Source organism: Salmo trutta, chromosome 27 (genome assembly GCF_901001165.1).
Source record: "Salmo trutta chromosome 27, fSalTru1.1, whole genome shotgun sequence".
Classification (NCBI taxonomy): domain Eukaryota; kingdom Metazoa; phylum Chordata; class Actinopteri; order Salmoniformes; family Salmonidae; genus Salmo; species Salmo trutta.
This window is the reverse complement of record NC_042983.1, coordinates 34,538,868-34,660,763: the sequence shown is the minus strand read 5'-3', so window position 1 is coordinate 34,660,763 and position 121,896 is coordinate 34,538,868. Positions and strand designations below refer to the sequence as shown.

The 121,896-nt window shown below is 43.2% G+C and overlaps 3 protein-coding genes and 1 pseudogene across 6 annotated transcripts; all 4 read right to left on the bottom strand.

The window, feature by feature from the left end:
• Positions 1-5,242: 5,242 nt before the first annotated feature.
• LOC115164930 (RNA-binding protein 25 pseudogene) lies at positions 5,243-6,703 on the bottom strand (annotated as a pseudogene).
• A 14,178-nt stretch (positions 6,704-20,881) lies between these two features.
• LOC115164928 (uncharacterized) lies at positions 20,882-40,271 on the bottom strand. 2 transcript variants are annotated; one of them, XM_029717854.1, is made up of 7 exons: positions 40,154-40,271; positions 38,185-38,733; positions 28,215-28,340; positions 27,784-27,874; positions 25,654-25,820; positions 23,389-23,438; positions 20,882-21,578 (listed from the first exon to the last, which is right to left on the bottom strand). In XM_029717854.1, the coding sequence occupies exons 1-7, from the start codon at positions 40,200-40,202 to the stop codon at positions 21,570-21,572; spliced, it is 1,041 nt and encodes a 346-aa protein (XP_029573714.1). In that variant the 5' UTR covers positions 40,203-40,271; the 3' UTR covers positions 20,882-21,569. The 2 variants fall into 2 exon arrangements, with proteins under 2 accessions (XP_029573714.1, XP_029573713.1); XM_029717853.1 differs by lacking the exon at positions 20,882-21,578 and having other exon boundaries at positions 22,523-23,438.
• Positions 40,272-40,807: 536 nt separating this feature from the next.
• On the bottom strand, positions 40,808-61,264 carry LOC115164926 (arrestin domain-containing protein 3-like). Of its 3 annotated transcripts, XM_029717848.1 has the most exons (6): positions 60,857-61,261; positions 44,644-44,701; positions 44,407-44,554; positions 43,222-43,318; positions 42,743-42,999; positions 40,808-42,497 (listed from the first exon to the last, which is right to left on the bottom strand). In XM_029717848.1, the coding sequence occupies exons 1-6, from the start codon at positions 61,110-61,112 to the stop codon at positions 42,051-42,053; spliced, it is 1,263 nt and encodes a 420-aa protein (XP_029573708.1). In that variant the 5' UTR covers positions 61,113-61,261; the 3' UTR covers positions 40,808-42,050. The 3 variants fall into 3 exon arrangements, with proteins under 3 accessions (XP_029573708.1, XP_029573710.1, XP_029573709.1); XM_029717849.1 differs by having other exon boundaries at positions 42,138-42,999; positions 60,857-61,264; XM_029717850.1 differs by lacking the exons at positions 44,407-44,554; positions 44,644-44,701 and having other exon boundaries at positions 60,857-61,001.
• A 523-nt stretch (positions 61,265-61,787) lies between these two features.
• LOC115164927 (arrestin domain-containing protein 3) lies at positions 61,788-65,096 on the bottom strand. The gene is made up of 6 exons (XM_029717852.1): positions 64,748-65,096; positions 64,420-64,477; positions 64,129-64,276; positions 63,549-63,645; positions 62,718-62,974; positions 61,788-62,608 (listed from the first exon to the last, which is right to left on the bottom strand). Exons 1-6 carry the CDS (start codon positions 64,995-64,997, stop codon positions 62,159-62,161), a joined length of 1,260 nt encoding a protein of 419 aa, XP_029573712.1. The 5' UTR covers positions 64,998-65,096; the 3' UTR covers positions 61,788-62,158.
• Positions 65,097-121,896: the final 56,800 nt, after the last annotated feature.

The following is a 121,896-nucleotide window of genomic DNA, read 5'->3' as shown; positions in this document are numbered from 1 at the left end:
GGTGTTTTGTAAAAAAAAAAGGTAAGGTGAGATGTCTCACCGCTATGACGAAAACTGTAAAAAATAAAAAATTATACATTTAGTTAACTTCGCTATTTAATGACTGACATTGTATGTTTGCACATTTAAAATAACCAAAATAGCTAATAAGGAGCCAGAAAAACGATGGGCTATTACCAGGGTAGTGATGTCACACTGACCTCACTAGTGAATAGAGCTCACCAGCTTGTAGTCCTAAAAGACGTAAATAAATGACCTCTGGTTCGTTCAGCCATTGCTATGGTGGAAATTAATGGGGTTTTGGGATAAACTAAACTAGTAGGGTTTATGAAGGTCTAACATGCTGACCAGACCGGACACGTCGCGCGCAAGCATTGCAAAATACATTTAGAAATCCATGTTATTCAATTATTGCACCCACACTGCTCGCGTCTGCGTTGCCAAGGGCTAAAAGAGAAGTCATTCCTATTTCTGACGCAGATCGCGCTACAAGTCCTGCCTCTCCCATCTCCTCATTGGTTATACCCACGTGGGTGATTGAAAGATGAACTGTTGCCAGTTGTCGTGGTAATACTATGAACGTTTAGATGCCAATCACCATATAAGTTAAACGATTTAAAAAAGCCTGGAAAGAGGAGAGATGACTAGAAACGATTCGGTTGACCATTTTATGTGTGGATTAATTGTCGGAGTAGAGGACCTTGTGCATTTCAGGTAAAATAACAACTCAATGTTTATATACCAGGTCAAATTAGCTAGCAACAGCAAGCTAGCTAAATATTACAAATTAGCTAGCAAGTGCAAGCTAACTAGCTAAATTGCCATAAATGTTTAATGCTTTTCAACCTGTCCACAAATTAATGTCATTGGTTCAGAGTTTGTTTTGATATTTTAATCTGCATGTTGTGATCACGTTTGGTGTAGGGAGACAAAATAAATGTATGCACGATAGCGCACGATGGTGCATGCGCGCAGCCAGCTTGGGTTCCGTGTCAGGTTAACACAGGCTTAGGAGATCTTATACATTTTGTTCTATGAGATAATATCAGTCAGTTAACATGACCTTCATGAATTATAAAGCCTTTATGTGCTTTATGTGTTTCTTTTGATTACATAAATGCTTTAAAATTCACAAACATTGACAACAGCTGATGTAGATTATCTCACAGAACAAAATGTATAAGATCTCCTAAGCCTGTGTTTACCACAGTCCCACTCATTTCCTCATAGGCTTTGGCCAATGAGCATTGGCGGAGTTAGTGCCTACAAAAAGACGGCATTACTATTGCTCTCACTAAGAGAGAAATTCTAGCTAGCTTTACCACCCTGTGATACGCCACGTACAAGTGTTATCGCAGTTATATGTGGGACATTTCACTTGAATGACCCTTCAAGTTGGAATTAAAAGTTGGAAACTCAGAGAAAATGTTGGTACCCGAGTTGCCGAGTTGTGACGTTTCACAACTGGACTTTATCTTTTCAACCAAAATATGAGAACAAATCTTTTTTTGACAATTACAACCTCATCAATATGGATAATGTACCTAGTCTGACCATATGGTCAATGTTAAGCAAGCTAGCTAGCTAACTGTATCATTATTATTTTATTTTTATACCACTTTTTCTCCACAATTTCGTGGTATCCAATTGGTAGTTACAGTCTTGTCCCATCCCTGCAACTCCCGTACGGACTCGGGAGAGGTGAAGGTCGAGAGCCGTGGGTCCTCCGAAACACGACCCAGCCAAGCCGCACTGCTTCCTGACACAATACCCGCTTAACCCGGAAGCCAGCCGTACCAATGTGTCAGAGGAAACACCATACACCTGGCACTGTGTTAGCAGGCACGCGCCCGGAAAGCGTTCCAGGTGAAGCTGGAATAGTGTAGGTATAGTGTAGGCTGACCGGTAGTGTAGACTGACCGGTAGTGTAGCTATAGTGTAGGCTGACCGGTAGTGTAGGTATAGTGTAGGCTGACCGGTAGTGTAGCTATAGTGTAGGCTGACCGGTAGTGTAGCTATAGTGTAGGCTGACCGGTAGTGTAGGTATAGTGTAGGCTGACCGGTAGTGTAGGTATAGTGTAGGCTGACCGGTAGTGTAGCTATAGTGTAGGTATAGTGTAGACTGACCGGTAGTGTAGCTATAGTGTAGGTATAGTGTAGACTGACCGGTAGTGTAGCTATAGTGTAGGTATAGTGTAGACTGACCGGTAGTGTAGGCTGACCGGTAGTGTAGCTATAGTGTAGGCTGACCGGTAGTGTAGGTATAGTGTAGGCTGACCGGTAGTGTAGCTATAGTGTAGGCTGACCGGTAGTGTAGCTATAGTGTAGGCTGACCGGTAGTGTAGCTATAGTGTAGGCTGACCGGTAGTGTAGCTATAGTGTAGGCTGACCGGTAGTGTAGCTATAGTGTAGGCTGACCGGTAGTGTAGGTATAGTGTAGGCTGACCGGTAGTGTAGGTATAGTGTAGGCTGACCGGTAGTGTAGCTATAGTGTAGGCTGACCGGTAGTGTAGGTATAGTGTAGGCTGACCGGTAGTGTAGCTATAGTGTAGGCTGACCGGTAGTGTAGGTATAGTGTAGGCTGACCGGTAGTGTAGGTATAGTGTAGGCTGACCGGTAGTGTAGGTATAGTGTAGGCTGACCGGTAGTGTAGGTATAGTGTAGGCTGACCGGTAGTGTAGGTATAGTGTAGGCTGACCGGTAGTGTAGGTATAGTGTAGGCTGACCGGTAGTGTAGGTATAGTGTAGGCTGACCGGTAGTGTAGCTATAGTGTAGGCTGACCGGTAGTGTAGGTATAGTGTAGGCTGACCGGTAGTGTAGCTATAGTGTAGGCTGACCGGTAGTGTAGCTATAGTGTAGGCTGACCGGTAGTGTAGCTATAGTGTAGGCTGACCGGTAGTGTAGCTATAGTGTAGGCTGACCGGTAGTGTAGCTATAGTGTAGGCTGACCGGTAGTGTAGCTATAGTGTAGGCTGACCGGTAGTGTAGCTATAGTGTAGGCTGACCGGTAGTGTAGGTATAGTGTAGGCTGACCGGTAGTGTAGCTATAGTGTAGGCTGACCGGTAGTGTAGGTATAGTGTAGGCTGACCGGTAGTGTAGGTATAGTGTAGGCTGACCGGTAGTGTAGGTATAGTGTAGGCTGACCGGTAGTGTAGGTATATTGTAGGCTGACCGGTAGTGTAGCTATAGTGTAGGCTGACCGGTAGTGTAGGTATAGTGTAGGCTGACCGGTAGTGTAGCTATAGTGTAGGCTGACCGGTATTGCTGAAATGGGGAATTTAATTTGAATGCTTTAAATATGAGTCTTTGTTAAATCTATTCAAGAAAAGCCAAACTGTTGCTGACAGGTGTATAAAATTGAGCACACAGCCATGCAATCATCAAGTCATGTAGGGATTTAATATTGAAACTGTTAGTGAACTTGTTAGAGAACAGCTACGCAAACAAATCATTTGTTAAATGACTCAGTTAAAATGCAAGTCACAAAGATGACAGACTTACTGTAGTGTGTGTGTGTGTGTGTTTGCGTGCGTGTGTGTGTGTGTGTGTATGATGTGTGTGTGTGTGTGTGCGTGCGCGTGCGTGTGTGTGTGTGTGCGCGTGTGTGTGTGTGCGTGTGTGTATGACGTGTGTGCGTGCGTGTGTGTGTGCGTGTGTGTGTGCGTGTGTGCGTGTGTGCGTGTGTGTGTGTGTGTATGACGTGTGTGTGTGTGCGTGTGTGCGTGCGTGCGTGCATGCAGGCGTGCGTGTGTGTGTGTGTGTGTGTGTGCGTGTGTGCAGGCGTGTGCATGTATGCGCGCGTGCGTGTTTGTGTGTTTGTGTGCGTGTGTGTGTGTATGGCGTGTGTGTGTGTGTATGACGTGTGTGTGTGTGTATGACGTGTGTGCGTGTGTGTGTGATTGTAGTAGGAGAAGAAGAGAACAGGACAAGACAAGACATGAAACATTATTCCTCTTATCATGTGAATTTGATCTTTTAAGAGCAACACTTAGTCATGTGGTATTGTTATTGTATTTTAAGTAGAAGGGAGACTTTTCCAACCACACCTACACACTAGCTCACTCACACGCACAGACTGACCTTTTCATACCTGCTTCTGCTCAGACATGTGGCATTTTATGATTCATACCACTACTCTGACCTGTTGGCAGGCCAAAACCTCAACCCCTAATGCAGGGGGATTCTGCTTAAGTTTTCCCAGTACTTTTCCTTATCCAACAAATTCCTCTATTACTACAACATAACGGTGTATACTACCCTACGCGATATCAGCACTTCTTCAGATGTAGGATCTTAGTTTGATCACTCTTTTGTTGCTAAGAAATTGTTGCTGATGTATAGAACAATATTTGGTTTAGATACAAGTATTATGAAACCTCTAACACAATAAATTCAGTAGGTTTTTGGACCTAACTTGCTTACCACTTTTTTCCATGTGATTTCTTCATACACCCTCAATGAAATGATAACCTCTTCCTACATATTTGGTCAAATTACACATTTTGTGTATGGTTTCCTAGAAACAAGAGTGGCTCAACTTACCCCTTTGGCTCAGTTTACCCCACTCTCCCTGATTATTACAATATAATCCAAGAATGAAATCCATGTCCTGTTCAGACATGATTTCTCCCCTGTTTATTCCTCTGGTAATGCTGTTTGACCCGAGCGCGCCCGCACACACACACACACACACACACACACACACACACACACACACACACACACACACACGCACACACACACTACAGTAAGTCTGTCATCTTTGTGACTTGCATTTTAACTGAGTCATGTAACAAATGATTTGTTTGCGTAGCTGTTCTCTAACAAGTTCACTAACAGTTTCAATATTAAATCCCCACATGACTTGATGGTCATTCGTAGTCCTGTGGGTGTGGTAGAGTAGTTTACTTCAGGAAGCTTCAGACAGACATACAGTGTTCTCCGAGTTCCTCTAGCTACACTCATACTCTCGTTCATATTTATTCTCCTCTCACCTTTCAGTCCATGACATCAGTCAATCTCTCTCTCTCCCTCTCCCTGTCCCTGTCCCTCTCTCCCACCCTCTCCCTGTCCCTGTCTCTGTCCCTCTCTCCCTCTCCCTGACCCTGTCTCTGTCCCTCTCTCCCTCTCCCTGTCCCTGTCTCTGTCCCTCTCTCCCTCCCTCTCCCTGTCCCTGTCTCTGTCCCTCTCTCCCTCTCCCTGACCCTGTCTCTGTCCCTCTCTCCCTCTCCCTGTCCCTGTCTCTGTCCCTCTCTCTCTGTCTCTCTGTCTCTCTCTCTCTCCCTGTCCCTGTCCCACTCTCTCTGTCTCTCTCCCTCTCCCTGTCCCTGTCTCTGTCTCTCTCCCTCCCTCTCCCTGTCCCTGTCTCTGTCCCTCTCTCCCTCCCTCTCCCTGTCCCTGTCTCTGTCCCTCTCTCCCTCCCTCTCCCTGTCCCTGTCTCTGTCCCTCTCTCTCTCCCTGTCCCTGTCCCTCTCTCTCTGTCTCTCTCTGTCTCTCCCTGACCCTGTCTCTGTCTCTCTCTCCTTCTCCCTGTCCCTGTCTCTGTCTCTCTCCCTCCCTCTCCCTGTCCCTGTCTCTGTCCCTCTCTCTCTCCCTGTCCCTGTCCCTCTCTCTCTGTCTCTCTCCCTCTCCCTGTCCCTGTCTCTGTCCCTCTCTTTCTGTCTCTGTCTCTCTCTGTCTCTCCCTGACCCTGTCTCTGTCTCTCTCTCCCTGTCCCTGTCTCAGTCCCTCTCTCTCTCCCTCTCCCTGTCCCTGTCTCTGTCCCTCTCTCTCTGTCTCTCTCCCTGTCCCTGTCTCTGTCCCTCTCTCTCTGTCCCTCTCTCTCTCCCTCTCCCTGTCCCTGTCTCTGTCCCTCTCTCTCTCTCTCTCTCTCTCTGTCTCTCTTCCTCTCCCTGTCCCTGTCTCTGTCTCTGTCCCTCTCTCTCTGCCTCTCTCTCTCTCTCTCCCTGTCTCTCCCTGTCCCTGTCTCTCTCTCTCTCCCTGTCCCTGTCTCTGTCCCTCTCTCTCTGTCTCTCTCTCCCTCTCCCTGTCCCTGTCTCTGTCCCTCTCTCTCTGTCTCTCTCTCTCCCTGTCTCTGTCTCTGTCCCTCTCTCTCTGTCCCTCTCTCTCTCCCTCTCCCTGTCTCTGTCCCTCTCTCTCTGTCTCTCTCTGTCTCTCTTCCTCTCCCTGTCCCTGCCCATGTCCCTCTCTCTCTGTCTCTCTCTCTCTCTCCCTGTCTCTCCCTGTCCCTGTCTCTCTCTCTCTCTCTCCCTGTCCCTGTCTCTGTCCCTCTCTCTCTGTCTCTCTCTCCCTCTCCCTGTCCCTGTCTCTGTCCCTCTCTCTCTGTCTCTCTCTGTCTCTGTCTCTGTCCCTCTCTCTCTGTCTCTCTCTGTCTCTCTCTGTCTCTCTCCCTATCCCTGTCTCTGTCCCTCTCTCTCTGTCTCTCTCTGTCCCTCTCTCTCTCTCTCTCTCTCTCTCTCTCTCTCTCTCTCTCTCTCTCTCTCTCTCTGTCTCTCTCTCTCCCTGTCCCTGTCTCTGTCCCTCTCTCTCTGTCTCTCTCTGTCTCTCTCTCTCTCCCTCTCCCTGTCTCTGTCCCTCTCTCTCTGTCTCTCTCTGTCTCTCTGTCTCTCTCTCTCTCCCTTTCCCTGTCTCTGTCCCTCTCTCTGTCTCTCTCTCTCCCTGTCCCTGTCTCTGTCCCTCTCTCTCTGTCTCTCTGTCTCTCTCTCTCTCCCTGTCCCTGTCCCTCTCTCTCTGTCTCTCTCTCCGTCTCTCTGTCTCTCTCTCCGTCTCTCTCTGTCCCTCTCTCTCTCTCTCCCTCTCCCTGTCCCTGTCTCTGTCCCTCTCTCTCTGTCTCTCTCTCTCTCTGTCTCTCCCTGTCCCTGTCTCTGTCCCTCTCTCTCTGTCTCTCTCTCCCTCTCCCTGTCCCTGTCTCTGTCCCTCTCTCTCTGTCTCTCTCTGTCTCTCTCTCTCTCCCTTTCCCTGTCTCTGTCTCTCTCTCTCTCTCCCTTTCTCTCTCTTGTTCTCTCGTTCTCTCTCTTTCGCTCTCTCTCTGATCTTCATTTGAGCCAGTTTGCTACAGCAGGAAAATAATCTTGCAGCAACAGGAAATGTGAATTATTATGTGGATTAAAATGAATGGTCCGACATTTTAAAGTGGAAACTTTAGAAGCCTTTTTAAATCTCAAATACACTACAAGTTTGGTTTTCCTGCATTCTCAGCAACAAAAAAACGAATCAAATTAAGATTCTACATCTGTATTTACTGCCAGGAACCCTTTTTTAATGTGTTCTTATCCATTCTTGTTGTGTCCCTTGGGAGTAGCTACAAGGAGCTGGCAACGCCCAACAAACCTGGCTTATCCACTAACTGACTGCTACCTGACTGCCTGTTGTGGGCATGTGTTTTCTATCATTACCAGCATTCACTCGGCTGCATACCTTAGACTTTATAGTCATATCAGTCTTATTAGGTCATAAAACCCAGAGGCTGCTGGGGCAGATTTCTGGCGTTAAAGGGGCAATCTGCAGTTGCTACACCCATCTGATGGGGATTTAAGAATCAATTAAATGTAACCATTGATTCTTGAAGAATACAACTCAAAAATGCCTCATGAGCTTAGTTCAACTGTCGTACCCCATCAGAACCCAACATATAAGCTTGTTTTACTCCAATGTTTGTAAACAAAGAAAACAAACACTGTATAGCCTCAAAACATGGTTAAGTCTAGAATTGTTATATGATGGATGGTCAGTCCTTGCATCCATAGCTCTGTCTATTCATTTGAGAGTGGTTACATTTCTCCAGCCCCATCTCTCAGCTTTTACCAAAACAGGGGGCAGGGAAAACACTTTGTTACTGTTTCAACTGCTGATTGCTGCTTTAAATTCTTCTCTAAATCAAAGTTGTTTTCTACCTACTGTGGTTTCTTTGGATTCAGCAGGATTCACTGGGTTGTAATGGCAACACATCAGTTACATAAAACCTATTTTGTCAATCTAGAAAATGGGAATTATAGGGAGGAGACCAACTTGTGCCTTCTTGTTTAAGGTTTGTTGTTAAAGTCAGTGGTTCAATTGAACAGAAAGTATGCCTACTGTACGCCTACTGTACATGCTGGGACAGAACAGCCTAGTATTTCCCTTAAGCCAGGTTGTGCCAGCAAAGGATCAAAGTATTTGCACCTGGCCTGATGTCAGAATTGTATAACACTTTTACTGAGTACATAAACCAAAGCAACATGGCTTCTTATCCCCAATATCCCCAACAGTAAAGGGGCTGGATATACCCTGCTCTCCATTCATGCAGGCACCTCCATCGTCTGTCCTCAGTATCTGGTGTGGCCACCAGCTTCATTAAGTACTTCAGTGCATCTCCTCCTCATGGACTGCACCAGATTTGCCAGTTCTGCTGTGAGATGTTACCCCACTCTTCCAACAAGGCACCTGGAAGTTCCCAGACATTTCTGGGGGGAATGGCCCTAGCCCTCACCCTCCGATCCAACAGGTCCCAGATGTGCTCAATGGGATTCAGATCCGGGCTCTTCTCTGGCCATGGCAGAACACTAACATTCCTGTCTTGCAGAAAATCCTGCACAGAACGAGCAGTATGGCTGGTTGCATTGTCATGCTGGAGGGTCATGTCAGGATGAGCCTGCAGGAAGTGTACCACATGAGGGAGGAGGATGTCTTCCCTGTAATGCACAGCATTGAGATTGCCTGCAATGACAACAAGCTCAGTCCGATGATGCTGTGACACACTGCCCCAGACCTTGACGGACCCTCCACCTCCAAATCGATCCCGCTCCAGAGTACAGGCCTCGGTGTAATGCTCATTCCTTCAATGATAAACGCGAATCCGACCATCACCCCTGGTGAGACAAAACCGCGACTCGTCAGTGAAGACCACTTTTTGCCAGTTCTGTCTGGTTCAGCGACGGTGGGTTTGTGCCCATAGACGACGTTGTTGTCGGTGATGTCTGGTGAGGACCTACCTTACAACAGGCCTACAAGCCCTCAGTCCAGCCTCTCTTAGCCTATTGCGGACAGTCTGAGCACTGATGGAGGGATTGTGCGTTCCTGGTGTAACTCGGACAGTTATTGTTGCCATCCTGTACCTGTCCCGCAGGTGTGATGTTCGGATGTACTGATCCTATGCAGGTGTTGTTACACCTGGTCTGCCACTGCGAAGATGATCAGCTGTCCGTCCTGTCTCCCTGTACTGCTGTCTTAGAAGTCTCACAGTACGGACATTGCAATTTATTGCCCTGGCCACATCTGCAGTCCTCATGCCTCCTTGCAGCATGCCTAAGGCACGTTCACACAGATGAGCATCTTTCTTTTGTTTTTTTTCAGTCAGTAGAAAGGCCTCTTTAGTGTCCTAAGTTTTCATAACTGTGACCTTACTTGCCTACCGTCTGTATCCTGTTAGTCTTAACGACCGTTCCACAGGTGCATGTTCATTAATTGTTTATGGTTCAATGAACAAGCATGGGAAACAGTGTTTAAACCCTTTACAATGAAGATCTGTGAAGTTATTTTGATTTATACAAATTATCTTTGAAAGACGGTCCTGAAAAAGGGACGTTTCTTTTTTTGCTGAGCATATTGCACTTTTTCTGAGTACACAAGGCAAATGTTCTTGAATCTGGCTTTAATCACATGATATCATTGCAGAAGAAATTCAAGAAGACAGAAGCTGTCCCACCTGAGAATGAATTATTCTAAAACCTCTCCTATAAATATCTCAATGGTTTACTGTAACCTTTCATGTCTAAGCCATTGTCCTGGCAACTGTAGCCCTAAACTCAATGCATTAGAAAAATTCTATCAACTTTATTGTATACACTAATTATTTTCTGTGATGCTACATTTGGAAGATTTGCATCACTAGCTAAGTTTCCATCCAATTGACGACAGATTTTCATGTGAATATTGTAAGATCTGCATAAATAAAATCTGATCATTCTCCCAACAGTGTGTTTCCACCAAACTGACTTATTGCCGATCAAAATCAGTGCGTGATGACATAGAGCACAAAAATGTCCTCTTTTGTTTAAGTTTTCATGTACTGAATGAAAATCGAATGTTCAGTGTGTTTCCATTGCATTTTCAACTTTAACTGTTGTGTTAAATAGCAAATGTGCCTTGCTCTGGTCATAGCTGCAGGACGTAGTGGTGCTGAGGGTGCTGCAGCATCCCCTGAAAAGTTTGAATCAACAAATATATTATTAGAAATAAAATATACATTTAATCTTTTCACAAAAGTAGTGCACTGGGCCTTTACTAGTCCTGTATTAGAGGACCAATATAGCACGGGTAAATACTTTTTATAGGTATCACTTTATTCGCATAAAAACTGTGTATGAAAACATGGTTACTGGCAGACAAGAATGTGCCCTTTAGACAAGAAATGAATCCAATATCCGATTCAGTAACGGGAATGTGTCATTTAATAACCTGTAAATGTTTTCTGTCAAAACTAATACTACTAACAATTGGTAGCTCAGACCACTAGGTGTGTTGTGACAGTATGCATTCTACAGAGAGCATTTCAAATCAGTTGTACCCTGACCTACAGTCAGTATATTGCTTCCTGTTTTGGCTGTAAAAACCAACGTGTTTGTGTTGTTTAAGTGAGTTGTCTCCCACTGGCTGAACAGTGCCTCTACTCCAAGCAGCCTCTGAAGCTTAGTAGGTTTTGGATCTAGTGCCTCTGACCATCAGACCCCAGGGGGGATGGATGATGCCATGTGCCTGCCATGTGTGCCGACCCAAAAGCCTTTTGTACCAGCACTCTGTCTATAATATACATCAAAGCTCTGTCCAAGAACCAGTGGAAAGAACAGAGAATGAGATAATACAAAAGCAGCCATCTTTGGCCATTTGACAGGTCATCTAGCCAGCCTAGCTGTACACAAAAGGGTATGGGCCCTGAGTCTGTCATGCAAGCATTAGCAGCAGGGCTGCTGGAAAGCGTGTGGCAAGATGGCCACACCACTTTTGATTTAGTTTAATAAAACATAATGATGCAAAGCATTAACAGGGGCAAAGTGATGTTTTTTTTTACAGATTTGCCTCATGATTTGTCAACTCACGCTCTGTCCTTCACATCGGAGTGCTGCTGCAGGCTCTTTGTGTGTCTTGACCAATCAGATTAACGGAACTGCAGGTCGTGCACAACATACAAAGCTCAAGCCGCGCTCTCCACTTTCCTCTGGTATTTACTTAGTAAGCGTGATAACACATCACTCCTGACAGACAAACACAAGCAAAAACTTTTGCATAAACGTAGCAGCCTATTAAACCTAAACTTTAGCAATCTGACATGCTGTAGGGACCTATTGCCAGTGGTGTGAGGTTCTTAAGTAAAAATACTTTAAAGTACTACTTAAGTCTTTACTATTAATATTTTTTTTTACTACTTTTACTTCACTACATTCCTAAAGAAATGTGACGATCGTCGTAAGGAGTAGACCAAGGTGCAGCGTGCTCATGATACATATTTATTATTATACTCAGAACACTAATACGAAACAATAAACAAAGAAACACGACCGTCACGTTCTGCAGGCTTCACTGAGCAATACAAAAATAAGATCCCACAACACCAGGTGGAAAAAAAACCCTACTTAAGTATGATCTCCAATTAGAGACGAGGACCAGCTGCCTCTAATTGGAGATCATCCCAAACAAAAGCAACATAGAAATACAAAACTAGGAACATGAACATAGAAATAGAAAACATAGAAAAACACCCCCTGTCACGCCCTGACCTACTCTACCATAGAAAATAACATCTTACTATGGTCAGGACGTGACAAGAAAATAATGTACTTTTTACTCCAAACATTTTCCCCGACACACAAAAGTACTCGTTACATTTTGAAGGCTTAGCAGGACAGGAAAATGGTCCAACTAACACACTTATCAAGAGCACTTATCAAGAGAACATCCCTGGTCATCCCTACCGCCTCTGATCTGGCAGACTCACTAAACACAAATGCTTCATTTGTAAATGAAGTCCAAGTGTTGGAGTGTGGCCCTGGCTATCTAAAAAAAACTTGTTACAGTCTGGTTTGCTTAATATAAGGAATAACAAATCATTTATACTTGCAGTTCCTGCACCTAAATATAAACAGTACACACAAAATGAGTACCGGGTACTAACGTTTGTCTAAGTCCCATTTGGCTCAGTTGGTAGAGCATGGCACTTGCAACACCAGGGCTATGGGTTTGATTCCTGCAGGGAACAAGTATGTACAAGTATGCACCACTATTGTCAGTTGATCTGTATAAGAGTGTCTGCTAATTTACAAGAAAAAAAGTCAAGCACTTCCCACACCAATTCACTGATATATAGGGTGTGGTGTTTTGTGTGTCCAAGTGCAGTCTATTTTCCCCTTTTTAACACGTGAAGAACTCTGCTCCCTGGGTGAACTGCCTGTCTGTACTACAGTCCCTCATGAAAGCCTCTCCACTATATCAACTATAAGGTTTTCCATTATTGTTCCTGTATGAGAGCGACCTCCACCATAGCATTTTTGTAGGATCTTGTTGTCAAATGGGTAACAGCCAATCGGATAAGAAAAATAAAGATAATCTTGTTTACATTGTGGGAGGCAACCCGTCTGCCTAGGGAGACTAGTCTAGTATAACTGAAGTCACTGTTTAATGCTGTTGAATAAAGAATGAAGGAACAACTTATATTTTATATTTACAAAGTCACTTTTATCAACACATTCTCACAGAATTATTTGACATTTGTAAAGAGATTAAAGCACATTACAAGATGTTCATAGCCACCAGCTGGTTATTTCTTAGATTTATCACATCTCAGATATAATGTTACCAAGGGAGATACAGTTCTAAAGTGTTCCCGTGACAACCACTGACAACACTAGACTTACATCAAAACATCAAAGGAGAAGCAGCTTTAAGGCACCTATTATTTTCCATTCAAACCAAGAAATGTACCGTATCTGCTCTGGGGCAACAAATACTATACAGTGTATTTTCCACTGAAGTCATATAGAGGACATGGACTTCCATTCCAAATGGCACCCTATTTCCTACATATTGCACTACTTTTGACCAGAGCCCTATGGGCCTTGTATTTGAACCTAGAACTGGGTTCAAATACTATTTCAAATAGCTCAATTACTTTCACATACATTTTGAAGTAAATATTCAAATGTTTTTGTTGTTGGGGGGGACAAGTAGTTCAAATATGGAATGTATTTGGAAATACACTTGGAAAGTATTTGCATGTATTTGAAAATACTTAAATACACTGACACAAATATACTCCCATGCATTTAACCCAGTTATCTAAAAATAATATTTGAAATAAGTATTAGAAAATATTTTCAAATACTTCCAATAGAAGTAGTTGATTAGGGCCACATTATTTGAAAATACTCAAATACACATAAAATAAGTATTTAAATAACAAATACACGTCTCCACACAGTAGAGTATAGAAGTTGGCATGTTCATGTGGTCAGGGGGGTTGGTGCTTAACGTCAACCTGCTCTTTACTGCAATTTGAATCCATCTGGCCCTCTCATTAAGGTATATTTAAACAGCAGGAGAGAAAAGGGAACGCGGGCATTCCCAAAGCATTACTGTACTTTCTCCACCACCAGGTCAACGGTCAGGGGAGGAAAACTGTTGATGGAGACGATACCTACTTCCGTGTGAAAGGATGTACCCATTACCAGCTCAGCTGTAACATTTACAATACATAATGACATGTTGGGGGTCAGAGAACTCTCCTTTCTGTAATCCTTTCGCAAATCACAATTTCCAATAAACAATGTGTCGTGGAATTATTCTAATCAAAAGGAGACTTTTAGATTTCTTAAAAACAATCAAACTTCATTATTTAATTACTGCAGTAATGGAGCTTGTCAACGACCCTCCCGTAGGTGATTTGTTGAGAGTCCAACCAGCAGGACTAATCCACAGCATTTTATATCAAAGTCCATCCTCCAGGATGTTCATGACAAATCACAGATGAGAGAATTTATACAAAGGTACATTTTGCTCTCATGCAACAGACATTAAGATTTACATGGCACCAAATATTGGTCTCTAGTTCATTTACTGCTTGCTTATACAGAAATACTAATGCAACATAGACACTAGGTCCTTTCCTTAAATAAACTGGAGATTGGGTCTCCCTGGTACTGACCGACAGGCACACAGACACTAATCATGGAATGGAATGCTGTCTTATCACCAAGTCATCGTAAATCTAATGTCAACGTTAAATCTCAGAGGCTTCTCTCTCTTCACACAGACACATGAGAGTTCTAAGAAACCCATTCTGTTGCCTCTAAGAAAAACAGAGTGTGAATACTAATATAGGAAATGCATTCTGATATAAAAGTAATGTGATTAACATAATGTAATTCTATGACAAATGCTAATGGCTTTAAGCCAGTCCCTCATTCCTTTTCTTAACACTAATTATTCAATATTAAAGCCTAAAACCTCGACACCAGTCTCTCCTAAAACAACAAACGACATGGAGCAGTAAACAGAACCCTCCTGCTGGGAGCTGGGACATTTCCGTGCCGCAGGGTAATACCGGGTTCCAGTCTGACTACCTCTGCGACTTCTATGTCTGTATGTACACACGCACTTTTATTGAAATAAATTAACAATAACCTGGGAAATACCAGGCTCCATAAATAAAACATCAATCTGTCTAGGTAGCCTGGTGGGTAGGAGCATTGGGCCAGTAACTGAAAAGTTGCTGGATCAAATCACAGAGCTGACAAGGTGAAAATCTGTTGTTCTTCCCCTGAGCAAGGCAATTAACCCACTATTCCCCGGGTGCCGATGAAATGGATGTTGATTAAGGCAGCCCCCTGTACCTCTCTGATTCAGAGGGGTTGGGCTAAATGTGGAAGACACATTTCAGTTGAACGCATTCAGTTGTACAACTGACTAGGTATCTTCCTTACCTCTGTGGCTTCTATGTCTGGAAGTACACAAACACACACAAAAAAAACCGCATTATACTTTTAGAAATCTTAATTAAAATAATAACCTACACTTATCAAACTTTTACTTATGAATTGTATCGTATTCTATTTTACTACTACTTCTACAAAATAAATCCATTTCACAGGAAGCTGTAGCCAACTCCAACATGGTTTCCAGGTTCTCTCTTTATCAGAAAAAAGCAACTGGTTTCCTGAGCTTACACACTGCTTGTAAAACTCCACCTTGCACCTCATCTCTATGTGCTTGTGGAACAGTCATTGTTTCTCCTGCTCAGGCAGGTGCCAGTTGTTGTGGCGAAAGCTGGCCATGTTTAGGGACCGGGACTTCCAGTACTACTCACAGTGCAATATCTCTTGAGAAACTTGGGAGGACTTGACCTAAATTCACACATAAAAGGAGTTCTCGTCACGGTTGTCGAAAGGAGGAGCAGACCAAAGTGCAGCGTGTGTCGTTCCACATTTTATTTACACTGTGAAACTATGCAATACATATAAATAAACTGAATAACAAACCGTGACGCAGAGTTAACAAACAGGTACTCAAAAACAATCTCCCACAAACCCAGGTGAAAAAAACCCCTACTTAAGTATGATCTCCAATTAGAGACAACGAGGACCTGCTGCCTCTAATTGGAGATCATCCCAAACAAAACCCAACATAGAAATACCAAACTAGAACCTGATAACATAGAAATAGAAAACATAGAATAGAACAAAGAACTACAAATCTCAAATGCCCACCCAAATCACAACCTGACCTAACCAAAATAGAGAAACAAAACGTCTCTCTCAGGTCAGGACGTGACAGTTCTAGATGCACCTAAAAGCATTCTAAGCAAGGAATGTTGAGAAACACACCAAATTCAGCAATGAACCCAAAGGCTGGTGAGACTACACTATCTGATTCTTACCATTGATGATGATATTTCATAGTCTTGCAGAAAGACACTGATGTACCTGTGCCATCCATGGTATGGAGTGGTGAAATTGCTGGATACTGAAGCTCATGTTGAAAAATGTATAATCTTGGATATAGCAGAAACAAGTCGCAAGTATAGCGTTGGGGTTGTTGACACCAAAACGGAGTTACAAATCAATATTGCCTATCCCAAGCATTTTTTTAATGATCTGTATAATGAAAGCACTGTACAAAATAAATATATTATTTGTATTATATGGAGCAACAAAAAAAGGGTCAAGGGAAGCCAGTTTGGATTTGGCTTCACACCAATCACATCACATTAGAAGCTCTAAGACCAGGTTGAGAAGCAAAAAGTCAACTTGAATTGTTGCATGTCGTCCTCCCATGGCTAGCTAGCTAGCTAAAATCACCCCTTTCCTAAATTATCCATGGATGGAGATAGGGAGTTGAACTTGTGGTTTTATTTAATTCTCCATAAAGTTCAATGATTATAATGCCGATTCTGATCCAACCATAAATCCATACATTGTGCGCCTGGCCTGAGAAGATGGAAGTTCAATATGCAGCTAACATTAGGCTAATGTTAACTAGCTGGCCTGGCGCATTGTTGCCCATGAAAGGAAGTTAGGCTAGCAAGAAAACATTTTAGCCAGGTAGCCAAGGACAACAAAAACTAAAAGCGTGTATTACAGAGTCATAGACCATTTAGGCAACATGAAAGAGGATGGCATTGGCATTTCTCTACAAGTAGGGTGAGTCAACATGTTCTTTTTACTTGCATGCACACATGCGCACACACACAGAAATCAGTACCTGTCACGTCCTAACCAGTAAAGGGGTTATTTTTTATTGTAGTTTGGTCAGGACGTGGCAGAGGGGTGTTTGTTTTATGTGGTTCGGGGTTTGTTGGGATATGTGGTTATGTAGAGGGGTGTTTGTTTAGAGTATTCTGGGGTTTTTGGTTATGTTCTATGTTTTAAATTTCTATGATCTGTCTATGTTGTGTATTTCTTTGTGTTGGCCTGGTATGGCTCTCAATCAGGAACAGCTGTACATTGTTGTTGCTGATTGGGAGTCATACTTAGGTAGCCCTGTTTTCACATGTCCCTGGTGGGAAGTTGTTTTTGCACTGCTGTGTTTAGCCTGCAAGACTGTCAAGCTGTCGTTAGTTTTCTTGTTTTGTTATTTAAGTGTTCAATAAAATTTTAATATGAGCACTCAACCCGCTGCGCCTTGGTCTACTACATACGACGGCCGTTACAGTACCATGGACAGGCACATCATATATAGTTTACGTTGATTGGACTAAATCGTTTTTGGTATCTTTAATTTGTCACTGTATTACACTAAGCATAGGTGATTAGATGATGTAGAAACGGTGCTGGAATAGTGGAGGCAGCTCCTGTTTTCTTTGCGACCTGCGGTAACTCTCCATGGTTCTAAATCAATAGTTGTTTAGTAGTCTGAAAATGTTGGTAACATTACCTTTCTTGACCATGCTGTAGTTTATGTAGCTGTTTGTTACATTCAATATGTTTTATGGACTTCACTGGACAGATCTTTCTCTCAGGCTTTGTGATGAAACAAAGGTGTGGTTGAAATTATTCTGCCACTGTGTCTTCTTATTGTCGAGGCCTTGGCCTATATATCATGGTGTCAAGGCATATGAACTAACAGGTTATAGAGCAAACAACACAATTATCACAACACATAGGTTGTAAAATGCCTTTTTTTCCCCCTAGCTTGGCTTCCCTGGTGATTTTACCCACGCACCACTACTGTTTGCCACAGCAATTTTCAATCAGTTTGATTCAGTTTAATAAATTATAACGACGCAAAATGTTAAGAGGGCCAAAGTGCTGTTTTTTTAGACAGACTTGCCTCATGATTTGTCACCTTGCGCACATTCTCTGTCCTTTACATCTGAGTGCTGCTGCGGGATTTTTGTGTCTTGAACAATCAGATTCACAGAAATTGCAGATCGTGCGGCCAGGGCACCACGCACAAAGCTGAAGGCGCGCTCAACACTTTGTCAGATATTTATTTAGCAAGCGTGATAACACATCACTGCCCACAGACACAAGCAAAAACTCACATAAACTTACATAAATGTAACAGCCTATACGCCTTATCATTAGCGATCTGACATGCTGTATTGCATGGAAATGAGACAATTTCTTCAGACTAATCAACTGTAGGCATACTAACAACAGCAGCTGCATATTCTAGCACAGGGCTGCCCAACCCTCTTCCTGGAGATCTACCTTCCTGCAGGTTTTCAGTCCAACCCTAATTTAACACACCTGATTATTTTTATTAGCTGCTCAACAAGACCTTAACTAGCTGAATCATAAATGCTAAATTAGGGTTGGACTGAAAACCTACAGGAAGGTAGATCTCCAGGAAGAGGGTTGGGCAGCCCTGTGCTAGCACTTCTAGCTGCTACCGGATTTCCCAAACTAGGTCCCGTTTTTTCCGTAGCACAACACAGCTGATAAAAAAAAAACAAAGCTTGATAATGAGTTGGTTAGTTGAATATGCTGTGTAGTGCTAGGGCAAAAAACTAAAAGTTAACACAGTAGCTGACATAGACTGATTTCATGTTTTATTAGTTCTACAGTAGCATAGGGCAGGATTACACGATGCAAACATGCACTAAGCAAGCCCTGTGAGTTTTATTGTCCAATCATGCCTTCTCTGTGTCTGTGTATAATAACCTCCCTAGTCCTTTCTTTAAAACATAATTCATATGAACAAGTACAAGATTGCTGCGGTTTGACAGGGTTTTCATCCTCCCCAAGGGCAGTTTTTTAAAAACCATGTAACCTGATTAGAAAAACTCTGGTCCTATCTAAGCCCATATTAAACCTTTTTAAAACAGATTAATCACGTCATACCATATAAGGTCCAGAGTTTCACCTGGTTAGGTTACCACATAAAACTATGGACCCCCAGATTCTTTTTTCTCACACCACTCTGGGGACTTGTGGTGCCACCTCTGGTAGGAACTGTTATTAATAGCCTGGTCCCAGACCTGTTTGAGCTTTTCTCTATCTACTTCACTGTCATTGTTTGTCATGATGATTCCATAAGAAGTTTGCAAGAGAGCAAAAACAGACTGACACAAAAGCTAGTGGATTACAGACTGGCACCCAGGCTATGTAATTACCACTTTGTGTCAATCATCCACAAAACACCAACAAGTCAACTCCACAGACCTTGTATTGTTGTTAAACATATATTAACTCCTCAGGTTATCACCTAAAAAAAGTGTCTTATAATATTTACAGATGTAATCCACTTTTTTTTATACAGTATGCATAAGGGACTGTCAGAAGAACAGTTACAGTACTGTAGCAGTCCGTAATTAAATTCTGAAAAATAAAGTGCATTAATAGAGCCCAACTGATATATCGTTACACTGATGTTATCGGCCGATATTGGCCTTACAGCGATATATTGATATCTGACGATAATTCTGCTGATATTCGATAAATAGGATAACAAAAATGTTTAACTTTATTATTACGGTTAGGAGGCTCAAACACGAGGTTTACCAGAGGATAGCCGGAAATCACTTTCTCAGCAAAACCTCTCACAGACCTAGTCTGGTTCCAAATCTGCATGTGCTTCAGGCAAGAGAACAGAGCTGTGAAGTCATGAAGGAGTGACTGCTCAGCTGCAGTGTTATCCCCGTAAAACCCAGGTGTTATTATTTGACTGTGCGTGCATGTTTGTTTTCATGTTGTGTTCCTAAGGAATCTGTATGTGGGTTTGGGTGTGTGTTCATGCATGTTCAATCATGTAGTGTTCCTAGGTATGATTGATGCTTGTACTCAAGAGTTTCTATATCATTAGCACCTATACTGCCGCCTCAGGAAAAACTGTCAGGAAAATAGTTTAGATTGATAATAGATAAAAAATAGATACGATTTATGAAATTGTGAAATAATTCATGGCTGCTATCAATACCAGGTCAGGTAGCCTAGTGGTTAGAGCAGTGGTCGGGTTGATAGTTTAAATCCCAGAGCAGACAAGGTGAAAAATCTGTCAATGTGCTCAAGCAAGGCACCAGGGTCACTGTTGATAATGGCAGACCATGACCCCACTCTCCCAGGATGTCTCAGGAAGTTGGGATTACATGCTGTGAAAATAGGACAAATGTAAGCACCCACCAAATTATTAATATATAGGTAATCATGATTATTGGCATCATAACAATGATAGTCAGAGGAGTTGGATTGCAAGTTCCAACAGAATCATACTCACAATAGCCATGTTTTTCCCTAGGCGGCATAGAAACGTTTGAGAATTTGGAACTAGACGTTCATATACTTTTTGAGGGCGTTACAGCATGTCATCACACCCACAAGTGGTGAGAGCCTGCCATAACTGTTATTGCCATCATCTATATTTACAGTACCAGTCAAAAGTTTGGACACACCTACTCATTCAAGGGTTTTTCTTTTTTTACTATATTCTACATTGTAGAATAATAGAGAAGACATCAAAACTATGAAATAATGCATATGGAATCATGTAGTAACCAAAACAGTTTATTTTAAATGTGAAATGTTTCAAAGTAGCCACCCTTTGCCTTGATGACAGCTTTGCACACTCTTCGCATTCTCTGGGTGGCTACTTTGAAGAATCTCAAATATAAAAAATATTTTGATTTGTTTAACACTTTTTTGGTTGCTACATGATTCCTTATGTGTTATTTCATAGTATTGATGTCTTCATTATTATTCTACAATGTATAAAATAGTCAAAATAAAGAAAAACCCTTAAATGAGTAGGTGTGTCCAAACTTTTGACTGGCACTGTAATACGTTTGACTACCCAAATTAATTTACTATAGAACATGACTAATATATTGATTCACCGATATTGTCAGCCGTTATTGGTATATTGATTTTTACCGGTATATTGATACCGGCTGATAATTCCATCGATATTCGATACATATGATGAAAAAATGTATTTCATGTTTATTGCGGCCATTCTCATTCAACCCTTATTTTACCAGGTAAGTTGACTGGGGGACAGCTACAGGGGGAGGAGAGGGGTGGATAAGCCAATTGGAAGCTGGGGATTAGGTGGCCATGATGGAAATGGTTTGCGGGGGAGATTTGTTTTGAATGCAGTCTAGTGCTCTTGCAATTCACCTAGCTTCCACATGGGGGAGAAATTCTAGGTGTAGCACCTTTAAAAATATGAGAAATACATTTTTTACAACTTTTTTTGTGGCATCCAATTGGTAGTTACAGTCTTGTCTCATCGCTGCAACTACACTACGGACTCGGGAGAGACAACGGTCGAGAGCCATGTGTCCTCCGAAACACGACCCTGCCAAGCCACACTGCTTGCTTAGCCCAGAAGCCAGCCACACCAATGTGTTGATGGAAACACCGTCCAACTGACAACCGAAGTCAGCTTGCAGGTGCCCGGCCTGCCAAAGGAGTCACAAGAGCACGATGAGAGAAGGACATCCTGGCCGGCCAAACCCTCCGCCAACCCGGAAGATGATGAGCCAATTGTGCGCCGCCTCATGGGTCTCCTGGTCACGGCCGGCTGTGACAGAGCCTAGATTTGATCCCGAGTCTGCAGTGACGCCTCAGCACAGCGATGCAGTGCCTTAGACCGCTGCGCCACTCAGCAGGCCTAAAGATGAGACATTTGTAATCAGAAGATCATATTAACATGTAAATATTATAGATCGGTAACAGAATAGCAGAATAATACTGCAGCAAATTCAATAATGCTATATTTGAAAATAGTACACTCAATGTAGGCTACTTCCCCTTTAAGAGCTAGCATTCATTTTGTAGTTAATGTTATCCGGGATCCTTGGGAAAACCACATCCTAACCAATAATGTGCATAAATCGTGGATGACTGACAGGGGGAGCTGTATTGAAGCCACTGTGCAGTCAGTCATCTTGGTACTCCTCAATTTTAAAAAAGATTTTGGAACCTATAGAAATGCATTTATTAATGTTTACACAAATTTTTGACACATTTATTATATTGTGAGCTAAACATTAAAAAAAATATATAAAAACATTTTCCTTAAAAGTATATATTTTTTGAGAGTACTGTTACGGTTCCCACTACAACAACAAAAAATACTTAAGTACATGTCATTTTGTCCTTGAAACATTTAATTGAAATACTATAGAATTACATTAATTCCTACGGAGGACTGCTCCTACTGAGTAGTGCCAATATGGCCGACCGGTGGCTTCAAAGCCTCTCAATGGACAATACATCGCGTCAGAAATCCAGGGTTTATATAGGCCATTGAACCTAACCCTAAATTTAAAGATGCACTATGCAGAAATTGCTCCCCATTTCCTGATTGCTAAAATTCTAATAGTTCTCTTAATTTCAGTTAATGTGACAAAACAAGCTAGTGTAGAGAATCATTGCACCATATAAAACCGCTGTGAAATATCTTTTCCCATAACCAAAAATATTGTATTTTCAGCTGGTGTACAAAACCAAAACCTAAGAACGGGAAGCATAGAAATAGAGCACACACAACAGATCTACCGCTTCTTAGACTTGCTTTCAATGAGAATGACAGATCTATAACTCACATTTCGATGTGGATTTGGTTGCAGATTTATTTTGGGCTTGCGCCACAGACAGCTATATCAGTCCACTAACAGAGGACTAGTAAAGGCCCAGTGCAATACTTTTGTGAGAGAAACATATATATATATATTGGATTTCTTATTTTTTTTTAGGGGGAGCTGCAGCACACCTACTTCCCGCTGTTATGCTTTTGAGGGGTCTGAGTTCCTTTGGAGTGTTCACACTGAACAAAAAAATTAAGCGAACTGCACTGAGTTCACAAAAATGTGCTTAAAGGGACCAAGTGTGAAAACACCCTTCGTTTCAGAGGCAAGCCAGCAGTGGGATGCAGGGTGGTATGATGCTGGCTCATGATGTCATTACTGTCACAATTTAAGAAATCAACATTTGAAACATATTTCTTGGACAATTGCTCTTTTGGATGGCAATTTATGAGAACTCAGCGTGCAAAAATTACACTTTTTAATTTCCCCACGGCAGATATCAGTATCTGCTAGATGTGTCCCTTAAAAAATCAAAATCAGTATAGGACACAAAATCCCCATATCAGTAAGGCTCTATGCATCAACATATCAGAATGTTGCACTGTAGCTGTCAACACTTTCTATATTAGTAAGCAAGTATAATATGCATAATTCAGACACAAAAATATCTAGTTACTTTTCCACATTTCAACAATTTAAAATGTCATTTCACATCATATCTTCCATACAAAAGCTGTCATAATACTAGCTCTGAAAATATCATGTTATCATTGCAAAAACTATGATTATTGCCTTCTATTCTCATTTGGCTATATTAGATTGACAACATTGTTGACACCTCAAAACAAGCAATTGATATCATAGCAATGCTACAAATACCTCAGGACTCACCTTGAACATGTTACGACTACAGTATGTACAATCCACTGCTTTCCCACCTGCTGGAAGCACATGGACATACAGTACAAGTCAAAAGTTTGGACACACCTACTCATTCAAGGGTTTTTCTTTATTTTTACTATTTTCTACATTGTAGAATAATAGTGAAGAGATCAAAACTATGAAATAACACATATGGAATCATGCAGTAACCAAAAAACGTACTAAACAAATCAAAATATATTTTATATTTCAGATTCTTCAAAGTAGCCACCCTTTGCCTTGATGACAGCTTTGCACACTCTTGGCCAGCTTCATGAGGTAGTCACGTGGAATACATTTCAATTAACAGGTGTGCCTTGTTAAAAGTTAATTTGTGGAATTTCTTTCCTTCTTAATGTGTTTGAGACAATCAGTTGTGTTGTGACAAGGTAGAGGTGATATACAGAAGATTGTCTTTTACCAAATAGGGCTACGTCCATATTATGGCAAAAACTGCTCAAATAAGCAAAGAGAAATGAAAGTCCATCATTACTTGAAGACATTAAGGTCAGTCAATCTGGAAAACTTCAAGAAAGTTTAACGTTTCTTCAAGTGCAGTTGCAAAAACTATAAAGCGCTAAGATGAAGCTCTCATGAGGACCGCCAAAGGAAAGGAAGACCCAGAGTTACCTCTGCTGCAGAGGATAAGTTCATTAGATTTTGCAGCCCAAATAAATGCTTCACAGAGTTCAAGTAACAGACACATCTCAACATCAACTGTTCAGAGGAGACTGCGTGAAATCAGGCCTTCATGATCAAATTGCTGCAAAGAAACCACTACTACTAATAAGAAGACTTGCTAGGGCCAATAAACATGAGCAATGGACATTAGACAGGTGGAAATCTGTCCTTTGGTCTGATGAGTCCCAATTTGAGATTTTTGGTTCCAACCGCCGTTTCTTTGTGAGACAAAGCGTAGGTGAAGGAATGATCTCTGCATGTGTGGTTCCTACCGTGAAGCATGGAGGAGGAGGTGGGATGTGTGGGGGTGCTTTGCTGGGGACACTGTCTGTGATTTATTTAGAATTCAAGGCACACTTAACCAGCATGGCTACCACAGCATTCTGCAGCGATACTCCATCCCATCTGGTTTGTGCTTAGTGGGACTATCATTTGTTTTTCAACAGGACAATGACCCAAAACACACCTCCAGGCTGTGTAAGTGCAATTTGACCAAGAAGGAGAGTGATGGAGTGCTGCATCAGATGACCTGGCCTCCACAATCACCCGACCTCAACCCAATTGAGATGGTTTGGGAAGAGTTGGACCGCAGATTGAAGGAAAAGCAGCCAACAAGTGCTCAGCATATGTGGGAACTCCTTCAAGACTGTTGGAAAAGCATTCCAGGTGAAGTTGGTTGAGAGAATGCCAAGAATCTGCAAAGCTGTCATCAACGCAAAGGGTGGCTACTTTGAAGAATCTCAAATATAAAATGATTGTAATTTGTTTAACACTTTTTTGTTTACTACATGATTCCATATGTGTTATTTCATAGTTTTGATGTCTTCACTATTATTCTACAATGTAGAAAATTGTAAAAAATAAAGACAAACCCTTGAATGAGTAGGTGTGTCCAAACTTTTGACGAGTACTTAGTTAGAGGGAAAGCCTGTTAGTCTAGTTCATCAGGGGTTTGGAATATTCCGTAACGGTCCTTCAACCAGTCCCAGCTATATCTACTGGCAGGACTTCATTGCTACCTTTCATCTCAGTTAGGCCAGATACTTCTAAGGGAAGTGAGGGCTTTCCAGACATTCCATGGAGTGGGTGGGTTGAAAATGCGACCTGACAAAGATCCAACTCGGATCTAACCGTTGTCTTTTTTATGAGTCTGATTAAATCACTATGGGAGCATACCAGAGTTGCAGACATACATTTTTTTCTTTGATAGCTTCTTGGATGTGCATATTTTTCCAAACGTTCCTGTGTTGAAAATGTAACATGACAGCTATGCCGACTCACATCAGCACACTTGTAAAATCTAATATTGAAATGCATTGAAATGTGTGTGTTCACTGTGCACCTCTCAGATTCTAAAATAGATTTTCAGATTCCCTTTGTTTCTCTTTCTCTCTACAAGTACAAAGACACACACACACACACACACACACACACACACACACACACACACACACACACACACACACACACACACACACACACACACACACACGGACACATTTGTCCTTCAGTCAGTCAGGTAGTTGTTGTTGTCGAACAGCGGGGTGACGGTACCGTCCTTCCACTTGATCAAGATCTCTCCCCGCTGTAGCGAGGAAGAGTGGGCCGGCCGCATGGGGTGCTGAGTGAGGGGGGCTCTCTCGCTGACCACAGGGGACCCCGGCTGACTCACAAGCCCTGTAGGAGTGTACGACTTCAGCACACACACTACTTTCTTCTTCCTGGGAGAGGGAAATCATTCATTTGTAGTTTTGCAACTGTGTGGGCAGTTGTGGTTACTGTAGTTTTAAAAAGTAGTATGTGATGAGTTGTAGTTCTGGGTTGTCATTTCAGAAAAAAATCTTCCTAACCACAGGATCTTTGGAGCATAATTCAGATTCAGTGGGGAAATTTGATAATTCTTGAATGTAGTAGGCATAATACTGGATCCAAAATGTATGTTTATGGTATTACTGGGAAGCTGTATTTCCCCTTAGGTCCCTTGTCAGTAGACCAGTAGTGGTACAGTGGGAAGACAGCAGTGCGCAGGTTAGCCTAGCAGTTAGAACGTTAGGCCAGTAATCGAAAGGTCGCTGGTTCAAATGCCCCAGGTCGACATTGCGCAAAAAAATCTGGCAATTTGCCCTTAACTTTTTGGTGACAGGGGGCAGTATTCGGAAATTCAGATGAATAACGTGCCCAAATTAAACTGCCTGCTACTCGGGCCCAGAAGGTAGGATATGCATATTTGATTTGGATAGAAAATACTCTGAAGTTTCTAAAACTGTTTGAATGATGTCTGTGAGTATAACAGAACTCATATGGCAGGCAAAAACCTGAGAAAAATCCAACCAGGAAGTGTGGAAATCTGAGGTTTGTAGTTTTTCAAGTGATTCCCTGTCCAGTATACAGTGTCTGTGGGGTCATTTTGCATTCCTAAGGCTTCCACTAGATGCCAACAGTCTTTAGAACGTTGTTTCATGCTTCTACTGTGAATGGGGAGAAAATAAGAGGTCCTGGAGTCAGATGACTGAGAGAATGACATGAGTTCAGTGGCGCGCGCTCCCATGAGAGTTAGCTGTGTTCCTTTTCATTTCTGAAGACATTGGAATTGTCCGGTTGGAATATTACTGAAGATTTATGATAAAAACATCCTAAAGATTGATGCTATACATCGTTTGACATTTTTCTACGAACGTAAATATAACTCTTTTTGAGTTTTCGTCGTGACATTTTGTGCGCACTTCCTGCATTTGGAGTAGTAGACTAAACGCGCGAACAAAAAGGAGGTATTTGGACATAAATGATGGACTTTATCGAACAAAACAAACATTTATTGTGGAACTGGGATTCCTGGGAGTGCATTCTGATGAAGATCATCAAAGGTAAGTGAATATTTATAATGCTATTTCTGATTTTAGTTGACTCCAAAATGGCAGGTATCTGTATTGCTTGTTGTTGTTGTCTGAGCGCTGTACTCAGATTATTGCAAAGTGTGCTTTCGCTGTAAAGTTTTTTTGAAATCTGACACAGCGTTTGCATTAAGGAGAAGTGTATTTTATCAATGTTTATGATGAGTATTTCTGTAAATTGATGTGCTCATTCACCGGAGATTTTGGGAGGCAAAACATTTCTGAACATTACAAGCCAATGTAAAATGGGGTTTTTGGATATAAATATTAATTTTATCGAGCAAAACATACATGTATTGTGTAACATGAAGTCCTATGAGTGCCATCTGATGAAGATCATCAAAGGTTAGTGATTCATTTTTGCTGTATTTCTGGTTTTTGTGACGCCTCTCCTTGCTTGGAAAATGGCTGTGTGGTTTTTCTTGTCTCGGCGCTGTCCTAACATAATCTAATGTTATGCTTTCGCCGTAAAGCCTTTTTGAAATCGGACAATGTGGTGGGATTAACGAGAAGTGTATCTTTAAAATGGGATATAATAGTTGTATGTTTGAGAAATTTGAATTATGAGATTTTTGTTGTTTTGAATTTGCCGCCCTGCTATTTCACTGGCTGTTGAATAGAGTGTCCCGCGGGTGAGACGCTAGCGTCCCACATTTCCCAGAGAGGTTAAGCAAGGCACTTAACCTCACTTCTCTCAGGGAGGGTGGGATATGCAAAACAAAAAAAATCCAATTCACACGTGTATTAATAGATACTTGTACATGTGTGAAATAGGAGAACTATAAGCACCCACCTGTTGTGGTGGATGTTGAGTAAGAGCATGACAGTCCCCAGCACCAGAGCCAGAGAGCTCAGCACCAGCATGGCCACTTTCCAGCCAAACCCTGTAACACACACACAAAGAGAGAGGGAGAAACTCCCATAATCGACAGTTCAGAGTAAACAAACTCTTTCCACTTTCAAACTCCAGCAAACCTCTAGAACGTCATATAAAAGGTCTTTAGAAACTGGAAATATCTGAGTGGGCTTGGACATCAATACACCCACTCTACAGATTCCTATGTAAGTTTCCTTCTCCTCTAACACCACCATGTGGTAGATAAGGCAGAGTGGGAGGCCCCAGAGCCCATCGGGGCAGAGAGATGTGTTTTGCCCCTGGGTTTGTTTTGAAGGCAGTTATAGTCTTTCTTCCACACCCCTCTGGCAATAGGTTTCCCAACTCACCATACTCAGCGTTGAAGAATGTCATTGAGGGGCCCTCAGGGCCCATGGTGCTTTCAACTAGATGAGAGTGCTCTGTCCCACGGTCCATTCCAGTGGTGTTAGGGGCAACAACATCATCCCCTGGAACTGGAGGGGGGACATCACATCAGCATGTGAGTGTAATAACACAGGAGTAATACCCTAGTTATTATCTCAAAGCCATAGCCCCTGTTTTATTCATCTGTTCATCAATTAGTATGTCATCTCACCAAAGCCAGACCAAAATACTTAACTGAGGACCATCAGATTGAATTGAATCAAAAGACTTACACATAGGTCTAGACTAGTGCCCCATAGGACTGGCGTAGGGAGGAGCCCCAAGTGAAGAGTTTTGGACTTGCTGGCAACCAGCCCATATTAGGACCCTATTGATTGGAGGGAACTTAGCTGAATGAGATTTAGCCAGCAAGGACAGTGGAAATACAATCCCTGATGGAACTAGTGGTATGTGACCACGCTGAGATGCCATTTGGATCACCCACTGTTAAGCCTAAGATACTGACCAAACCAAGGTATTCTCAAAGCAGATACAAAAAAATTGACTTTGTTACAATGTACAGTACCAGTCAAAAGTTTGGGCACACCTACTCATTCAAGGGGTTTTCTTTATTTGTACTATTTTCTACATTGAAGAATAAAAGTGAAGACATCACAACTATGAAATAACACATATGGAATCATGTAGTAACCAAAAAAGTGTTAAACAAATCAAAATATATTTTATATTTGAGATTCTTCCTTGATGACAGCTTTGCACAGTCTTGGCATTCTCTCAACCAGCTTCACCTGGAATGCTTTTCAAACAGTCTTGAAGGAATTCCCACATACGCTGAGCACTTGTTGGCTGCTTTTCCTTCACTCTGTGGTCTAACTCATTCCAAACCATCTCAATTGGGTTGAGGTTGGTTGATTGTGGAGGCCAGGTCTCTGATGCAGCACAACATCACTCTACAGTACCAGTCAAAAGTTTGGACACACCTACTCATTCAAGGGTTTTTCTTTATTTTTACTATTTTCTACATTAAAAGAATAATAGTGAAGACATCAAAACTGAAATAACACATATGGAATCATGTAGTTACCAAAAAAAGTGTTAAACAAATCAAAATATATTTTATATTTGAGATTCTTCAAAGTAGCCGCCCTTTGCCTTGATGACAGCTTTTCACATTATTGGCATTCTCTCAACCAGCTTCATGAGGTAGTCACTTGGAAAGCATTTCAATTTACATGTGTGCCTTGTTAAAAGTTCATTTGTGGAATTTATTTCCTTCTTAATGTGTTTGAGCCAATCAGTTGTGTTGTGACATGGTATGAGTGGTATACAGAATATAGCCCTATAGAACATCACTCTTCTTCTTGGTCAAATAGCCCTTACACAGCCTGGAGGTTTGTTGGGTCATTGTCCTGTTGAAAAACAAATTATAGTCCTGTAACGCCCTGGCCATAGAGGGGTTTTTTGTTCTTTATTTTGGTTAGGCCAGGGTGTTACATTGGGTGGGCGTTCTATGTTCCTTTTTCTATGTTTTGGTATTTCTTTGTTTTGGGCCGTGTGTGTGGCTCCCAATCAGGCACAGCTGAAGCTCGTTGCTGCTGATTGGGAGTCACACATAAGGAGCATGTTTTTCCTTTGGGTTTTGTGGGTAATTGTTTCTGTTTGAGTATTTTCCTAACAGGACTGTTTGCTGTCGTTTTGTTCATTTTGTAGTGTTCTCTTGTTTATTTGAATTAAAATTCTAATGATGAGCACATCCTCTGCTGCACCTTGGTTCCCTCTTACAGACAGCCGTTACAGAATTACCCACCAAAAACGGACCAAGCAGCAGAGGAAGAAGAGGCACCAGTAGAACGACTCATGGACTTTGGAGAAGATGGAGAGGATCGTTCAGGATTCCTGGAGATGGGAGGAATTACTGGACGAAGGTGAACCATGGGCTCAAGCTGGGGCGTATCGCCGCCCGCAGTGGGAGATCGAGGCGGCGAGAGCTGAGAGGCGCTGGTACGAGGCAAGGGAGCTCAACGGACACGGGAGGCAGCCCCACCATTTTTTTGGGGGGGGGGTACACGGGGAGATTGGCAGAGTCAGGTGGTAGACCTAAGCCAACTCCCCGTGCTTACCGGAAGCAGCGTGGTACTGGTAAGACACCGTGTTATGCTGTGGAGCGCACGGTGTCCCCAGTGCGCGTTCAAAGCCCGGTGCGCTACATACCAGCCCCCCGCAAGTGCCATGCGAGTGCAGGCATCGAGCCAGGGCGGATGGTGCCAGCTCAGCGCGTCTGGTCTCCAGTGCGCCTCCTCGGTCCAGGTTATCCTGCGCCGGCGTTGCGCACTGTGTCTCCAGAGCGCTGGGAGGGTCCAGTTCGCCCAATGCCTGCTCTCCGCCTGTGCCGGGCCAAAGTGGGCATTCAGCCTGGAGTGTGGGTAAAGAGTGTCCGTACCAGAACTCCAGTGCTCCCCCACAGCCCGGTTTATCCTGTGCCTCCTCCTCGGACCAGGCCTCCAGTGGGTCTCCCCATCCTGGTCCATCCTGTGCCACCTCCCAGGACCAGGCCTCCAGTGGGTCTCCCCATCCTGGTCCATCCTGTGCCACCTCCCAGGACTAGGCCTCCAGTGGGTCTCCCCATCCTGGTCCGTCCTGTGCCACCTCCCAGGACTAGGCCTCCAGTGGGTCTCACCTGTCCAGAGCAGTCAGAGCTGCCCGCCAGTCAACAGTCGCCAGAGCTTCCCGCCAGTCAACAGTCGCCAGAGCTTCCCGCCAGTCAACAGTCGCCAGAGCTTCCCGCCAGTCAACAGTCGCCAGAGCTTCCCGCCAGTCAACAGTCGCCAGAGCTTCCCGCCAGTCAACAGTCGCCAGAGCTTCCCGCCAGTCAACAGTCGTCAGAGCTTCCCGCCAGTCAACAGTCGTCAGAGCTGCCCGCCAGTCAACAGTCGCCAGAGAGGTCAGACTGCGCTGAACTGCCGGAGTGGCCAGACTGCGCTGAACTGCCGGAGTGGCCAGACTGCCCTGAACTGCCGGAGTGGCCAGACTGCCCTGAACTGCCGGAGTGGCCAGACTGCCCTGAACTGCCGGAGTGGCCAGACTGCCCTGAACTGCCGGAGTGGCCAGACTGCCCTGAACTGCCGGAGTGGCCAGACTGTCCTGAACTGCCAGAGTGGCCAGGGACGCCCGCCAGCCCGGTGAGTCCTGTGCCTACGCCTAGGGCCAGGCCTCTGTCATGTCTCCCCAGCCTGGTGAATCCTGGGTCAGTGCCGTCGGAGCAGCCAGGGTCGCCCGCCAGCCGGGTGCAACCATCGCCGCCCGCCAGCCGGGCGCAACCATCGCCGGCCGCCAGCCGGGCGCAACAAGGGTCGCCCGCCAGCCGGGCGCAACCATCGCCGCCCGCCAGCCGGGCGCAGTCAGCGTCGCCCACCAGACCTTCGGCGCGGCCAGGTGCGCCACCTAAGAGGGCGACGTCAAGGGTGGAGCAGAGGCCACGTCCCGCACCTGAGCCGCCGCCGTAAGAAGGCCCACCCGGACCCTCCCCTTCAGAGTCAGGTTTTGCGGCCGGAGTCCACACCTTTGGGGGGGGGGGTACTGTAACGCCCTGGCCATAGAGAGGGGTTTTTTGTTCTTTATTTTGGTTAGGCCAGGGTGTTACATTGGGTGGGCGTTCTATGTTCCTTTTTCTATGTTTTGGTATTTCTTTGTTTTGGGCCGTGTGTGTGGCTCCCAATCAGGCACAGCTGAAGCTCGTTGCTGCTGATTGGGAGTCACACATAAGGAGCATGTTTTTCCTTTGGGTTTTGTGGGTAATTGTTTCTGTTTGAGTATTTTCCTAACAGGACTGTTTGCTGTCGTTTTGTTCATTTTGTAGTGTTCTCTTGTTTATTTGAATTAAAATTCTAATGATGAGCACATTCTCTGCTGCACCTTGGTTCCCTCTTACAGACAGCCGTTACAAGTCCCATTAAGAGCAAACAGATGGGATGGAGTATCGCTGCAGAATGCTGTGGTAGCCATACTGGTTCAGTGTGCCTTAAACTCCAATTAAATCTCTGACAGTGTCACCAGCAAAGCACCCCCACACCATCACACCACCTCTTCCATGCTTCACGGTGGGAACCACACAGGCGGAGATCATCCATTAATCTACTCATCAGACCAAAGAACAGATTTCCACCAGTCTAATGTCCATTTCTCTTGTTTCTTGGCCCAAGCAAGTCTCTTCTTATTATTGGTGTCCTTAAGTAGTGGTTTATTTGCAGCAACTCAAGAAGATGGAGAGGATCGTTCAGGATTCCTGGAGATGGGAGGAATTACTGGACGAAGGTGAACCATGGGCTCAAGCTGGGGCGTATCGCCGCCCGCAGTGGGAGATCGAGGCGGCGAGAGCTGAGAGGCGCTGGTACGAGGCAAGGGAGCTCAACGGACACGGGAGGCAGCCCCACCATTTTTTTGGGGGGGGGGTACACGGGGAGATTGGCAGAGTCAGGTGGTAGACCTAAGCCAACTCCCCGTGCTTACCGGAAGCAGCGTGGTACTGGTAAGACACCGTGTTATGCTGTGGAGCGCACGGTGTCCCCAGTGCGCGTTCAAAGCCCGGTGCGCTACATACCAGCCCCCCGCAAGTGCCATGCGAGTGCAGGCATCGAGCCAGGGCGGATGGTGCCAGCTCAGCGCGTCTGGTCTCCAGTGCGCCTCCTCGGTCCAGGTTATCCTGCGCCGGCGTTGCGCACTGTGTCTCCAGAGCGCTGGGAGGGTCCAGTTCGCCCAATGCCTGCTCTCCGCCTGTGCCGGGCCAAAGTGGGCATTCAGCCTGGAGTGTGGGTAAAGAGTGTCCGTACCAGAACTCCAGTGCTCCCCCACAGCCCGGTTTATCCTGTGCCTCCTCCTCGGACCAGGCCTCCAGTGGGTCTCCCCATCCTGGTCCATCCTGTGCCACCTCCCAGGACCAGGCCTCCAGTGGGTCTCCCCATCCTGGTCCATCCTGTGCCACCTCCCAGGACTAGGCCTCCAGTGGGTCTCCCCATCCTGGTCCGTCCTGTGCCACCTCCCAGGACTAGGCCTCCAGTGGGTCTCACCTGTCCAGAGCAGTCAGAGCTGCCCGCCAGTCAACAGTCGCCAGAGCTTCCCGCCAGTCAACAGTCGCCAGAGCTTCCCGCCAGTCAACAGTCGCCAGAGCTTCCCGCCAGTCAACAGTCGCCAGAGCTTCCCGCCAGTCAACAGTCGCCAGAGCTTCCCGCCAGTCAACAGTCGCCAGAGCTTCCCGCCAGTCAACAGTCGTCAGAGCTTCCCGCCAGTCAACAGTCGTCAGAGCTGCCCGCCAGTCAACAGTCGCCAGAGAGGTCAGACTGCGCTGAACTGCCGGAGTGGCCAGACTGCGCTGAACTGCCGGAGTGGCCAGACTGCCCTGAACTGCCGGAGTGGCCAGACTGCCCTGAACTGCCGGAGTGGCCAGACTGCCCTGAACTGCCGGAGTGGCCAGACTGCCCTGAACTGCCGGAGTGGCCAGACTGCCCTGAACTGCCGGAGTGGCCAGACTGTCCTGAACTGCCAGAGTGGCCAGGGACGCCCGCCAGCCCGGTGAGTCCTGTGCCTACGCCTAGGGCCAGGCCTCTGTCATGTCTCCCCAGCCTGGTGAATCCTGGGTCAGTGCCGTCGGAGCAGCCAGGGTCGCCCGCCAGCCGGGTGCAACCATCGCCGCCCGCCAGCCGGGCGCAACCATCGCCGGCCGCCAGCCGGGCGCAACAAGGGTCGCCCGCCAGCCGGGCGCAACCATCGCCGCCCGCCAGCCGGGCGCAGTCAGCGTCGCCCACCAGACCTTCGGCGCGGCCAGGTGCGCCACCTAAGAGGGCGACGTCAAGGGTGGAGCAGAGGCCACGTCCCGCACCTGAGCCGCCGCCGTAAGAAGGCCCACCCGGACCCTCCCCTTCAGAGTCAGGTTTTGCGGCCGGAGTCCACACCTTTGGGGGGGGGGGTACTGTAACGCCCTGGCCATAGAGAGGGGTTTTTTGTTCTTTATTTTGGTTAGGCCAGGGTGTTACATTGGGTGGGCGTTCTATGTTCCTTTTTCTATGTTTTGGTATTTCTTTGTTTTGGGCCGTGTGTGTGGCTCCCAATCAGGCACAGCTGAAGCTCGTTGCTGCTGATTGGGAGTCACACATAAGGAGCATGTTTTTCCTTTGGGTTTTGTGGGTAATTGTTTCTGTTTGAGTATTTTCCTAACAGGACTGTTTGCTGTCGTTTTGTTCATTTTGTAGTGTTCTCTTGTTTATTTGAATTAAAATTCTAATGATGAGCACATTCTCTGCTGCACCTTGGTTCCCTCTTACAGACAGCCGTTACAAGTCCCATTAAGAGCAAACAGATGGGATGGAGTATCGCTGCAGAATGCTGTGGTAGCCATACTGGTTCAGTGTGCCTTAAACTCCAATTAAATCTCTGACAGTGTCACCAGCAAAGCACCCCCACACCATCACACCACCTCTTCCATGCTTCACGGTGGGAACCACACAGGCGGAGATCATCCATTAATCTACTCATCAGACCAAAGAACAGATTTCCACCAGTCTAATGTCCATTTCTCTTGTTTCTTGGCCCAAGCAAGTCTCTTCTTATTATTGGTGTCCTTAAGTAGTGGTTTATTTGCAGCAACTCAACCATGAAGGCCTGATTCATGCAGTCTCCTCTGAACAGTTGATCTTGAGATGTGTCTGTTACTTGAACTCTGTGAAACATTTATTTGGGCTGCAATTTCTGAGGCTGGTAACTCTAATGAACTTATCCTCTGCAGCAGAGAAAATTCTCGGTCATCCTTTCCTGTGGTGGTCCTCATGAGAAGCAGTTTCATCATAGTGCTTGATGATTTTTGCGACTGTACTTGAAGAAACTTCAAGATTGACTGACCTTAATGTCTTCAAGTAATGATGGACTTTCGTTTCTCTTTGCTTATTTGAGCAGTTCTTGCCATAATATGGACTTGGTCGTTTACAAAATAGGGCTATATTCTGTATACCACTCATACCATGTCACAACACAACTGATTGGCTCAAACACATTAAGAAGGAAATAAATTCCACAAGAACTTTTAACAAGGCACACATGTTAATTGAAATGCTTTCCAAGTGACTACCTCATGAAGCTGGTTGAGAGAATGCCAAGAATGTGAAAAGCTGTCATCAAGGCAAAGGGCGGCTACTTCGAAGAATCTCAAATATAAAATATATTTTGATTTGTTTAACACTTTTTTTGGTAACTACATGATTCCATATGTGTTATTTCAGTTTTGATGTCTTCACTATTATTCTTTTAATGTAGAAAATAGTAAAAATAAAGAAAAACCCTTGAATGAGTAGGTGTGTCCAAACTTTTGACTGGTACTGTATGTCCATGTGCTTCCAGCAGGTGAGAAAGCAGTGGATTGTACATACTGTATGAGTCCTGATGTATTTGTAGCATTGCTATGATATCAATTGCTAGTGTTTTGAGGTGTCAACAATCTAATATAGCCAAATGATAATAGAAGAGAATAATCATAGTTTTTGCAATGATAACATGATATTTTCAGAGCTAGTATTATGACAGCTTTTGTATGGAAGATATGATGTGAAATGACATTTTAAATTGTTGAAATGTGGAAAAGTAACTAAATATTTTTGACAGCTACTGTGCAATATTCTGATATGTTGATGCATAGAGCCTTACTGATATGGGGATTTTGGGTCCGATACCGATTTTTTAAGGGACACATCTAACAGATACTGATATCTGCCGTGGGGAAATTAAAAAGTGTAATTTTTGCACGCTGAGTTCTCATAAATTGCCATCCAAAAGAGCAATTGTCCAAGAAATATGTTTCAAATGTTGATTTCTTAAATTGTGACAGTAATGACATCATGAGCCAGCATCATACCACCCTGCATCCCACTGCTGGCTTGCCTCTGAAACGAAGGGTTTTTTCACACTTGGTCCCTTTAAGCACATTTTTGTGAACTCAGTGCAGTTCGCTTAATTTTTTGTTCAGTGTGAACACTGAACTCAGACCCCTCAAAAGCATAACAGCGGGAAGTAGGTGTGCTGCAGCTCCCCCTAAAAAAATAAGAAATACCAAAATATATATATGTTTCTCTCACAAAAGTAGTGCACTGGGCCTTTACTCGTCCTGTATTAGTGGACTGATATAGCTGTCTGTAGCGCAGGCCCCCCCAAAAATCTGCAACCAAATCCACATCGAAATGTGAGTTATAGATCTGTCATTCTCATTGAAAGCAAGTCTAGGAAGCGGTAGATCTGTTGTGTGTGCTCTATTTCTATGCTTCCCGTTCTTAGGTTTTGTACACCAGCTGAAAATACAATATTTTTGGTTAGGGGAAAAGATATTTCACAGCGGTTTTATATGTTGCAATGATTCTCTACACTAGCTTGTTTTGTCACATAAACTGAAATTAAGATAACTATTAGAATTTTAGCAATCAGGAAATGGGGCGAATTTCTGCATAGTGCATCTTTAAATTTAGGGTTAGGTTCAATTGTCTATATAAACCCTGGATTTCTGACGCTATGTATTGTCCATTGAGAGGCTTTGAAGCCACCGGTCGGCCATATTGGCACTACCCAGTAGGAGCAGTCCTCCGTAGGAATTAATGTAATTCTATAGTATTTCAATTAAATGTTTCAAGGACAAAATGACATGTACTTAAGTATTTTTTGTTGTTGTAGTGGGAACCGTAACAGTACTCTCAAAAAATATATACTTTTAAGGAAAATGTTTTTATATATTTTTTTTAATGTTTAGCTCACAATATAATAAATGTGTCAAAAATTTGTGTAAACATTAATAAATGCATTTCTATAGGTTCCAAAATCTTTTTTAAAATTGAGGAGTACCAAGATGACTGCGCAGTGGCTTCAATACAGCTCCCCCTGTCAGTCATCCACGATTTATGCACATTATTGGTTAGGATATGGTTTTCCCAAGGATCCCGGATAACATTAACCACAAAATGAATGCTAGCTCTTAAAGGGGCAGTAGCCTACATTGACTGTACAATTTTCAAAACAGCATTATTTATTCTGCTGCAGTATTATTCTGCTATTCTGTTACCAATATATAACATTTACATGTTAATATGATATAAACTTTTAAAGTCCTTGACATTTTCTGGATTGACTGACCTTCATGTATTAAAAGTAATGATAGACTGTCGTTCCTCTTTGCTTATTTGAGCTGTTCTTGCCATAATATGGACTTGGTCTTTTACTAAATAGGGCTATCTTTTGTATACCACCACTACCTTGTCATAACACAACTGATTGGCTCAAATGCATTAAGGAAAGAAAGTCCACAAATGAACTTTTAACAACGCACACCTGTTAATCGAAATGTATTCCAGTTGACTACCTCATGAAGCTGGTTGAAAGAATTCCAAGAGTGTGCAAAGCTGTTATCAAGGCAAAGGGTGGATACTTTGAAGAATCTAAAATATATTTTGATTTGTTTAACACTTTTTGGTAACTACATGATTCCATATGTGTTATTTCATAGTTTTGATGTTTTCATTATCATTCTACAATGTAGAAAATTGTAAAAATAAATAAAAACTCTGGAATGAGTAGGTGTATCCAAACTTTTGACTGGTACTGTATTTCTATAGCAAAAGATAGATCAGTAGAACCAATACTGACAGAATAACTTGTTAGATGTTGTTTGGTAGGCACTGCATAGGAGACAATGGAAATAATGGTGACTATGACCCAAGACATGTAGCCTACAAGTACAATTGTGTTAATGTAATTCAGCGCTTGACAGCGAGGAAATCTAAGACGATGAAAATGGCAGTTAAATATCCCAGTATGATGAAAATGAATGAGCTCTATAATGAAAGCTACTGATGGATGACATGAGGCACGTCCCTTCTCTATGATGGGACCCTAGTCGACGGTTCTTCTTACTCGACTGTGGTTGGCTGTTTGTATTGGAAGGGGTACTTGTTGAGGGGGGCAGAGCAGCAGTTTGTGTGGACCTGTGGCGATGGTGGTGGTGATGGCTGGCTCTATTCCCACAGACAGTATGGTTGCCCAGCGTTCTCCACTTGCTGGCCTGTCTACGCTCTTTAGAGAGGAAGACCTTAGACGACTTAGAGGATACGTGACGAGCGCTGAGGTGGAGCCCCTTTCCTTGCAGTGTGAGGTGGCCCTTCTTGGAGCAAGCCCATGCCTGGCCCTCCCTGCCCACCTCGCCACCTGCAGCCCCAGCTCCCTCCTCATTCCCAGGGCCACAGTGGTGCAGGCTGACACTCAGATCATGCTCCTGGCCACTCAGACACTCTCCTGTGAGCCGGCTGCTCAGGGCTAGGCGCTCAGGGAGCCACTGCCACTCCTGCAGTGCTGAACCAGGGATGCACTCCTGTAGCACCACCCTGCTCCCAGGATGCCCATCCTGGACCAGGACCTGCACACACTTACCCAACAGCTCATTCCTGATGCTAAAGCCAGCCGCCTCTATGGGAGAAAACAGTATAATATAACATTACAGTGCATTAGCCTATGAAAGGAAAAAAGCTCCTTGGACAAACAAATGTGTCCAGGTCAGATGAGGTTGGCTATAAGGTGTAGGGTCAGGGCTAAAAGGCTCTGGTTTACAGCCATGTTATAAACTAGATAATTTTGTAATATGAGCTGGTTAAATAACAATGTCCTGCCCAGTGGAGGGATTATTCCCATGTTGTGTTTTGGTAGCTATTCATTGGTTGCATGTTTTTTCACAATATTGTTTTGAACATTCGTTTTGTACAGATGACCGACTGAGCATTCTACTCAATGCATCATTATTGAGCACTGATGAAGACTTCATCAAAAGAGCATTTACAATGGCTTGGAAATACCACGACATTAAAAGGGATGCAAACAATTAATAGGAAAACCTTGTCATCATTTTGATGTCGCTAGACTGACTTTTGATGCAGTATAACTTTAGCTAAGATTGAAGGAAGGTCACCGGATTTTAGCTAAGTAGCTAACGTTCTCGTTCTAGCTATTTGTTTGAAGCACTTTGCTAGCTAATGACAACATTGCCACCTGTCTAAAGTACATTTGACGACATGAAGATGCTGGCAAAATTGTTTCCTACCAAATATTTGACTATTTTAGCAATGTCATCGTATTTCCAGGCACTAAATTGTAATTTTCACTCAAAAGTCGTTAGCCTCGTCCAGGATGGCGCCCCAGTGGCGCAGCGGTCTAAGGCACTGCTTCTCAGTGCTTGAGGCGTCACTACTGACACCCTGGTTCGATTCTAGGCTGTATCACAACCGGCCGTGATTGGGAGTCCCATAGGGCGGCGCACAATTTACCCAGCTTCGTCCGGTGTAGGCAGTCATTGTAAATAGGAGATCGTTCCTAACTGACTTGCCTAGTCAAATAAAATAATGACTGGGTTTAACACTTTAGGACGCCGGTAGATTCATAACAATGACGAGACCGAGTGATGGAGGTGGAACCTCCTATAACGTTACTCTGTGAAGTCGAGACAGTCAGTAACTAAATGCTGAATTATTGCGTTACAACAAGCCTCTTCGCACTAAAATGTAATTTAACTTATTTTTAATAGATTTCTTTATACTTTTTTGTTGTTGTTGATTACTTTATACTTGTAAAGCTAACTTTTTGAGCTGCTACAGTAACTACTGTATAGTAGCTAGCTAGCTAAAAACAAATGTGGATGCATGCAAACTACTGTAACGTTAGCAAACAAGCTAAGTTTGCTAACTACAAACAATATTGTTAAGTCTAAACCAGAAAACTAGGTAGCTTATAATGTTTTCTAGTATAGAAAAATAAAGGAGAAAAACAACACATTTCCCCATTAACTACAGATAACGTTAGCTAGTAACTAGCTAGCAACTTTCTTACAAGTTCTTACCGTGGAAAACGAGTATGAAAACGCAGGGACCCCAAAACCTGTTCCCCATGACAAGTGGTGCTTTAATGTCTCCCGTGGCAACAGCCTAAATGTGTGCGTTGGGGTGTTGAGTAGAGATGTGTTCCCCTTCAGGGGCGAGGGGTGTGTGAACAGAGCTTCATGCGTCCAATCAGAACTGGTTAACGGTATTTGCATCACTAGCTAACCACATCATTAAATGGCACAAACAGATACAATTTATCATCTCCATGTATGTTAATTGAGTAAATTTGGAGTAGGTCATATGCCAGCAAAACTAACAGCAAACGAATATTGATCTAATAATGATGATTGGAAGGCTAACATGAAACAGACCTGAAAATGTCTGACATAAACAAACTGTGAACAAAGAATGTGATAGGTTAGATGTGATAGAATGTGATAGGTTAGATGTGATAGAATGTGATAGATTTAGATGCACTATTGTAAAGTGGTTGTTCTACTGGATATTATAGTTGAATGCACCAATTTGTAAGTCGCTCTGGATAAGAGCGTCTGCTAAATGACTTAAATGTAAATGTAAATAGGTAACAGGAGTCTGCCCTCGTGGCCTGTAGAACATTAGAATAGAAACAATGCAATATCACACGCACTGTAAATAAATAAAGGAAATAATGGTAGGCCAATGCCTCCTGTGATATATTTAATTAGTTAAACAACAATGGCAGCAGTAGTGCAATACTGTATTATATCTCAGTGAATACATCATTTGTACAGAATATGTGTTAGCAAAGGTGTCCTGGTACATGGGTTTAGATCACAACAATACTGAGCAATTAATGATGCATACATTTTGCATGGCCAAACTAAGGGCACTGTGGTGGTAATCTGGAGGCGAAAGAAACACACTCCTCTTTCGGCGAGGTGTTGGCTAGCGGAGTAGAACACTTAAAAAAGAAAAGGAGAGCTGCACTCTCTAGGAGCTCAGATGCAATAATTTAATAACCAACGTTGTCAAGGTCTCCCCCCCCCCAATAAATGGTCAAGTTCACCCCATCTCATTGGGAAGGTGACGTGTTCGATGCCAATATAGTGAAGGGACGAAATAGAGTGGTTCGCATTTGGAAGCGAACCATTCTATTTCGTCACTTCCCTATATCCCTAGGAGAGTGAGTGACCTTGACAATTTATTGTTAAAACGAGAGGCTGCCTGCATTTTTTATTTAAAAAGTCCTTACTCCCTTCGGTCTTAACGTAGACTTTGATCTGAAGCCATTCTTGTGATTATTGTGATTTTGCTATTCATTGTAAATGTTTGTACCTATGTAGCCACATTGTATCTATGATCGTATGCTATCCATTCATGTTTTTAATATGTTCTATTTAGATCTGTATCAACCAATGACATCAAGCCACACCCGGCCATAATTACAGACACCCGTGTGTCTTTCCAACCTATATAAGTTAGTGACGCACAGTGTTTGTCATTATACCCTGATGAAGACAGCTTGTCTGTCGAAACATTGGTTATTAAATGATTGCAACTGAGCACCTGCTCTCCTTTTATTTTTTGTTGTGGTGGGAAACCTGGAGTCAAAACAAAATAATCATTCATAAAGGCAGTCAAGAAGGCACCATGTGTGATCTGAGCATTACATTACATAGTTCTTTAAATGTTGCATCAGACACAAATCCTGGAAGACACAATTCAAAAGCAGGTGTATATTACAGTAAAAAAAAAAATCTTTATGGCTCAAAACACAAAAACATAAATGCTATTGACTTGAAACACTGATGCAAACCTGGCATTTTGTTCCTTCATTATCATAATGTTTACAGGTCTGTTGGTGTGTGCAACAATGACACTGGGAGTGAATCAGTTGCGTAACTTCTGTCAAAGATGAGTGTTTATGGTGTATCAGGGTGATGTTTCAGGTGCTGACGGAGGAAAAAGGGAAAAATACGATGGGGGTTGGTCTATCTCTTGAGGAGAGGGGTGTGAAAGCATCATCGGGGCAGTCGGGGGTGTATGAAATGGTGGCGCAGTTGGAGGTGGATGCATAATCAAGTGAGTTGGGTATGGGTATGTTGGCTGTGGGTCAGGGGGATAACTTCCTCCCACGGCTGCAGATTCAGGGTACACTGGCAGGACAGGCGGATATAGGCCTCCCCCTGGACCCGAGACAGGAGGATATGGTCCAAAGGCTGTATCACAAGGGAAGTCACTGTTGCTTGGACCACCTTTCCCGAATTCTTCAAACCTGACACGTCTGTCTGGTGATAGGTCAGACCGAAAGCAGGAAGGGATAATAGCCAATGGAAACTTGACTTCAGGGTCTGTGGCAAGAGGAACATCCAAGTATACCTTTAAAACAAACAGCATGTTACAGAGGAGTATTGGGAATTAATCAAAATCTCTTTAGCCAAATTGTAACTCGAGATGCACGTCTGACCTGCCTTTTTGCACTGACGTCAATGGGAGATCTGTGTGAGTGTGACTACGAATGTCAAGTTAATATGCGTCACTTGAGCATAAAGCTTATAGTTAAAGCGTTACTCATCTGTTTAATACTCGGAATATGAAGTGATTGTCCAGACACTTGGATGTACCTTTAGTATGTACTCCACTGTTATGATGTTACAGTTCAGGATGGACAAGTCCTGGTCAGAAGGTATCTTCAATGACCCAGCAACACTTTCTTGGGTGTTTGACGGGATAGGTTCTCTGACTACTTTGCAGACTGTCTGCTCTGCAGTCTTTGTGTTGCCAGAAGCGAAGAAAGTCATTTTCTGCTTCAGACTGAATTTGGGCTTAAGGTCACGGGAGGAGTTGTTCTTGATGTTTGCACAGATATTCACAGTCTCACCTGGAGTGGAAAAAGCCACCACAAAATTAAAGACAGTCTGAGATTTCAAATAACCAACACAACAGTGCATTGGCACAGGTCCTGTACAGTTATGTTGAAGGCATTACAAATATTGACTAAACCTTGCATGTGAAAGTTAATTGTGTGATCAGGACACTTATGAGAGACACTTTCATAGTCATTTTCATGTTGCTACATTACAGTGCCTGGGATATACATTACCTGGCATATAACCCATCCTTTCAACGTGGACATCCATGGTGACATGTCCTGAGCTGAATATACCAACTGACTTGTTCTTCACACCATGCTGAGGAGACTGGAACGCAGGATGAGGAAATTACATTATGTTCTATACTAGTATGACACAAGGAAAACAAACCGGGATCTGTACATCCAACCATCCACTTTCACACATATGTGATGAATAACAGCATACATCCATCCATCCATCCTATAATAAAATGGACTACATTACCATAAAACTTCAATTAAACGCTGAGTCTCAAATATCCACCTGTCCCTTTTTAATAGACGGCATCGGCACACATTTCAGCAAATAAACGGCTGTTTCAAATAAACACAGTGTCTAAATGAATTGTTTATGAGTGAACGTCTGTCACAACGTCCACAGGTGGCGCCTCTCCCCGTTTGGGCGGTGCTCGGCGGTCGTCGTTGACGGCCTACTAGCTGACATCGATCTATGTTTCTGTTTCGTTTGGTAATGTCTGGTTAGAGTAGCACCTGTTTTGTGTTTAGTAATTAGTGGGGGTATTTAGTCTGTCTGTTTTGTGTTTGGGGATGTTTCGTGCCTGTTGCTGTAGGTTTGGGGGAAATGTATGTTACTGAGTTACGTTACGCGGTTTGGGTATTAGGTTTGCTGGGCTGCGTCCCGCGTCTTTCTTGTTCGTGTTGGACTTGCCTTCTTTATTAAACACGTTAAACGTAGCTGAGTCTCCTGCGCCTGACTTCACCCCTCCTACAGAACTATTTTATGTCAACTTCAGTGAGTACTGTAAAGATTACCCAAAATAAGATAAAGGAGAACAACATCATTGCCATGGATGAGACAGCAGTGTCATTTGATATGATCGGCTCAACTACCTGAGATACAAGGCACAACGAGGCGCAACAAGTGAATGGTGCTGAAGCGCGAAATCGGGGGTGTATGATAGGCAGCCTAGTCTTTGCAAGTCTGATCTGCGATGGAATTGTTATTATAATCTTTATATTGGTCATACTTCCAGTCTTCAACATTTTATTGAACAAAAGCTGTCTTCATTAAGGAAATAGATGTTTGGCTCAAATAAAAGCCTGTCTCTAATAAGCGCCAGTTGTGTTCAGTGATCGAAGCAAATAAACACATGGGCTATTAATTTAAGTTTTATGGTAACACAGATTACACACCATTAGAAGGACATGGTTCAAGTCAGCCTTGGAGACAAAGGTGATTTCCTTCACCAAGTCGCGTGTCTTTAGCCAACCCCTAACCAGCTTGGCTTCCAGTTTGTACACTATCTTGCCATGTGGACCCTTGAAGGATGATGGCATGCTTCTGTAATATAAAACAGTGTTACATACCACGTAAAACAATATGTTCAATCTGTAGCTATGACTATGAATTTGGCTTGAATTTCCACTTACCCCTCAGGAATTTTGAAACCAAATGGATATCTATGGATCCCAGGGGGGAGGATATTGTCTGTAACAGAAATCCAATTAGTAATTTCAGTGTTGGGGAAGCTACTTTGAAAAGAGTTTACCAATTACTTCACACTTGAAGAAGTTAAGCTACACTAGAACTACCCATTTTCCTGTGTTTTATATCATATTATACAACAGCTGACGAAAGTGTGTACTAGTTCCAGTAATTAGCTAAATGTCAAAAAAGTAGGCTAACTACTGAAAACACAACCAAGATTTTAATTTAGTTGATCTACCACCAAGCTACTACAACATTTTGTTAAACTAAAAAATGATATTTTCTGAGGAAAATATGGTGTGCTTGCTAGGTTGTGAAATAGTAGTTGTAGTAGTGGTAGTAATGTTAGTAGTAGCAATGCTAATAATAGGGTTTTCATAGGCTTTGTGTTAGCAGGGGTGAAAGTAGATTTAATTTCATCCTGGAATAGGACATCCTATGTGTGCACACACCAAAACATTTATGGGCCTAATCATACAATTACATATATAATCTAGGTTTGGGCGATATACCGTTTATACAGTGGGGGCTGCTTGCTACACCACTGCTTATAACTATACTTTAAGTATAACTAAGAAATCTAAAATGTGTCAAATAAATTCGATCACCCTCACAGCTATCCTCCAATCACAACAATTATCCAAATATTGGAACTCTTTTACTTTTTACTCTCCACAGAACACCTTGGTATCCGGTTGCCATTTTTTGTTTGTCCAAACGAAACCAGTCGGTCAAAAGTTACTAGCTCAGGTTTAAATCTCAAACTAAATACAGTTGAAGTCGGAAGTTTACATACACCTTAGCCAAATAAATTTAAACTCAGTTTTTCACAATTCCTGACATTTAATCCTAGTAAAAATGTTCTGTATTAGGTCAATTAGGATCACCACTTTATTTTAAGAATGTGAAATGTCAGAATAATAGTAGAGAATTATTTCAGCTTTTATTTCTTTCATCACATTCCCAGTGGGTCAGAAGTTTACATACACTCAATTAGTATTTGCTAGCATTGCCTTTAAATTGTTTAACTTGGGTAAAACGTTTGGGTAGCCTTCCACAATAAGTCGGGTGAATTTTGGCCCATTCCTTCTGACAGAGCTGGTGCAACTGAGTCAGGTTTGTAGGCCTCCTTGCTCGCACACGCTCTTTCAGTTCTGCCCACAAATGGATTGAGGTCAGACCTTTTGATGGCCACTCCAATACCTTGACTTTGTTGTCCTTAAGCCATTTTGCCACAACTTTGGAAGTATGCTTGGGGTCATTGTCCATTTGGAAGACCCATTTGCGACCAAACTTTAACTTCCTGACTGATGTCTTGAGATGTTGCTTCAATATATACACATAATTTTCCTTGCTCATGATGCCATCTATTTTGTGAAGTGCACCAGTCCCTCCTGCAGCAAAGTACCCCCACAACATGATGCTGCCACCCCCGTGCTTCATGGTGTTCTTCGGCTTGCAAGCCTCCCCCTTTTTCCTCCAAACATAACGATGGTCATTATGGCCAAACAGTTCTATTTTGTTTCATCAGATCAGAGGACATTTCTCCAAAAAGTACGAGCTTTGTCCCCATGTGCAGTTGCAAACCGTAGTCTGGCTATTTTATGGCGGTTTTGGTGCAGTGGCTTCTTCCTTGCTGAGCGGCCTTTCAGGTTAAGTCGATAGGACTCGTTTTACTGTGGATATAGATACTTTTGTACCTGTTTCCTCCAGCATCTTCACAAGGTTCTTTGCACTTTTCGCACCAAAGTACGTTCATCTCTAGGAGACAGAACGCGTCTCCTTCCTGAGCGGTATGACGGCTGTGTGGTCCCATGGTGTTTATACTTGCATACTATTGTTTGTACAGATGAACGTGGTACGCTCAGGCATTCGGAAATGAACCACACTTGTGGAGGTCTACAATTTTTTTCTGAGGTCTTGGCTAATTTCTTTTGATTTTTCCCATGATGTCAAGCAAAGAGGCACTGAGTTTGAAGGTAGGCCTTGAAATACATCCACAGGGTACACCTCCAATTGACTCAAATGTAGTCAATTAGCCTATCAGAAGCTTCTAAAGCCAGGACATCATTTTCTGGAATTTTTAAAGCTGTTTAAAGGCACAGTCAACTTAGTGTATGTAAACTTCTGACCCACTGGAATTGTGATACAGTGAATTATAAGTTAAATAATCTGTCTGTAAACAATTGTTGGAAAAATGACTTGTGTCATGCACAAAGTAGATGTCCTAACCGACTTGCCAAAACTATAGTTTGTTAATAAGAAATTTGTGGAGTGATTGAAAAACAAGTTTTAATGACTCCAACCTAAGTGTATGTAAACTTCCGACTTCAACTGTACATACTGCAATTCCAACCACAAAATCTTGCTTTGATTTTAAGACTCAAAATACAACAACTTGCCTAGCTAACAGCTAAATATTTGTTTTTTACTTTGTTATAATTCTAATTCTATTTAAGGCTTCAGATGGTGTCATGGAAAATATTAATATTATTTCCAACAACCACAGAGCAACTCCGCAGTAAATCCAGCTGCATATTGAAGGTTGAAATCAGAGTTTCTAAACCCAGAGACGCAACATCGCAAGACTTCACACAGACTGAGCAGACTAGGCCGGGGTTTGGGGTTTGAGATGTCAGTGAGAGAAGTGAAAAATTATTATTTGGTTGTTAATTTTCTCTAAATCTAAAGGCACAATCTAGATTCGAGCCAATGTCTTAAGTAGTTGAACATGTTTTTTTACTCAGACCTCGTGAAAGTGACAAACTGACATGTTTTCATTTTCGTTAAAAACAACTTTATATCAAATGAGTGCCTTTGATTTGACGGCCTGCACATGCGCAGTTAGGCGTGAGACGACGTTAGACTCGATGATGTGTTTCTGCGCATGAGCTTAGCTAGCCAATGTCGCCATGACATCGCCTACAAGCGTGATTGGGGATTTCTATTGGAGAAGCAGTTTCTGCTTATCTTCATACTGTACTGTCTTTGTTGAGATATTCCAAGTCGATATTTAAGTAATAATAAGGAATTCCCTTCGACCACACCCAGAAATTGGGGAAAACAAACATTATTTTGCATTCACCCCCATTGTAAAAGAGTCAACTTCATCGTCGATATTTTGTAATAAAGAAATAACAAAACATGCCAAAAAGCTTCTGTGTTGTTCATTGTATATGTAACCAGTGGTGTAACGTACTAAAGTACAAATATTTAAACTACTACTGAAGTAGTTTTTGGGTGTATCTGTACTTTACTTTATTATTTATATTTTGACAACTTTTACTTTTACTTCACGATATACTATATTAAAGACGTGTTTACTGAACTATGGTCTTTATCTAAGGCAAAACAGTTCGATTTTTTTAACATTGAAACTGCAGTTATCGAAAGCTGTGAACTTAGATTTAATAGGATGTTATAGACCTCATCTGCAAAAGTAGAATCCCTGGATTCTCTAGTTGAACTGATGCGTGGTTGGGGGGAAAAAATCACATGGTCCTTATGGGTGATTTAAACTGGGACTGGTTATTTCCAAACTTCGAGGCTATAAGAGGACTGTGCAATACACAGAATTTTACTCAAATTATAAATGTAGTCACAAGACTCAATCCAAAAGATATCTCTAAATCAACACTTATTTTTTGTTAACACTTGTTATTCTAACTAGCAATCTGCATAAATACTTGGCTGTTGGTATTTTCCCTGATGATTTAAGTGTTCATTGTGCAGTTGCTTGCATTAGAGACACTAACATCCCCAAAGTGCCCCCTCAGTTCATAAACTAAATTTGACGCAGTTCTGTGAGCAGGCATTCGTGCATTAACTTTATGCATGCAACTGAGATAAGATTGCGCTTATTGCAAACATTGAAGAGGCATTCTCCTATTTTCATTCCATGTTTTCTACTACAGTAGTTCTTCCTGTAAAAGTTGTCATACTGCAGCACACCTTGTGGGCAGTCAGCCATTACTGCCATCAATGCTAGTTTGACCACCAGAGGGTAACTTTGAGAAGCATTTGACAGTCTTCAATATTGGCTGTATTACAGAATTTAAACCCTTTTTTGTAAGAACATAGTATATGGGATTGATTTAAAGAAATGTAGCTTAATTCATTTGATTATTATTATGGTGTTTCTATTCCAAGAAAAATGAAACCCTCAGGATTTCCGTTAGTACTAAGAGCAAATAATCCTAACATGTCCACAACCTAATTGTAGTCTAACCAATACCCAAATGGAGATTTAGTGAAAATAAAAATCTCATTGATTTATCAAGACCAGTCCCCATGCTTGTCTCAGAGCAGTGCGAAATGGTGCTGAAACAGTTGACCACAAGCGGGTAGGCTATTGCTTCTAACTTCAATATGCTTTAAATGCCACAATGTCACAAATAATTGAATACACACAATTCTTAAAACTCTAATGCTTTAATATTTAATAATTTCTGTCCTCCGAATTCATATTCCTCATATAAATACACCCATGTGCACCTTGATATTGGGGATGTGCCATGCGGCCATGCCTAACGGGGAAAGGGGGTGCGCCGTGCCTAACGGGGAAAGGGGGTGCGCCATGCGGCCGTGCCTAACGGGGAAAGGGGGTGCGCCATGCGGCCATGCCTAACGGGGAAGGGGGTGCGCCATGAGGCCATGCCTAACGAGGAAAGGGGGGATGAGCCCGTCGGGCGCAACCCAGGCGACATGGAGATGCGGGGTCAATCCTTCATCAGATGAACCGCAACATGTCGGCTAAAGCGATTTAATTCATGAATGCATTTGAAAGTTTTTAATATTGTGATAGTGAAGAGCAAAACTCTTCTCAAGAGAATTAACATTACAGTTACACCAACTGGTAGGCTAATCACACAATTGTACAAAATGGTAAGAGAACTGGTGAAGAAAGTGAAAATACTGGCAGATCTCTAAATGAAAATACTGGCAGATCCATAACATTTCCTTGTACAGTAGTAGATCTAATTAAATTTAGAGGATTCAAAATTAATATCTAAGGAGCTTTTATACAATTATAATGCAGGGTTAATAAAAAAAACATTTTAAAAATGCATATGTTTATTAAGTAGTCTTGCTTGTCTCAGAGCAGCGCAAAAACAGTGCTGAAATAGTTGACCACATGTGGGTAGGCTATTGCTTGTTGGGGGGAGGGGGGATTTTCACACAGTAGCCGGGCTATTAAACGAATCGTTGGATAACAGATCGACTCTCGGAACTCATTAACACGGGTGACTGTGTGTGTTTCGATATTTTCTCTCTCTCTCTCTCACTTGCTGTCTTGACATCTGAAAGCTCGGCTATGAAAAGCCAACTGACATTTACTCCTACACTCTAAAAAGAAAAGGTTCCTGGAGTATCCTTTAGGGGTTCTTCAAATTGAAACTGTGGGGGAACCCCTATAAGCACCCCTTATAATGGTTCCTCAAAGAACCTTTTGGGGTTCATTTATTAAACTCCCTGCTCACCCTCCCTCCATTATAAAAACATATTTGAATAATAATACAAATATTGACAATATTGATTTAAATAATTCATTGTTTATTTAGTGGCACCACAAATGTGAATTAATATTTACAAAACAATTTACCAAACAAAACACATTACAAAATTGCAACATTATTTTGAATTTAACCTTTATTTAACTAGGCAAGTCAGTCAAGAACAAATTCTTATTTACAATGATGGCCTACCCCGGCAAAACCCAGATGACGCTGGGTCAATTGTGCAACGCCCTTTGGGACTCCCAATCACGGCCGGATGTGATACAGCCTGGATTCGAACCAGGGACTGTAGTGATGCCTCTTGCACTGAGATGTGCAAGAGGCATCACTGTAGGCTACTGTAGGCTACACAATGAGAACATATGGGAAAATAAATAAATAATGAAATGTAAATTATAGAGAGCAGCCCGAGCATCATCAAGAGATATGCTGGACCCTATGTCAGAGAGGTGTTTTTGGGACCACATCGTGTCTATTGTCCTGCTAATAGCCCTTGTGAAAACATGTTTTCAAAAGGCCTCTAGGGCCAAAGAAAATCCTTACTTTTCTCCCCATCCACTTGCCTCTTCCATTTATTCCCATAGTAATTTGTTATGGTTTGTATTGCAAATGAGGGCATAAACTGGGTCAAGACGCCAGCAGAGTAAGTATAACTATATGTAGTAAAATAAAGGTTAAATAGAAATAAATAAGACCTACAACACTTTTAACAGCACATTACTCAACACTAGTGAGACTCATGTCACCCACGGTAGGCCAACGGTTATCTAAAAATATTTTTTTTCAATGACATGACTCTGGCCTTCCCTGTAGCTCAGTTGGTAGAGCATGGTGTTTGCAACGCCAGGGTTGTGGGTTTGATTCCCACGGGGGGCCAGCACAGAAAAAAAATAAAAATGTATGAAATGAAATGTATGCATTCACTACTGTAAGTCGCTCTGGATAAGAGCATCTGCTAAATGACTAAAATGTCAAATGTAAAATGTAATTACATTTAGAGGATTGTAGGATTCTAAATTCATATGTAAGGGGAATTTTTCATTAGGGCAAAACTGATCTGTGAGAATATCTAAGGGTTTTTTATATAATTACAATGCAGGGTTAATAATAATCGATATTTTATCAAATTTACTAACCCGATGATGTTGGGCCAATTGTGCACCGCCCTATGGGACTCTCAAACAAGATCAGATGGGATACAACCTGGATTCGAATCAAGGAGTGTAGTGATGCCTCTTGCACTGACATGCAGGGCCTTAGACCACTGCGCCACTCTGGAGCCATGACCAATATGACCAATATACACTACCGTTCAAAAGTTTGGGGTCACTTCGAAATGTCTTTGTTCTTGAAAGAAAAGCACATTTTTGTAAATTAAAATAACATAAAAATGATCAGAAATACAGTGTAGACATTGTTAATGTTGTAAATGACTATTGTAGCTGGAAACAGCTGATTTTTAATGGAATATCTACATAGGCGTACAGAGGCCCATTATCAGCAACCATCACTCCTGTGTTCCAATGGCACGTTGTGTAAGCTAATCCAAGTTTATCATTTTAAAAGGCTAATTGATCATTAGAAAACCATTTAGCAATTATGTTAACACAGCTGAAAACTGTGGTACTGATTAAAGAAGCAATACAACTGGCCTTCTTTAGACTAGTTGAGTATCTGGAGCATCAGCATTTGTGGGTTCGATTACAGGCTCAAAATGGCCAGAAACAAAGTACTTTCTTCTGAAACTCGTCAGTCTATTCTTGTTCTGAGAAATGAAGGCTATTCCATGCGAGAAATTTCAAAGAAACTGAAGATCTCGTACCTCAGTTTTATCTCAATTTCAGTCCGGTTTTAGAGTCAAGCATAGTCCAATTACTGCAGTAAGTAAGGTTGTAGTTGATATTCTAGATGCTCAGGACAAGAAAAATCACAGTGTTTCAACCTTTTATTGACTTATAGAAGGCATTCGACACCGTTGACCATGCCCTGCTGTTGTATCGACTAAAAAAGGTTGGTTTAAGTGTTGATGCATTGGATTGGTTCCAAAACTACCTTTCTGACAGAACACGGTGTGTAACACAGGGCATGAGAGTATAAAATTTGAGTTTTGAAGGCTTACAAAAGGAGTTCCCCAGGGCTCAATTTTAAGTCAGATCCTTTTTACACTGTATATTAATAACATAGGGAAGACCGTTGACTCTGCAAATCTCCATCTGTATGCTAATGACACAATTGTTTATTCTAGCGCATCTAATATTGAGAAGGATTTTCAGGACTTACAGTTGGATTTTAATGTTATTCAAAGGCAGCTTTTCAAATTTAAACTTGTGCTTCATGCAAGGAAAACAAAATGTATGATTTTCTCTTCCCTGAGAGTAAACAGATGGAGTCACATGCAGATGTTAACTATAAAAGGCCAGCAAATTGATAGGGTCACCACCTATAAGTATCTTGGGATGTGGTTAAATGAAAAGCTGAATTTTAAACAGCACATTGATAACATGACCAAGAAACTGAAGTTGAAATTGGGTTTCTATTTTAGGAACAAATTTTGCTTTTCAATGTTAGTCAGAGAGGATCTTGTTCACTTATTTTAATCAGTGCTGGATTATGGTGATATTGTCTATATGCAGGCCTCAGCAAGTACCTTAAACTCTGGACACAGTGTATCATGGTGCTTTAAGATTCATTACCAATGCTAGATCACTGACCCATCACTGTGATCTGTATGCTATGGTGCAATGGACCTCTCTCTCCACCAGGAGGCTAAAGCACTGGCACACTTTAACGTGTACAAAGCATTGATATGACAACTCCCTTTGTATCTCTGTTCCTTACTGACCAGATCAGTCACTCAATACAGTTTTCATTCAGTCGCTGCTGTCCTTGTCTGTTCCTAAGGCTAGAACTGAGATGGGGAAACAATATTTTTCCCATAATGCCCCTTCATCCTGGAACATGCTTCAGATGATATTAAAGTTAGGGGAGTTAGTGTCCTTGCCTGTTTTTAATACTCTGATTGTATTTTGTGTGTATTTGGTATTTTTCTGTACTATGTAATTTACACGCTGCTATTTCCCTGTTTTGCCTTCTTGCCAGGTCGCCCTCGGAAAATAGGTTAACATCAATGGGTCTTACCTGGTTAAATAAAAGTTAAATAAAACATCTAATAAATGTACTTTTTCCTCCATACATTTTCCCTGACACCCAAAAGTACTTGTTACATTTTGAATGCTTAGCAGGACAGAAAACGGGCTAATTCACACACTTATCAAGAGAACATCCCTGGTCATCCCTACTGCCTCTGATCTGGCAGACTCACTAAATACAAATGCTTAGTTTGTAAATGATGTCTGAGTGTTGGAGTGTGCCCCTGTTTATCCGTAAAAAAAAAAAAAAATTGTGCCTACTGATTTGCTTAAAATAAGGAATTTGAAATTATTCATATTTTAAATCAGTGCTGGCAGAGCCCCACCTGTTTTGAGCACCACACTTTTAGGGAAAAAAAACAATACAAAAAAATGTTTTGTCGGGGGGGGGGGGGCTTGCCGGTTTTGCTTGTTCTTTTGGCATTAATACCGGTCACACATCAGTTTGCAAACAATGTAAAAAAATTAAAATAATTGAATTAATAAAGCTGCATACAAACATGGCCTATTTTTTGCTTTCTTGAGTAAGGCAGCTCTAAAATGCAAGTGTTTCAGCCTAGCTCAGTGCTTTCTGTGGTGGTGGGGCTTGCCAGCAGAAAATACAGAGCGTTGCGCCTGATTGGCTGTCACGTCCTGACCCTAGTAAGATGTCATTTTCTATAGTAGAATAGGTCAGGGCGTGACAGGGGGTGTTTTGTGTTTTTCTATTTCTATGTTTTAGTTCTTGTATTTCTATGTTGGGGTTGTTTGGGTTGATCTTCAATTGGAGGCAGCTGGTCCTTGTTACCTCTGATTGGAGATCATATTTAAGTAGGGGTTTTCTTCACGGGTTTTTGTGGGTTATTATTTGTGAGTAGTGTTTGTTTCTCCTCTGCGTCACGGTTGGTAGAGCATGGTGTGTGCAACGCCAGGGTTGTGGGTTCGATTCCCCCCCCCAAAAATGCATGAAATGAAAATGAAATGTATGTATTCACTACTGTAAGTCACTCTGGATAAGGGCGTCTGCTAAATGACTAAAATGTAAAATGTAAATGTATATTTCAGTTATTTGATGTATTGCATAGTTTTCACGGATTAAATAAATATGTGGAACGAAACACACGCTGCACTTTGGTCCGATCCTTTAAACAGCCGTGACATTGGCTCAGTTTTCTGTCATGATTGGCTCAGTTTTCTGTCACTCATGGGACAGTACGTCATCACCAATTCTAAGGTCAGAGCTCGAAAATTAGAGTCAGAACTCTATGGGTTCTGTCATAGAGTTATATTAGAAGTGCCCATCCAAGAAGGCTCAAGGTCATTGGCCACAGAATGACATCAAATCACGTTATATCTACAGTAGCTTTGATTGGACTGATCATGTCAACATCTTACTTTCAAAGTCTTAGCTAGCAGTCATCATCAGTTGTGATCAAGTTGACAATCTACTGGCAAATCCTTTTTAATCCTTGTCATATGAAGAGAAATTATAGATAAAACGTATCGGTGCTCATCGGCCATTGTACATAAAGATTACACAACAAGTTGGAAATGGCAAATTCAACAAATGAGTCAATTGGAAGGAATCAGTGGCTAACTGCAAGCGTTGCAAAGAAACCACTAACGTTGTGTGTCCCCCCCCCCCCCCCCCCCCCCCCCGAGTTCCCACCATAAATCCAGAGAATGCCAGACTTTGATGACAAAATTTTCCAACAAAGGACCGCTGTGCCACCTTCACAAGGAGAGTCCAAAAATGTATTGTGTGCTGGTGCATAAATGATGTAATATGCCAGGGAGAAATGTATTCTGTAGCTAAGAAAGTAATACTAAGTACATATTGTGTAGTAAGATGTTAGTAGCCCATGTACCTCAACCTAAAATTTTTGTCTATTTTCACCAACGCGGCATTGTAAAGCTTAAGAGGGTGTGAACGATGCTGAATGGGTGTAGACAAAGAAGAGCTCTTCACTAGATACCAAAATATTCAAAGGCCATTTTCTCAAAAGTGAATTTACAAGTTAATCAAACTCAGTTTTTCACAATTCCTGACATTTAATCCTAGTAAAAATGTTCTGTATTAGGTCAATTAGGATCACCACTTTATTTTAAGAATGTGAAATGTCAGAAAAATAGTAGAGAATGATTTATTTCAGCTTTTATTTCTTTCATCACATTCCCTGTGGGTCAGAAGTATACATACACTCACTTAATATTTGCTAGCATTGCCTTTAAATTGTTTAACTTGGGTAAAACGTTTGGGTAGCCTTCCACAAGCTTCCCACAATAAGTTGGGTGAATTTTGGCCCATTCCTCCTGACAGAGCTGGTCTAACTGAGTCAGGTTTGTAGGCCTCCTTGCTCGCACACGCTTTTTCAGTTCTGCCCACAAATGTTATATAGGATTGAGGTCAGGCCTTTTGATGGCCACTCCAATACCTTGACTTTGTTGTCCTTAAGCCATTTTGCCACAACTTTGGAAGTATGCTTGGGGTCTTTAACTTCCTGACTGATGTCTTGAGATGTTGCTTCAATATATACACAATTTTCCTTGCTCATGATGCCATCTATTTTGTGAAGTGCACCAGTCCCTCCTGCAGAAAAGCACCCCACAACATGATGCTGCCACCCCCTTGCTTCACGGTTGGAATGGTGTTCTTCGGCTTGCAAGCCTCCCCCTTTTTCCTCCAAACATAACAATGTTCATTATGGCCAAACAGTTCTATTTTGTTTCATCAGACCAGAGGACATTTCTCCAAAAAGAACGATCTTTGTCCCCATGTGCAGTTGCAAACCGTAGTCTGGCTTTTTTATGGCAGTTTTGGAGCAATGGCTTCCTCCCTGCAGAGCAGACTTTCAGGTTATGTCAATATAGGACTCGTTTTACTGTGGATATACAGTGAGGGAAAAAAGTATTTGATCCCCTGCTGATTTTGTACTTTTGCCCACTGACAAAGAAATGACCAGTCTATAATTTTAATGGTAGGTTTATTTGAACAGTGAAAGACAGAGTAACAACAAAAAAATCCAGAAAAACGCATGTCAAAAATGTTATAAATTGATTTGCATTTTAATGAGGGAAATAAGTATTTGACCCCCTCTCAATCAGAAAGATTTCTGGCTCCCAGGTGTCTTTTATACAGGTAACGAGCTGAGATTAGAGCACATTCTTAAAGGGAGTGCTCCTAATCTCAGTTTGTTACCTGTATAAAAGACACCTGTCCACAGAAGCAATCAATCAATCAGATTCCAAACTCTCCACCATGGCCAAGACCAAAGAGCTCTCCAAGGATGTCAGGGACAAGATTGTAGACCTACACAAGGCTGGAATGGGCTACAAGATCATCGACAAGCAGCTTGGTGAGAAGGTGACAACAGTTGGTGCGATTATTCGCAAATGGAAGAAACACAAAAGAACTGTCAATCTCCCTCGGCCTGGGGCTCCATGCAAGATCTCACCTCGTGGAGTTGCAATGATCATGAGAACGGTGAGGAATCAGCCCAGAACTACACGGGAGGATCTTGTCAATGATCTCAAGGCAGCTGGGACCATAGTCACCAAGAAAACAATTGGTAACACACTACGCCGCGAAGGACTGAAATCCTGCAGCGCCCGCAAGACACCCCTGCTCAAGAAAGCACATATACATGCCCGTCTGAAGTTTGCCAATGAACATCTGAATGATTCAGAGGACAACTGGGTGAAAGTGTTGTGGTCAGATGAGACCAAAATGGAGCTCTTTGGCATCAACTCAACTCGCCGTGTTTGGAGGAGGAGGAATACTGCCTATGACCCCAAGAACACCCTCCCCACCGTCAAACATGGAGGTGGAAACACCATGCTTTGGGGGTGTTTTTCTGCTAAGGGGACAGGACAACTTCACCGCATCAAAGGGACGATGGACGGGGCCATGTACCGTTCAATCTTGGGTGAGAATCTCCTTCCCTCAGCCAGGGCTTAGAAAATGGGTCGTGGATGGGTATTCCAGCATGACAATGACCCAAAACACAAAGGAGTGGCTCAAGAAGAAGCACATTAAGGTCCTGGAGTGGCCTAGCCAGTCTCCTGACCTTAATCCCATAGAAAATCTGTTGAGGGAGCTGAAGGTTCGAGTTGCCAAACGTCAGCCTCGAAACCTTAATGACTTGGAGAAGATCTGCAAAGAGGAGTGGGACAAAATCCCTCCTGAGATGTGTGCAAACCTGGTGGCCAACTACAAGAAACGTCTGACCTCTGATTGCCAACAAGGGTTTTGCCACCAAGTACTAAGTCATATTTTACAGAGGGGTCAAATACTTATTTCCCTCATTAAAATGCAAATCAATTTATAACATTTTTGACGTGTTTTTCTGGATTTCTTTGTTATTATTCTGTCTCTCGCTGTTCAAATAAACCTACCATTAAAATTAAAGACTGATAATTTCTTTGTCAGTGGGCAAACGTACAAAATCAGCAGGGGATCAAATACTTTTTTCCCTCACTGTAGATAGTTTGTACCTGTTTCCTCCAGCATCTTCACAAGGTCCTTTGCTGTTGTTCTGGGATTGAGTTGCACTCTTCGCACCAAAGTACGTTCATCTCTAGGAGACAGAACGCGTCTCCTTCCTGAGCGGTATGACTGCTGCGTGGTCCCATGGTGTTTATACTTGCTTACTATTGTTTGTACAGATGAACGTGGTACCTTCAGGCGTTTGGAAATTGCTCCCAAGGATGAACCAGACTTGTGGAGGTCAACAATTTTTTTTCTGAGGTCTTGGCTGATTTCTATTGATTTTCCCATTATGTCCAGCAGAGGCACTGAGTTTGAAGGTAGGTCTTGAAATACATCTACAGGTACACCTCCAATTGACACAAATGATGTCAATTAGCCTATCAGAAGCTTCTAAAGCCATGACATCATTTTCTGGAACTTTCCAAGCTGTTTAAAGGCACAGTCAACTTAGTGTATGTAAACTTCTGACTCACTGGAATTGTGATACAGTGAATTATAAGTTAAATAATCTTTCTGTAAACAATTGTTGGAAAAATGACTTGTGTCATGCACAAAGTAAATGTCCTAACGTACTTGCCAAAACTATAGTTTGTTAACAAGAAATTTGTAGAGTGGTTGAAAAACGACATTTAATTCCAACCTAAGTGTATGTAAACTTCCAACTACAACTGTATATCCAAAAGTATGTTGACACCCCCCTTCAAATTAGTGGATTGGCTATTTCAGCCACACCCGTTGCTGACAGGTGTATAAAATCGAGCACACAGCCATGCAATCTCCATAGACAAACATTGGCAGTCGAATGGCCTTACTTAAGAGCTCAGTGACTTTCAACGTGGCACCATCATAGGATGCCACCTTTCCAACAAGTCAGTTTGTCAAATTTCTGGCCTGCTAGAGCTTCCCCCTGTCAACTGTAAGTGCTGTTATTGTGAAGTGGAAGGAGCAACAACGGCTCAGCTGGGAAGTGGTAGGCCACACAAGCTCACAGAACGGGACCGCCGAGTGCTGAAGCGAGTAAAAATCGTCTGTCCTCGGTTGCATCACTCACTACCGAGTTCCAAACTGCTTCTGGGAGCAACGTCAGCACAATAACTGTTAGTCGGGAACTTCATGTAAAGGGTTTCCATGGCCGAGCAGCCGCACACAAGCCTAAGATCACCATGTGCAATGCCAAGCGCCGGCTGGAGTGGTGTAAAGCTCGCCGCCATTGAACTCTGGAGCAGTGGAAACACATTCTCTGGAGTGATGAATCACACTTCACTACCTGGCAGTCCAATGGACTAATCTGTGTTTGGCGGATGCCAGGAGAACACTACCTGCCTGAATACAAAGTGCCAACTGCAAAGTTTGGTGGAGGACGAATAATGGCCTGGGTATGTTTTTCCGGGTTCGGGCTAGGCCTCTTAGTTCCAGCGAAGGGATATCTTAATGCTACAGCATACAATGACATTCTAGACAATCAGCTGTCCGTCCTGTCTCCCTGTAGCGCTGTCTTAGGCGTCTCACAGTATGGACATTGCAATTTATTGCCCTGGCCACATGTGCAGTCCTCATGCCTCCTTGCAGCATGCCTAAGGCACGTTTACGCAGATGAGCAGGGACCCTGGGCATCTTTCTTTTGGTGTTTTTCAGAGTCAGTAGAAAGGCCGCTTTAGTGTCCTAAGTTTTCATAACTGTGACCTTAATTGCCTACAGTCTGTAAACTGTTAGTTCTTAATGACCGTTCCACAGGTGCATGTTCATTAATTGTTTATGGTTCATTGAACAAGCATGGGAAACAGTGTTTAAACCCTTTACAATGAAGATCTGTGAAGTTATTTGGATTTTTACAAATTATCTTTGAAAGACAGGGTCCTGAAAAAGGGATGTTTCTTTTTTGCTGAGTTTATTTTCCTTTCCTTATAGAACCACATAGATTACGTCTATGTCTGCTAATGCGTTGTGGTGAAGTAGGGAACAAAACTCTGTATATGTGTAACCGATGTGAAATGGCTAGTTAGTTAGCGGTGGTGCGCGCTAATAGCGTTTCAATCGGTGACGTCACTCTCTCTGAGACTTGAAGTAGGGTTTGCCCTTGCAACGTGGCTCTTGTGGCGCGATGGGTAACGATGCTTCGTGGGGTGTCAGTTGTTGATGTGTGCAAGGGTCCCTGGTTCGAGCCCGGGTTGGGGCGAAGAGAGGGACGGAACCTGCACTGTTACATATGGACACTTCTTGCTGGACCGCCTGTAGTGGGGTCAGACCAAAGTAGAGTCAGCATTGTCACTAGTAGGTGAGGGCATCTACAGCCAACCGCTCAGATGGCTCCAGCTAGCCGTTTTTACACAACCTATTCCAGACCGGTCTGCACGTTTTAAAGTTTGAATAGCGTTTCTAGCTTCAACAGTGGAAGACTAGTTGAATTGTATGACCATTGGAATACATTGGGATTGATGCAAATATGGTTGTATTAGTAGTACCACAGTTTTATTTTCAAGCAACCTGACCAGGACGTTTTTATGTTGTTTTGGTGTTGATAGCTTCTACGCACGTTACATACAGGTGGCAACGGAATAATAATACAAAGTATAAACAGTTGTAATTTGCATTCAGCAAGCACACTTAATTACTAGTTAATTGAAGTACATGTAGTTCACTCCTCCCTTAACCTAAGCTATACAAATAACGAGAGTCGCACACTCAATATATAAACTCCAAGTAATTGATTGGGTATTAAAGGCACAGTGGTGCCGAAACGTTAGTGATTTACCCAATACATTACTGGGAGTGTATATATAGAGTGCACGACTCCCTTTATTTTATATTTTATAGTTTATTCGCCGTTAGTCAGCACCTCCACATTAAAATAATTGTATATGGTTGTGCGCCAGTTAGTTTTTTTATTAAAACCTTGGATAACTGACATCGCGCCTGTGCGCAGGCAGGATACACGGGGTGGGGTCATTGAGGTCCACAGATTGGGATGGGTAGGCTAGGTTATAGTAAACGGTTAAAAACACAAAATCTCGCCTAGACTTACCTTTAGGAGATTCATTAATCATAAACGTCTTAAGTTTGAAATATCGATTGTGAGCAGAGTAAGTCCTAGTGTGGTCTTTCGTACGTGTCGTCCAATGGACATTAGCGTCCCCTTTGGCTTTGATGAAAAGGCTTTCCACTTTGGTTTCCTTTATTAACTCCAAAGTAATTCTTCCAGATATACAGTCGCCTTCGGAAAATGTATCATGTTCATTAATAACATCGTAACTCAAGTCAAAAGTTTTTACTGAAGGCATTTTCGACTGTTTCACATGAACTTTTCTGAAGCCAATTTCTGCTAGCTTAGCCTACTCCTAAATAGTGATGTCATTGTCGTGGGACAGTACACAGGGATATACCGCAGACTATACTGCCCCCCAGTGTAAAGGGTTTGGTCTAGAAGGGATAGGCTACAGTTTAGGTCAAAATCGGCTTTTCGTAGCAGGTTAGGATAATTAGTTGAAGGTTAGCGAAAATGCTAAATGTAACTTTTGAGGTCCAATTTTACGAAATATCCCATGTGGACTTGACCACTGTAAAACGACTGTACTGTTACCCAATGTGTGAATCTGAGATTATTTTTCTATATCCATAGGGATTCGGCTACAGCATGTGGAAAGCACTGGCCTAGGTTAGGTGTGGAGCTAACCCAACTAAAATCCAACCAAGAGTCCAACCGAGAATCTCAAATTGCCCGCTTGGCACAAACTGCCATGAGGGTCATAAGAGTGAGGCAGCATCCTTCCATGCAAACCATTTTGATAGACTGTTCTACTGCAGCTTCTACTGCACTCCTTCATAATACCTAAATAGCAGAAGTACAAGCTGAGCTCACTGAGCTGTAGAACACCAGTAACAGAATGTGTTAACGACCGTGTGCATTTATACGTAGGTGTACTAGTTAGTTGGGCTTTGACCAGCAACACTTGAGACAGAGTCAGAAGATGTTTATTGAACAGCGCAGGTGATGAAAACTAGATCTGAACAATCACCTTACTCGACCAATAACAATGACATTAAAGCCATACAGATGTTATATGTCTGGAGTCTTCTTTTTTGCATAGCTTCTTAGATGTAGCTTTACTGATTATTGTTCTCATTTGCTGCAGACACATAATGGCCGATCTGGATTGACACATTATTATTTAAAGAAAAGTCTTTGAGACAGTATAGCAATTCAGTTAAGGCTGTGGGTTACATAACAATGGCATTACAAACCTACTTCAATATTGATTATTGTAACAGGTAGGTAGTTATATAGCAGCACTAATCATAAGGCCTCACATCTGTCAAATATGAGTGTTTATAGGGTATTAGGGTGAGATGTTTCAGGTGCACATGGAGGGAAGAGGGAACCATACGATGGGGGTTGGTCTAGCTCTTGAGAAGAGAGGGGTGGGTGCATTGTTGGGGTGGATATTAATGTATTAAATGTAGGTGGAGGAAAAACTGGGCCAGTTGGGTATGGGTATGTTGGCTGTGGGTCAGGGGGATAACTTCCTCCCACGGCTGCAGGTTCAGGGTACACTGGCAGGACAGGCGGATATAGGCCTCCCCCTGGACCCGAGACAGGAGGATATGGTCCAAAGGCTGTATCACAAGGGAAGTCACTGTTGCTTGGACCACCTTTCCCGAATTCTTCAAACCCGAGGACAGGTCTGTCTGGTGATAGGTCAGACCGAAAGCTGGAAGGGATAATAACCAATGGAAACTTGACTTCAGGGTCTTTGGCAAGAGGAATGTCCAAGTATACCTTTAAAACAAACAGCATGTTAGAGAGAAATATTGGGATTTTATCCTCAATCTTTTTTGTTTAATACTAGTCAGGAATATGAAGTGATTGTCCAGACACTTGGATGTACCTTTAGTATGTACTCCACTGTTATGATGTTACAGTTCAGGATGGACAAGTCCTGGTCAGCAGGTATCTTCAATGTCCCTGCAACACTTTGTCGGGTTTTGGACGGGATAGGTTCTCTGACCACTTTGCAGACTGTTTCTTCTTCCATCTTTGTGCAGTCAGAAGCCATGAAAGTAATTTTCTGCTTCAGACTGAATTTGGGCTTAAGGTCACGGGAGGAGTTGTTCTCGATGTTTGCACAGATATTCACAGTCTCACCTGGAGTGGAAAAATCCACCCAGAAAATTAACGGGAAAGTTCAGGATTTTACAACTTGACTACAAGTGTTTTGTCTATGGGCCTGTAAAAACTATAATCCATGGTTCAGTTTTCTCTAAAAAGCCCCACTACTAACTTCAGATAACCTTAGCCACCTCTGGCTAATTTTGTAGTGGCTGTTAAAATGAAACAAAAACCATGGAATACAGTTTCTCCTGGCCCATTGACTTTCTGGGTTGGGAACCATCTAACATCAAGTTGTAAAATCCTGAACTTCCCCTTGAAAGACAATCTGAGATTCCAAATGACCAACACAATAGTGCTTCAGCACAGGTGAGGTACTGAATGTACTGAGGTACTGAATAAATGTTGACGAAGCCTAAAGCCTTGCATGTGAAAGTTGATTGTATATTTAGGACACTTCCTGGAGGTAGTGTGGACTTGCTATTCTCTTATCCAGTGAGATTGTAAACTAATCTGTTGAATTGGCCATGTTATTCAACAGAAAATAGGTGCCAAAAGGCAACATGCTTTGTGTTACATAGAGGGCTCTGAAACAACACTTGTACATTACCTGGCATATAACCCATCCTTTCAACGTGGACATCCATGATGACATGTCCTGAGGTAAGACAGCTCATTGACTTGTCCTTCACACCATGCTGAGGAGACTGGAACGCAGGATGAGGAAATGACATTATGTTCTATACTAGTATGACACAAGGAAAACAAACCGGGATCTGTACATCCATCCATCCACATTCACACATATGATGTGATGAATAACACCATCCATCCACATTCACACATATGTGATGAATAACACCATCCATCCACATTCACACATATGTGATGAATAACACCATCCATCCACATTCACACATATGTGATGAATAACACCATCCATCCACATTCACACATATGTGATGAATAACACCATCCATCCACATTCACACATATGTGATGAATAACACCATCCATCCACATTCACACATATGTGATGAATAACACCATCCATCCACATTCACACATATGTGATGAATAACACCATCCATCCACATTCACACATATGTGATGAATAACACCGTCCATCCACATTCACACATATAATATGATAAATAACAAAAAGGACTAGATTAGTAGAGTTAACACACCATTAGAAGGACATGGTTCAAGTCAGCCTTGGAGACAAAGGTGATTTCCTTCACCAAGTCGCGTGTCTTTAGCCAACCCCTAACCAGCTTGGCTTCCAGTTTGTACACTATCTTGCCATGTGGACCCTTGAAGGATGATGGCATGCTTCTGTAATATAAAAACAGTGACACATACCTTAATTAAGGTGCTTAATCTATGTAATCAACAGATATCATAATTTGTACATGGAGGTTGATTTAAAAGAGCATATAATTTGTCTGTCTATGAATTTGACTTGCTTTTCCACTTACCCTTCTGGAATTTGGAAGCTAAATGGATAGATATGGATACCAGGGGGGAGTATGTTACCTATGACAAAAAATCGCAGTGGTCAACATAATATCCAATTAGTAATTTACCTTAATGAACCCGTTACAAAAAAAATTCTTGATCTGGCGAACATTGACCAACTGCCTGCTCGACTATAAATATTGGATTACGTAGCCTACAAATCCCGCTCCCCTAACGCGCCCGGCAAGCTACGTACCTGAAAGAGCGCGATAAATATTGGCAAAACTATAGTTGCGATTACGGATAGATTAGGCCTGTAGTAAACTGAGTAAAGACTATTCCTCCTACCTTGAGGATTTTCATTAATCATTAATTTCTTCAGTTTGAAATATCTGTTGTGAGCAGAGTAAGTGTTGTCATCACTGTCAACAGTCCAATTGACATTAGCGTCCCCTTTGACTTTGATGAAAAGGCTTTCAACTTTGGTTTCCTTTATTAACTCCAAAGTAATTCTTCCAGATATACAGTCGCCTTCAGAAAATGTATCATATTCATTAATTATATCGTAACTCAAGTTAAACTCTTTTATTGAAGGCATTTTCGACTGCTTTCCTGAAGTCAATTCCGCTGAATAGAGCAACTATAATGACAGAAATAGAACAATTGTTCTACTGGTTCCACCGTCTTCAGTAGCCTACGGTGTGTCAGACGGGACACACTGGGACTCTTTTAATGCAGACCATGGTACACCATTGCCTCCCAGTGTACTGGCGACTATACTGCTACCCAGTCTGTAAATTTGAGATGATCACTATTTATTATTAATATAGTCTGGACTCTGGAGTATCCGGGACAAACACTGGCCTAGTTAGATCATGTTAGGGGCTAACCTCTTTCCCTATCAAATCAAATGTATTTATAAAGCCCTTCTTACATCAGCTGATATCTCAAAGTGCTGTACAGAAGCCTAGCCTAAAACCCCAAACAGCAAGCAATGTAGGTCTAGAAGCACGGTGGCTAGGAAAAACTCCCTAGAAAGGCCAGAACCTAGGAAGAAACCTAGAGAGGAACCAGGCTATGAGGGGTGGCCAGTTCTCTTCTGGCTGTGCCGGGTGGAGATTATAACAGAACATGGCCAAGATGTTCAAATGTTCATAGATGACCAGCAGGGTCAAATAAAAATAATCACAGTGGTTGTCGAGGGTGCAACAGGTCAGCACCTCAGGAGTAAATGTCAGTTGGCTTTTCATAGCCGATCATTCAGAGTATCTCGACCGCTCCTGCTGTCTCTAGAGAGACAGCAGGAGCTGGGACAGGTAGCAGCACGTCTGGTGAACAGGTCAGGGTTCCATAGCCGCAGGCAGAACAGTTGAAACTGGAGCAGCAGCACGGCCAGGTGGACTGGGGAGAGCAAGGAGTCATCAGGCCAGGTAGTCCTGAGGCATGGTCCTAGGGCTCAGGTCCTCCGAGAGAGAGAAAGAAAGAAAGAAAGAAAGAAAGAAAGAGAGAGAGAGAGAATTAGAGAGAGCATACTTAAATTCACACAGGACACCGGAAAAGACAGGAGAAATACTCCAGATGTAACAGACTGACCCTAGCCCCCCGACACATAAACTACTGCAGCATATATACTGGAGGCTGAGACAGGAGGGGTCGGGAGACACTGTGGCCCCATCTGACGATACCCCCATACAGGGCCAAACAGGCAGGATGTAACCACACCCACTTTCCAAAGTACAGCCTCCACACCACTAGAGGGATATCTTCAACCACCAACTTACCATCCTGAGACAAGGACGAGTATAGCCCACAAAGATCTCCGCCACGGCACAACCTAAAGGGGGGCGCCAACCCAGACAGGAAGATCACGTCAGTGACTCAACCCACTCAAGTGACACACCCCTCCTAGGGTCGGCATGGAAGAGCACCAGTAAGCCAGTGACTCAGCCCCTGTAATAGGGTTAGAGAATCCCAGTGGAGAGAGGGGAACCGGCCAGGCAGAGACAGCAAGGGCAGTTCGTTGCTCCAGTGCCTTTCCGTTCACCTTCACACTCCTGGGCCAGAATACACTCAATCATAGGACCTACTGAAGAGATGAGTCTTCAATAAAGACTTAAAGGTTGAGACCAAGTCTGCGTCTCTCACATAGGCAGACCATTCCATAAAAATTGAGCTCTATAGGGGAAAGCCCTGCCTCCAGCTGTTTGCTTAGAAATTCTAGAGACAGTTAGGAGGTCTGCGTTTTGTGACCGTAGCGTACGTGTAGGTATGTACAGCAGGACCAAATCGGAAAGATAGGTAGGAGCAAGCCCATGTAATGCTGTGTAGGTTAGCAGTAAAACCTTGAAATCAGCCCTTGCCTTAACAGGAAGCCAGTGTAGAGCGGCTAGCACTGGAGTAATATGATCAAATCTTTTAGTTCTAGTCAAGATTCTAGCAGCCGTGTTTAGCACTAACTGAAGTTTATTTAGTGCTTTATCCGGGTAGCTGGAAAGTAGAGCATTGCAGTAGTCTAACCTAGAAGTGACAAAAGCATGGATACATTTTCCTGCATCATTTTTGGACAGAAAGTTTCTGATTTTTGCTATGTTACGTAGATGGAAAAAAAGCTGTCCTTGAAACAGTCTTGATATGTTCGTCAAAAGAGAGATCAGTGTCCAGAGTAACACCCAGGTCCTTCACAGTTTTATTTCAGACGACTGTACAACCATCAAGATTAATTGTCAGATTCAACAGAAGATTTCTTTGTTTCTTGGGACCTAGAACAAGCATCTCTGTTTTGTCCGAGTTTAAAAGTAGAACATTTGCAGCCATCCGCTTCCTTATGTCTGAAACACAGGCTTCCAGCGAGAGGAATTTGGGGGCTTCACCATGTTTCATCGACGTGTGTCATCCGCATAGCTGTCACAAGAATTTTTATCCCAATGTTCTAACTGAACTACTTTATAACTTTGACCAATTCCCAGAAGTTTGTAAGACCCTGGTTAATGAAGAATTAGACAAAGCAACCAGTCTGCAATAGATCAATCCTTTATTCAGAGAGTACTCTCAAGTCAAAAATGAGAACACAGTCTTTATAACACCCCCCCCTCCACACACACAACTGAATTCGTATCAATAGAAACTCCACCTTTCTTTTAGGTGGGCTGTATCATTTTCCACAGTTGACATTCCTAGTTTATCACTTTTCTACCAGCCTGGCAGTTTCTAGCCGTTCCTCTCCTCCCTAGATTAGAGGGGCCTTGGAAGGGCCTCTTTCCTGTTGAAAGTTTTAACTAGTTATAACTAGGTCATCAGTAGTTCACATTGCATCAAAGTAACACAATGTTTTTTTGTCTTAACTTGTCATACACACACATTATTAGATTATAGTCTTCTAATTCTAATTCATTTCACACAGTCATACAGTTTCAGAGTGGAACACTTTAGCCATTATCTTAAAACAGACAAATTATTCTATCAATAGCAGTGAAAGTTAACATTATGTTTCTGAATGACATCACCAAGAGGTAAAATATATAGGGAAAACAATAGTAGTCCTAAAACGGAACATTTTACAGTTGATTTGTCAGAGGATAAACCATCCACAGAGACAAACTGATATCTTTCCGACAGATAAGATCTAAACCAGGCCAGAACTTGTCCGTGTAGACCAATTTGGGTTTCCAATCTCTCCAAAAGAATGTGGTGATCAATGGTATCAAAAGCAGCACTAAGGTCTAGGAGCACGAGGACAGATGCAGAGCCTCGGTCTGATGCCATTAAAAGGTCATTTACCACCTTCACAAGTGCAGTCTCAGTGCTATGATGGGGTCTAAAACCAGACTGAAGCGTTTCATATACATTGTCTTCAGAAAGGCAGTGAGTGGCTGCGCAACAGGTTTTTCAATTTTTTTTGAGAGGAATGGGAGATTTGATATAGGCCGATAGTTGTGCAGACTCAGGACAACTGAGTCCGTAATTTGCTTTCTAATGATCATGAACTTTTCCTCAAAGAAGTTCATGAATTTATCACTGCTGAAGTGAAATACATTTTGGATTGTTCTTATTTTCCTCAATTAAGTTGGGAAAATAGAATGATCGAGCAGCAGTGAGGTCTCTTCGATACTGTACGGTACTGTCTTTCCAAGCTAGTCGGAAGACTTCCAGTTTGGGGTGGCGCCATTTCCGTTCCAATTTTTTGGAAGCTTGCTTCAGAGCTCGGGTATTTTCTGTGTACCAGGGAGCTAGTTTCTTATGAAAGATGTTTCTTGTTTCTAGGGGTGCGACTGCATATAGGGTATTGCGCAAGGTTAAATTGAGTTCCTCAGTTAGGTGGTTAACTGATTTTTGTACTCCGACGTCCTTGGGTAGGCGGAGGGAGTCTGGAAGGGCATCTAGGAATCTTTGGGTTGTCCGAGAATTTATAGCACGACTTTTGATGATCCTTGGTTGGGGTCTGAGCAGATGATTGTTGCGATTACAAACGTAATAAAATGGTGATCCGATAGTCCAGGATTATGAGGAAAAACATTAAGATCCACAACATTTATTCCATGGGACAAAACTAGGTCCAGAGTATGACTGTGGCAGTGAGTAGGTCCGGAGACATGTTGGACAAAACCCACTGAGTCGATGATGGCTCCGAAAGCCTTTTGGAGTGGGTCTGTGGACTTTTCCATGTGAATATTAAAGTCACCAAAAATTAGAACATTATCTGCCATGACTACAAGGTCCGATAGGAATTCAGGAAACTCAGTGAGGAACGCTGTATATGGCCCAGGAGGCCTGTAAACAGAAGCTATAAAAAGTGTTTGAGTAGGCTGCATAGATTTCATGACTAGAAGCTCAAAAGACGAAAACGTCGTTTTTTTTGTAAATTTAAATTTGCTATCATAAATGTTAGCAACACCTCCGCCTTTGCGGGATGCGCGGGTGATATGGTCACTAGTGTAACCAGGAGGTGAGGCCTCATTTAACACAGTAAATTCATCAGGCTTAAGCCATGTTTCAGTCAGGCCAATCACATCAAGATTATGATCAGTGATTAGTTAATTGACTATAACTGCCTTGGAAGTGAGGGATCTAACATTAAGTAGCCCTATTTTGAGATGTGAGGTATCACAATCTCTTTCAATAATGGCAGGAATGGAGGAGGTCTTTATTCCAGTGAGATTGCTGAGGTGAACACCGCCATGTTTAGTTTTGCCCAACCTAGGTCGAGGCACAGACACGGTCTCAATGGGGATAGCTGAGCTGACTACACTGACTGTGCTAGTGGCAGACTCCACTAAGCTGGCAGGCTGGCTTACAGCCTGCTGCCTGGCCTGAACCCTATCTCATTGTGGAGCTAGAGGAGTTAGAGCCCTGTCTATGTTCATAGATAAGATGAGAGCACCCCTCCAGCTAGGATGGAGACCGTGACACCTCAACAGGCCAGGCTTGGTCCTGTTTGTGGGTGAGTCCCAGAAAGAGGGCCAATTATCTACAAATTCTATCTTTTGGGGGGGGCAGAAAACAGTTTTCAACCAGCGATTGAGTTGTGAGACTCTGCTGTAGAGCTCATCACTCCCCCTAACTGGGAGGGGGCCAGAGACAATTACTCAATGCCGACACATCTTTCTATCTGATTTACACGCTGAAGTTATGTTGCGCTTGGTGACCTCTGACTGTTTCATCCTAACATATGACTATTTACTATGATCTTTAGCTCCTGGTAAAGGGCTAAGGTAGAGAGGCTATACATAGAAATATAATCTAGATTCTATTCAATGGGGCTACACACACACACACACACACACACACACACACACACACACACACACACACACACACACACACACACACACACACACACACGCACACACTTTTAGACAGCTGAAGCACGCACAAACCTTTAAAAAAAAAGGTGACATTTTCTAGTTTTATGATGCAAACTAGTAATTATTCCGAGCTAACATGTGAGAGTAAATGTAGGCTATTTATTTAGTAAATGTATGATTTACATTCACATAGTTTCAGTAGAATTATAAACAATCACAATGGATAAACAATAATGCGACAACATGTTTCAACATAGTGGATTAATTCATTAATTACATCATATCTCAGCTTTTGCAGCCCCTGGGCCTATTTCTGATTGGATAGATTGTATCCCTGCTTTAAGGAGAGAGGGTGCCTTGGTCATGTCCAGTCTTTATTAGGATTAATGAACAGCTTGACATTTTTAGTCCTCTCTCTGAGTCAATAAGTTTAATACTCATGAGGGCCAATGGGGATCCAAGTTGGCTGTACGCATATTGTGGCCACGGGGCGCATGTTAAATGTCCAAGTGGTAATCAATGCAGAGAAATTAGCTATTGATCTCTTATAGTTTTGTAATAGGTTATTGGTTTGCTCTTTCAGAAAATTCCAATATTCGTTGGATGAGTGTGATGGCGATATTGCTATAGCGGGAAGTGGAGATGTGTGTGTGTGTGTGTGTGTTAGCTGAGCACTCAGGGTAACCCTCTAATTAGTACAGAGGGCAGATTCAAAATAAACATGTTGCGAGGAATATCAGTGATTCGCATCACATCTACAGTTCATTAGAAACCGGCGTGGAACTTGGGGGAATCATTATTGGCTTGTTGATTTGTTTCATATGAGCTATATTCTCACTGTGAAACCAACTCATACTGTGTATAACAGCGTAATAACTACTATTTCACTATTTTAAGAATATATTCAAGACAGTTACAACAGCACAGCATGTGTGCAGTGAAGTGATGTTGTAAAATATCATGAAGTTGTATATTTATGAGAGCCTTTGTAAGAAAGAGACCTAGCACTCAGTTTTGTAAGTAATAGATGCCATGAGGAATCCAAGTGTAAAGTTTTCTTGTATCGCTCCAAATAGCAAAAGGCAAAAATCTTGACGGAACTTGTACAAAAAGGTTTAAAATTGAATAAAATTGTTTCACAAAAAGCTACAATAAATAGACTGCTGCGTTAAATAATCACAACAATAACTCAGCAAAACACTGAGGTAACAGAAGCCCAGAAAGGTTACCTCACCAGATAGTGAGCTTTGATTAACACCGGCCTGTAGGTTAGACGCAGCCACACTGCCCCATTCTGAATCTGATTCTGAATTCATCTCTTCCCATCTACAGTGCCTTCAGAAAGTTTTCATACCGCTTGACTTATTCCACATTTTGTTGTGTTACAGCTGGAATTAAAAATATCTAATATATTTTTCTCTCACCCATCTACATATAATACCCTGTTACAGATCCATCTAGCTATGGGTGCCTCCATCTGACCAAACTGCACTTCCTGTCACACCCTTATCTGTTTCACCTGTCTTTGTGATTGTCCCCACCTATCTGGATTACCGACCTCTGCCTGCCCTGGACTGGCAAAAAGTGTTCTTCACTGACGAGTCGCGGTTTTGTCTCACCAGGGGTGGTGGTCGCATTTGCGTTTATCGTCGAAGGAATGAGCATTACACCGAGGCCTGTACTCTGGAGCGGGATCGATTTGGAGGTGGAGGCTCCGTCATGGTCTGGAGCGGTGTGTTACAGCATCATCGGACTGAGCTTGTTGTCATTGCAGGCAATCTCAAAGCTGTGCGTTACAGGGAAGACATCCTCCTCCCTCATGTGGTACCCTTCCTGCAGGCTCATCCTGACATGACCCTCCAGCATGACAATGCCACCAGCCATACTGCTCGTTCTGTGCGTGATTTCCTGAAAGACAGGAATGTCAGTGTTCTGCCATGGCCAGCAAAGAGCCCGGATCTCAATCCCATTGAGCATGTCTGGGACCTGTTGGATCGGAGGGTGAGGGCTAGAGCCATTCCCCCCAGAAATGTCTGGGAACTTGCAGGTGCCTTGGTGGAAGAGTGCGGTAACATCTCACAGCAAGAACTGGCAAATCTGGTGCAGTCCATGAGGAGGAGATGCACTGCAGTACTTAACTCTTACATCTACACGTTCCGCTAGCGGAACGTCTGCTCCAATATCCAATGATGGGCGGGGCGCGAAATTCAAACTCCTCTAAATCCGAAAACTTACACTTTTCAAACATATGACTATGTTACAGCTATTTAAAGACAAGACTCTCCTTTATCTAACCAAACTGTCCGATTTCAAAAAGGCTTTACAGCGAAAGCAAAACATTAGATTATGTCAGCAGAGTACCCAGCCAGGAATAATCACACAGCCATTTTTCAAGCTAGCATATCATGTCACATAAACCCAAACCATATCTAAATGCAGCACTAACCTTTGATGATCTTCATCAGATGACACACCTAGGACATTGTGTTATACAATACATGCATGTCTGTTCAATCAAGTTCATATTTATATCAAAAACCAGCTTTTTACATTAGCATGTGACGTTCAGAACTAGCATTCCCACCGAACACTTCCGGTGATTTTACTAAATTACTCACGATAAACGTTCACAAAAAGCATAACAATTATTTTAAGAATTATAGATACAGAACTCCTCTATGCACTCGATATGTCCGATTTTAAAATAGCTTTTCGGATGAAGCACATTTTGCAATAATGTAAGTACATAGCCCGGCGTTACAGGGCTAGCTATTTAGACACCCACCCAGTGTAGCCTTCACCAAAATCACATTTCCTATAAGAAAAATGTTCTTACCTTGCTTGTTCTTCATCAGAATACACTGCCAGGACTTCTACTTCAATAACAAATGTAGGTTTGGTCCCAAATAATCCATCGTTATATCCAAACAGCGACGTTTTGTTCGTGCGTTCTAGACACTATCCCAACGCTAAATCTCGGCCACGAGCATGACGCAAAATATGACAAAAAATTTCGAAATATTCCATTACCGTACTTCGAAGCATGTCAACCGCTGTTTAAAACCAATATTTATGCAATTTATCTCGTAGAGAAGCGATAATATTCCGACCGGGAATCTGCCTGTCTGTAAACTGAGGAAAAAACCAAAAGCCGGGGGCGGGGCGTGTCACGCGCCTAAGGCTTAGTCCATTGACTGACCACTCAGCATTTGCTCTCGTGTGCTTCAGCCAGGGCTTTGAATGACATCATTCCTGTTTTTCCCGGGCTGTGAGACTCCATTGTTGACGTGAGAAGTGTCACGTAAGAGCAGAGATCCTTTGTAAACGACAGAGATAATAAAGAAGGGCAAGAAATGTTCAGACAGGGTACTTCCTGAACAGAAGCATCTCAGGTTTTTGCCTGCCATAGGAGTTCTGTTATACTCACAGACACCATTCAAACAGTTTCAGAAACTTTGGAGTGTTTTCTCTCCAAAGCTAATAATTATATGCATATTCCAGTTTCTGGGCAGGACTAATAATCAGATTAAATCGGGTACGTTTTTTATCCAGCCGTGAAATTACTGCCCCCTAGATGTAACAGGTTATTAATGCAGCTGGTGGCCACACCAGATACTGATTGTTACTTTTGATTTTTACCCCCCCTTTGTTCAGGGACACATTGTTCAATTTCTGTTAGTCACATGTCTGTGGAGCTTGTTCAGTGTATGTCTCAGTTGTTGAATCTTGTTATGTTCATACACATGTTAAGTTTGCTGAAAATAAACGCTGTTGACAGTGAGAGGACGTTTCTTTTTTTGCAGAGTTTCTATGTATTTCTCGCTGATCCTTATGCTTCCAAAACCATATCGCAAGCGATGGCTGCTAATGTTCAGACCGACCGTCGTGGCTCTTAAACTCCCCCATACAGAAGATGCCTTCTCCAATGACTCTTGGGCTAGGCCACCGCTAAATTATAAAAATGTCCACCTTATATGGTGCCAAATGTCAATTACATAGTACACTAGCAAAGGAATATAAATGCATTTGAGTAAAAATATTGTGCAATGCTACTAATCAGCATTTTGCAGCTAATTATAATTTATAACTAGGCTTGTTGGCTGATGTGCATACAACTTCCTGAATTGCGGTTGGTTGTAGTGCATGAAGTTGACAACATTTCCAAAAATATTGTCCAAACCAAATGTGCCAGTTCCATGTAACTGATGAATTTCGGATTATGATAAGGTAAGAAGTCATGAGTCAATGGAATGTGTAGGTAGTTAGCTTCATGTTAAATGTCTAGTCAGTGAAGAAGCACGTGCTTCACAACCTTTCAAAACTTCTACATTCCTCAAACTCAAATTTGTCAAATATACAGTACATGACCGAAAGTATGTGGACACCTGCTCGTCGAACATCTCAATCCCAAGTCATGGGCATGAATATGGAGTTGGTCCCCACATTGCTGCTATAACAGCCTCCACTCTTCTGGATAGGCTTTTCACTAGATGTTAGAACATTGCTTCTGGGACTTTCTTCCATTCTGACACAAGCATTATTGAGGTCTAGTCTAGTGGCACATTAATGGGGACATATAGGGTTTATGGCAGTGGGGGATCTTGTCTAGTGGCACAGTAATGGGGATATATAGGGTTTATGGCAGTGGGGCATCTTGTCTAGTGGCACAGTAATGGGGATATATAGGGTTTATGGCAGTGGGGCATCTTGTCTAGTGGCACAGTAATGGGGACATATAGGGTTTATGGCAGTGGGGGATTTTGTCTAGTGGCACAGTAATGGGGATATATAGGGTTTATGGCAGTGGGGGATCTTGTCTAGTGGCACAGTAATGGGGATATATAGGGTTTATGGTAGTGGGGGATCTTCTCCAGTGGCACAGTAATGGGGATATATAGGGTTTATGGTAGTGGGGGATCTTGTCTAGTGGCACAGTAATGGGGATATATAGGGTTCATGGCAGTGGGGCATCTTGTCTAGTGGCACAGTAATGGGGATATATAGGGTTTATGGCAGTGGGGCATCTTGTCTAGTGGCACAGTAATGGGGATATATAGTGTTTATGGCAGTGGGGGATCTTGTCTAGTGGCACAGTAATGGGGATATATAGGGTTTATGGCAGTGGGGGATCTTGTCTAGTGGCACAGTAATGGGGATATATAGGGTTCATGGCAGTGGGGGATCTTGTCTAGTGGCACAGTAATGGGGATATATAGGGTTTATGGCAGTGGGGGATTTTGTCTAGTGGCACAGTAATGGGGATATATAGGGTTTATGGCAGTGGGGGATCTTGTGTAGTGGCACAGTAATGGGGATATATAGTGTTTATGGCAGTGGGGGATCTTGTCTAGTGGCACAGTAATGGGGATATATAGGGTTTATGGCAGTGGGGGATCTTGTCTAGTGGCACAGTAATGGGGATATATAGTGTTCATGGCAGTGGGGGATCTTGTCTAGTGGCACAGTAATGGGGATATATAGGGTTTATGGCAGTGGGGGATCTTGTCTAGTGGCACAGTAATGGGGATATATAGGGTTTATGGCAGTGGGGGATCTTGTCTAGTGGCACAGTAATGGGATATATAGGGTTTATGGCAGTGGGGGATCTTGTCTAGTGGCACAGTAATGGGGATATATAGGGTTTATGGCAGTGGGGGATCTTGTCTAGTGGCACAGTAATGGGATATATAGGGTTTATGGCAGTGGGGGATCTTGTCTAGTGGCACAGTAATGGGGATATATAGGGTTTATGGCAGTGGGGGATTTTGTCTAGTGGCACAGTAATGGGGATATATAGGGTTTATGGCAGTGGGGGATCTTGTCTAGTGGCACAGTAATGGGGATATATAGGGTTTATGGCAGTGGGGGATCTTGTGTAGTGGCACAGTAATGGGGATATATAGGGTTTATGGCAGTGGGGGATCTTTTCTAGTGGCACAGTAATGGGGATATATAGGGTTTATGGCAGTGGGGGATCTTGTCTAGTGGCACAGCAATGGGGATATATAGGGTTCAAACACACATCAAGTCCAGATCTGAAGAGAAAAACATCTGTTCTACTGCCCAGGAGGTTCTACTGTCTTATTTATTTCATAGAAACCTTGGTGTGAGAATGAGAAAAGTGCCTCTCCAGTACATTAGCTGTCTGTAGACATAAATCAATAGCTCAGATAAGTCTTATAGATCAGCCTAACACAGGGATCCTACCCAGCCGTCATTAACGGAAAAAGTTTGACATTTTTATTGATAAAAATAATGGTCCGACTTGGGCTAAATCATGTTAAGTGATGTGACATTGCAGTTTCAAATATCATATTTCTGTCAAGACAATGATGGTGGAAGGCATTGTCACGGCACGATATCCGACAACAGGAGACATCTGGGGGGATGAGAAAAAATTTATGGGAAGATTTTACTGGTCTGAATTAGATTTATTTTGTACATTGTCACTTTCCAAGTAGCTGGAAATTTTATGCCAGCAGTGTTGTGAATTGGAGACATTTACACGTCCTGACCAATTGCTGGCTGTAAAAGTATTTACTGGTCTCGTCCTTTTTATACCCGCCCAACACATACACTCAAATATTTACTCACAGCAAGTTTTTGTGACACACACTGTCATACCTGAGCCCTTACTGGGCATGCCTTAATAGGTTCATGTTGAGTGCTTTGGTGTGGTCTTCATGGTTTTGTACCGGGGGCCCTGAGTGGCTCCTAAACGTTTATATGAACCACATTGTCAACGTTTCAACGGCTGTATGCACCAATCATCCCTGGATGATGCAGCAATGAAGATATGTTCCCCCATACACACACGCACACACACAACACACACACACACACACACACACACACACACACACACACACACACACACACACACACACACACACACACACACACACACACACACACATACACATACACAGACACACACACACACACACACACACACACACACACACACACACACACACACACTGATGCCGGCTATCAGGAGGAGAGTGATAAAGTTTAATTTCTGGATTAAAAGTTTTAGAGTTATGAATGAAAGTGTATTGATGATCTGCATTGCACAGAGTGAGTGTGTCTACAATAAAATCCAGATTTATCTATAAAAAAAACCTGTTGATCAGTATGCCCACTGGGTGGCACTATTAGACTGACCACTGGGTGGCACTGTTAGACTGCCCACTGGGTGGCACTGTTAAACTGCCCACTGGGTGGCACTATTAGACTGCCAATAACAACGTGTTGTAGTGGAGAGAAGAGGAGAGGGGAGGCCCACACCACGCCACCAGAGCTATAATTTACTAATAGAGCGGAAAGCAGCCATTGCTGTTATCTTTTAATAGATTTGTACGATGGAAAGCAGGTGCCTGTTGTTAATGTGTCCAATTGCCAAAGTTGCCTACGGAATTTGACGCATCCATCAATGTCGGACGCGGTGACACCCTGTCGTTCTCCTTCACGCGGAGTGCTGGCCTGACTGGGCTGTAACAGATGAGGCTTCTCTCTCCTCCAGACCACTATACACTCACCACCACCACCACCACTACCACCGCACTTTAGAAGACACACTCACAATGATATCAATACAATTTTTTTTACATAATGAGATCACAAACAAAAAAATATTATTATAGTAATACTAGTGATAATGATATTAATTAGATTGTCACCGTATGGTTTCAAGAAGTATGAATGGCCAAATTGATAGTTGTATTTTCCAGAATGAGCCTCTCAAGCTCCAGTAGTTAGACATGGACAGGATATGAAATGACTATGAATACGCGTGTTCAACTATGGTTTAATGATCCCTTGGTTTCCACTGACTCCATACATGATTCTACTGGATAAAAAACTCTGTTTATAGCTTCTAAAAGCCTTTACTGTAGACCCCCCAGGGTTGAGTGTGAGAAAGAGCAGCCTTGATAAACAGTACCTCCATGTGCCCGACTCCTTGACCACCCCACTGTCTCCTGAGCTTTACACAGGGGCACCACGTTGCCCGCAGGACGGCCCTGCTCACTGAAACACACCCGCTGCAGCTGTCGCTCTTTTCAGGGGGGCATTACTGTGCTAATACCTTGTTAAGGCAGTTTGTGTTGCTGGGTCTCCGGGAGGTCAGTGTTAGTGCTGCTTTGGTTCAAGCCCCTTGATGTGTCTGCTGAAGCCCATGTGCAACCTCCACCTTCTGACACCACGGGAGGCCCCCTCTCTCTCTCACCCCAGGCCCCCTCTCTCTCTCACCCCAGGCCCCTCTCTCTCTCTCTCTCACCCCAGGCCCCCTCTCTCTCTCTCTCACCCCAGGCCCCCTCTCTCTCTCTCTCACCCCAGGCCCCTCTCTCTCTCTCTCACCCCAGGCCCCCTCTCTCTCTCTCTCACCCCAGGCCCCCTCTCTCTCTCACCCCAGGCCCCCCCTCTCTCTCACCCCAGGCCCCCCCCTCTCTCTCTCCACCCCAGGCCCCTCTCTCTCTCTCTCACCCCAGGCCCCCTCTCTCTCTCTCTCACCCCAGGCCCCCTCTCTCTCTCACCCCAGGCCCCCTCTCTCTCTCTCTCTCACCCCAGGCCCCTCTCTCCTCTCACCCCAGGCCCCCTCTCTCTCTCTCTCATCCAGGCATCACAGCCCCCTCTCTCTCTCACCCCAGGCCCCCTCCTCTCTCATCTCTCTCTCTCCCAGCCCCCTCGTCTCTCTCACCCCAGGCCCCCCTCTCTCTCACCCCAGGCCCCCTCTCTCTCTCACCCCAGGCCCCCTCTCTCTCTCACCCCAGGGGCCACCCTCTACCCCAGGCCCCCTCTCTCTCTCTCTCACCCCAGGCCCCCTCTCTCTCTCACCCCAGGCCCCCTCTCTCTCTCACCCCAGGCCCCCTCTCTCTCTCTCTCACCCCAGGCCCCCTCTCTCTCTCACCCCAGGCCCCCCTCTCTCTCACCCCAGGCCCCCTCTCTCTCTCTCTCACCCCAGGCCCCCTCTCTCTCTCACCCCAGGCCCCCTTTCTCCCAGGATGCAACACGTCCAGCCATGGAGCCAATGCGGAGTCAGACGTTCTCAGTCACAAATGATTATGGGGATTCGGGCCTTTCTTACTGATAAGGGAACGAGACAAATAACAAGGAACATACTTCATACGTTTTTTTGTTCTTTATCGTTCATTTGTTTCCTGTGGTTCTCTTTGGTTCTCCCTCCTTACCCCCTTTACCCTCCTCCTCTAAGTCTGGGATGTGAACTCTGTCAGGGCCCTGGTGTCAGGTGGACAATATCACACGAGGAGCGTGGCCCTGATTCCTAACCCTCTCTTCCTCTCTGACATCTCTCCTAACATAAAACAGAGTTGATGCTCCATAGCACGCAAGTAATTGTGACCATCACGTTTCCCATGCCGTTGGTAAGCATTGCTTGGCTGTTTTGTGAGGCTCACCTCTTCGGAATCCCTCAACCATGAGTGTGGATTTTTTTTCCCAAAATCCCATTACGTTTTGACTGATGGATTTAGATTGTACACCTGTTTGTAATGAAATACAGAAATGTTGTTTAGAGTATGTAGATACTGTGACAACACATGCAAGCTCTAACAGTAAGTCATTTTATTGTTCACTATCTTCTACCATCCACAATGCTCCAAAGGAACAGAAATCAGACAAAAATATGGGCTTCCACGTACAGATGTCAAGTCACAATTGATCCCCATTAAAATTAATCGCAGGAGGCTTGGTTCAGCACCAGTCCTGAAATCCAACACCTTTCAGAAACAAATAAACCCCCCAAACATAACAGGAATGGACATTTGACCTGCTGTCTAACTGATTCTTATTGGTATTCAGAGCACATGACGAATGCCTTCTGTATCAAAGGCAGCGAGGGAGAGGGAGAGAGACATGGGGAGAGAGGGCTACCTGTGAGCAAAGTCCTGAAGGGACAGGTGCTCTGGCCTTCTCCATCTGAATCATCAATCAGTGCATTAACATCAGCCCAAGGCCAATGTAGGACAAGGGCTCTCTGGCCTGGTGCAAGTGGAGGACCACAAGGCTGGACATTAGGAAAACATTGCTGTAAGTAATCTCTCTCTCTCTCTCTCTCTCTCTCTCTCTCTCTCTCTCTCTCTCTCTCTCTCTCTCTCGATTGAATGTTTGTCAAAGTGTCTAATATTTAGAATCAATCTTTGGAAAGTACTTGCTATCCCTGTATGACAAATTCAATATGTCTTTAGTGCGGAGGGGAATTGAACCATGTTGTAGTTTTTCTAGTATTTCCCAGTTGGGAGAAGTGAAGGAGGGAAAAAAAGAGGCTGGAGGGAAAGAGGCCCTCTTTCCCCTTGATCACAGGGCTAATTTGGTTGAGCAGGTTGAGCGCTCAATTTGGCACTGAGTTGCTTTTTAAGGTTAATTGCAGAACAGGAATGTTTATGTTGCCGTAATATGGACTTAACTCTCCCAGTGAAGCTCCGAGCATTAAAAAAAACATGTTCCTCCCCCTAGTACTCCTGCTCACCCCTCTCCCTCTCTCTCTCTCTCTCTCTCTCTCTCTCTCTCCCCTGCCATGGAGAAAAAAAGACAAACGTAATGTTGAACAAAAGATGGAGGAAAGTCTTGCCAATTAGCTGCTAATGAGACAAACTTGTGAGGATATCCAAATCCTCAACGTGCTAACGTTTACGACCCCCCCCCCTCCCCCCCACCGTGCCCTTGCGTATGGCCTCCTATGAGACAGTTAGGGCACCGGTGGGGCCTTCTCTGTGATTATTCACACATGGCCGTGGCCCCTGTGCTTTGAGTTGGGACCTGGGAGAAGGAGGGGGAGAGAACGCCTGACTTATGATTCATATACACGGGACTGACATGCTGACACAGCTCCCCTCCATTTTTCTATTCTCCCATCAAACCACAAATAATATGCTGAGAGAGAAACTAGCCTTCCCAGTTGCCTTTACATGCTTTTATCAGGGATGCCTGTGTTAAAAGTGGAAATAAAATCTGTTTTTTTAATATGGATCTCTGGACAGCCTTGAGTATTCTGCTAGTCAATTCCAGTCTCATTTACTCCAGAGTGTGTGGGGAGGGAGGTAAGGAGTGTGTGTATTCTCAGTGGGAGAATCCAGACCATAGCTGGCCTCTTAAGTTTGCCAATAAACAGAGCGATAAAGCGAACAGAGCTAGGGGATGTTATCTCGTAATGTTTGGACATAAAGTAGGGAAATTGAACGGCAGAATGACCATATCCCAAAGAGAATTCTAATTGCATGTATCATTGCTAGTTCTTTCTCCACAATTCTATCTGCTTACCGGTAGGTGTTCATAGAGCTGGTCCTGAACTTGATGATGATCATAAAATGTTCAGCAAATGCAAAGGAACAACTTAATAGAGGCCTATTTGTTTTTTTGGGAAAAAACTGATTGTTTGAAATGGAGATAATTGAAAGGATGCGACGCTATGCTGAATGTACTTTTTGTTGTGGGGCAGTGCATGTGTGCATGTTAATTACCTGCCACTGGACTTAGTCTGCTGGTAAAAGGGTTCTGGTGCAAACTTTTGTCACAGGGATTTCTAGGATTAATTCTGTCCGTAAACATCCATAAATGAATAATGAAATAAATAATGAAAATGTTATTACTTTTGGCAGCTGGGTCATTTCACGATTCCTGCTTCCCCTCCGCTTGTATCGACTAATTAGCTTTCCAAGGAATTGTCCTCGTTTTCACAAAATTAATTTCATCAGAAAGGGAGGCCCTAGAAAGTGACTGTATACATCCACAGGAAAAAAACAACAGCAACTTGACAGACACAGCACATCTCTCACCCCTGTTCTCTCAATGGTTGCTAACCTCCAGAAGTGGTGAACTTCTAGTTCCTGTTTTCATTTCCGAGCCAAGCACATAATATAACCTAATAGTAAGAGTTGATATTTTCTTTAGCCTAGAGGTGGAATCCAAAGTAAGGAGGTCATTTTACCATCAAGTTGTGATCCATGTCAAGTTGTGTACTCAATGTTCTGTAATACTGTAAACTAGGGTGTCACGATACCAGTATCAAAGCAAAGGAAACTAAACATTACATTTTACATTTACATTTAAGTCATTTAGCAGACGCTCTTATCCAGAGCGACTTACAAATTGGTGCATTCACCTTATGATATCCAGTGGAACAACCACTTTACAATAGTGCATCTAAATCTTTTAAGGGGGGGGGGGTTAGAAGGATTACTTTATCCTATCCCAGGTATTCCTTAAAGAGGTGGGGTTTCAGGTGTCTCCGGAAGGTGGTGATTGACTCCGCTGTCCTGGCGTCGTGAGGGAGCTTGTTCCACCATTGGGGTGCCAGAGCAGCGAACAGTTTGGACTGGGCTGAGCGGGAACCGTGCTTCCTCAGAGGTAAGGGGGCCAGCAGGCCAGAGGTGGATGAACATGAAGTGGACGTAAATGTAAACTGTAACGTGATTGACATGGGCTGGGTAGGCCTCATGGAGGCACTCTGTTGCAAGCTAGTTCCCTTCCCCTGTCCCCCTGGCTACCCAAACTCCCTCCCTTTAGGATCCCTGGCCTATGCCCTGTTCTAGGCTGTTAAAGGCTGCTGTGCTAGGACAGAGGTTTGGCGATAAGTAGCCCTCATTTAATACAGATTTTAAAGAGGGCAGTAAACCTGGAGCCTCAGAATAGCCGCCCCCCCATCTCTCTGGCATACACAGATGACCTCTCTCTCTCTTTCTCTCCTCTCTCTCTCTCTCTCCCTCTCTCCCTCCCTCTCTCCCTCCCTTGCACTCTCCTCTCTCTCTCTCATTAGAGTCACTGCAAACTCTTTCAAACGGCTCCTTCCTTCACTCTGCGTTTTACTGTTAATTAGTTTGCTTTGTAAGGTTAGACGTGCGGACGGAGCAACTTTGGGAGTGTTTGGCTGCCATCTGTGTGCATACGGCTCTAACTATGTACAGATGGCCTATGCTCAGAGACAGGTTGCTTCTTGGGGGAAAAAAACGCCAGAGACGGTTTTGGTTATTTTAACAAGATTCATGGCCGTCCTCACAGGTAACTATTTGATCCGTAATGATGATTGTTACTCAGCCGTCACGAACGAAGGATTGAGAGCAAAATAAAATAAAGCACACATTTCCCTTTTTACGCATTCAATGACAAATCCATGTTTTTCAAATGAGAACATTTAATTGTAGAATTTTAAACTGTGGCACATACTGAACCAATTGCAGCTACTTGAGAAAACCTCTCTTCATTTGGACAGGTTAAAATGCCATTAGCCACTCAGTGAACCAGGTAACTGAAGAAAAAAGGTAAAGATTGGCAAATAATAATCAAAGACAAAATATAATCAAAGACTCAGTTATTACTGACAAGGCAATGTTTGTTTTGTAAAAAATGCTAATAAAACACCAGATTGTAAAACTAGGAAATAGTTAACAGATTTACAGTAGTCTATGGAATGCTATAAAAGAAGATAGTTTTTTTACTTGATTTTTTTCTCTCATTGTCAAGCACAACCAGATAACACATTGATCTTTTAGAATTTCTCTTTTTAAATATGTATTTACAACCAGTACCTGGGGCATATGGGGATTGCCTGCCATGTGACATACTACTTCCTCTATCATTTTTTTCTCAGCCTCCCTGCAAGGTGCCTCTTGCTGGTGGGAAACCTGCCCCTGACAGTTGCATGTTCAGTGGCTAATGCTTTCTGCTGGGCATTGTGATTGACCCTCTGGCAATTAAAAAAGGGTTAGCTCAGTTACTGTTGGTCTCCTGCCACATACCTTCTGTGGTTAGGAGCTCAGTCTCTGAAACTCCACCGATGGTAACCCCCCCCAAACTGTTTGACGTATAGCCTACATTAGACAAATTCACCAGTTTTGACAATTCCATTGAAGTTTACGGTAGCTTACTGAACTGATTACCTACAATATAAGTTGGAGATTTTTATTTTGGTCAATTTATTTCCTCTGAACAGATGAGGCCCAATCATGACAAGATGCTTCAGGTGTCAGCAGGCTGAAACACACAAGGCTTTTGTCCACTATCCCATAGGTTGACTGGGCTTGTAATTGCTTTCACATGTCAGTCCATTGTCATGGTCAGATTTTCCTAATTGAACCAGTTAAAGCTAGACTTTGAAACTTTTTGGAATTTAAGTGTGTTTTCACTATTTTGTGGCGAGATAAATAGGCAGAATATTTACCTCTGCTCAATTAGAGGCACACTAACACAACTCAGATGTAGTTCTGATGGAAGAGAGAACGAAACAGTTGCTCTCCTCAATCTCATCTCCAGTGTGCATGAAAGAGTGAGAGCAGTGTGCGGAAAGGGGGAGAGAGAGAGGGAGATAGAGAGAGAGAGCGATAAGGAGAGAGAAAGAGGTATCATTTTTAGAGTAGCATCATATTTTGTCAAACTTTATTAACAAGATGTATTAACAATTATAATTTGCTGTGCCAACACCTTTTTCATGATGAAATGGAAGTGTGTGTGTGTGTGGGGGGAGGTGGGGGTGGCTGGTGGCTGGGTTGAAAGTGGTGCTGAGGCTCGCAGTGTCAGCGGTTATGGAGTCAGTTGAGAGAATGTGTCATTTCATTCGATTTTTAACAGCATTATTCATTATCATATATTGATGTAGGTAGCATGGCTGGTGCTCTGGATGGTAGCAACCAGGGATTTTCTTTTTACCCACTGCTTTAGATTCAAGGACAGCATGATCATCATCAAAATACAGTGAACTACAATGAACAGTCATTTAATATTCTTTTAAGCTAATGTGATTTAGCGTTGAAGATGAACTTTAATTGTGACATGATAATGTTAATCTTAACGTGTCTTTTTAAAACTATGTTTCTTACAGGTGTGTAAATAGTGTGACTGTTTTCAACCAAGTGAAACACTTTCATACAGAACAGACAGCTTAATACAGTATTTAAGAAACAATAAATACTCAATGTTACAGTAGTGCTTGTTGTCCGCAGCAACCCACTCTCTCTTTAGTCGTTTTATTTTCAACCAAAATCTCTTCATCAGTGAAGTGGCTCTTCTAAAACCCGAGAATGAAGCCAAAACACTGGAAGAAAAAGATAGCTTTTGTGGTTCTAACAGGAAATGGATCCCAGGTGTTCAATAAGGCTATAGTGGACATGACAGCAGTGCAATCAAGTGTATACATTTAATTGCAGGTTCATTTTGTGCTGTTTATTAGCCGTTTAGGGGTACATCGCTCTACTTGAACCCTGTTATTGCCAGGAAGAAAAGATGTTTGTCTCCTTTTTAACTGTTTGTTAAATTGCATAGATTTACAATAGTACGTTTTAATGGCTGTAGTTCATACATTCCTCTTGCAGGTAACTTCTCTTATGGCAAATTTCCTCTGAGCAGGTATTATGATACAGTCCAAACCTACAGTATACTAACAAGATTACAGTAATATATTATACATATGTTACAGTATTATATTAGGTGTGTAGTGTACAACCAGGACCAATGCGTTACTACAAACACACAGTCCCATAAAATATGCCCAATACTATCTGTTAAATACAGATGTAAAAAAACATGCCCATAAGCCATTTGTCACTAGAGATGGTGTGATCTTGCTTTGTCCTTTGGCACTGATTACTAACAGCCATGGATGGACATTTTTCATGACATTAAGTAAAATCATGTTTGCACGAAAGATAGTATGTCCTTTAAGCTAATTATCTCTATATTTCTTTAGAGCTTATGCATTTCGATCACCACAAATTACATATATAATAATAATAATAATACATTGGTATTTCCTTATATAGATGCAACACAAAATATTTCCACAGATTGATTTCCAAGCCACATTTCATACTTAAACTTTAAAAAGCCGTGCCATGTTAGTGGTGACAGAGCTAAGAGCTGGCGTTCGTCTTGGTCCCTGCCAATGCCACAATAACTGTACCAGGCCTGTGGACAGACTGGCCCTTTTGTTGAAGACTCCCTCTCGCGGCACCCCATTAATAAACACCCAGAGAAGGTAGTGTTAATTGTTATCATGCACATGGGCTCTGGCAATCCTATAAATCAACTAGCTAATTGCAATAAATTGCAGTCTGACATTAAGCTATGATTCCGAACAGGCAAATATTCATCAACATTGCAAGTAGCCCATAAAAGACTGAGCCGGCCATTTCAGAGGATCATATATATCTCCCGCTTACGCACCAGTATTTATGGGTCTTGCTTGTCCTCAGCATTATAAGTGCTCAGTGAGTGTATGAGATGCCAAGGTGTTTCATTATTTTCTTGACTTTAGCCCTGGCGGTGGCAATGTTACCAGTCACAAGTCTTGTCATCCTTGTTACCCTGCGAGGGCAGTGTGCTGCAGTCATTGGACATATCGATTTGCCTGTTCGCTGTCATAACTGACTTACCCTCAGGCAGTGTTGCTATGCAAGCACACAGGAAACACTAGCTCCACCACGTACACTTCTACTCTGTCACTTCTACAATGACAGGTTGAACATTGCTTTACATCACTACTGCTGGCAAAGGATTCAATGGAATTTAATATGGACTTTATAAATAAATTATTAAAGTTTGGGATTTAGTTTCGAATGACCTTTAACCTACAGGCAGTACAGTTACTGCAGCTGAGTTGTCAAACAGTTACATTTTTTACCACTTAATCTTTGATCAAAATGTTTATTTCATATAGACCAGAAACTACTAGTTAGACCTCCATAATTGTCAGTCAGTGCAGATTATCAATTCAGCCCAATGCATTACGAGCTGCTAATGTTTTCATTGTCCGGCCCATTCCGCTGAAACAACACAAACAACACATACAAACAAAAGTTTGGACACACCTACTCATTCAAGGGTTTTTCTTTATTTTTACTATTTTCTACATTGTAGAATAATGACAGCTTTGCACACTGTTGGCATTCTCTCAACCAGCTTCATGAGGTAGTTACCTGGAATGCATTTCAATTAACAGGTGTGCCTTGTTAAAAGTTCATTTGTGGAATTTCTTTCCTTCTTAATGCATTTGAGCCAAGCAGTTGTGTTGTGACAAGGTAGAAGTGGTATACAGAAGATAGCCATATTTGGTAAAAGACCAAGTCCATATTATGGCAAGAACAGCTCAAATAAGCAAAGATAAATGACAGTCCATCATTACTTTAAGACATGAAGGTCAGTCAATCTGGAGAATTTCAAGAACTTTGAACGTTTCTTCAAGTTCAGTCGCAAAAACCAAGAGCTATGATGAAACTGGCTCTCATGAAAACCGCCAAAGTAAAGGAAGACCCAGAGTTACCTCTGCTGCAGAGGATAAGTTCATTAGAGTTAACTGCCCCTCAGAAATTGCAGCCCAAATAAATGCTTCACAGAGTTCAAGTAACAGACATCTCAAGTTCAACTGTTCAGAGGAGACTGCATGAATCAGGCCTTCATGGTTGAATTGCTGCAAATAAACCACTACTAAAGGACACCAATAAGAAGAAGAGACTTCATGGGCCAAGAAACACCATGTCTTTATGAGACGCAGACTAGGCGCAGACAAGGCGAACGAATGAGCTCTGCATGTGTGGTTCCCACCGTGAAGCATGGTGACACTGTGTGATTTATTTAGAATTCAAGAATTCTGCAGCGATACACCATCCCATCTTAGTGGGACTATCATTTGTTTTTCAACAGAACAATGACCCAACACACCTCCAGGCTGTGTAAGGGCTATTTGATCAAGAAGGAGAGTGATGGTGTGCTGCATCAGATGACCTGGCCTCCACAATCACCCGATTGAGATGGTTTGGGATGAGTTGGACCACAGAGTTAAGGAAAAGCAGCCAAGAAGTGCTCAGCATATGTGGGAACTCCTTCAAGACTGTTGGAAAAGCATTCCAGGTGAAGCTGGTTGAGAGAATGCTAAGCGTGTGCAAAGCTGTCATCAAGGCAAAGGGTGGCTACTTGAAATAATATTTTGATTTGTTTAACACTCTTTGGCTTACTACATGATTCCATATGTGTTATTTTATATTTGTGATGTCTTCACTATTATTCTACAATGTAGAAATTAGTAAAAATACGGAAAAGCCCTTGAATGAGTCGGTGTGTCCAAACTTTTGACTGGTACTGTATGTGTTGGAACAGCGGTTAGTAGAGCTTCCCTCAGGTGTGCACGGGGAGTGCAAGATGTCTCAGCGAACATCAGCTACTGATTTCTCACGTTAGCGTTCACAGGGAATTTTGATGTACATTGTTCAATCCGGCTCCCCAACAAGCACACAAATCAATGGTGTATATTAGGAGAGTCTCCCCCTACTGTTTACCACATAATAAATGCCCCTTCCTCCAACCCATCACTTTGTCTCTACTCTATTTTTACCTCCTCTTCCACCCCTCCTCCTCCTCAACTGTTGAGATTCTAGCCAGCTGATGGATCACAATGGCTGGCAAAGATGTTTGGGGTTGAAAAAGGAAAGGGGGGGGGTCCCATTTGACACTCTTTACGTTGATGGCTTATTGCCATGCTCTCTGATTCAGCTGGATGTGTTAGAGGATCTTCTGGGCGGTGGAAAAGGTCATTTGCTTTTAGTTGTGCTCTGCTAGAATACTAATACTGTCCTTATTCAAATGATCTGCTCCAGCGCTTATTAAATTGATGGCCCGGCGCTCTAATTTAATAGTGTTGCAGCCCAGGCGAGGGCCACAGCTGCAGTCAGCAGGGAATTAGATGCTTCTGAGGCAAAGTTCAAGCAGGAGCCCCTGCATTTGGGGATGCATTTTTCCCACCAAATTAGCAGTCAGTGGCAGTGCACAATTAATTGCCGCAAACCAGGAAAATCTTGTCATTTAATAAGGCGCTTAGCCCCCACCCATACCCCCTCTCTCTCTCTCTCTCTCTCTCTCTCTCTCCTTACCTCCCTTATTCCCTCCCTCCTTTACTTTCCTATTCCCTCTCTTCCTGCCTGCCTTTCTTTTTCCCGTTTCTTCCACTCCATTTTACACAAACATGGGGAACTGATCCATTCAGTGCAGGGCTATAATGTTGTTTAATGTACTGCTGGTTAAATGGAGGCTCTGCTGGGTTGTGTGTGTTTCGAGCTCCTGTGATTCTGAGCCTGCTGTGGGTTGGCCAGCGTGAGTAGAGATGGGGCCCAGTCCTATGATTTCACCCAATCAATACACACTATTACATGACTGATTTAAGAGGAAGACGTTGGTCAGTGTGTGTGTGTGTGTGTGTGTGTGTGTGTGTGTGTGTGTGTGTGTGTGTGTGTGTGTGTGTGTGTGTGTGTGTGTGTGTGTGTGTGTGTGTGTGTGTGTGTGTGTGTGTGTGTGCGTTAAATGTTAAAAGTTAACTGGTAAATGAGGGATTGTGGAAATACATCGTGTACAATGGTTCTTCAATGAAACGTTTTGAGATTATGCTGTGGGACAGAGGTCATTTTTCTGGTCTATTACGTTACCCTGCATCACTGCTTCAGTGCTCCAGACCCCCACAAGGCGGAGTTAGAGTGCTGATTATGCTTTTGGGTCCCAAGGCGCTAATGTGTCTTTACCTGAATGAATGCTGTCAATGAATGGGCGATATAAACCAAATAGATACTGTTAATTGTGCACAACTTCAAAATTGAATTTGAATGAACTGAATGATAAGGATGAAGAAGAAGAGGGTGATTGAATTTAGAACCATAGTGCAAGAATTGCCATTCCTCTGTCCCGCATGCACATCTGAAAAATACAATTCTGTTTTTATTTCTACTTGGTCAGAAGAAGCTGTAACTGGACTGCAGTATATTACTTACTAACACTGTTGTTACACTGTAGGTCTCTGAGAAAACATATAGCCTATCATAAACTGTGTTATAGTGCTAGGAATTACCAGGGACCTCATGATGCAATATTATCACTATACTTAGGTGCCGATACGATATGAATTATGATTCTCACAATTCTATATGTATTGCGATTCAATACTGGGATTTTATTGTAATTTGATGTTCTTAACGTATTGCTCACTATACTGTGCCTTCGGAAGGTATTTAGACCTATTGACTTTTTCTACATTTTGTTACGTTACAGCCTTATTCTAAAATTATTTTATTCCCTCATCAATCAACACACAATACCCCCTAATGACAAAGCAAAAAACGTTTTTAGAAATTTGTGCTAATTTATTTAAAAGAAAAAACTGAAATATCACATTTACTGGACATAAGTATTTAGACCCATTACTCAGTACTTTGTTGAAGCACCTTTTGGCAGCGATTACAGCATCGAGTCTTCTTGGGTATGACGCTACAAGCTTTGCACACCTGTATTTGGGGAGTTTCTCCCATTCTTCTCTGTAGATCCTCTCAAGCTCTGTCAGGTTGAATGGGGAGCGTTGCTGCACATCTGTCTGGAGCAGGTTTTCATCAAGAATCTCTTTGTACTTTGCTCCGTTCATCTTTGCCTCTATCCTGTCTACTCCCCCAATCCCTGCTGCTGAAAATCATCCCCACTGCATGATTCTGCCATCACCAATCTTCACTGTAGGGATGGTGCCAGGTTTCCTCCGATGTGACATTTGGCATTCAGGACCAAGATTTCTATCTTGGTTTCACCAGACCAGAGAATCTTGTTTCTCATGGTATGAGAGTCTTTAGGTGCCTTTTGGTAAACTCCAAGCGAGCTGTCATGTGCCTTTTACTGAAGAGTGGCTTCCGTCTGGCCACTCTACCATAAAGTCCTGATTGGTAGAGTGCTGCAGAGATGGTTTTCCTTCTGGAAGGTTCTCCCATCTCCAAAGAGGAACTCTAGAGCTCTGTCAGAGTGACCATCAGGTTCTTGGTCACCTCCCTGACCAAGGCCCTTCTCCCCCTATTGCTCAGTTTGGCCGGGCGGCCAGCTCTAGGAAGAGTCTTGGTGGTTCCAAACTTCTTCCATTTAAGAAGGATGGAGTCCACTGTGTTCTTGGGGACCTTCAATGCTGCAGAAATGTTTTGGTACCCTTCCCCAGATCTGTTTCTCGACTTAATCCTGTCCCGGAGCTCTACGGACTATTCCTTCGACCTCATGGCTTGGGTTTTGCTCTGACATACACTGTCAACATTGAGACCTTATATAGACACTTGTGTGCCTTTCTAATTCATGTCCAATCAATTGAATTTACCAATCAAGTTGTAGAAACTTCTCAAGGATGATCAATGGAAACAGGATGCACTGAAGCTCAATATCGAGTCTCATAGCAAAGGGTCTGAATACTTATGTAAATAAGGCATTTCTGTCTTTTATTTTTGTATACATTTCAAAAAACCTGTTTTCACCTCTTCATTATGGGGTATTGTGTGTAGATTGCTGAGGAATGTTTTTATTCAATCAATTTTAGAATAAGTCTGTAACTTAACAAAATGTGGAAAAAGCCCAGGAGTCTGAATACTTTCTGAAGGCACTGTATGTCTGCTGCAGAGAGACATGAAAGAGTATGAGAAAATTGGTTTGATCGGTCATGGAAATAAATGTACTGAAAACATGTTGGCTAACTATTTAAAAAGAAGATGTAGAACAAGCTATAGGATGAAAAATACAGATGTTTTGTCGTAGGTACAGCCGCCTGGTGCTAACTAATGTTACATAGAATTCTATATTTTTTTTTTTACAAATCGATAGTTGTAGTCAATATCGATTTAATATTGTCCAAAATAATATTTTAATATATAACTATCGTTTTTTTCGCAATCACTTGTAGTGTTTGATGTGCAATGACAAGTTTTGAGAACAATGATCAGCAATAGCCAATGAGAGCTCGCCAGAGAACAAGCCAGTGAGATGATGACGTTGTTTCGCATCACCCAGAATGTGTAGACTCTCTGTCACGCCTTCTCCCACTCCCCATCTCTGGCGCTCGAGGGCGCCAGGTGGCCCATCATTACGCACACCTGTCACCATCGTTACGTGCATCACTGCTTCATGGGACTCACCTGGACTCTATTACCTTATTGATTGCATCCCCTATCTGACACTTCCTCAGTTTCTTCCCCGTGTCAGCATTAATGTTGCTTTGTTTCCCCTGTCCAGACACTGTTCATGTTCTGTTTCATGTCCGTTGTTTATTAAATGTTCACTCCCTGTACTTGCTTCTCGTCTCCCAGCGTCTGTCCTTCCAGAATGTTGACACCCCAATTTGAAGGGAGTTTTTGTTTTTTGTTTTTGTTGGTGACGTCTGGTCCGGGTGCCGCTGCCAATGGGACCGGGGGTGCCTCAGCTGGCTCGTCGGGCTTCCACCCCTCAGCTGGCTCGTCGGGCTTCCACGCCTCAGCTGGCTCGTCGGGCTTCCACGCCTTAGCTGGCTCGAGAGGTTTCCTTGCCTCAACCGGCTCGTCAGGCTCCCACGTGTCAGCCGGCTCGTTGGGCTCTCACGCCTCAGCTGGCTTGTCAGGCTCCCACGCCTTAGCTGGCTCAGCAGGCTCCCAGCTCTGAAGTTCACAAGCAATGTTTTTCAATTCAAAATGTTGGCTAGATAGTTCAACTCTGTATGGCAAGCCTGAATGTCTGACTGAAAACGTTTATGAGGCTGCTTTTAGCCCCAGCTCGTTGTAATCAAATCATCTCCTTGTTTTAGCGAGACAGCGTGGTATAGACAATCCCCACGACCAGCTGAAGAGTCTTGTAGTGTGTGACCCCTGTCTGTGCCACATCGTTTAGTGTGGCACCACTATGTTGGCAAAACAAAACTACAGGAAAGAAGATCATTTAATGTGAGAGGCTCAGTGATGTTACAATTTTGAACCTTGTGTAGTGTACATCCGGCTTTAATACCATAGTCAAGGGTTCTTAAACCTTTTCAGCCTGGGACTCAACTCAGAAATGTTGTGTTTTCCTGGGACCGAAAGTTAGGAAAATATGCAAATATACGTAAATATCGCTACATTTCATTGCCCTTATGCCTAAAAAATTGCAATATAGACAAAATCAAATAACAATGAAATACCCATAAATATATTTTCATGTTTATTTTCCCCCATTAAAAGCAGTCTTACATACCTGTCTAGGTTGGAACTGCTGTTAAAATACAATAAATCATTTCATTCTGAAATGGAATAAATGGACTGAACACATCACACAAATGTATAACAGAACACACAAACACACACACAGGCTTTTTGATCGTGCAACCATAAGTAACAGTACAGATAAAAAATGATCTGGCCTGCTGTATATCTTAGTGTATAAATTATTGTTGATAGAAAGTCTAGGTTGGAACTGCTGCTCTTAAAATACATATTTTTTATTCTGAACTGGAATAAACTGATTGATCACATCACACAGATGTAGAACACACACACACAGTCCTAATGAGAGGTGTGTGGCTGGTTGAAGTTTTCAACAAGCATGTCTATTCTGGGCTCAGTTTTGACAGTCCAACACTGAGGTCATGCTCAGCATTGACACTGTTTCTGTACTTGAGAACCCTGACTTACATAGGTATGTGGTGCCAAAGTGGACCAGAACATCTACTGCTTTCTCAGTCAGGCAGGAGACTGCTTCCTGCTGCAGATGAGCAACCCAGAACTGTGTGAGTGTTTGTCTCAAAAGCATCTAGCTTAAATCAGTTTATTCCAGTTCAGAATAGAAAACTTTACTTCTAACAGCAACAGTTCCAACCTAGACTTGTTTTCAACAATAATTTCTACAGTAAAATGTACAGTAGGCCTGATCATTTTTCATCTTCATCTGTACTGTTTCTTAGGGTTGCACTATCAGTAGCTAGTTAGCTTGCTTTGGCTAAAGTTAGCTATTAGCTGTGTAATGTTACAAGACCAGGGGATTGTTTGAAAGAGAAACTCACATCTACTGCTATGAGAGATAGTACTCCCTTATCAATTCCAGTAATCAATTCCAGTAATGAATGAAATAATTATACATTTACGTCACGACCCACCATTAACAGGTCCGCGACCCCATACTTTAAGAAACGCTGTTGTTGGTGGTTTGAAATCTTTGAATCCCGTACAGGGTTCTGATTGGCTGCTCTCTGCTCACCTGCACATAATCTCTCCCCCACCTCTCTCTGCTGTAATAGAAATCCCTACCATTGATCTGAGGTCAGGTTCACCCACCCTCCCAATGGTGACAGGTAGGTATTGGGCAGGGTAAGCTGATCTCAGATCAGTACTGGAGCCCCCTCTAGTCTTGTCTAGTCACCTTCTTCTTCCCTCCCTGTTCCCAGAGCCTATTGACAGGTAATGGTGCCTGGTCATGTGGTCCACTGGGCCATAAATAAGAGTGGAGTCTCTCTATCAGTGCTGACAGAGCACAGTGGCCCTTATGCCTGGCACTCCGCCCGCTAAACCCCTCTCCCCATCATAATAGACTGCACTGACACCAGTCAGCATTGTTGTTATCAGATTTATGTGACCTTGATTCAGTTTAGCGCTGTGATTTGTTTACAGGCACTTATTTTGATGCATGTGGAAGTGAGTGTTAACCATGCGACAGACAGACAGACAGACAGACAGGGAGGGAGGGAGGGAGGGAGGGAGGGAGGGAGGGAGGGAGGGATCCCTCCCTCTGGGGACAGATGACATACTACATCATTCACAAAGCTGATGTCTTTTTCTGCTTTAAATTGGCTTGCCTCGACAAACGCTTCGCAAGTACACATAAACAGCATATTGTATTGTGTATAGGGATGGCCATTCAACTTTTTTTTACTGTTCGAGTACCCGCACAATTTCTTTTGAGTACTCGAGTACTAAAATGGAAATAGTATCTAATTTTAGAACCCAAGGCCCACACTGAAAAAAATATGCGCACATTTAACTATATGCCAACAGATTGCAACAAAAATGTATCATAACCATTACAAATAACACATCCTAATTGCTAAATTGCCCCATATATATTCAGTCAATAAAAAAGCAAGTGCCAATTACGATACATTTATTGAAACCGTAATATCAACTGGTTATTATATAATATCGTGAAACACAATCTTCAAAAAGGCAGTGACCTTATCAGTGGCTCTTGCCTGTAGAAGCCTATGGCCGTGCAATGGCATGGCTTTGTTTTGTTCATTTAGCAGACAAGATGCTTATTTTCCGAGCCCTTATCACAGTCAAAACACACATTGTTATAGTAAAAAATACATTATGTAATATAACAGAATAAAATATAACAGAATCTTTTTCCGAATTAAGGTGATGTATTGGTGGAGCTGTGTGTCTGTTAGGCTGTGTAAGGATAGTAGTGGTGGTGAGGTGGTGTATTGGTGGAGCTGTGTGTCTGTTAGGCTGTGTAAGGATAGTAGTGGTGGTGAGGTGATGTATTGGTGGAGCTGTGTGTCTGTTAGGCTGTGTAAGGATAGTAGTGGTGGTGAGGTGGTGTATTGGTGGAGCTGTGTGTCTGTTAGGCTGGGAAAACAGTCTCCCTGATGTACAGTGTGGGGATCAATTAGGAGAGCGCCTCTTTCCATTTGGCTGTTGGAGAACCAGTGTCATTGAAGAATGCCTTATAGACTCATAGAGACATGAGAAACTCCACAAGAGGTAATACTATGCGTAACATGTAAACCTGTGATATTACGTGTAATGTGTGAAGACTGAAGGGGGAAGAGTTTGGCTGAAACACTGGTTATAATAAGGCATGAGTTTGAGCATTGATGGGGAAGGGTTTGGCTGCGGCGCAGGCAGGCAGGATGACATGGGTCCAGAGCCTGAGGCGACCAGAGAGACTGGAGAGCCCAGCTGTCACCTCACTCGTTCCCCTTCTCTGGGGGCAATTGTCAATCATAAGCCCCTTATATCGCTCACTCGTTGATGCTAATTACTATTGTCAACCACAGAGACCCAGAGGATGCTAACGCTAGCTCCAGTGCCCTTTTTGTAGGGATCATTTTTTGCCTCCAAACATGAGATGAAAAACTGAAATTCCGAGGATGGAATCAAAGGTTATTATGGTAGTGCATTAATGAGGAATTACTGATATGAAAGGCATGATCACAAAAGTACCCAAATGGCCATGTTCATGCCCTCCGAGCAAAGTCACCAATAAGAAGGGAGCTCATATGTGTAGAGGGGAAGAGTGGAATTACATGCAGAGCAATAGACCTAATGAAAAACAAGATGGATGCCTTCCATAAGAAGGATGGCTGGATTAATAATCGCCAGCCATCCACTACCACAGAAAACGATGAGATGTATTCCAGTGAATTTGTGCAGAATATATTTAGTTTGAATGGATTATTTATTGTGCTTTTGTCAGTGAGGTGGTGTGTTTGGAATAGTGAGGCTTTAAGTAATGGCCTCGCCAGATAAGTCCCTCTTTGAGACCTTCCCTCTTAACCCACTGTTCCCCTCCATTACCACAGAGAGAGGGGGAGAGGGAGAGAGGGAGAGAGGGAGAGAGGGAGAGAGGGAGAGAGGGGGGGGAGGGGGGGGGAGGGGGTGTATGTTTGGGGCAGTGTTGGGGAGTAGTGAACTCAAAATCAAATTGTATTGGTTGCGTACACAGTTTAGCAAGTGTTATGGAAGGTGCAGCGAAATGCTTATGTAACTACTTCCTATCAATCAATGCAGAAAATGTCAACAAGCACACAATAATACAAATGAAAAAAATTATTAAAAACATTGTACAGCAGTAGATATATAAATAGTATGTAAACATTATTAAAGTGACCAGTATTGAATGACTGTGTACATAGGGCAGCAGTCCCTAAGGTGCAGGGTAGAGTACCCGGTGGTAGCTGGCTTGTGACTAAGGGGCAGAGTAGGGTACTGGGCAGGATACTGGAGTTCGGTACATGTTGTTCAACTAGAAATGTAACTCCATTTTGCAGTAGCTTGATGGTAGTTGAACTAAATTAAAATCTTGTTAGTGTTTTCAGTACCGTAAATTCCAGACTATAAGCCGCAACATTTTTCCCACGCTTTGAACCTCGCGGCTTAAACAATGACGCGGCTAATGTATGGATTTTTCCCGCTTTCAATTTTTTTCTCTCCAAAAAAACACATTCTGTGACGTGCTCAGTTTTTTGGCGGCATGAAGCTTTCATTAGACCAATGAAATTGGTTAAGGTCAAACAACTTTTTTGTTTACTGTTTAGATTAAATTGAGCGCTCTCAAACTTCCATCAATCTGATTACGGTAGTCATTTTGTCACCCTCATCATGGCAAAGACACGGAGAAATGCATATGATGCAGCTTTCAAGTTGAAGGCGATTGATCTGGCTGTTGGAAAAGGAAATAGAGCTGCTGCACGGGAGCTTGGTCTTAATGAGTCGATGATAAGACTTTGGAAACAGCAGCGTGAGGAATTGACTCAGTGCAAAAAGACAACTAAAGCTTACTGCTAATTTTTTTTTTGTTACAAGCCGTGTTTCGTTAAAGCCTATTTATTTTTGTTACAAGCCGTGTTTCGTTAAAGCCTATTTATTTTTGTTACAAACCGTGTTTCGTTAAAGCCTGTGTAAAGTTCATTTGTTTCAATGTACCGGTAGGCACCTGCGGCTTATAGACATGTGCGGCTTATTTATGTTCAAAATAATATATATTTTTTAAATTCAGTGGGTGCGGCTTATATTCAGGTGCGCTTAATAGTCCGGAAATTACGGTAGTTAATTACTTTTTTTTGTAGTGTTGTAGCTAACTACTGGAACTACAAACTACTCTTTTTTTAAATGTATTTTTTTATTTCACCTTTATTTAACCAGGTAGGCAAGTTGAGAACAAGTTCTCATTTACAATTGCGGCCTGGCCAAGATAAAGCAAGCAGTTTGACACATACAACAACACAGAGTTACACATGGAGTAAAACAAACATACAGTTAATAATACAGTAGAAAAATAAGTCTATATACAAAGTGAGCAAATGAGGTGAGATAAGGGAGGTAAAGGCAAAAAAGGCCATGGTGGCGAAGTAAATACAATATAGCAAGTAAAACACTGGAATGGTAGATTTGCAGTGGAAGAAAGTGCAAAGTAGAAATAGAAATAATGGGGTGCAAAGGAGCAAAATAAATAAATAAATACAGTAGGGGAAGAGGTAGTTGTTTGGGCTAAATTATAGATGGGCTATGTACAGGTGCAGTAATCTGTGAGCTGCTCTTACAGCTGGTGCTTAAAGCTAGTGAGGGAGATAAGTGTTTCCAGTTTTAGAGATTTTTGTAGTTAGTTCCAATCATTGGCAGCAGAGAACTGGAAGGAGAGGAGGCCGAAGGAGGAATTGGCTTTGGGGGTGACCAGAGAGATATACCTGCTGGAGCGCGTGCTACAGGTGGGTGCTGCTATGGTGACCACCGAGCTGAGATAAGGGGGGACTTTACCTAGCAGGGTCTTGTAGATGACCTGGAGCCAGTGGGTTTGGCGACGAGTATGAAGCGAGGGCCAGCCAACGAGAGCGTACAGGTCGCAGTGGTGGGTAGTATATGGAGCTTTGGTGACAAAATGGATGGCACTGTGATAGACTGCATCCAATTTATTGAGTAGGGTGTTGGAGGCTATTTTGTAAATGACATCGCCAAAGTCGAGGATCAGTAGGATGGTCAGTTTTACGAGGGTATGTTTGACAGCATAAGTGAAAGATGCTTTGTTGCGAAATAGGAAGCCAATTCCAGATTTAACTTTGGATTGGAGATGTTTGATGTGAGTCTGGAAGGAGAGTTTACAGTCTAACCAGACACCTAGGTATTTGTATTTGTATTTTTGCTCAAATATGGTTGAAGTAGGCAACAATTTACTTTCTGTTTTGGCATCAGACCGGTCTAATTCTCACTTGAAACATAGTTTTTGTGTTTAATAGGCATAATTACACATTCTGTTAACACATGACTCAAGAACGATATGTTCTTGCAATTGTATTCTATGACATTTCAACACGGGTTGGGGGGAGGGGGGTGGTGGTAAATAGCTCTCAAGTGGGACATTGTAAGCTCCCGTCTTCAGTTTATCAATTACCAAATGCAAGTAACAGTGAGGATACAAACAACATAGAAACATGGCTATTTTTTTACTTTAGTTGTAGTCTATACTTTTCTGACCGCAGCTACATATGGTGTGTGCCAAACGATGCCCACGGATCCGTAGTTGAGTGTTCCACGAGGAATCCGTCAAGGCAGTTATCACATCAGGATGTAGATACCAGCGTATGGTCTGCTATTACACAGAGTGTCAGCTGTCTTTCAGCAAAGTGTCAAATTGAACAGAATTCTGACGGTAAAAGTAAAAATAAGCATTTTCTCTGAATGTAAAGACAGCTTTCTGAAACAATACGAGCCCATGCACAGTAGAAAGACATTAATTCATTCTACATTCTAGGCATTTAGTAGACACTCTTATCCAGAGCGACTTACAGTAGTGAGTGCATACATTTTCCTATTTGCTCGTGCTGGTCCCCCATGGGAATTGAACCCACAATCCTGATGTTGCAATTGCCATGCTCTACCAACTGATCAACACGGGACCAACCCAACCCATGATGATCAACGGTGGGGGATATTATGCAGTCCAGTCTGCACAGTCCAGTTCCCCTGTATTCTCTTCCTTCATTTGTTGAAGTATGGAGGGACAGCATTATCATAAGATAACAGTACTCCCCGTCCTTCTCCCTCTCCACCTCCACCTCCATTCCATCACCTCTCACAGCCCATAAATCAGACCACTGGTGTCATAGCGGCTGGAGGCGTGGTAGTCGTGGCGACGCAGAGGATCCCGGCGTGGGTGTGAAATCACTTGACCCCCCGGCATTAACCTTTCTGGAGTGAATGGCCGGTCTTCTCTCTGCGGTCGGGAACAAAAGAGGCCTGGTATTGATTAAACTCCAACGCTCGCACTTGATATTAAACACTGGCTTAGGCGCCTGTGTTCCCTAACTCTCTCTCTCTGTCTCTCTCCCTCTCACTCCTCCCTCTCTCTACACACACACATGTACACACACACACGGACACCACCTGACCAGGCTGAGTAGTGGAGAGCTACTGAGGGTCACGGGGAGAGAGCATGAGAGGGTGAAGGTTCAGGTCCCTGGTGGGATCAGTGTTTTGTCATCTGGAGTGGTGTTTACTTTCTCTCTCCTCCATCTCCTCCCCCTCCTCCAGATCGATACGTGCTGTCTGCCCATGATGCTCCATGAGAGTGTGAGTGTATCCGAGGCCGCAGACGCTGACCCAGGTAAAGGCTAAGGCAGTGTAGTCTCTTCTCCTGGTTCCGCTGTCCTGTTATCAAGTCTATACTGTAACTGTGTCACAGTCAAACCCCTTCCTGAACATTCAGTTGCTCTTCTAAAACATCTCTTGTGTATCCTACACATTTAGAAATCAAGGACGTCAGTAATACCATGTGTCAACGTAAGCTAAATCATTACAGCCAATTGTGAGTTTTACTGTAGAAGGCATTGCCACTCATCACAAGGATTAGTTTAGGGAGAGCAGTAGCCTATACTCTCTGGTAATGGACTAAGATGTAACCAAAGCTCTTCAGATGAGCACATGATTTGTTAGCATGGAGGACTGTGTTTGGATAACCTTTTTGGGGAGTGCTCCTCATCTGCTGTTTTAGTGTTCTAAAATAATGGCACGTTGAAACGCTTTTCATTCAAGTGTCCAATTAATAACATTCAAAAATTGGAGGAGAATAAAATAATTCTGCCTACTTGTTATAAGGGCTTTTCACCAGCAGCTATTTTTAATTCAATTAAGACACAGGAATAGTTATGCAATATTACTGTAAAATGTAGACTAGGAATTACCAAATAAAATGAATCTTTCCTCATTAAATTATTTATTCCCTTTAAGAAACCTGACATTTAGTTAGCTCAACTCTAAACAAACAATGTTATGGAGTTAAGTAATGATTATATTATATGACTAAATGTATTTTAAGAAAGTTAATTGATGTAAGTGTTTCCTAAACAGATTTTATCTCTCCTATGGTGACTTTCAAAAATATGAACACAAATACAATAACTACAAAACATGATGTTATGAGATGTGTGGTGAATCATGTGTTTCCATCTACATCTCTAACATCATAACTTCATTACCGCTTTCACCTGCAATCCACCATGGCAAGACTTCTGATTCAAGCAAAGGGACAAACTAACTACCACATAAATACTCTGGAATATCTCTCCTTCCACCGCAGACAGTAAAGGTACATTTAGGTCTGTCCATTCTTTTGCCTTTCTGATTATAATGAGAACCACGATGGGAAAAAAGCCAGTAGACATGGTTTTTAATCCTTGATAATTAAGAAAAGAAATTGAAAGGAGAGATTCACTCCACTGATGTATTTTATCTATTCCAGATGGATTAGAAGCAGAGGGGGTCACAGGTTAAGAGGAGACAAAGTGTAAGAGGTGGACTTGGGTATTGAACCCCGGTCTCCAGTGGGGAATTTTATATGTGCATAGAGCTCGAAGTGTTACCAACCTGACTCTATAGCCCTGCACAATCCTTGACCATTTTTTATGTAAGGTCTGTATTGTTGTACTCAAATGACTGAGACACCGTTATGTATTTAAAAAATGTAAAATAAAATCCATGCTTTCAGTCATTTCTCCAGGCAAGCTCCGTTCTTCTTACAGGCAGAAGCTAAAAGCTGCTATTTGGTACAGCATGACGACAGCTGATTTGAAGGTGGATGTACCTGTGTTCCTCTGTCCACCTAAACTCTGGGACAGGACTATGTGGGTAAGACTAATACGGGGAACACCATCGTTAGCTTCCAGGAAGGGGTTGTCTTGTTTCGGGCCTAATTGTCATTCCTTCAAGAGGGAAAGGGGGGGGGACTGTCACATTCTGGTCACGTCCCAGCGGGCCGGTAAATAGAGCGTGTGAGTGTACCCCGCTTTCTGATGGACTAATAGCCGCTCCGTCCGTCCCTCCTTCCCTTCCTCCCTCCCTCACCTAATCCTCCTCCCCCTCAATTCCACTTCAGCTTTCTTTCCCTCCTTATTTATCTTTACTCTGACATGTTCTTCACATGACTAGAAAATAATTAATTACTGCACCAAGTGATGATTTATGATATTACTGATATAATTAATGATACACATCAATTTTCCTGCATAACTGAAGGGGGCTGCAGAGCCATCCAGGCAGTGTGAAAGTCTACTGCCCGGAGAACATGAAAGTACGTCCCCCAGGTTCCTCCTCCCCCCAACCCCCCAGGTTCCTCCCCCCCCCAGGTTCCTCCTCCCCCCCAACCCCCAGGTTCCTCCTCCCCCCCAACCCCCCAGGTTCCTCCTCCCCCCAACCCCCCAGGTTCCTCCCCCCCAGGTTCCTCCTCCCCCCAGGTTCCTCCTCCCCCCAGGTTCCTCCTCCCCACAGGTTCCTCCTCCTCCCCCCAACCCCCCAGGTTCCTCCTCCTCCCAGGTTCCTCCTCCCCCCAACCCCCCAGGTTCCTCCTCCCCACAGGTTCCTCCCCCCAGGTTCCTCCTCCTCCCAGGTTCCTCCTCCCCCCAACCCCCCAGGTTCCTCCTCCCCACAGGTTCCTCCCCTCCAGGTTCCTCCTCCCCCCAGGTTCCCCCTCCTCCCAGGTTCCTCCTCCCCCCAACCCCCAGGTTCCTCCTCCCCCCAGGTTCCTCCTCCCCCCAACCCCCCAGGTTCCTCCTCCCCCCAACCCCCCAGGTTCCTCCCCCCCAGGTTCCTCCTCCCCCCAGGTTCCTCCTCCCCCCAGGTTCCTCCTCCCCACAGGTTCCTCCTCCTCCCCCCAACCCCCCAGGTTCCTCCTCCTCCCAGGTTCCTCCTCCCCCCAACCCCCCAGGTTCCTCCTCCCCACAGGTTCCTCCCCCCAGGTTCCTCCTCCTCCCAGGTTCCTCCTCCCCCCAACCCCCCAGGTTCCTCCTCCCCACAGGTTCCTCCCCTCCAGGTTCCTCCTCCCCCCAGGTTCCCCCTCCTCCCAGGTTCCTCCTCCCCCCAACCCCCCAGGTTCCTCCTCCCCACAGGTTCCTCCCCCCCAGGTTCCTCCTACCCCCAGGTTCCTCCTCCCCCCTTTTTCTCCTTCCCTCTCTTTCTCCTTCCCTCGCCTTTCTTACATGATGCCGGGATGACGTTGTGTGTGTGGCTCGCACAGCAAGATCCATAATCCCTGTCATTGTGTTGTAAATAACGCTAAAGAGTCGGACACTTGTTTTCTCATGTAAATATATATGCATACATATTTAGGTCTGTGAATCTGTGTGTGCAGGCCTGCTACATTACACTCCTATGGGAGTGTGTAGGTAGTTATACAGTGATATATGATTCATGAAGATGCGTGTAAGGCATATCTAATTCCAGGTCTACCCCCAAGACTATAGACAACAAGGTAAAACATGAATATTTGATTTGTACGGAGAAGGCAAAGGGTCTTCGCTATGCACTGCATTTTAAACAGTCAACTCATATAGAGCCTTAAGATTAGTCATTGAAATGTATCAAATGTTCTATTTTTTCCTTCCTGATGGGATGTTATCAGGAATATTTCTATAATAAAGGATAAAACAGTATTTTGTACTACTATTTTGATTAATCATTTTTTTATGACATGCACATTGACAATCCACCCTTTGTGAATTGTAATATGTGACGCATACAATGTTTTGAAAAAATCCTTAGATTTTTTTCAGAAATGCAGTATAATATATTATTTATGACATAAGCCTATATTGAGAGACAGTGAAGAGTTGACCATGATTAGCATATCTCTAGTTGAAGGTATTTTATACTCTAGACTCAGAAGAAATAAGGAAATATATTAATCACGAAATATACGCCTTCATGTAGGACACTTAGAAGTTTATTTACCTTTACAAAAAGTGATTTCCCTGTTGGTACAGCTAAGTGGAGATCTAGAAGGATGAATTATGTTACAAAATAAGCAAAATCTCACCATTTATCAATCAGCTCCAGAAAACATATTTGTGGACCTTGAAACTTACCTGGGCAGATAATGTTTGTTACACACAGAGACACAATAGTTAAAAAGCAAGATAAGAATAAATTGGGTCAAAGAGTGAGTGTGTGTGTGAAAGAGAGAGACAGAAAAGAGAGAAAGATAGATAAAGAGTAAAGGAGAGAGAAAGAAAGAGAGCGCACTGACCTCAAGTGCAGCAACGCGGCTTGCCGTTGGATGTGTGATCTAGTAGTTTAGACTGACTGATGGTTTCAACACTCGGAATGTGGAGGGGAGTGTGGTGCACTGGATTAGTCTCCATAGCAACAGCAAAGTATCCCTGTTTGTAGATGACAAATTCAGCTACATGTGAACGTGATTGACACACCATTCCCGCGCAGCTGACCCATAGAAATGAGCGCGTGAGCGTTATTATTATGCGCAGCTGCGTTGAGGGGTCTCCATACTTTTGAAGTGCTCTTGTAAGTGGTTCTCTGGCATTTGCATAAGAAACATGGCATGCTTTTTAGGGGGGTGGGGGTTGTTATGGGGTGCCTTCATAACTGTATCTTGACAGCGTCTTTGTGATCAAGGAGAGGGGGATTGCCCGAGGAGAGAATCACTTCATTTCCAAACCCTGAAGCTGACAGAGGAAGTTCACCGTGCAGTGTCACACACGTAGGCAGTAGTAGAACAAAGTACACTGGCTGTGTGTGTGGTGTGTGAGTGTGTGGTGGATGCCTTCCATTATAAACTTTATTTCACTTTCTGAGAGTAAACTAAGAGAGACATTCAGAAACTGAGTAAGATGTGAATTAATAAAGATGATGACATGATAAATGAACAGAATGAAGATAACTTGTTGATGTAACAATGGATTTTTGTCAATTTTAGTGTGTAGGTACAGTTGACTTCTGAGAAGTGCACAGCAGATGAGTGAAAATGTGTCTTTCCACAGATTGAGAGTTTTTAATATTTAGTTTAGTAGTATTGAACCATCACATGACTGTGTTTGACACTGACTGGTGTGTGTTTGTCCATTATCTGACGAGTCATTGACACCTCTTACAATAAGTTGATGTTATTTCTGTTGACAAACACTACAGTGTCGGCTTACTTTACAATCTACTGCATAATGAAGAAGTTGAGTTTTTACCATATGTTTTAGTAATTCAAAATTCAAAAGGCAGGTGCATGGTAACAGTTGAATAAGATGAGAAAAAAGAACACTGCTCTTGCTAGTATCACTGCTCTTTCTTAAGCTTTACGTATCGGCCTCACGGCCTTCCTCAGAGCTTCCTTCAAGAGCAGTGTGCGGTTTCTTCTTTTTTCCTCACCAGTGTGTTTTAGTAAAATTGCAACATTTAGTAAAACTAAAACATTTTCCATACTATGACAGACAGTAATAGTGATACATAATAAATATCACGTTCAACTGATTATTTGAATATATACAATAATAACTGATGGTTGTTCTGATCAGGTGTTTGGTTATTTATCGTTCAATAAATATATCTGTAAGCACTAGGGGGCAGCAATGTTCCACAGAATGACTCCTGTGTTCTGAGGTAGTCATCAATGGAAAGAGAAAGATGAAGTGATACATTCGGTGTCGTTGGCAGCTCTTGTTTTAAAGTACGTAGCAAGTAACAATAACACAATTCCATCTAACTCCTTAAAACTATTTTTCTCGCCGTATTTTTCAGTACCAATATTGTGTTTCTCAAATTTAAGAAACTCTAACATTATATTTGCAAACATTATCAAGGCCTTATCAAATATACAATTTCCTTGTGTGATAAATTGAGGAATGAAGAGAAGCCGTGGTCATTGTAAGAAAGGCTTGCCATTGAAAATGCCATCCGGTTAATGTTTCTCTTGTTTTAGGTTCACACTATGGGACTGAATTCTGATGGTAAATGTTCCTAAATGGCAGCCAATTTCGTCTATAAAGGACAACTTTACCTGACAGGTAAGTTTTATGTCGTTGGTCCTATAAAATATTAAAAATTTGAGTCAATTATCATGAGCTGTTCCTTCTAAAGCAGAATCTGAATAATCTGTAGCCTATTATGGAAGACAAGCTTTTATGTATTGCTCACACACCTATATAGGGAATAACCCATCCCAGATAAGGCATGTTTAATCATTATTAAGTAGACAATAATGAGTTTTTTGTCTTTTTATTTTCATTAGTTGCATGTCTATGCAGTAGGTCTAATTCTCGGTGTAAATATTTAATACTTAGAAACAGATGAATGGTAAGGGTTGCCTACGCCAACTATTTTAGACTATTGATGTAATGGGGCCAAATTCAAACTCAGATTACATTTAATAAATGTAACATTTGTGTGAGTAAGACTTTATAATACCTTTCGTTAATGAGCATTAATTAGACTATTTATAAATAGTGTGTACACTATTAATACATTAGTATTTCATTAGTTTTATACATTTCTATAAGCATTACAATTCATGAGCTTTTATAACATTTGAAAAACACATTTATAAACATTTATGAGCATTTGTGATGGCTTGCTCATGAAAGTTATTATAAAGTGTAACATTTGTTTTTGTGGGCAAAGGATTTTTTATTGTAATTCAGAGTTATACAAAAATGAATGGAAGGTGAAGATTAGTTTACATTGCACATTGAATTTATCCTGATGCAGTTCAGATTCTCGCTTTGCCGATAATCAAGGCATTTTTCCCCTGCAGAAAAAAGCCTCTTTTGGTATAAGTAATTATCAACAGTGAAATAACGTTATATTAGACTATATTCAATTGAATAGAAGGCAAAGTTTTTATTTTGTTAGCATTACCAGCAGTTCAGTTACATAAATGTAATTAATATATTCACAATAATAGTAATATAATCCCAAAGTTAGCCTATACCTAATTTTCATGGCATTTACTGTACTTTGAATTTACCTGTAGTTTGAATTTACCTGAATTACAGTTTCAATGTTAAATTAATCGAGCGTTTTCTACTAATTATTTGTAATGTAACATGTTTTCCTGAATCTGAAGCAGACTGGATAAAGGTGTTATAGGATTGCGTAGCCTAACAAAGCAGCTCTTCACGGCACCATAAAGAATGAGGGGAGAATAAATGTGTGGGGAAAGACAGAGCAACGTCAGCCTAACTCAAGTCTTTATCATAAGCTTCATGTCAGTGTCCTGTCGTTGCCATGGCGTTGTCAAGCCAACGTCATCTAAAGGCGACACGCGTCATCTGTCTTTTCACTGTCTCCCTCCCCCGTTCTCTCTATTCTTCAGCTTTTTATTGCTGAGCGATATCTCACTTTTTAGTCCCATCTTCCCTACAATACACACACACACACACACACACACACACACACACACACACACACACACACACACACACACACACACAAAGCCTGCTGAGTAATTGTTGTGTTCTGGGTCTGGTCAGTATGTTGTCACCTGGCTGTATCCCATTATGAACATATTATCGCCTCAGCACTCATAGCAACACTTCCCTAATACTGCCCCCGGCATCAGACATGCACCCCTTCAAATATCCCCACCCTACGCCACACTTAGCTGTCTTTTCATTGGCTTAGAATAAAAGAAGAGTGAGCTAGTCTTGTTATGTGGTAAAGATGGCGGTAGGTTTTATATGAGTGGCTCATTGGGGCTTTGGCGCAGGGAGAGGTTGGGGTTAGGGTGCAGACCACACCCACACTGGTTGTGTTTTAAGTCTGGTTGGCTTAGAAGAGGCTGGGCTCCATGCAGCCTCCAGGCCCCAGGCTTCAAGTCTCAGCCTCCAATCTCCAGGCTTCAGGTCTCAGGCTCCAGGCCCCAGGCTTCAGGTCTCAGGCTCCAGGCCCCAGGCTCAAGGCCCCAGGCCCCAGGTACAGGGCCTCAGGCCCCAGGCCCCAGGCTTCAGGTCTCAGCCTCCAGACCCCAGACTTCAAGTCTCAGCCTCCAGACCCCAGACTTCAGGTCTCAGGCTCCAGGCCCCAGGCTTCAGGTCTCAGGCTCCAGGCCCCAGACTTCAGGCCCCAGGCTCAAGGCCCCAGGCTTCAGGTCTCAGGCTCCAGGCCCCAGGCTTCAGGTACAGGGCCTCAGGCCCCAGGCCCCAGGCTTCAGGTCTCAGGCTCCAGGCCCCAGGCTTCAGGTACAGGGCCTCAGGCCCCAGGCCCCAGGCTTCAGGTCTCAGCCTCCAGGCCCCAGACTTCAGGCCCCAGGCTCAAGGCCCCAGGCCTCAGGTATAGGGCCTCAGGGGGTAGGTGGCCCTGAGTTCGCCCTGTGGCTGGGCACTAGGCCTGTTGTCTCTATGGGCCCCTGCATTGTGCTGGTCAGGGCCTTGTGTGGTCAGACATAGTACTGTTATAAGCATCCACAATGTCTATGTAAGAGATAAGATTTCAATAAGTTTAGTTCAGAAACATACAGGACTCTGAGAAGTAGACTATAGGCCATAATTTGACAAACAATAAAGTGAAGAAAGTCATTAATTTGCTTTGATAAAGTGTCTTTAAACAGAAATTGTATTCCAAGAGCAGTCTGGATTCAGACTTGAATTTCTAGTCTATTATGAATACATTGTAAAGAATACAAATCCATTTGTTTTTTATATTTATAATGAATTAATAGCAATACGTAGCTGCAATAAGCACAGTGCAGAAACCGATTACTGTGCATTTAACATGTTATATTATAGATGTTGCAACACTGTGAGTGTTGTAGTCCTGCTGTCACTGTGAGTGTTGTAGTCCTGCTGTCACTGTGAGTGTTGTAGTCCTGCTGTCACTGTGAGTGTTGTAGTCCTGCTGTCACTGTGTGTTGTAGTCCTAATGTCACTGTGAGTGTTGTAGTCCTAATGTCACTGTGAGTGTTGTAGTCCTGCTGTCACTGTGAGTGTTGTAGTCCTGTTGTCACTGTGAGTGTTGTAGTCCTGCTGTCACTGTGAGTGTTGTAGTCCTGCTGTCACTGTGAGTGTTGTAGTCCTGCTGTCACTGTGAGTGTTGTAGTCCTGCTGTCACTGTGAGTGTTGTAGTCCTGCTGTCACTGTGTGTGTTGTAGTCCTGCTGTCACTGTGAGTGTTGTAGTCCTAATGTCACTGTGAGTGTTGTAGTCCTGCTGTCACTGTGCGTTGTAGTCCTAATGTCACTGTGAGTGTTGTAGTCCTGCTGTCACTGTGAGTGTTGTAGTCCTGCTGTCACTGTGAGTGTTGTAGTCCTGCTGTCAATGTCAGTGTTGTAGTCATAATGTCACTGTGAGTGTTGTAGTCCTGCTGTCACTGTGAGTGTTGTAGTCCTAATGTCACTGTGAGTGTTGTAGTCCTGCTGTCACTGTGCGTTGTAGTCCTAATGTCACTGTGAGTGTTGTAGTCCTGCTGTCACTGTGAGTGTTGTAGTCCTGCTGTCACTGTGAGTGTTGTAGTCCTGCTGTCAATGTCAGTGTTGTAGTCATAATGTCACTGTGAGTGTTGTAGTCCTGCTGTCACTGTGAGTGTTGTAGTCCTAATGTCACTGTGAGTGTTGTAGTCCTGCTGTCACTGTGTGTTGTAGTCCTAATGTGACTGTGAGTGTTGTAGTCCTAATGTCACTGTGAGTGTTGTAGTCCTGCTGTCACTGTGAGTTTTGTAGTCCTGCTGTCACTGTGAGTGTTGTAGTCCTAATGTCACTGTGAGTGTTGTAGTCCTGCTGTCACTGTTGTAATCCTACTGTCATACAGATGCAGACTTTACTTTTTCAGTCTGAGATTTCTGTCCATTTCGACCACAAAACACTACATAGTGTACCATGCAATACGGCTGTCTGTTGCTATGATACTTCTCTCTCTCTCTCTCTCTCTCTCTGAAACAGTGAGCGAGCAGAGCACCAGTCTTGCCCGTGTCATTGTTCAGTGTCCCACATCATCTGGCTGTGACACTGGCACTGTGGGACATGGCAGCTCCCTTAGAAATACTCACGACTCAAATCATCTACATGGCGTAACCTTACGCCCGCTTTGGTCCACACCTCTGCCAAGATTCATTTGTGTCGCCCCAGCAGGTCCGACCGGCTAACAATTCTCTGGCTGAGCATGAGGGAAATACATTTCAATGATTAAAGCTATCTGCTGCCTGCTCTCCATCCTGTCAACAGACTGGTAGCAGGGCTCCCTCGCTCTCGCCCCCTCTCCCCCTCACCCCCTCTCCACCTCGCCCCCTCGCCCCCTCTCCCCCTCTCCCCCTCTCCCCCTCGCCCCCTCGCCCCCTCTCCACCTCCATTGTAAATATTTGTCAATATCCAGGGACTATAACAGGTCTTAAATTGGGCCAAAGAAGTAACGTTTGCATAGTGTGCTACAATCAACCCTGAAAAGCAGAGTGATTTTTACAATACACACCCTGCATAGGAGCAGCTGCTTTGGCAAAAGTAGAGGCTGATGTTCTTACTTTCCCGTCTTACTATAAAGTTCAGCCTACCTGATAACTGTATACCGGTATTGTCATTTTTACTGTAACTCTAGGCAACTTTCAACCCGTCAGCACAAACAGAAAGTTGACATTTCTCCTCTGTTGACAGTGTTTGTGACAGCTCCGTCTGTCTGGTGAGGTGCTTCTCGAAAGTGTCAAAGAGAGGGAGGGAGAGAGGGAGGGAGGGAGGGAGGGAGGGAGAGGGAGGGAGAGAGGGAGAGAGGGAGAGAGGGAGAGAGAGAGAGAGAGGGAGGGAGGGAGGGAGGGAGGGAGGGAGGGAGGGAGGGAGGGAGAGAGAGAGAGAGAGGGAGGGAGGGAGGGAGGGAGAGAGAGAGAGAGAGGGAGGGAGGGAGAGAGAGAGAGGGAGCGATCTCATCGGTGTGCAGAGCTTGTCTCATTGGCTGTGGGCTTGACCTTGGGCTTCTTGCCGTATCCTCCTGTGCTTGCGTCCCAGCCAGCTGTAAAATGAGATGGAGGGCGGCGCGCCCACAGTAAATCAGAAATAGCCGGGGCACAGTGCGCCCGTTGAGCCAGCCCAGCACTGGATGTGTTGAAGAGTCCCCCTCTGCAGTAAAAGGGCCCTGCGTCCCTCCCACCAGGGCCTGTTAGAGCTGACGGGAAGAAGGGGAGAGAGGAGAAGCCCTGCGTGGGAGAGACGACACACTTCCTAACCGTCTCAAATTAGCTTTTTCAGATCAGACCTGACATCACAAATGACCTACCCCCCTGCCTATCTCTCTCTCGCTCTCTCTCTCTCTCCCTCTCTCTGTCATCCATCTTCTCCATCCCCTCCTCGTCACTGAATATTTAGAGATTTTTTAAAATGACAAGCCTCTCTTCATGCATAGACAAACCTGATTCATGTAACAAAGGAGGACATTGATTATCTCCCCAGATTTCTGCTGAAGATCTCCACTCCACTAGGGGGCAATGCCACTGAAACACTAGCTTATGTGCCACCAATTAACCAGGAAATAAATAAAAAGGGACCTTTCCCCCTGATTTTAACCACTGTAACAATTCAATTGAGTCTGTTGTGGTACATCATTGATTATAACAGTATGCTGGCCAGATAAGATCCTGTACACAGTAGAGTACAACATTTCAAGCTAATTCTTTACCTTCAACATAACCAGGAGTCATACATAACCTTATTTTCTTCTATTTAAATGCCGATTTCCATTCCAGGACTCACCTCCAATCCCTAATTAACAGGAAAAGCCATCAAATCAAACTTCTCCAGTCCCAATGGTCTACTGTCGTCAGGCAACTGGCACAGACAGGCTGCCTATGCCACTCACCCCTGGCAACTCATTCGCTAGAGTGCCACTGTGTGCCAGAGTGTGGCAGAGTTCAGTGGGTATGACAATTAAATGGCGCCACTGTCATGGAGGTTAGCTGAGTGCTGTAGAGATCTAACCCTCCATGGGCAAATCATCTGTGTGTGTGTGATAACAGAGTGTTAGGTGTCAGCTCAGGAGAAGGGCTGTGGAACACAGAGAGCAGTAGAGTGGCACAGTGTTTGACACCAACCTACTAGACAGGGCTTAAATAGGGAATAGAGGGTAACACTGGGGGCGGAGGGTTGATGAAGGATGAACAAAGGTGATGTGGTGTTACAAAGAAAATGCAGACGTGATCTGCTTTGTTGCCTTATTTCATAGGTGTGTGTGTGTGTTATTGTGAGTGTGTGTGTGTGTGTGTGTGTGTGTGTGTGTGCATGCACTGTACCTTTAACATAGGGAATAATTCAACATTCAATAGAAGCCTGTTTAAAAAAAGTAAATATGCAAGTTCCCTAAGCAAATACATTAGGCTATGTCTCACTTAACAGCTGCACACACCGGAGGGATGGCATGAATGCCTACTAATCTAGCAACACGAGACTGATGCAACTCGTTGTTTGAGTAGCCCTTAGTTTTGACGTCCCTTTGCTCCCATTTTAATTACGCAACACACATCTCAACATTTGAAAGTCCGCTTTTCCATAGCAAGGGCATCCACGCTAGTCAGGGAGACCCAAGGCTCGTGTCCCTGTCCACTGTCCATGTTCCCGTTACTCAATTCTTCAATGTGAGTTGCACAATTCTGTCAACTTTCCCAGAATGCTATGGTTTTCCAGAAATCCTGCTTGGAAGATTACCAGAACCATAAAGGAATAATCAAGAAATCCAGAATTCTTAGTTACTTGCCTTCTACTGCTGTATGACCGTTACCAAGGACTGGGTCTAGGCCTATGGGTCTAGGCCTATGCTTATCCCATAATATATCACAGAGGTATGTGTCCTCTCACCTTTTCCTCTGCCTCCTCCCCACTCCTCAGCCGGACAGACGGACCGAGCCTGAAAGGACTGGGAACAGCTGTGGCCCAATGGAAGAAAGGGTAGTAGACGAGCACTTGACCTTCCATTAGTTGTCTCCCATGCATAACTACTTGTTAATTACTTCTGCAAACAAAATGGCTTCCAGAGGTTCTTTGTTAAAGGTCATTTGCTACTGAATAATGAATGTCCTCAATGGGTTTCAGATATGCTCTTATAGGCCAAGGATATACCTCATTCTGATACAGACAGTGCCTTTGTGAATTTGAACACCTTTTAAGTATTACGTGTTGTCTATTTGCAAGAGGTTTGAATGCGTCTTTCAAACCAAAAGCCTGTTTTGTTTTACAAGTGTACACTATATATACAAAGTATGTGGACACCACTTCAAAATAGTGGATTCGGCTATTTCAGCCACACCTGTTGCTGACAGGTGTTTAAAATAGAGCACACAGCAATGCAATCTCCATAGACAAACATTGCCAGTAGAATGGTCTTACTGAAGACCTCAATGACTCTTAACATGGCACCGTCGTAGGATGCCACCTTTCCAACAAGTCAGTTCGTCAAATTTCTGCCCTGCTAGAGCTGCCCTGGTCAACTGTGATTGTGAAGCGGAAACATCTAGGAGCAACAACTGTTCATCCGCGAAGTGGTAGGCCACACAAGCTCACAGAACGGGACCGCCAAGTGCTAAAGCGTGTAACGTGTAAAAATCGTCTGTACTCGGTTGCATCACTCACTACCGAGTTCCAAACTGCCTCTGGAAGCAACGTCAGCACAAGAACTGTTCGTCAGGAGCTTAATGAAATGGGTTTCCATGGCCAAGCAGCTACACACAAGCCTAAGATCACCATGTGCAATGCCAAACATCGGCTGGAGTGGTGTAAAGCTTGCTGCCATTGGACTGAAGCAGTGGAAAAACATTCTCTGGAGTGATGAATCATGCTTCACCATCTTGCAGTCTGACAGACAAATCTAGGTTTGGTGGATGCCAGGAGAACGCTACCTGCCCTGGTGCATAGTGTCAACTGTAAAGTTTCATGGAGGAGGAATAATGGTCTGGGGCTGTTTTTCATGGTTCAGGCCCCTTAGTTCCAGTGAAGGGAAATCTTAATGCTACAATGTACAATGACATTCTAGACAATTCTGTGCTTGCAACATGGTGGCAGCAGTTTGGGGAAGGCCCATTCCTGTTTCAGCATGACAATGCCCCCGTGCACAAAGCGAGGTCCATACAGAAATGGTTTGTCGAGATCGGTGTGGAAGAACTTGACTGGCCTGCACAGAGCCCTGACCTCAACCCCATTGAACACCTTTAGGATGAATTGGAATGCTGACTGCGAGCCAGGCCTAATTACCTAGTGCCCGACCTCACTAATGTTTCTTGTGACTGAATGAAGACAAGTCCCCGCAGCAATGATCCAACATCTAGTGGAAAGCCTTCCCAGAAGTGTGGAGGCTGTTATAGCAGCAAAGGGGGAACCAATTCCATATTAATGCCATGATTTTGGAACAAAATATTAGACGAGCAGGTGTTCACATACTTTTGGCCATGTAGTGTATCTCTTGTCAAGTGTACATGATTAAGTAATGACCTCATGGCACGCACGCACACACACACACACACACACACACACACACGGACACATACGCACATACACACACGCACACACACACACACAGTTGCACACAGCTGATCTCATTAGCTTGCCTCCCCTCACTCCTTATCTTCACCGTGTCCACATTAGTAGAATAATATATATACTTTTAAATGACATTTGTATCAAGCACGGTCCTCTCCAGACATGGTAATGATAAGGGATTTCTGTTCTTTTAAGACCTTGTTCAAAGAGAAGGAATCTGTAATAACGTGATTAACTTTTAAAGGCTTTCTGTACTGCTCTTTAGACATTCCTTCCTCTTTCATAGCTCATGACTGATTCCATTAGAGTATTACACGTTTTTTTGTTGTAGCATCCTGAGCACCTTGAATGTCCTATGTAGATGTTTTTATCTCGATATCAAATCATTTCTGGGTAACAAGTGTTACGTCTACTCCCGCTCCTCAGACGGTCGACGAGCAGGGATACCTTCTAGGTCAACACCATGACCAGCTGGCATAACTCGGGACGACTATGGTAGAGGCTCTTCACAGTGTGCAACTTCTCGAACACACCCAGGAGGCATTGCCTTCAACTAGCGGAGGATACTCTACAACTAGTCGACCCAGCGAGCCAGCACAACAGTCCATTCAGCAACCCGCTCAGGTCAGCGATGACCGTTTGTCCCTCCCGGATAAATATGACGGCACATCATCTAAATGGTGTGGCTTCCTACTTCAGTGCTTCCTCTACTTTATGAACCAGATGGGAGCTAACGGCATAACCCCACCATCTCATGGTCGAGGATGAGAATCACAGACTGGTCACCAGAATGCCGGAGGACCTACTTCCCCGTCCCCTGTGGTTCCACATCGGTTGAGAGTCCTGTGGTTGCCCTTCAGCCCAACATCCCGGAGGTATACCAGGACCTGCGGGAGGTATTCTCCAAGACCCGCACCACCTGTCTTCCTCCTCATCGCCCCTGGGACTGTGCCATCGACCTGCTTGCAAACTTGACAGGAAAAAACATTGGCCTTTTGAAAAGGATACAAGATCAAGTAGCTGGGGCCTCCCGAGTGGCGCAGTGGTCTAAGGCACTGCATCGCAGTTGCTAGCTGTGCCTCTAGGGATCGAGTCAACTAGTCTAAAGGAAAGTTTTATTGCCTCTTTAATCAGCACAAAAGTTTTCAGCTTTGCTAACATAATTGCAAGGGCTTTCTAATGATCAATTAGCTTTTTAAAATCATAAACTTGGAATAGCTAACACAACGTGCCATTGGAACACAGGAGTGATGGTTGCTGATAATGGGCCTCTGTAGGCCTATGTAGATATTCCATAAAAAAATCTGCAGTTTCCAGCTACAATAATCATATACAACATTAACAATGTCTATACTGTATTTCTGATAAATTTGATGTTATTTTAATGGCCAAAAATGTTGATTTTCTTTAAAAAACAAGGATATTTCTAAGTGACCCCAAACTTTTAAACGGTAGTGTATGTGAACAGACATGTTCAGTGATGAAATATATAAGTCAAGGCACAGATCTTCTCTTACTGACTCTCAGCATTCCTGCGCATAGCGACGTCAGAAACTATACCTGACTTCAGTGCTCTGGTCAATGCCCATCAGAGACTTCACTCCTCACACTGATTGAGTAGTTTAAATGTAATGTTGAGCTCTCTCTCTTTCTTGTGTTTTTGTGCATACCCATTAACAAGAGTTCTGTCCGTGGTGCTGAATGCACAGTGTACTTTTCCCTCTGTGTAGGTCATTGCATGTTTAACAATAAAAATACCTACCAAAAGAAGAACATGGATGTGGTTTATTTCTGTGCATGTTCAAAAAGTAAAATAAGTAGAATATCTGGACCTGATTTACAGTAGATATATCTGTCAACACAGTCATACACATTATGCATAATCCTGTAATATGGTTCTGGCCCGCAATGGAAAAAATATATTCTAATGTGGCCCTCCATGGAAAATAATTGCCCAGGCCTGTTCTAGAGAGTGCAGAAATGTTTTAGAGAGAATATTAGGACTTCCCACCTCCAAATCTCTTGATAGGGCGCATAGCAAATTTGCCTAGTCCTATTTGAGCATTGTTTTCTGCTGAACTATCAAAACTCAATTATCAACGGCAGCACAAAAAATGACCTACTTCAAGTATCTCTTTGCTTTGCATTCTGACATAAAACTCCTGGCGTCTTCTCTCCAGACAGCTGACTGTTGGTGGGCCACTGCTCCAACCTCACTGGGGTGCCTCACCTTTCCAGAGGAAAAAACAGCAGGTGTATGCAATCCAAGCAGACGTTTCCTGGTTCTATGCTCTCACCTTTTTTCATTCCCCCTCTCCCCCCTTTTTAATAGCCCCTGGTATTGTCTAGGTCCTTACCGACAACAAAGGGATAAATGTAATGCCTACTGTAGGTCCCGGTGGTAAGGCCTTGGACATGACACGTGTCAGCCTATGATAAATTGGCTGCCTGTCTGTTCAATTTCAAATGCAAAGCTCTAGAGAGAGGGAGAGCAAGATGGAGGAAAGGGAGAGTGAGAGAGAGGGAAAGAGGAAGTGTGTGTGTGTGTGTGAGAGAGAGAGAGAGAGGGGGAGGGGAGGAGGCATGAAGGCACATTTCTGGCGTGGGGAGAAAAGGAGAGGCATCAGATGCTGGGTGTTAGTGTGTGGGGAACAAGAGAGAGAGAGAGAGAGAGAGAGAGAGAGAGACAGACTTTTCCAGTATGTGATATCTCCACATAATAAGCAATAATACACTCCCATCAACACCGTCTTCTACAATGTTCCTCCTATACGCTCAAGGCTTGAATAGTTCATTTCCTAACATTTTCTTGGCAGGCTGATTAGATATGTATGGGACAAAACGTGATGAAAAGACAGCAGCAGCAGCAGCATCAGTGTGTTGTTGCAGGAGATGCCTAGCTAATAATCTGCCTATGCTAATCAGTGGAGCTGGGCTGAGAGAGTTGGCTCCCTGACACCAGCCCCATGTTGGGGAAGAGATGAGGACGCTGGCCAAATCCAGCTTGTATCTCCCAAGCTGAGCTCGCAGGAGGAGGGGAAAGCGGCTTCTAACTCGGGATGCCTGCCTGCCTGCCTGCCTGCCTGCCTGCTTGGGAAAAAAAGGACGGTGCTTTATTTCACATTTGGCCTATGAGATGAAAAATCTGATATTATGTTAACGTAAATCTAATCACAGCGAGAGAGATGTCTCCTGGAAAGCCTTGGCAGGGCCGGGCGCTAGCATCACAGGGTCCCCCAACATCAGGCCCCTTGCTGTGGCCCCGCACCCCTCCTCTCAAACCCTCCCCTAGCCCCACCTTAAAATAATACATTTTTCACGAAAGATTGCACACTTTGCTGACTGCAGTGGTTGAGCTTGAATGATATGATGCATTGAGAAAAGGTGTTTCTTTGATGAACACAATGAGCGAAGCAACCTGAGTTGATTAGTGGTTAGAGTGAAGCAACCTGAGGTGATTAGTGGTTAGAGTGAAGCAACCTGAGTTGATTAGTGGTTAGAGTGAAGCAACCTGAGTTGATTGGTGGTTAGAGTGAAGCAACCTGAGTTGATTAGTGGTTAGAGTGAAGCAACCTGAGTTTATTAGTGGTTAGAGTGAAGCAACCTGAGTTGATTGATGGTTGGAGTGAAGCAACCTGAGTTGATTAGTGGTTAGAGTGAAGCAACCTGAGTTGATTGGTGGTTAGAGTGAAGCAACCTGAGTTGATTAGTGGTTAGAGTGAAGCAACCTGAGTTTATTAGTGGTTAGAGTGAAGCAACCTGAGTTGATTGATGGTTAGAGGGAAGCAACCTGAGTTGATTGGTGGTTAGAGTGAAGCAACCTGAGTTGATTGATGGTTAGAGGGAAGCAACCTGAGTTGATTGGTGGTTAGAGTGAAGCAACCTGAATTGATTGGTGGTTAGAGGGAAGCAACCTGAGTTGATTGGTGGTTAGAGTGAAGCAACCTGAATTGATTGGTGGTTAGAGTGAAGCAACCTGAATTGATTGGTGGTTAGAGTGAAGCAACCTGAGTTGATTGGTGGTTAGAGCAAAGAAACTTGGCAATTTAGCACAGTTCTTAGGCATTTCTCTCTCCCTGAAAGCGTCTAATTTACAGTGTCTCTCTGTTTTGCTCTCCCTGCCTTTCTTGTGGTTGTAAATGCTTTGTGATGGGACTCCACAGGCTATCCCATATAGCTCTGTAATGTGTTCCCCTAGCTATCCCATATAGCTCTGTAATGTGTTCCCCTAGCTATCCCATATAGCTCTGTAATGTGTTCCCCTAGCTATCCCATATAGCTCTGTAATGTGTTCCCCTAGCTATCCCATATAGCTCTGTATTGTGTTCCCCAAGCTATCCCATATAGCTCTGTAATGTGTTCCCCAAGCTATCCCATATAGCTCTGTAATGTGTTCCCCTAGCTATCCCATATAGCTCTGTAATGTGTTCTCCAAGCTATCCCATATAGCTCTGTAATGTGTTCCCCTAGCTATCCCATATAGCTCTGTAATGTGTTCCCCTAGCTATCCCATATAGCTCTGTAATGTGTTCCCCTAGCTATCCCATATAGCTCTGTAATGTGTTCCCCTAGCTATCCCATATAGCTCTGTAATGTGTTCCCCTAGCTATCCCATATAGCTCTGTAATGTGTTCCCCTAGCTATCCCATATAGCTCTGTAATGTGTTCCCCTAGCTATCCAGTATAGCTCTGTAATGTGTTCCCCTAGCTATCCAGTATAGCTCTGTAATGTGTTCCCCTAGCTATCCAGTATAGCTCTGTAATGTGTTCCCCTAGCTATCCAGTATAGCTCTGTAATGTGTTCCCCTAGCTATCCCATATAGCTCTGTAATGTGTTCCCCTAGCTATCCCATATAGCTCTGTAATGTGTTCCCCTAGCTATCCAGTATAGCTCTGTAATGTGTTCCCCTAGCTATCCAGTATAGCTCTGTAATGTGTTCCCCTAGCTATCCAGTATAGCTCTGTAATGTGTTCCCCTAGCTATCCAGTATAGCTCTGTAATGTGTTCCCCTAGCTATCCCATATAGCTCTGTAATGTGTTCCCCAAGCTATCCCATATAGCTCTGTAATGTGTTCCCCTAGCTATCCAGTATTGCTCTGTAACTTGCAGTGTGAGACTGAAGTGGCCCTAATAACAGCCCTACATGTCTCTTTGACCTTTAAATGTAATTTCCAGGTGTGCCGGATGGCTCACCGCTATGCACAAATTCGATAAGGAGTTTATCTATCCCAGAGTCCTCTATCCCTGTGGGAGGGGACGCACAGGGGTGGTGACCCTCTTCACCAAGCCTTGGAAATACCAGCATCGTAATAGTTTAGCATCTGGGAAAGCCTTGGAAATAAAAGCATTGTAATCGTTTAGCATCTTGGAAAAGAAAGACAAAAAAGGTAGCAGGTAGGGCCTGGAATCAGTGTTGCCTGGGTGTGTGAAATCATGATCTATCCCCCAGTGAACTCTCTGACACCTTATCTGCAGTGCTGACGAGGCGGCACCAAGGCTTAATTGAAGTGGGTTTGTCTCATCCCTTGCCCGCCTAGTGCTCTCCCATGATCCTCTTCTCCATGGGTCAGTGAGGGGTGCTGGGTGATGGTGGAATTGCTATTTGCTCCCTGACGCCCACTGAGAGGATGTTAGATTGAAGTTATTTAATGCTTGGGTTACCTCTCTCTTTCACTCTTCTGCATCATATCTCCTGCCCTAGTCTCCTCCCCCCAACCCCAGTCCCAGAGCTCTCCGTTCTGAAAAGCCCTCAAGCAGGAAGAGGGGAGGAGGGTTTCAGTTATAGGTAGAAGACTTTACTCAGATCATTCCATTGAATAGGTATACTTTCCCCAATAGAGCTCAGTCTAAAATGGCACTCATCTTTCAAAGCAGGGGTCAGCAACATCATTTTTTTTTTTCATTTAGGAAATCTGTTCCCATGTATTCCCACAAAAAAAAAGAGATATATGTGGTCATACTGTAATCAAGGTATGAAATTATTGTTCATTTCAAATACAATTTATTTTTAGGCTTAGTTGTGGTCAATTTGCAATGTACAAATTATTATTATTGTTTGAACATCCCGAGGCAGCTCTATTCATCCTGGGGGCTGCACCAAAAAGCAGACGCCAGAGAAGGTCGTAGTGGGGCCTAGTGCATACCATCCACCGCTTCCAAGTATATTACTCGCTAACATTCAGCGGATCTCCTTTCAGAGAGACATATCTTTCCAGAGGGACATCTGGGACTGTAACATACTCTGTTTTATGGAATCATGGCTCTCTCCGGATATATCGTTCATGTCCAATCAGCCTGTGGGGTTCTCTGTCCATCATGGAGGGTTTATTCCATGCTTAACAACTTATGATGTGATCGTAGTAACGTACAGGAACTGAAGTCCTTTTGTTTCCCCGATCTGGAATACCTCACCATCAAATGCCGACCACATTACATCCTGAGAGAATTTTCTTCGGTCGTCGTCACTGCTGTGTAGATTCCCCCTCAAGCCGACACCGCGACGGCTCTCTAGGAACTACACTGGAATATTTGCAAACTGGAAACCGCATATCCTGAGGCCGTATTTATTGTAGCTGGGGACTTTAATAAAGGAAATTTAAGGAAAATGCTCCCGAAAGTCAATCAACATATCTTCAGTCCTACTCGCGCGACACAGACCCTGGATCATTGCTACTCTCCCTTCCAGGATGGCTACAAGGCCCTCCCCCACCCCAAATCCAATCACACCCCCATTCTGCTCCTACCCACCTATAGGCAGAAACTTAAACAGGAAGCTCCAGTGATAAGTACTGTTCAACTTTGGTCTGACCAATCGGAATTTTTGCTTCAAGATTGTTTTAATCACGCGGACTGGGAAATGTTCTGGGTCGCCTCTGAGAACAGTATCGACGTATACACTGACTCGGTGACAGGGTTCATCAGGACATGCATAGAGGATGTTGTTCCGCCTGTGTGATTAAAACTTTTCCAAACAAAAAAACGTGGATAAACAGCAGCATTCGCGCAAAACTGAAAGCGCGAACCACTGCATTTACCATTGCAATGTAACTGGGAACATGGACGTGTCCAAACAGACCAGCTACAACCTCTGTTAGGCAATCGGAGGCAAAATGACAGTACAGGGACAAAGTGGAGTTGCAATTCAACAGCTCAGACATGAGACGTACAGTATATGGCAGGGACTCCAGGCAATCATGGATTATAAAGGGAAAGCCAGCCTAGCTCCAGGACGAGCTAAACACCTTCTTTGCCTGCTTCGAGGAAAACAACATCAAGCCGCCGACGTGGGCACCAGACGCTCATTCTCCGTGGCCGACGTGAGTAAGTCATTTAACTGTGTTAACCCTCACAAGGCTGCCGGCCCAGACGGCACCTAAGTCACGTTCTCAGAGCATGTGCAGACGAGCTGGCTGGAGTGTTTACGGACGTATTCAATCTCGCCATATCCCAGTCTGCTGTCCCCACTTTGTTCAAGATGTCCATTGTTCC

What these genes read in the sequence shown, in the direction of transcription:
- LOC115164926 (XM_029717848.1), bottom strand. Translation starts at nt 61,112, where the DNA reads ATGCCTTCAGTAAAAACTTTTGACTTGAGTTACGATGTTATTAATGAA. An exon ending in GATTAATGAATCTCCTAAAG is followed by an intron (nt 44,702 to 60,856) that starts GTAAGTCTAGGC and finishes TTTCTGTTACAG; the next exon opens with ACAATATCCTCCCCCCTGGG. An exon ending in GGTTTCAAAATTCCTGAGGG is followed by an intron (nt 44,555 to 44,643) that starts GTAAGTGGAAAT and finishes TTTATATTACAG; the next exon opens with AAGCATGCCATCATCCTTCA.
- LOC115164927 (XM_029717852.1), bottom strand. Translation starts at nt 64,997, where the DNA reads ATGCCTTCAATAAAAGAGTTTAACTTGAGTTACGATATAATTAATGAA. An exon ending in TGAACCATGTCCTTCTAATG is followed by an intron (nt 63,646 to 64,128) that starts GTGTGTTAACTC and finishes CCTGCGTTCCAG; the next exon opens with TCTCCTCAGCATGGTGTGAA. An exon ending in AAGGATGGGTTATATGCCAG is followed by an intron (nt 62,975 to 63,548) that starts GTAATGTACAAG and finishes TTTCCACTCCAG; the next exon opens with GTGAGACTGTGAATATCTGT.
- LOC115164928 (XM_029717853.1), bottom strand. Translation starts at nt 40,202, where the DNA reads ATGGGGAACAGGTTTTGGGGTCCCTGCGTTTTCATACTCGTTTTCCAC. An exon ending in TTTCATACTCGTTTTCCACG is followed by an intron (nt 38,734 to 40,153) that starts GTAAGAACTTGT and finishes TTTCTCCCATAG; the next exon opens with AGGCGGCTGGCTTTAGCATC. An exon ending in CTCAACATCCACCACAACAG is followed by an intron (nt 25,821 to 27,783) that starts GTGGGTGCTTAT and finishes TCCCTCTCCCAG; the next exon opens with GAAGAAGAAAGTAGTGTGTG.